The sequence below is a fragment of the Jaculus jaculus genome, chromosome 23, assembly GCF_020740685.1.
Source record: "Jaculus jaculus isolate mJacJac1 chromosome 23, mJacJac1.mat.Y.cur, whole genome shotgun sequence".
Lineage (NCBI taxonomy): Eukaryota > Metazoa > Chordata > Mammalia > Rodentia > Dipodidae > Jaculus > Jaculus jaculus.
Genome location: NC_059124.1, coordinates 4,144,406 through 4,288,584, shown reverse-complemented (window position 1 = coordinate 4,288,584; position 144,179 = coordinate 4,144,406). Strand labels below are relative to the sequence as shown.

General features: G+C 39.6%; 7 protein-coding genes, 1 non-coding gene and 3 pseudogenes across 8 annotated transcripts; 2 read left to right on the top strand and 9 right to left on the bottom strand.

Annotated features, from left to right (window-relative positions):
• Nucleotides 1-13,217: 13,217 nt before the first annotated feature.
• On the top strand, nucleotides 13,218-14,560 carry LOC101616363 (annotated as a pseudogene).
• Nucleotides 14,561-26,658: 12,098 nt separating this feature from the next.
• Nucleotides 26,659-27,828, bottom strand: Tas2r13 (taste 2 receptor member 13). The gene is given in 3 exon segments (XM_045139787.1): nucleotides 26,659-27,299; nucleotides 27,302-27,331; nucleotides 27,579-27,828. Coding segments are annotated over 3 exon segments (921 nt in total).
• An 11,498-nt stretch (nucleotides 27,829-39,326) lies between these two features.
• On the bottom strand, nucleotides 39,327-40,013 carry LOC123456477 (taste receptor type 2 member 14-like). Its single transcript, XM_045139786.1, has one exon. The coding sequence runs from the start codon at nucleotides 40,011-40,013 to the stop codon at nucleotides 39,327-39,329; it is 687 nt and encodes a 228-aa protein (XP_044995721.1).
• Nucleotides 40,014-70,307: 30,294 nt separating this feature from the next.
• On the bottom strand, nucleotides 70,308-71,219 carry LOC123456476 (taste receptor type 2 member 14-like). The gene has a single exon (XM_045139785.1). The coding sequence runs from the start codon at nucleotides 71,217-71,219 to the stop codon at nucleotides 70,308-70,310; it is 912 nt and encodes a 303-aa protein (XP_044995720.1).
• Nucleotides 71,220-75,844: 4,625 nt separating this feature from the next.
• Nucleotides 75,845-76,756, bottom strand: LOC123456475 (taste receptor type 2 member 140-like). Its single transcript, XM_045139784.1, has one exon. The coding sequence runs from the start codon at nucleotides 76,754-76,756 to the stop codon at nucleotides 75,845-75,847; it is 912 nt and encodes a 303-aa protein (XP_044995719.1).
• Nucleotides 76,757-85,599: 8,843 nt separating this feature from the next.
• On the bottom strand, nucleotides 85,600-86,526 carry LOC101617860 (taste receptor type 2 member 125-like). Its single transcript, XM_004668641.2, has one exon. The coding sequence runs from the start codon at nucleotides 86,524-86,526 to the stop codon at nucleotides 85,600-85,602; it is 927 nt and encodes a 308-aa protein (XP_004668698.2).
• Nucleotides 86,527-94,580: 8,054 nt separating this feature from the next.
• Nucleotides 94,581-101,104, bottom strand: LOC101618160 (annotated as a pseudogene).
• A 15,009-nt stretch (nucleotides 101,105-116,113) lies between these two features.
• LOC101593565 (taste receptor type 2 member 140-like) lies at nucleotides 116,114-117,031 on the bottom strand. The gene has a single exon (XM_004668642.2). It carries the CDS (start codon nucleotides 117,029-117,031, stop codon nucleotides 116,114-116,116), a length of 918 nt encoding a protein of 305 aa, XP_004668699.2.
• Nucleotides 117,032-117,218: 187 nt separating this feature from the next.
• Nucleotides 117,219-120,401, bottom strand: LOC101593851 (taste receptor type 2 member 20-like). Its single transcript, XM_004668643.2, has 2 exons — nucleotides 119,512-120,401; nucleotides 117,219-117,417 (listed from the first exon to the last, which is right to left on the bottom strand). Exons 1-2 carry the CDS (start codon nucleotides 120,399-120,401, stop codon nucleotides 117,219-117,221), a joined length of 1,089 nt encoding a protein of 362 aa, XP_004668700.2.
• A 10,272-nt stretch (nucleotides 120,402-130,673) lies between these two features.
• Nucleotides 130,674-132,748, bottom strand: LOC101594140 (annotated as a pseudogene).
• A 2,990-nt stretch (nucleotides 132,749-135,738) lies between these two features.
• On the top strand, nucleotides 135,739-135,927 carry LOC123456495. Its single transcript, XR_006634570.1, has one exon. It is a non-coding gene; the product is annotated as a U2 spliceosomal RNA (small nuclear RNA).
• Nucleotides 135,928-144,179: the final 8,252 nt, after the last annotated feature.

Genomic DNA, 144,179 nt, shown 5'->3' with positions numbered 1-144,179 from the left:
AATATACACTTGTCGCCAGGGTCCAGCCCTGGCTTGAAGGAGGGTCCCCAAAAAGAGGTGTGAAAGGGAGCGGCGCAATAACGACTCAAAGTCAAGTTCTGGTGCAAGCTGACAGGCTGATGCTGAGGGCAGCTGAGTTTCTCCATCCCTCTCTTTCTCTCTGCTGCCACAGCTCTTAGCCTCAGTCTTTAATTTCTGATCATGTCATGCAAGAACAAACTTCAAAAAAGGTACAATTTCACAGAATTCATACAAACTTTTTGCTATTTCTTTACATCAAACAACCCCATAATTATTCACCTCAAGTAAAGTCATCAGGCCCCTATAATGAGTAACTATTTTCACACTTTCCCCATGTATGTGCGCTCAAGCACTTGCAATTTCCTGAACTTCTACTTTCAATTACTGTATTAAAGGTGAGAGACAAAACAACCACAAAATGGGGATTCCCACCATTAATCACTGGTCCAATAGGTCCATTTATCCCTCAGTCATTTATTTTGAATTTTCCTTTTCATGTCTCTCCAATACTTACACTTTGGTCCCCCTGATTGAACACTTTCTGACTTTGGTTATTTTTCTGTAAGGATTCTTGGTAAAGAGTCATAAAATAATTTCTACATTGCTCCAGGAGGTTCATTGTTTCCTCCTAAGTGTACTGTACTCCATGCCTGACTTTCTTTAAGGCCTTTAAGGAAAACAATGATCTCTGACCCATTTTCTTGTTTTTCCAATCCTATGCCAGAGCCTCTTTCAGATACATTGACCAACACTTCACTAGCACCAATTTTTGCTGGAAAAGTAAACTTAGAGATTGGTACACCAAGTGAAAGACAGAGAAAGACAAACAATATACAGAAAACCATAGATATCTTCAGTGTAGAGAGTCAAAGATGTTTCTATAGAGGGGCCACATTGGACTCCGAGGAAGAGACAGCTGGACTGGAACTGTGTCATGCAGCTCTTCAGGGCTCAATTCCTCGTGATCCTGAAATAGCCTGCTTGCCATCTCCAGCAATTTGTGATGTTAAGAGCCTTTGTATATTCAAACTCTTCTTAGTTTCAGGATCCATAATGTGTTTACCTATTTAAATACTAAAGCCTCAGAAATTTCTGTAGAAACATTATTTTCTTGTTTAATCACTGGTGACTGTATGAACACATCTGAATTGTATTCCCCTATTACTACTGGGAAGGGGGAAATGAAAGCAAAAGTAAGCAGTAATAAACTTATTCCAAAAATTCCAAGGAAAAGATTGCAATAGTGCAAACTGTCAGATAACAGGCACTTCAGGAGGCTGCTGAAAGATTTCTTGGCCCTGCAAAAGAACGTCTCGGATGCCACAGCCCTGCTGGTGAGCGCAGCAAGGATCAAGACTGCAAATAGTAAAACTGAATGTGTCTTTATCTGCATACTAGCAAGTGAGAACGCAGCAATTTTCAGTCCAACCTTAGCTGTGAGCTATAGCAGTCGGCTACAAAGACATGACAGTGTTTGAGTAATTTGAGTGATTATGACAAGGCAATCCCATAAACATAGGGATGAAATCCATCAAATGGCGTGACTGTCCTTTTTAATACCAAATGTAGAAGAAACAAAAACCACACTATGCATCCATAATTCAAGGATAAATAGAATTCGGTTAGTATATTAAAGGAATCACAGCCAGAAATATTGGGGCTGTCTTGTCTTATTTTTCTTTTCTTTTTCTTTTTGGCCAGACAGCCTGAATTTATTTGAAAAGATCCATATTAGTAAAAGCCAGCACATTACTGGTAACATTCATTTTTGGAAACTTGGTCAGTGTCTTCATAGCCTTGGTGACCTGCTGTGACTGGATCAAGAGACAGAAACTCTGCAGGGGACCAGATTCTCGCAGCTCTCACCATCTCCACATCTGGTTTGCTCTGAGCAATATTAGTAAATTCTGTTCAACTATGCTTAACAGAACTGCATACCATGAACAAGTACGGGCTGTCGGCCACTTTGCCTGGCTGGTATCCAACCATTTTAGCGCCAATTTTTCCAACTTTGTTTTTCTTCACCTAAAGAGAAGAGTTAAGAACATTGTTATGATGATGCTTCCGAATGCTGGAATGGTGTGCAGAGACAAGAAGGTGTGGGTGATGAATGAGTACAAGGGAAACATGACCTGGAAGAACAAAAGGCAGAGAGGGCCCCATAAGCCTTTGGGATGCAATCACGTTCACGCTGGTAAACACGATTCCGTTCATTGCAGCGCCAACCTGCGTTCTGCTGTTAGCGTGCTCCCTGTGTAAACACCTCAGAAATATGCAGCTCCAGGCTCCTGAGATCCCAGCACCAAGTTCACATGAAGGCTGGACACAACTGGTTTCATTTGTCTTGTTATCTGCCAAATACTCTCGGCATATGTGTATCCGTTTGGAGATCCAACATGCTGCACACTGCACCAGTCTTACTGTTTTGCACACTGCACCAGTCTTACTCTTTTGCACACTGTACCAGTCTTACTCTTTTGCACACTGCACCAGTCTTACTCTTTTGCTAGGCTACTGGTGCCATCTATCCTTTGAGCCATTCATGTCACCTGATCTTGGGGAAACAAGACTACGAAACGGGCCTTCCGGTTGGTTTTGTGGCTGATGAGGAGCTGGCCGGAAGAAGCCAAACCTTCAAGACCATAGATCAACAGGGATATGTTGTGTCTTCTTCCAGAAGATGGAACGTGTACCTTTCTTTTCCTTATAACACTACTTCCACACTGTATTTAAAGAATTTCTAAATTACTTAACTCATTTCTAAAGCAATACCTAGAATTTTTCTCCAGCACTTACTAAATGAAAGGATATTTAGCTATGCCTCAGGAAGCCACTGACACCTTAATGCTACTTTGTACTAGGCATCTGAATGAATATGCATTTAGATTTCAGTGTTTCAATAACTGTTGAATGGCTAGAACATTTAATCCTATATCATATATCAAGCACGATTTAGAAAGATTTTATTATTTTTAAATTTTGTTCATTTTTTTTACCAGAGTGTAAATGGATTCTTGTTATAACATATGAAAGCAATACAATTAAGATAAGAAAAATAGTGAGATTATGATATGTGTACCTAAGTAATACTGAAGAGTATTAAATTTGATACAAGTACCTGAAAAATTGGGAAAGATATCATTTCTGTTAATAGATGTGAGAAAGGAAGGGCTTTGACTGTGACCCAACTTCAGTGCTGTTATGATTGTCCAGACAGGCTGAAAATGAACTTCTTACACTTCTTGAAATAAGGAAGACAGGTTTTAAAATTGAAAATCACATCATCATCATCATTATTTGAGAGAGAGAGAGAGAGGGAGAGGCAGATACAGAAATAGAATGGGTACACCATTACTCTAGTCACTGTAGACAAGACATATGCACCACCTTGTGCATCTGGCTTATGTAGGTACCAGGGAATTGAACCTGGGTCTTTAAGCTTCACAATGCAAGGTCCTTAATCACTATGCTATCCCTCCAGCCCTATCACTATTATTATTATTGTTGTTGTTGTTGTTAATTTTGGAAATCATGTCTGACCTTATGAAATGTGCATTGTTCCTTTATTTTGCATTAATTTTTCTTTTAACTTTTAAAATAGTAGATGACTTTCCTTATTGAAAGTCATACCTACTATGAATGACATAGAAATAATTACATATGAGTCTTTCTGAAACATTTAAGATCAAATCACACACACACACACACACACACACACACACACATATATATATATATATCCTGGAAAATTCTTAAAGACTTGGTTTCTGATAATCTGTAAAAAAGTGAAAAGGAATGAAATGGATGGAAATAATCATACATGACAATATTTCTTATCAGAATTAGTTCTCCTGATTTCCGGTGGTTCTTTCCCTTACCTAAGCTTTCTGTAAAATTTTATTTATTTATTTATTTATGAAGGGGGGGGGAATAAAGTGGGCATGCCAAGGCCACCAGCCACTACAAACAAACTCCAGATACATGTGCCACCATGTGCTTATGTGGGTTCAAGGAAAGACAACCTGGGCCCTTGGGGTTTGCTGGCAGGTGCCTTAACTCCCGCAAGTGTGCTATGTAGATAACCCCTCATCTATACTCCCCAAGTATACTAAAGTTAGTAAACCCACATCTATACCCCCATAAGTATGCTACTGTAAACAACCCCTCATTATACCCCCACAAGTAGATTAGAGTTAGTAACCCCTCCTCCATACTCCATGAGTATGCTACAGTAAGTAACCCCAATCCATACTCCCCCAGCGCGCTACTATGAGTAAGGAACCTCAGCAAACTCACAGGTTCATGAAGCTAGACTTGGGTGGAATCGTTTCTTTTTTGTCTGAAGTGATGTAATCTTCTGTTCTCATTTCCTCAGGTGCCTCCTCAAGTCCAGAAAGATATCCCAAGATTCTCTGCTCATGGTGACAGTGACAGAAGCATGTTCTGTCACTGTGAACATCCTTGGTGGTTATTAAAGCAAAAGTGGTGACACAGTGATTTTCCACAGCGGAGCATGAACACAGAGTTCCTACAGGAACCAGCCTGAGACTTCTCCAGACTCCCCATCTCTACCAGAATGTTCTAGAAGATTGTATTTGGGTCTCTTTTTTTAATGAAGTGTTTGTATTCATTCCTACTGATAATTGACAAAAGTATGCATTTAATTAAATTCCTCTACTGGAGCTGGGCATGGTGGCGCATGCCTTTAATTCCTTCACTCAGGAGGCAGAGATAGTAGGATCACCTTCATTTTGAGGCCACCTTGAGACTACATAGTGAATTCCAGGTCAGCCTGAGCAGATGGAGTAAGACCCTACCTTGCAACAACGAAAAATAAATAAATAAGTAAATTCCTCTACTCTCTGAGTTGTCATTGCATTATTTTCACGTCCTCACTAAGGAGCCTCCTGCACTGTTTTCTTAGGCTGCTTTTCAATGCAACAGTCTGGAAAAAAAATTCTCTCCACTCAGTCTCATTCTACCTTGCTAGTGCTTAGGATCAGACATTCATCCTTGTGTCTACATGGCACCCCATATCTCGCTTTATCCCATCCATTTTCAGGACAGTAGGTTGATTTAATCTAAGTCAGTGTTGAGTCTTTATTCATTATCTTTATTCCATTTTTATTCAGTTCCCCAGGACTCACATAAGCCAGATGCACAAGGTGGCACATGCATCTGGAATTCCTTTGCAATGGCTGGAGGATCTGGTGTGCCCCTTCTCTCTCTCTCTCTCTCTCTCTCTCTCTCTCTCTCTCTCTCTCTCTCTCTCTCTCTCGCCCTCTCTGTAAAATAAATAAATAAAATATTTAAAAATAAAATAAAATTTGGTAACGAGGTGCGATGTTGCCAAAAGACTTTGGCTTCACTTGCTGTCGTTTAACCTTTTGTCTGCTCTGTTCTATCCGCTAGCTATGTACTCAGTCATTTCACACAAGACCTAAATAATAAGTTTACCAGCTGCTTTCCATCATTTCAGACTCTGTGAGGTCAGTGTGGTTGCTCAGTGTGGTTTAGGGCTAGTGGTGGCTGGAGTATGCGTTGGCTGAGGTAAGGCAGTAGGAACATCTCACTGAGAAATGGTCCTTGTTGCAATAGATGGCTGGCTTCTTGTAGATGAGGTTTTTTTTTTTTTTTTTTTAAGGCCCTTTGGGAAGGATTCTTCACTAAAAGTCACTAAGGAAAGGCTTCATAAACAATGATGTTTGCTGGAGATACAGCTACCCTTGCAAGATGAGTATGGTGATGGCTTTCTAGCGGTTATAATAATAGTGCAGGGATGCATTAGCAGGTGCCAAACTTTCCTCTGGCCAGATGAAAAGCAAGGCAGGACTTCATGGACTTAACTGTCTGGGAGACAGAAAAGGCTGTTTGGCCCATGACAGTCTCTGGATCCAGCAGAAAGTACTGGGAAAGGAACCCGTGATAGGTGCTTCTAAGTGGCTTATGTTAGACCATCAGAAAAAAGAAACTCAGAGGGATAGAACTGAGGGGAGAGACAGGTAGACTTGCTCACATTGCATGTTGATGTAGATGAAGTCTCTTGGAAGGTTTTCTTGTTCTTAGATTGCTGGATCTTGGAACAGCCTCTAACATCCACTGTTCATGTTTCCTCTATTTCATCACCATTACAGAGTGAGGATGCAGAATTTTAATTTATTCCAACATTCAAACCCTACTTTACAATTTCATTTCCTTTCTTCTCTCTGCTGAAATGTAGCTTTCTGGCTTGAATGCAGTGGCCTGAAAGGTGAGTGGGTGGCTGTCATCAATCCATGAATCTATATTTTCATATAAGATTTGTTTTACAAAGCTCAATCATACAAATCAGAAATACCACACGATGGCAAGGTTTTCTTGTGACCGAAAGGGAACAAAAACAAAAAAAATGGGGCACATCTCTCTGGAGAGGTCTTGCTCTGCCAGGAGCAATGCTATGAGGAGTTGTCTGTGTGGGGAAATAGCTCAGAAGTGTGGCTTTGCTGCAGCATGTGTGAGACTCTGGGTTAGCTCCCCAATACCACAGGAAAAGAACTCTTCCTGTTGCATTAAAATATGATTTCACTTTAGAATAATGCACAACTCTAAATAAAGGACTTGAGACAGGAAGAGAATTTCCTCTTGAAGGGACAACACACTCTGGGTACTGAAGCAACGGCACACGATTGGAAAGAAAGGAATGGTTTTGCTTTTTAAAAATATTTTTGTTTATTTTTATTTATTTATTTGAGAGTGACAGGCAGAGAGAGAGAGAGAGAGAGAGAGAAAATGGGCGCACCAGGGCTCCACCCACTGCAAATGAACTCCAGATGCGTGCACCTTCTTGTGTATTTGTCTAACGTGGGTCCTGGGGAATCGAGCCTCGAACCGGGGTCCTTAGGCGTCACAGGCAAGCGCTTAACTGCTAAGCCATCTCTCCAGCCTATTTTTGCTTTTGGTTTTGGTAAAAAAAAAATGCTCATCAATTAATAAAAATGCCTAAAAAAATTACCCCGTATACCGTATTATAAGAGCATGAAAGGAAAGCAAAAGCAACAACAAACAGGAACAACTTCAAGGATGGTTCTAGAAATCCAGCCTGGAGCCAGGCTGGGTGGCACACACCTTTAATTCCAGCACTAGGGAGGCAGAGGTAGGAGGATCGCTATGGTTTGAGGCCAGCCTCAGACTACATAGTGAATTCCAGGTCAGCCTGGTCTAGAGCGAGACCCTACTTCAAAGGCCAAAAGCAAACAAAAAAAAGGAAGAAAGAAATCTAGCTTGAGCAGCTCAGTGAAGCAACTGTGTCTGCGTGAGCTCGTTAAAGATCCGGTCCCCAGTGGAAGGAGCAAGTCCCTGGGATTATATGAGCTGAATGCAGAGAACCCCAAAGAAGCTCCCTGGTTTGTAAATTATTTTACCCATAGATTTTAAAATTTATATTTATTTAATATTTATTCATTTATTCAGCTTGTGTGTGTTGTGTGCATGCATTTGTGTTTAGTTTGTATCTGTGTTCGTATGTGTGTGTGCATGGGTGTGTGGGTGCATGTGGACACCAGAGGTCTTTTTCATTAATCCTGTGCCTTTTTCTTTGAGACTAGGTCTCTCACTAAACCTAAAACTCATCAATTAAACTAGATTAAGTACCAATGAGGCCCAGGGACTCTATGTCTCCGCCTCCCCAGTGCTGGGATTTTGGCACATGTCACCACATCTGGTATTTTATGTGGGTTCCATTGACCTGAACCTGGGGTTCTCAAGCTTGTGTGACAAGCACTTTACCCATTGAGCCAGCCTCCCAGCCCCACCACAGGTTTTTTATTTTTATTTATTTATTTGAAAGTGGTAGACAGAGAAAGAGGCAGAGGGAGAGAGAGAGAGAGAGAGAGAGAGAATGGGTGCACCAGGGCTTCCAGCAACTGCAAACGAACTCCAGATGCGTGCGCCCCCTTGTGCATCTGGCTAACGTGGGTCCTGGGGAGTTGAGCCTCGAACTGGGGTCCTTAGGCTTCACAGGCAAGTGCTTAACCGCTAAGCCATCTGTCCAGCCCCTACAGGTTATTTTAATTGCAGCCATCGTAGGCGGTCTTTGAGGAGTAATTACTGCAGGGCCAGAGCAGCCCAAGTCCTGACTGTCTCGAGGTAAGTCCTGAGCGTTAGCCGAGCAGAGGTTGCGTTTTCAGGCTGAGGAGGCCTGTGTCTGGGAGGACACTGAAGCTAAGGAAGGTGGCCGTGAGGGGTGAAGGGTCCTAGGTGTTTCTTCAAAGCCTGGTATTTCCTTTTCCTGAAACGTCAGGGAAGAACGGAGACTGGGAAGGTGGCTCAGCAGGTAGGAGCACTCCCCACAGCTACAAGACCTGAAGACCAGCTGAGTCTGATGCCCTGGGAGCCACGTAAACAGGCGGGCGTGGTCACCCACATCTGTACCCCTCGGCCCATGGGGACAATTCTTGGGGTTCAGGGAAGCAACAGCTCTGAGCATAGAGAGAGAATCAGTCTCAAGGAAGTACTTGGATGAATGGGAGACAGTGAGTGACTCAGGGAGAACAGCCAACAGTCTCCTCTGCTTCCATCAGCCTGCAAGCATATCTGCACATACCTGTGCATAATACACACACACGTGCACACGCACACACACACAGACACACACATGCACACGCACACCCTCCGCAATACTACAGGTGCAAAAAGCAAAGTTTTATACAAAGCCCTTTGTGCCATACATTCTAATGAACTTTATTTTTATACCATAGAATAAAGTTTGAGCTAAACCCTAGAGACTATTAACTATTTTAAATTGGGTCCTGTTTTTTTTTTTTTTCTGGTTTGATTTTTTGAGGTAGAGTCTCACTCTCTGGCCCAGGCTCACTATGTATTGACAGGGTGGCCTTGAACTCACAGTGATCGATTCTCCTACCTCTGCCTCCTGAGTGTTGGGATTAAAGGCGTGCAACACCACGCCAGACTTGGGCTCTGGGTTTCAAAATATTTTTAAGGTTTTCTTTATTTCTGGGTGTGCGTGTGTGTGTGTGTGTGTGTGTGTGTGTGTGTGTGTGTGTATGTGTATGCAGGCACAATAGGATCTCTTGCCACTGTACACGCATGCCTGCATGTGGAGGTTGGGCAATCAGACTTGAATGATCAGGATCACACACAATCAGCAGCAGCTGCTGAGTCATGTCCCCAGCCCATGCTCTGCTTTTAAATGACCAAAGCATCTCCAGCCTTAGAGTGATCGTTCTTTTTTCTTTTTGAGTGATTGTTTTAAAGAACATTTTTAGATTTCTAACTTTGTACATGTGAATCTGTGCATTCATACACACTAAAGCACGGAAGACACATTCCAGCCTTCATGCGTTTTAATTCTGCCTCATGTAAAATTTATACCACATATGAGTACAATTTGAAAGAGACTGATTTCATATTTTATAATGCCTAATGTATAGTGCATTCCTAATATACTATAATTTTATTAATAAACACACATTTTCCATACCTAATGCAAATAAGGTACAGATACTTTACAATTTAAAACACACAAGTAGATTCAGTAATGTTCAGTAAGATTGAGTGAGAGAACAAGTCTTCCTTTATCTTCTCTTTTTAAATGTTTTTTGTTCATTTTTATTTATTTAGTTGAGAGTGACAGAGAGAGAAAGAGGCAGAGAGAGAGAGGGATAATGGGCGCGCCAGGGCCTCCAGCCACTGCAAACGAACTCCAGACGCGTGTGCCCCCTTGTGCATCTGGCTAACGTGGGACCTGGGGAACCGAGCCTCGAACCGGGGTCCTTAGGCTCCATAGGCAAGTGCTTAACTGCTAAGCCATCTCTCCAGCCCCTTTTTTCTCTTTTTCTTGACTCAGAGTTTCTTCAGTCACATCAGGCATGACTGTGGGCATGAGAGGTTGCCTGTCCCCTGATACCTCAGCTTCGTCAAGACACAGAGAAAGGCCTGTTTTAATTTGCTGTTCCACAAAATCAGAAGAAATGGATGACAGGATGGATACAAAAATATTAGCCCATGAGCAAAAATCTTGGCCACAATATTGTCTAGAACAGAATAGGCCCAAATCATCATAAGATGGCTGAGGTAATACATAATGAAGAACACTAAGGATGACGCCATTGTTTTCATGGCTCTCACGTGGGCCTCTGTGCTGGAGTCCCTGGAGCAAAGGCCCTGTCGCCTCATCCTCCTGCTGTGACTCCATAGGGAGAAGATTAAGAGAAGCAGTGAGGTCAGAGATACCATAGAAAAGATGACGAGAATCGTGTTGGTGAGAGTTTGATAGGCAAACAGAGCATTTATAACATCTGAAAGACCGAATGTGGTGTTTTTTTCCATTATTACCCATTTTTGCATGAAGCCATCAATTTTTGCTTCAATGAAAATGAGAAACAAAGAGAAATGGAATACTGACCCCATGACAATTGTAAGAAGCACCCTGGGAATCCTCTGTTTCATCCACAGGAAGGCAGGGTTGGAGAAGTGGCCTATTTTCAGGAAGTAGAATACGCTGAGGCAGGTGGTGGAGCCCATACAGAGATAGTTGGATCCTGTCCAGACAATGACAGTGTTCGTGAGGAGCCTCTTAGAGGGAAGTATTCTGTCGTAGTTTACATCGAGATAGGTAAGCAAGATCGTCATCCACAGGAAGCAAATCCTGGAGAGGGCCAAGCCAGTGAGAATGAGCTCAACCAAAAAGATCTTCCGATTCCTGACCCAGCTGAGGCTGAAGGCCAGCGTGACAAATCCATTTCCAAAAACCCCCACCAGAAATTCTACAGCAGATAGCATCACCAACAAAGTTTTGCCTATGACTGACATATTGTTCACAGAAAACCTTCACTCCTCATCAATCGGTGGAGTCCAGCTGCTCTGGTGTAGGTTGGAACATGAGGAAAGTTGAGATGTGTAATGTATTTCTTGCTTCCCCTTTGGTGATGGTCCACAGTAGTCTGAAGACCCAGAAGGCATACTTTAAGTACTCTTATTTACATAGTAAAATCCACGCCTGCTTTTCTTAAGGACATAGTTGAGTAGTTTTCAAGGAGGAGGCTATATCCCCTGCTGCGATTGGCTCTGGTTACGTTGTGCAATGCTTTGCATTGGAAATGGAATTCTCATTTGCTAATATGTAAAAGAGAAATACACTTAAGAACTAAAGTTCAGTCCATCCATTAAAATGTATTCATTTGGACCCATTCCTTTCTTTGGTCCATTCATCAGCATGTAGCTAGCTCTAGAGTTTGTAATCAGTACATACCTTCATTACTAACCTTACACATGAAGATTATTTATAAAACACCCAAAGATAAGCAGAATAGAAAATACGTATCTGGTATGTAAGGATTACATCTCTTGCAGCCAATGACAGTTTTAAAACATGTCATATATTGTTTGCTGTGTCATCTGTGGAGATCAGGTGTTTTTTTTTTTTAACTCCATCAAGTTTTCTGGCTAGCTAATACAAAAATGGAAGAAATGGGGCTGAAGAGATGACTGAGCAGTTAAGGCACTTGCCTCCAAAGCCAAAGGACCCAGGTTCAATTCCCCAGTGCCCACATAAGCCAGATGCACATGGTGATGCATGTGCCTGGAGTTCATTTGCAGTGGCTAGATGCTCTGACATGCCCATTTCTCTTTCTCTCTGTAATAAGTAAAAAGTAAAATATTTAAAAATGTTAAAACACTTTAAGAGCATTTACTGATGGACTTAACGTAGCTTATATGAAAGATAGAGGTGAAAAGGATGATCCTTGGGTTATATTTTTTTTTCTGGAAATCTGAAATTACTTTTCAGTGAGATGAAAGTAAACTGTTACAGAAGCAGTAGTTGGTGTGGCCAGGATCAGAATGTACTGGTTAAACATGTCAGGTGTGAGGCTAGAGAGATGGCCCAGTGGTTAAGGAGCTTGCCTGAGAGGCCTAAGGACCCATGTCTCTCCAGGTCCCATGTTAGCCAGACACAAGGTGACCCAAGTGTGCAAGGTTGCACATGTGCACTCATGTGTCTGAAATTTGATGACAGCGGCTGGAGGCTCTGACATGCCAATTCTCTCTCCCTTTCTCTCTCTCTCCCGGTCACTCAGTCTCACACCAACTTTTGCTTTCTCACATAAAAGAAAGGCCAGTCTGGTGGGCTTGCCTTAAAAAAAAAAAAAAAAGATGTCGAGAATGGAATGCCAGATGGACATACAGCTGGAGAAATTGAGCTGACAGTTGGGCATGTGTACCTGGAGGTCAGAGAGGAGATCAGGGCAGGGTTTAAAGGTCTGGAATGATGTCTAGAGGCACCAACAAATGTTAGTTTAATTGGAGAAGAGAGGAAAGGCTCTCTTGAGAAGTTTGAATTTAAAGAGTGACATCATTTTTTATTGAAGGACAAAAATGATTAAAGTAAGCATAAGAAAATATGGAAATCATAAAAACTTTATATTATTCTATGTTAATCATATAATTAAAGAGCAAAAATATGCTGTTAATATAAATTTTCACATAGTGACTTCCAGGCCAAAGAGAGAGAGAGACAGAGCGAGCCTGTCATGAATAAAACAAAACCAAGCCAAACCAAAATGAAACAAAACAAAAACCTAAGAAACAACAACAGTAATAACAAAAATATCCTTATGAAAACCTTAGTGTTCACATTTTAAAAAAAAATAAGATTAGGGCTGGAGAGATGGCTCAGTGGTTAAGCACTTGACTGTGAAGCCTAAGAACCCCAGTTCAAGGCTTGATTCCCCAGGATCCACATTAGCCAGATGCATAAGGGGGTGCACGCGTCTGGAGTTCATTTTTAGTGTGGCTGGAGGCCCTGGTGCATTCATTCTCTCTCTCTCCCTCCCCCCTTCCTCTCCCTCTCCCTCTCCCTCTCTCTCTCTCTCTTTCTGTCTGTAGCTCTCAAATAAATAAATAACAATAAACAAATTTTTTTAAAAAAAATAAGATCAGATAAAGCAGTAACATAAAACATGATTATTGGGCTTCAAAAGTTCTTTAAAATTTCTTCTCTTTAAGTATTACCAAAAATAAAATTAATAACGAGCCACATACAAAGAGAAAACCTTTATAAAACACATACCTGATAAAGGTAAATTCACAGAATGTGTGGGTACCATTTTAGATATTTAAATATATATTATTTGTTTAAAACCGAATAATAAAAGGACGAATCAATGAACCAAACGAAATGACAAGTACATTTAAGAGCTATGGAAAGGGCTGAGCTGCGGGAAGGACTTGCGGGCTTCGGGGCGCCAGCGGGAGCTGGCCGGCGGGTGTCTAAAGCAAGCTGCATCTCGGGGTCTGTTAAGGCTACGATTCCTCTTGGTGGTGGTCCGAAACGTGTTCTGATTGCCCAGCAGAATCCGGGCTCTGCCAGCAGTGGCCAGGCCCAGCGGGTCCTGTGCCCTTCCAATTCCTCCCAGCGCCTTCCTTCACAAGGACAGAAGCCTCAAACCGGTGCCCAGGCGGCTGCAGACATCCAGCGAGCCGCAACCCCCGCCCGCAGCGCGGAAATAAATCTGAAAAGGATCAGGCATCGAAACAGAAAAACGGCCGGGCGTGGTGGTGCTCGCCCTTAATCCCGGCACTCGGGAGGCAGAGGTAGGACGATCGCCGTGAGCTCGAGGCCACCCTGAGACTCCAGAGTGAATTCCAGGTCAGCCTGGGCCAGAGTGAGACCCTATCTCAAAAAACCAAAAAAAAAAAAGAGAAAGAAACAGAAAAACGAAGACTCAAAAAAAGAGGCAGTGGACTCTGGAGGACTTCGACTTTGGCCGCCCGCTGGGTAAAGGGAGGTTGGGGACGCTTACTCCGCAAGTTCACCCTGGCCCGAGCGCGCGGTTCCAGGCCCGGCTGGAGAAGGCGGGCGGGGGCGCAGCGCCAGCTCGGGGGGAAGCGGAGATCCAGTCGCCCCTGCGGCACCCTAACATTCTCAGGCTCTATGGTAATTTCCACGATGCCAGCAGAGTTCACCTAATTCTAGAATATGCGCCCCTCGGAACAGCCGAGAGCGGACTGCAGAAACAGCCCAAGTTCGGCGAGCAGAGACCTGCTGCGTGGGTCACCGAGCGGCAGGCGCCCGGTCTTGCTGTCATTCAAAGAGAGGCATTCATGGGGCATTAAGGCCCAGAACCCGCTGCTCGGGTCAGCTGGAGAGTGGAAGATCGCAGACTCCGGGTGGCCCTGCACGCCCCGTCCTCCAGGAGAACCACCCTGGACTACTGCCCCCCGAGATGATCGAAGGCCGGGCGCATGAGGAGAAGGTGGACCCGTGGAGCCTGGGTGTCCTCCGCTACGAGTTCTTCGTTGGAATACCTCCTTTTGCGGCGCACACGCACCAAGAGACCCACGAGAGGACATCACGGGTGGAATTCACATGCCCTGGCTTTGTAACGAGGGAGCTCGGGACCTCATTTCCGGACTGTTAAAGCCCAATGCCAGCCCGAGGCTGACGCTGGGGGAGGTCCTGCGGCACCCCTGGATCTTCGCAAATGCCTCAAAGTCATCAAATTGCCAGAAAGACCGAGAGACCACTACCAAATCATCTTAAGCAGAGGGACCCGGGCCCGGGCTGCTGCACTTTCCGCAGGATTCCGCGGCGACCTCGCTCCCTGCCGGTGATCGATCTGATCGATGGGCTGCCCTTGGCTCACCCCGCGGAGCCTCGCTGTCCAGGAAGCCCCACCTCGGCTCGTGCCCTGAATCGGGCTGCTTTTAGTGGCTTAATAAGTTAGCTGGGGCCGAGGTTTGACTGGAACGGTCCCCACAGCCCACGCGGGGCCAGGAGTCCTGGTGGGAGGCAAGTTCAGAGTGTGTGTGTAACAAGCCCAGAAAAGCTGTCGGAATGTGTATGTGTTTTGCTTTTAAATGTTAAAATAAACACTTGTGCAGACAAAATAAAATAAAATAAAAATAAAAGAAATATGAAAGGCGACATGGAAAAAGTTCTCAGCATTGTTGCCTGCGATGAGAATTGAACTAGAGCCCCACAGAGGCCATTGCACACCGGGTGGCTGGGGACCTGCACCGCGCCCCCTGCTGGCTGGTACGCGATGAGTTACATTTGGACTGTTTTATATTCCCATTGCTGGTGGAAAGATGAAATGGCACAATTACTTGTCAGAACATTAGCCATTTTTTTGTTTATTTTTATTTATTTGTTTGAGAGTTACAGACAGAGAGAAAGAGGCAGATAGGGAGAGGGAGAATGGGCCTTCAACCACTGCAAACGAACTCCAGACACGTGAGCCCCCTTGTGCATCTGGCTAACGTGGATCCTGGGGAATCGAGCTTCCAACCGGGGTCCTTAGGCTTCACAGGCAAGCGCTTACCCGCTAAGCCATCTCTCCAGCCCACATTAGCCATTTTTAATGATGTTGAATATACAGTTATCATTTGATGTGTTTTACTCAATGAACAACGACAGCAGTTTTGCTCATCATGGTCAATAACTGGCAAGCATTAAAAATGTTTTACTTAAATTGGTGTCTCCAATGGTATTCAATAACAACACTCAGACAGAAATTATACCTGTGTAAAACAAGTGTGATGATCCTTAAAAGCTTTGTTCTCATTTTGTGAATGTCACAGCCCTCAGTAAATATGATGTCTCTACAAATGCATGAAATTATAGACATCAAAGAAATCTCTATCCTTACCCAAAGCAAGGCAGTAGTGTCTCATGTGAAAGAGTGGGCGGGAGACTCCAAATGGCATTGATAATGGGGTCACATATGGGTACATATCAGACGCCTACTAAAAATGTTTACATTTTATTAGATATGCTTACATTTAAAGTATGAAGTAAAAATAACAGTAAAAAAGTTAAAAAAAATCTATGCTTATCTAAAGACGTACCATCACTCTTTCATATGGCAGTTACACACAATTAAATTTTTAATCCTCTCAGTGTTTCACATCAGTTTTAGTAAAAATTCAAGTATCTCACACTTCCAAATATCTGGAGCAAATAATAACTACTGTGGTAGTTCTTCATTCACCAACTAAGTAGGAGTGCATGAGATGATAAAGCAATTACTTTGAGTATGTAAGATAGAATACGAGGCTGTTGCCAGCCAGAAGATGCTCGTTATAAGTAGCACCTAGTGTGCTATGCTAAATATTTTCAGAGCAGAAAGCCATTTTCATTGAGTTCTACAGTAAAGTTAAATGAGTCAATAATATGAAAATAAACACCATAAAACATATAATAGCATTATATAAAATGTTTTTACACATAGTCACGTGAGAACAATGTCCTTTATATGGGAGAAAAACATAAGAGAAGAATAAAGCTGTTTAAAAAATAATGCCATGGGCTGAACAGATTGCTTAGTGTTTAAGGCACTTGCCTGCAAAACCTGAAGACCCAGGTTCGATTCCCCAGTACCCATGTAAACCAGATGCACAAGGTGGTGCAAGCATCTGCAGTTTGTATACAGTGGCTGAAGGCCCTGGTGTGCCGTTCTCTCTCTCATTAAGTAAAATAAAATTTTTAAAAACCTAAATTTCTTATATATTTCTATTTTATCTAGGTACATGCAAGAGTAGTGTCTGTGTGTGTGTGTGTGTGTGTGTGTGTGTGTGTGTGTGTGTGGTTTGGAGAAAGAACATAGAGCCTTGTGCATGTTGGAAAGGTCTCTACAACTGACTTACTCCCTCATCCCTAATAGTATGTGGCTTGAATGCCTTATGGAATTCTGAGATTCTTTTGTTTTACCCACCCCTCAGCTGCCTCAGCACCAGAAGACAGGCCTGCTTTAACTTCAAATTTCCCCAAAATCAGGATACATGAGTGGATTGAAGGACAGATGAGCCCACTATCCAGACAGAACACGTGAGCTAGCTAACGCACACGCGCTGTGGGAATCTTACTGCGAACACAGACAGAAAGCACATATCACAGAGGACAAAGAGCAAGATCATGATTTTTTTTTAAATTATTTATTTATTTATTTGAGAGCGCCAGACACAGAGAGAAAGACAGATAGAGGAAGAGAGAGAGAATGGGCGCACCAGGGCTTCCAGCCACTGCAAACGAACTCCAGACGCGTGCGCCCCCTTGTGCATCTGACTAACGTGGGACCTGGGGAACCGAGCCTCGAACCAGGGTTCTTAGGCTTCACAGGCAAGCGCTTAACTGCTAGGCCATCTCTCCAGCCCAAGATCATGATTTTCAAGGCACTTGTGTGGGCCTCACTACCAGGGTCTCCGTGTCCTTGGAAATTGAGCCATGTCTTCTGGAGATGTTTCCACTGGGAGACCATACACTTCAGAAAGGAGGTCGTGGTCAGAGTGAGTGGTTTTATGGAGAACACAGTCATGTTGAGTATGACAAGCTCTGAAAACTAACATTTCCCAGGTCAGACCAGTTGTGGAAAATACCTAGTAAACAAGGATTTGGTCAACTGAAGGAAACTTCCCCCTCCCCAAGGAACCAGTCAGTGAAGTTTACCAGTACTATGAATCCACTGCTCAAATTCCCAAAGTCTGCAACTATTATGACATCGAAGGTGCTCTTTGGGGCATTCTCCATGTTAAAACACAGAAAAGTAGAAGTTCTGCATCATTGCTGTTTGTTGGTCTAAAATTCCACATATGCTCTACAAATGTACAGCTAGATTCTTGCTCCTCCTCCGCTCCTTCTTTGATTGTAGACCCAATGTCAAGTTAAAAAATTCTAAAGCTTACCAATGAATCTGTATATAGCTGTTCCTTTGTATTATTTTAAATTCCTTCAATCTCTGTGAAATTTAACCTACAATAGGCAACTCCTCACCACCTGCTGAAATACTTTGTGTATGGTTAGGAAATGGAGCCAAACTCACATTTGCTAACATGCAAATGAAATATACTATCTTTCACAGTTTTTGCATCATCTCTACTCTAGAAAATTTGCTTCTATATGCTTGAGTTCTAAGCTACAGAGATTAGAGCTATCAAAATTGTGTTGTTTTGGGGCTTCTAGAGTTTTCCTAGACAATGCTCACACAGAGGTAGCCCACCCACCCCTTGCACTGAGATTATTGATCAGTTGGATTATTTGCTCTTTTGTATCTTGAATTGCTTATATAGTGCAAATTTTATTCCAGTGAACAAATTTTCTCATATTTTGTAGGTTTTATGTTCAGTCTGTTGGTTGTTGTTCCTTTGCTGTGCAGAAGTCTTTTATTATATTCCTACTTACCAGTTCCTACACTACTGAAGTCCTTTTCAGACATTCCTTGATTTATGCCTGTATTTTGAAGCGTTTTCCTTAGCATTTTAAAAGTTTTACATTATAGTATTTTTGCAGTCATGTTTGCATTGCTGGCAGAAATCACCCAACCAAGAGCAGCCTGTGGGGGAAAAACGTTTATTTTGGCTTACAGTTATTATTTATTTATTTACATTTATTATTTTGGCTCCATGAAGGCAGAAAAATGCCAATGGCAAGAGCAGAGGAGGGTCATCACCCCCTGGCCAACATCAGGTGGACCACAGCAACAGGAGAGTGTGCCAAACACTGGCATGGGGAAAATGGCTGTAACACCCATAAGCCCGCCTCCAACAATACACTCCTTCCAGGGGGCGTTAACTCTCAAAAGTCCATCAGCTAGGAGCCTAGAACTCAGAACACCTAAGTTTATGGGGGACACCTGAATCAAACCACCACAGGTATGATTCATTTTGATTTGATTTTTGTGCATTTATAAGAGATGGAGATCAACCCAGGTGTCTGTAGTTACCTGGGTTCAATTTGGGAGCCTCCTATTCTAGTGTAGTCTACTCATTCTATTCTTTTTTGGTTTTTCAAGGTAGGGTTTCTCTAGCCCAGGCTGACCTGGAATTCACTCTGGAGTCTCAGGGTGGCTTCGAACTCACGGCAATCCTCCTACCTCTGCCTCCCGAGTGCTGGGATTAAAGGCGTGCGCTGCCACATCCAATTTAGTCATTCTATTCTATTTTATTCTTTTCTTTTCTATTCTATTCCTTTCTTTTCTATTGTATTCTATTCTATTCTTCTATTTATTTATTCTTGGCATACATGCCTCTATAACATCAGTACTAGGCTGTTTTGCTACTATGTGTATTTATTATCATTGGAAATTAGATATGATGCCTGTGGTGCAGCTGTTTGCTCAGGCTTGCTTTTGCGCATGCATGCACTTGCACGTGTGTGTGTGATTACATGTGAATTTTAACAATTCCATGTGGATTAGCCTTGGGATTTTGATTGCACTGAATCCTGATAGTACTTTGAGTATAGCTGCATTACACTGTTTTTTGCTGAGTAATAAGCTCCCAACATTTCCCCACCTTCTTATGTCCTTATTTTCATTCTTTTTTTGTTTTTTTTTTTACTGAGACCTAATCTTGATAACTAGATCATATTGGCCTCACACTTAGTATTCTCTTGCTTGTACATCTTGAGTGCTAGAATCACAGTCATATATTGCGAAACTTAATTTGTTGATTTTTATATACCTATTTGCAGCCTTTTGCTTCGCTGAACACGTTGATCAGATTTGAGGGCTGTCTGCTGAAATCTGAAGGATCGTGCCTTCAGCAAATTAGGAAAAGCTGAATTAGTTCTCTCCTATTTGTGTAGTTTTATTCCTTTTGTCCTTGCCTTAATACTCTAGCTAAGAAGTTAAGCAGCATATTGAATTTTTTTTCATTCTTAATATTAGAAAAAAAGTCTTTTAGTTTGTCCTTTCCAATATAATGTTGGCTATAAGTTGGTTATATGTTGCCTTTATTAAGTGAGAAATGTTTTTCCATTCTAAGTTTCTTCACAGAGTTTTATGAAGTAATGCAGAAATTTTTCAAAGGTACTTTCTGCATCTGCTGAGATGATTGTGAAACTTTGTGTCTGATTGTATTGAGCAGCCAGAGCACTTGTACTAAGTCAAACATGCCGAGCCATCCTCACATTCGTGAAGTGAAGCCAACTTGATGGTGGTGTGCGATCTTCTTAATGCTTACTTTAATTCCTTCTGTGAATATTTTGTTGAGGACTTTTGCTTCTATGTTCGTCAGTGAAATCAGTCTATATTTTCTGTACTGTTCTTTGCCTGGTTTTGGCGTCTGGTTAGTGCTGGCTTTGGAGTAAGGGGGGTAACATTTCCCCTTTTATTTTGTGGACTGGCTTGAGGAGCATAGGTGTAGGCTCCTCTTTAAAGGTCTGGTAGAATTCAGGGGTGTACCTGTCCAGGCTTTTCTTTTCTTTTAAATATTTTTTGTTCATTTTTATTTATTTATTTGAGAGCAACAGATAGAGAGAAAGAGGCAGAGAAAGAGAGAGGGAGGGAGAGAGAATGGGCGCTAGGGCCTCCAGCCACTGCAAACGAACTCCAGATGTGTGCACCCCCTTGTGCATATCTGGCTAAAGTGGGTCCTGAACAATAGAGTCTTGAACCGGGGTCCTTAGGCTTCACAGGCAAGCACTTAACTGCTAAGCCATCTCTCCAGGCCCCAGCCTTTTCTTTTCTGGGAGAGACTGTTGTTTCTTCAGTCTCTTGCATTACCTGCTAAAGATCTCTTAAGGCATTTGAATTCTTTTCACCTGATGTTTTCCAAAAGTCTTAAAATTTATTTTTATATCCTATTCACTTACTGATTTAATTTCAGCAGGCAATTTTAGTCTAATAACTTAACTGATTTCTTCTATGCTGTACAATTTATTGGAATACAAATTTTCATTGTAAATAATCTTTAATTATGCTATGGATTTTATCAATAACTGTTATATCCCTCTTGTAATCTATGATCTAATTATTTTGGCTCCTCATTCCCTTCCCCACTGGTTATTTTTGATAAGGGGTGTAAATCTTATCTTTTTACAGAACCAATTTGTTATTTTTGTGTTGTCCTTTTAGTCCTGTTTTATTAATTTCTAGCTATTTTTATTATGTTTTTCTGTCTCTTTTTTTGGGTTTATCACCTTTAAATTGTTTATTTGAGCTCAATGTTTTAAATGTAACTTGTAACTATGATTTTGCCTCTCAAAATTGTCTTTCCTGTGACCCAAAGTTCTCAAGTTCATTGTATTTACATTGACATTATTTATTATTTTATTATTATTATTATTGGTTTTTCAAGGTAGGGTCTTTCTTTAGTCTAGGCTGACCTGGCAGGAACTCACTATGTAGTCTCAGGCTGGCCTCGGACTGACAGCAATCCTCCTGCCTTTGCCTCCTGATTGCTGGTATTAAAGGTGTGTGCTACCACACCCAGCATTTTCATTTTTTGTAAAAAGTTTTATTTAGGGCTGGAGAGATGGCTTAGTGGTTAAGCGCTTGCCTGTGAAGCCTAAGGACCCCGGTTCGAGGCTCGGTTCCCCAGGTCCCACGTTAGCCAGATGCACAAGGGGGCGCACGCGTCTGGAGTTCGTTTGCAGAGGCTGGAAGCCCTGGCGCGCCCATTCTCTGTCTCTCTCCCTCTATCTGTCTTTCTCTGTGTCTGTCACTCTCAAATAAATTAAAAAAAAATTTTTTTCTTAAAAGTTATTTAATTTCTTATTCATTTCTTCACTGTCTATTTTTATTTCCATGTCTTTGTATAGCTTCGGTAGTTTTCAATGCTATTGGTCTCTTTAATTCTAATACAACCTTATAAGGTACAATAAATTATTTCAATATTTTTAGGACTTTTAAAGACCAGCAGCTTGGGAAGATGGCTGAGTGGTTAAAGGCACGTGTTTGCATAGCCTGACAGCACAGGTTTGATTCCTCCGTACACACGTGAAGCCAGACACACAAAGTAGCACATGTGTCTGGACTTTGTTTTCAACCACGTTAGGCTCTGGTATACACATACCCCCTCCTTCCTAAATAAATGTATGAATGAATAAGTTTAGCTTAAGATACAAAAGCCATTGGAAAGAAGTTACAATTGGATGCAGAGGAAAAGATGCATTTCCAGATATTGCAAAGGTCTCACAATGTGTCTCTCAGTCTGTCTCTAATTGTAATCCTACAGCATCAGCCTCCTTATTGACACACTTACAGGTATATGCCACCATGCCTAAGCTCAGAAATCATATTTTTAAATATTCTAATTCTTTGATCTCTAGGTCACTGCACACTGTTCTACAATGTTCTTCTGTTAACTAAAGGGCTCATCATATTTGTAGGAATTTATAGTTGCAATTCAATGGGGGTTGAATGACCTGCTAAAATGGAGCTCGCTATATGGTTTTAACACTTGGTCAGGTATTAATAGTCTCTTACAGAATACATAACCATTACCCAGTAATATTTAGACTCTGACTACCAAGTGTGTAACGAATAGCTAGGATTAGCAATATTTTTCTTCCTTGACTGACAGTAGTTTGTCAGGAGAATTCATACTAGAGGATCAGAATAACAATTGGCCTGAAAGTGCAGAGGAGTCTGGAAATGTCTATTATTATATGGGTCCACATGTTTCTGTACCCGACTATTGGGGCATGATTTCATACTTTGTAAATTTTCTCCATGCTGAAATTTGCGTTTAATGAAAATATTATTTTTGTAACCCAGAAAAAGGTTGATTTTGCTTTTGCTTGATAAGGCCAATGTCTCAAGAGACTGAGTTAGGAGAGAAGAAAGATGCTCTTTTTGATCCTTATTTTAACACACACATAAATTTTCCAAGGCTAACATTTCTCAGATGATAGGTTCGGTTACAAAATTTAATCAGGTATTAGACTGGAGAGATGGCTCAGCAGTTAAGGCATTTGCCTGCAAAGCCAAAGGACCCAGGTTCAATTCCCCAGGATCCACTTTAGCCAGATGCACAAGGAGGCATATGTGCTTGGAGTTCATTTGCAGTGGCTAGAGGCCATGGTGTGCCCATTCTCTCTCTCTCTCTTTTTCTCTCTCTCTTCCTCTCTCCCCTCTTCTCTCTCCCCATCTTTCTCTGCCAAATAAATAAACAAATAAAAATAAAATATGTTAAAATATCCAGCTCGGGAGGTGCTTTTAGGAGAGGAAAACAACTGCAACAGGAGTTGTAGTTGATGTGGATGGTACCAGAATACGCTGGCTAAGAAAATATGTCAAGTTTAAAAGGTTTCCTGGATATCCAGTCAGAGATGTTGACTTGGCAATTGATTATACAGGTCTATAGTTCAGCTATAAGACCAGGACTGGAGTTATATACAGGAATGAGATAAATGTATAGAGTTATTTTATGCCATATATTCAAATGAGATCATCAACTGTTAGCTAAATTGAAGAAGAGATTTTTTAAGAACTCTTGGTATTTAGGAACTGACATCAGTATAATTGAAAGACAAAAATTAGTGAAGCAGTCTAAAGAAAAGATGGAAATCTCAGCAATACTTTATGTAAAAGAGAAATATGCCCAGCCTACACTAACAAATACAGAAGAGGACCAACCCCAACTTGTTTGATGAAATTAGAAACATCCTGATACAAAAGCCAGAGGAATATAATATAAGGGAAAAAAAAAAACTATAGACCAAGTAACATTTATTTCAGGAAGGTAAGTTTGGCCTAACATTCAAAAGTAAGTTAATACAACTCCACATATACACAGAACAAAGTAAGGAACAGGTAAAATTATTCCTAATCTAAAAATAATTGAAGAATATTTAGCACTAATTCAACACCAAAACTTTCAGCACTCTAGAAATAAATAGAAATTCAAAAATGTATTAAGGACAATAAAAATGAACATAGAGAGACTAATACATTAATTTTTTAAACTAGATATTTTACTCTAAGATTAGGAATAAGGCTTGGATATGCATTTCCATCACATATTCACATTCACCTTCTTTTGGAGAACCTAACCAGTACACAATGAAAATAGAAAAGAGATTGCAAATGAGAAAAAAAATACTCTTTTTCTGCAGACAACTTGATCATGTGAATATAGAAAATTTCAAAAGATCTAAAAAAAAAACAGTGGGAGAATTTTACAAATTCACATAAAGCTGGGATAGCACAAATTGTTATTGCATTTCTGTAGAGTAAAAATGAATAATTAGAATGTTGAAAAACATGACTTAGGGTAGCTAGAGAAATATGGAAAACATAGGGATAAATTTAATAAACTGGGATTTACATTAAAAAGAATGGGACAGGCTGGGCGTGGTGGCACACGCCTTTAATCCCAGCACTCGGGAGGCAGAAGTAGGAGGATCGCTGTGAGTTCAAGGCCACCCTGAGACTACAGAGTTAATTCCAGGTCAGCCTGGAACAGAGTGAGACCCTACCTCGAAAAACCAAAAAAAAAAAAAAAAAAAAAAAAAAAAATGGAGAGATAACTTAGCAGTTAAGGCACTTGCCTGTGAAGACTGAGGCCCTAGGTTTGATTCCCCAGTAAAGCCAGATGCACATGGTGGTGCATGCATCTAGAGTTTGTTTGCAGTGGCTGGAGACCCTAGCATGCCCATCCACTCTCTCTTTCTCTCTCTCTCTCTCCTTTTCCCTCTTTCTTTCTCAAATAAATAAAAATATTTATTTTAAAAAGTAAAGTCTGTACATATACCCACACATGTAAGATCAACTGGATGTTAACAAAGTGCCAAGTTGGAATAAAAAAGGGAAGATGTGGGCTGGAGAGATGGCATAGCAGTTAAGCGCTTGCCTGTGAAGCCCAAGGACCCCGATTCAAGGCTCAGTTCTCCAGGATATATGTTGGCCAGATGCACAAGAGGGCGCACGGGTCTGGAGTTCGTTTGCAGTAGCTAGAAGCCCCGGCATGCCCATTCTTTCTCTCTCTCTCCCTCTTTCTCTCTCTGTCTGTCGCTCTTAAATAAATAAAAACAAACAACAAAAATATTTTTTAAAGGGCAGATGTTACAACAGATTACACTGAAAGAAAGGGATATCTGTATTTTGGAAATCAATCCAAGTCATTATGCTACACCAAAAATGGAATTTAATTAGAAATGTAGAAATGTGTCAGCTACTTATAAATCTTGACTGCTTAAAACAGAAAAAAATAACTAAATATGATAATGGTCTTAACCTTGAACTTTTCAAAATTTCTGATATTAAAGAAGAAAAAATTCATAAAACTTGACAGTTGGACAACATTGCTTTTTGAAACGCTTCTCTTTGAAGACAGTATGAATTAACGGAAATGGTAAACCATAGGCTGGGAGATAATTGTATATGACTGATAAGGCAAATGACAAGATTTTATAAAGACCCATTAAAACTCAATAATTAAGGTCAAACCAATGAACCAAATGAAAGACAAGCATGTGAAGACGTGTTGTTCAGCATTATTCCCAGAGTTGGGACATGTTAATTAAAATCACAAGGAGCTGTCCTTATGTGCTGACTCAAGTAGCTGAACTAACGACGCGGTGCGCCCCCTGCTGTTCACGATGCGGGAGAACCGAACCTGTCACGTTGCTAGTAGCCACGTGAAGTGGTACAACTTGGGAGAACTCCTTGGCAGTTTTTAAAGATGCTGAACATACACTTACCAGATAACTCAGTTTTCACTCGAAGAGCAGTGAAGTTATATATCAATAAAAGCACATATACACGAATGGTGATTCCAGTTGTAATAGATACTTAATATTTATCAATAGGAAAAATGATCTTTCTTAAATATGGTATACTCCATACTCAGGAATCCCACGCAAGAATCCCACTCATTAACAAATTATTGATCTATATAAATGAGATGAACAAACATCCAAAGCATTGTGCTGAGTTTGAGAGGCCCCGACTAAAACAGTCCATGAGTACAGTCAGGAAATTGTAGGAATCAACGAACTCTCTATAGTTGCCAAACGCAGACAAGGGGTTGTGTGGAGGAAGGAATGTGCTGGGGGATGGGATGCAGATGTCACTGATGTTGCAGCCACATAAGTGTACATAACATCAAAACCTTAACATGAACATGGAAAATCACACCTGATTATATATAAAGTATATCGAAATAAGAGGTTTTAAAAAGCACAAAGTGAAATGAACTATGCATGCGCACACACTGCGTGCATAAACACTGAGAAATGAAGGCTACTGATTGCCATAGCAGTTCTTTATGCTAAACATTTAATCCTTAAAACCCTCACATCTGATCCATACTGAGAAAGTCATCTATGCAAACTACTTTTCTCCAGACTACCATTATTATATATAATATAGTTACCTTAAGCTCACCTGCTAAGAATACATAACATAATAAAACACTACTTCAAATACTTACACACATTAAGTTGCATAGAATTGAAGGTTCTTTAGCAAACAATAGGTTGTTGTACATAATTAATGCTTATGTTTTCAATACTAATAATAAAGAAATATATATCACAATTATGTAATACACAGAGGTAAAGTGTTATGATAGATGCTTATCACATAATTTCATAGCTATATATTTCTTATTTCTATATGTTTTAATATAGCTATTTATTTCTTTCTGCTGTTCTATCTTCTGTATTTTTTTTTTCTTTTGGTTTTTCGAGGTAGGGTCTCACTGTGGCCCAGGCTGACCTGGAATTCACTATGTAGTCTCAGGGTGGCCTTGAACTCATGGCAATCCTCCTACCTCTGCCTCCTGAGTGCTTGGATTAAAGGTGTGTGCCACCATGCCCAGCTATCTTCTAGGTTTTTAACTAATTATTTCTTCTGTGCTTTGAACCCAGGCTCTTGTTCATGCATGGAAAGGGCTCCCTCCCAAACAATATGTGGTTTATGGAATTATGAGTTTCTTATGCTTTATTATATATCTCAGCTGCTTCAGTGTGGAATGACAGGCCTGTCTTAACTTAGAGTTTCCAAAAATCAGGACCCATGAGTATGTTGAATTGGATAAGAGCTCAATGGTGATACAAAGCCTGCATGCTATTTGATTCTGGTGCATCTTAGAAAGCCATGATATCAAAAAGGAAGTGAAGTAAGTAGCGTAAAGGACCAGAAATGAGATCATGTTCTTCAAGGAATTTATGTGGGCCTTGATCCTAGAGTCTCTGAGTTCTTTGTCACCAAGCCACATCTGCTGGAGATGTTTCCACAGGGAGAAGATGAGCAGGGAGAAGGAGACCACAGCCACAGTGAACGGAATTACAGTAAACATGGCCATGGTGAATATGGCCTTCCCTGAGAATCTTGAAAAGTCACTCACTCTGGAATTCCAAGTCATGTTTCTCTCATATTCAATCAGCCAGTCTTCCATATGTTTGCTTACTTGTGTCAGATTTAACAGCAGCAGGACCAAGCTTCCCAGCAGGATCGTCAGAAGCACTTTCTTTACTCTCCAGTTGAGATAGAGGAAAATAGGCCAGGAGAAATTGGCTATTTTGAGCAAATAAAAGATGCTGAGGATGGTAGCCACCAGAGGCCGAAATGATTGGCAAGTATCCAGGTATAAATAAGAGTTCTTTTTTTTAAATTTTTGTTTATTTTTTTATTTTTTATTTGAGAGTGACAGACAGAGAGAAAGAGACAGAGAGAAGAGTGGGCACACCAGGGCCTCCAGCCACTGCAAATGAACTCCAGACACGTGCGCCCCCTTGTGCATCTGGCTAACGTGGGTCCTGGGGAATCGAGCCTCGAACCGGGGTCCTTAGGCTTCACCAGCAAGCGCTTAACCGCTAAGCCATCTCTCCAGCCCATAAATAAGAATTCTTAATTCTGTTCCAGCCATAAATGAAAATGAGTGACACACAATCTTAAACCAACTGGCTACCATTTCCCATATCAAACCAATTCTGGAAATGGCCAAGGAGACAATTATTTGGTCAATAGTGGCGAACTTTCTTTTACTGACTGTGTCAGTGCAGTTTATCAGTTCTATGAACCCATTGCTCAGATTCCCGAGTAGGAACTCAGCAACCATGACTACAGAGATGACCCTCTGCATACCCCCTCCCATGTCCAAGCTGACAACACTCACTGCTGCCCACCGGTGACCTGAAGCACTTTGTGTCCTGAGACGTATGTCCAGTGTGTCTTTCTTCCTCTCCTGCTTCACCTGGATTTATTTACCTCATGCGAAGTCAAGGGTCTTGCAGATTTATCAATTTATCTGCAAATGGCCTTATGAAAACCTTTATTTTCCTCTGCTTTCTGTGCTGCGACCAAGCTAAGCTATTAATGTCCTCATTATGGACTGAAATACTTCATAGATGATTTTGAAATAGAGTCAGGCTCACGTTTGCTAACATGCAAATTTCTTTATCTTTTGCATCACTACTATAGAAAATTTGGTTTAATGATTTGAGTCTGAGGAATATAAAGATTATAAAAAATACAATTTATCTCTGTTGAGAAATAACTCAGTCAGTAAAAGAACTTCTCTTGGAAGCATGAGGACTTGAATTCCAAAGCTCATGTTAAAAACAATAAATAAAAAGCACACATGGTTGATACACATTGTAATCCCAGCACTAGGAGGTAGAGAAAAGTGGATCCATAACTCACTGGTCAACTGGTCTACCCTTCCTGATGAGTTAACAAAGAAAATAACAATAATAATAATATAATAAAACAAGAAAGCTAGATAAGTATGATGCCTCGTGCCTTTAGTACAAGCACTCGGGAGGCTGAGATAGAAGGACAGCTATGAGTTCAAGGCCTGAGATTACACAGTGAATTCCAGGTCAGCCTGGGCGAGAGTGAGACCCTCCCTTGAAAAGGAAGGAAAGGTTATCTGGTGCTGACTTCACTCTCCATTGTAGAATTTGCTTCTCTATTTTTCAGTTGGATGCAGATCCCGAGGAGAAAACCAGCCCCATCGCACCTCACCAGGGCCTCAGCTGAAACCAAGAGTAACTGGGGAACTGAGCAAGAGTGCTGTGTTCTTGGTGAACCTGGTACCAGCACAAGGGTGAAGGATATGGACACAGAAGACACTCAACTCCTACCAAACCAGGTATTCAGAGACAGAGAACCTCCCAAGACCTCGTCACTGAAGTAGACCTCAACGAACCCATCATGGCTCAGGGAAATTTGCACAGAGGGTGAGGAAAGATTGTCATAGCCACACATTGGGTCATTGTGCACAGAGACATTGCCTCTTACCCATTACTGATGGCCGACCCCGCACTGCATGACCCACAATCCCCAACAAGGAGGGTCCCTGCGGAGGGGGAGGGCAGGGAGGAGGCTAACAACAGTGCCAACATGGCTGTATACTCACTGTGTACATAACTAATAAAAAACAAAAACAAAAAAAAAGAAGGAAGGAAGAAAAGAACCTGAGGAATAGTATCCAAGATTGTACTCTGGTCTTCATATTCATGTGCATAGTGACACTCATGCATGCAACACACACACACACACACACACACACACACACACACACAATCAAAATCCAGTTCAACAAATAACGTAACTCAATGAGTTCCTTCCTCCCTCCCCCCCGCCCCCTTGCGTGTGTGCCTAATAGCATTGCCTCTGAGGGAACGTGAAGTACCCAGAAACAGTGCTCTGTAATTCCTGAGTCCTCAGTTCCTTGTGGAGCCCCTATTCTTCCAACAATGAAAATGCAAATGTAGAGGAAAAAGCTCACGTTCAGGATCGCTACATACGACAGTGTAATCAAGGCATAAAAGAAAAAGCTTACTTTGTTGATACAAATATCCTTAGTTTCTCAGTTTTTAGAATTTTGTTGACTCTCTCCTTTTCACCTATATGTTTTGAAAGAGAGAGAGAGAGAGAACGGAGAGAGAAGGATGGGGTCTTGGTTCTTCATAATGAATATTTATTCCTTTCCTTTCTCTGACTTGTGAAATGTAAGATATGATATGATATGATATGATATTCTGTTTGCTTTAGTATTTGGACTGATACATTTTTACATTTTCCATTTCAGATGGGAGCAGGACCTGAGGAGAGAAACGACCCAGAGCACTCCACCCTGGCCCCGCTGAAACCACAGAGGAAGCGGGGAAATGAGCAAGAGCGCTGTTTTCTCAGTTAAGCTGATACCAACACAAGAGTGAAGGAGATAGTTACTGAGGACACTCAACTCCTACCAAAGCAGAGATGCAGAGGCTCCTAAGAGCCCATCACTGAAGCAGACTTAAAATGCTCCCAGCATGGCTCAGGGAATTTTGCAGAAGAGGGGGTGAAAAGATTGTTAGAGTCACAAGTTGTGTCATTTTGCACAGAGGTATTGCCTCTTCCCCACAATCCCCATCACCAATGAGGTTGACCTGCATCCCCAAGGAGGAAGGCCTCTTCAGAAAAGGGTCAGGGAGGAGGGAAAGGATGGTACCAACATGTGTTGTTTACGTACAAAATATGTCCATATCTAACAAAAAATGCTTTTCCATAACCATGAGGAAAATGGATTAGATACCACACAGAAATACTTTTACCAGTAGTCTGAAAGTAAAGAGAAAATAGACAAAGGTAGGGTGAGGAGACTGAAGAGCTGACTGACTTCCTGGGGCGTGGATAAGTGCACGAAGCCTGGAGTCTTACTATTTACTGTCATTCACTGAAGGTCTTCTGCCTTTGAGTGAACTGTGGTCCATCTCTAAAGCTCTGCATGTTTAGAAGATACACAGTTTAACTTTCTTTTATCGATGGACTGGCCAGGTAAATGTCAACTACAAGGGCCTCTGATGGGTATTGATGTGTCAACCTCCTTCCTCAAGAGACTGCATCTTATTTTTCACCTTCATTTAGAATCATGCTTCTAATAATTATGTTTCTGAAAGGCTATTTTTGGATTTTCTTGTGAATTAAAGTCAGCTGACCATAAGTTCTGTTTTTTTCTTTTTTTATTAATTAGTTTTGTACTCCGTGAATACAGTCAATTTGGTACCATTATTAGGCTCATCCATTACCTACCCCCTTGGCCCCTCCTTGTTGAGGTATATGGGTCGTGCATTCTGGAGTTAGCCCACAGTTATGGGTAGGATAAATGTCTGCATATCATGACCCAACGTGTGGCTCTGACATTCTTTCACCCCCTCTTCCGCAAAATTTCCCTGAGCCATGTAGGTTCATTTTTGGTCTGCTTCAGTGATGAGGTGTTGGGGGCCTCTGGGTCTCTGGATCTCTGATTTGGTAGGAGTTGATTTTTCTCTGTGTTGATCTCCTTCCCCCTTGTGCTGGTATTGTTAATGCTTTTTTTTTTCTCTTTCTGGCACTGAAGAGCAAGACAGTGCCTCGTGTCTGTCAGGCAAGTACGCTAGCACGGAGCCGTATCTAAGACTCCTGCAGCCCTCTCTTGTGGCTTAAAAATTTGAGTGAAATTCTCCCCAGTTGTGCAGGCCAGCCTTGAACTCATTCTGTAGCTAGGCAGGCCTTGAACTTGTGGTCCTTCTGACTAACCCTTATGAATCACTGGAAAGGTAAGGGTTGTCTGGAATTTGTTGACTTTGATGAAAAGCATGTTTCAAAATTAACTGCCTATATATAGAGATAGATGCCTTGGTTGCTGAGCAGTTTTAATGGTATTTGTTTTTACAATATGTTATGTTTGCATGCAAGTGTTTGGTTCGGTTGTTTTGTTTAGGAAGTACTATGATGTATTAAAACCCTGGAGAGAATAGGCATAGAGAGTTTATATCTTAACATTAAAAGGCTATATATGTTCTTTAAAAAAGGAAAAAAAAGGCTATATACAAAGCACCTGAACCCCCTAAAGACTCGAAGAGTTCCCACTGAGATCGGGAATAAGACAGGGGTGTCCACTCTCACCTCTGCTCTTCAACATGCTGCTAGAACCCCCAGCAACAGACCGAAGAAAGAGGAAAAGATTGGAAAGGAAGAAGTCAAGTCTGACCTATGTGCAGATGACACGATCCCATACACAAGTGACCCCAAAGCAAATTAAAACAGCTGGTCTTTCAGCGTTTCCATGCCAAGATGCAACTGTCTCCAGCCAGGAGGCTAGCAGGGGACTGAAGAGTGGACCTGGCAAGGGGCTTCGAGACAGCAGCCTGGCAGAGCCATTTTCTAGATTTTAACTTATCTATTTGCAAGAGTAAGCATAGAAGCAAAATTTTGGGGGTTGGTAATCAGACCTTGTGTTATTTAAGAACAAATGCTTTTGTACTAGTTTGTATATATATATATATTGTTTTTTCAAGGTAGGGTCTCACTCTGGTCTAGGCTGACCTGGAATGAACTATGTAGTCTCAGGGTGGCCTCGAACTCTCAGTGATCCTCCTACCTCTGCCTCCCAAGTGCTGGGATTAAAGGTGTGTGCCACCATGCCCAGCTTGTACTGGTTAATTTTTAATTAATTTATTTTTTTTCGCAATTTTTATTAACATTTTCCATAATTATAAAAAAATCCCATGGTAATACCTCCCCCCCTGCACTTTCCCCTTTGATTAATTTATTTTTATTAGCATAAAAGAATTGGGTTTCAACATGTATCACAAAGGTATTGCACTGACATGCAAAAAAGAGCATGGGTAGGATAAGTGGAAAACAAAAATCAGGGATAAATTTCCATTCTTAGCTTAAGGTAACCTACTTCATCTCAAGAAAGCTACAAGTCTTGCGTGTGTGTGTGTGTGTGTGTGTGTGTGTGTGTACAAACAGCCACAAAATTCTATAGACACATCACTCCATACGAACACATCACCAGCTACAGTTGTTGTGAAAGCAAAGTCTTTATGGTCATGTACATGTTATCATCATTACTAATACAGTGGTCTTTCACTGGTACTGTGTTATATCCTCCTTCCCAGTACAGATAGGATTGGATATATGTTCATTTGAAATTTACTCATTACTGTATAGAATATCATTATATTTTCATTGAAACTGTATTAGGCATGAGGAAAGGAACATATTAACTACTGCAAGAAATTTCCACCTTCTCAAAAACATGGCATATATCTGGATTTTTTTCATTTCTAGTTTTTGTTATTAGTTATGGTTATACCCAGTATGTAAACAGCACATGCTGGTACCATCCTTACCCTCATCCCTGTGCCAACCTCTAAAGGGTCCCTCCTCATTGGGGATGCCAGTTATCCCCATGGGGACTGTGGGTCATGTGTCGTGAGGGTAGCCGTTAGTTAAGGGGAAGAGGCAATGTCTCTGTGCATAATGTCTCAACTTGTGGCTTTAATGGTCTTTCTGCATCCTCTTCCGCAAATTTCCCTAAGCCATGTTGGGTTCGTTTTAGGTCTACTGCAGTGATGTGCACTTGAGAACCTCTGAATCTCTGCATCTCTGGTTTGTTAGGAGTTGAGTGTCCACAGTGTCTGTCTCCTTCACTCTTGTGCTGATATCAGGTTCACCAAGAAAGCAGCATTCTTGCTCATTTCCCCACTATCTCTATTGCTTCAGCTGGGGCCCTGATGAAGTGTGATGGACTGATTCTCTCCTCAGGTCCTATGTCCACTTGAAAAAGAGAAGCAGATCCTCCAAAGGAGTGTGAAGTCAGCACAAGTTAAATGGGATAACCATTTTTTAGTTTAGAGAGAATTTAATAGGTATAAACACTCTGTAGCCCAAGATTGGTAGGAGCTTGGTATTAGAGAGTGAGCCCCTTCTCTGGATATGTTTCTAACTTGTTTCCCAGCTCCAGCTATGGGTTCCTTTCCACTGAACATACCTGCTAGTCGATCCAAGAGCAGTTGGTTTCCCACCATGGCTGTGTGCCACTGTTGCACTTGTGTGAGCATCACGTCAGGTTGTTTGCTTTTGGGTAGCTTAGGCCTCCAGTTGCTTGGACAGATGATAGCAATTTTCCCCCAGTAGCACATGTAGAACCTTCTGGCAATAGTCAGGCTACCTGGGGACTGGCTCTCTCCCAGATTCTTGTAGGGTCTCTCAGCGTTCTGTGCCAACAGCATATCTGTCTTTGGCAGTATGGTCTTGTCATTAACCTCTGGTGGGTAATCAAGTGCTCTGACAGAAGTCTGTCTTGTTTGTTTTGGGAGATCTAGTAGGTCTCTGATCAACAGCTCATTGTGGACGTTAACTGCATGTTGGTACTTGGAGTTACAGGCAAGCACCAAGGGAAAAGAAGGAAGAAGGAGATAAGAAATTTTTTAAAAAGAAAGAAAGAGAGAAACAGGAGAGAATTGAGGCTAGGTTTCATCTCACCCTTTCCAAAGCTGTTTGACTCAGCTGTTCCCTCTAATGTCCTGATGAGGGTTCAACCTTTTTGTCTGTCTTCCAGGATATAGGATTTTCCAGTTCCACTTGTGGCCAGTTTTGTGCCCCGCACCACCACCCTTACCCTCCTCTCCAGCCCCTGCCCCATTGACTGGTCCTCGAGATGCCTATACGGTAAACAATTTAGTAAACATTTTAATAAAATCCATGCATGTGACTTATTTCCAAATGCCTTCTCGTTTTTGTTGCCATTGTGAGTCTACTTTAAGAGACTTATTCTCATTAGATATAACAACTAATTGGATAGTTTATTCTAAGTTATTTTTGAATGTGTATATGTGCATGTACCTGTTGAGGTGTGTACTTATGTGTGTTTGTGCATGCATGTGGAGGGCAGAGATTGGCATGAGGTGTCTTCTTTTATTGCTTTCCACCATATTGAGACAAAATCTCTCTTGAATCCAGAGCCCACTGACTTGGTTAGTCTAACAAGTGGATGTGCTTTAGAGATGTCCTGTCCCTGCCTCCACAGGGCTTGGTTTACAGGAGTGTTCCACCATGCCTAGCATCTACATGGTTACCAGTGATCAATACTAACACTAGAGTGGCATCCCTTTTATCCCACAGAGTCATTTCTACAAGTTCTAAATTGATACACCTTAGTATCTTATTTGGTGATTTTCTTTAGCTTGCTAATAGTATCCCACTAAGAGGTGGTAGAAGGAATGTAGGAGCCAAAGACAGGGGAGGAGCGCTAACAGTGCTGTCTTCCAGACACAACGTGGCCTTGACGTTCATGACCTCACAGTGGCCGATTACACCTGCACAAGCCTTGCATAATGGGAGGGGAAAATGACGACGTTAAAGCAGAAGAGAGACTAGATGTAAAGAAAAGGGATGCAGTGGAGGGACAACTTGGGAGGGAGAAAGAAGGGTAATTGGAGAGTATTATGATCATGATATATTGCTTATATTTATGTAATTGTAAATAAAAAGTTTTTGATAAATATACTGATTAGATTTCCAGATTAGATTAGATTATGTGCAGAAACACATGCTGGAGGCAAGAAAAATAAATACGTACCATTTTGATAAGTGTAGTTTTTTGTCTTTTCTCGTTTTGTTGGTTAGTAACTTTAGCATAATGTTTGTTTTGCCCTTGATATCAGAATAAGATTCCATGTTTCAGCATTAGTCATAATTTTCCTGTATTTGGTTAGCACATGCATTTATTACGTCATTTTCATTTCCTTCGCTAAGTTGGTTTATTAAAAATTTGTTCCATAAACAGTATTCAATGAAGAGACACATCACACTGAAATTTGAGTAGGAAGTGCTTCAGATAAGGAATTTGTAACTATAGTGAGGAAATAGAATAATGAGGAATGGGGTGGAGCAGAGGAAAGATGACTCAACTGAATATGGCAATGGGGGTTATATAAAGAACAGTCCTGATACCTAGGGAAAGCATATAACAATTCATCAAGAAAACACACACACAAGATCAGAACATGACATTAAAGATAACCAGCTCCTCTGAGCTGAGTCATTGAACTATATGAAAACCCACTGTTTATTATTTCCCAAAGCCTTCTTTGTGGGAATTGAGAAACTACTCACAGACAGATCTGTTGTGAATGTTGGTTATACAAAACTATTTGAGGGGTGAATGGAAAATGCTGCTGAAGGCATTCTTGAATATGAGGGTTATAAGTCCCTTGAAAGCACACTTCAGGCTGCCAAATGGAGAAAGTGCCCATGCGACTGATTCAACCACCACAATATGCAGTTAATGCAGTTTGTATTTTAAGTAAGTCACCCTGCTTATAACCATGTTTTGTTTTTTTATTTTTAATTTTTCTGTGGATTACTATTGAACCTCACAGGATCTGTATCTAAAGAGATTCCTTTGGTTTTTTTGCTATGCCTACATATTCTTATTTCTTTATTACACTCTTTCTTCCATATCTGCAGGCCATGATCTGTGGATTCAATGAACTTAAGAAAAATTCTTCTGCTCCAAACACGTACACACTTTTTTGAGTGATTTCCAAAACAGAAGAGAGCAACCACTACTGTACAAAACGTTTACAATGCAGTGGGTGCTGCCATCTACAGGTGATTCAAAACACAGTGAAAGCGTAGGCAGTAGTACGTTTCTAATTATCACGTCACTTTGCATAAGTGAAATTTAAAGCCACAAAGTTTTTGTACCCATGAGAAGTCCTATAAGAAATCCCCCCGCGGGGGAAAAGACAGCCTATGCCTTATATCTACCCACATCTATGTGAAGCTAGAGAATGGACCCAGGCTCCCACACGCTAGACAAGCTCATCCCAAGCGAGCTGCACCCCCGGCCTTGATGGGTTCACAGAGCTAAAACAACTCAACAAAATTTACACTTAAATTGGAGATAATTCCAATATTCAAAATAGCTCAAATCTAGTAACCATAAGTTGTGTTAGTGGATCCTCTTTTCCAATTATTACATGCCAATTGAATTTAAATAAAATTCAGGGAAAGCTAGTGATCTAAAATGGTGGTCAAGATTATCAGTTGCCACACATACACAATTTTTATATTTTTTCATGATTCTCATGCAAATACTCTCTCTTAATGAATTCTCCAAAAATTGACTTCCTGGGTTTGACAAATAAAAATTGACGTCAAACTCTGTAACTGGTCTGTTTTACTTGTGACAACCACATTTGAGTAAAATAATTCACTTTCGAAAGCATTCCTCAAAATATCAACTACAGTGGTACAATAATGTGGAGCCAAAATATTTGGAGCTGATTGCTCCATTAGGCAGGTTAAGCTCCATCTCCTCTCTGTTCTTTTTCAGGAATCTCAGTTTCAAATACACAACCCGAGAATGCTTATATTTTCAGTGACCAAGACTGTTATTTATATATTTTTGTGGGGTGTGTGGGTGGGTGTGCATGCATGCTTGTGCACTTGTACAAAAGGCAGATTTTAACAAATTCATATTCAAAGAGAAACATTCTTTTTGTATTATTTTTAAAAACTTTCTTTATTTCTTTTTTTTTTATAAAATTTTTATTTATTTATTTGAGAGTGACAGACACAGAAAGAAAGACAGATAAAGGGAGAGAGAGAGAATGGGCACGCCAGGGCTTCCAGCCTCTGCAAACAAACTCCAGACGCGTGTGCCCCCTTGTGCATCTGGCTAACGTGGGACCTGGGGAACCGATGCTCGAACCGGGGTCCTTAGGCTTCACAGGCAAGCGCTTAACTGCTAAGCCATCCCTCCAGCCCAAAAAACTTTTTTATTTATTTTTTGCAAGCACAGAGAGAGTGAGATAGAAAGGGAGAGAAAGAGAGAAAACAGGATGTGCCAGGGCCTCTAATCACTGCAAATGGATTTTCCACTTAGTTCATCCTGATTTACATAGGTGCTGGGCCATCAGGCTTTGCAAGCAAACACTTCAGCCACTGAGCAATCTCTCTAGCCACCATTTTTTGTATTCCTAATGTTCCTAAATGGTTTAGTAAATAAGCAATCCTGTTACTAAAGTGTCACCAATTTCAAGTCTTAGAGAAGAAAGGATCTTCTTTTGGTTAAGTTTCAACAATTGAAGATCAGGTTAGTCTCATAGATGACTAGCTTTCAAAATTATTCTTACAGTGAGGAACAGAAGACATAGACAGGGCTATGATTTCAGGATAAGACTTTATTACCTGTTCACCACAGCAATATTTTAAAATATTTTATGTTCATTATTTATCTATTTATTTGAGAGCGACAGACACTGGGAGAAAGACAAATAGAGGGAGAGAGAGAGAGAATGGGCCCGCCAGGGCTTCCAGCCACTGCAAACAAACTCAGGACCCGTGCGCCCCCTTGTGCATCTGGCTAACATGGGACCTGGGGAACCAAGCCTCGAACCGGGGTCCTTAGGCTTCACAGGCAAGTGCTTAACCACTAAGCCATCTCTCCAGCCCACCACAGCAATTTTTAAACTATATTTTAGTAACAATACATAAAAGACAGTTTGAAACTCACTTAACAAAGCAAATTTGATAAAATGTCTTTGGGTTTCATATATATGTAATTCTAACCATTATCCACAATATACTTGAAAATTTCACAGACCAACAAACAGAAATTCGGTGGACTCTACTGACCTGCATGTAATTTCACTTCGATATTGTAACATATACATACATTTCAGTAAATATACAAATACAAGTATTATAACTTTTGGAATCAATCGAAGTGGAAAAAATAAGAAATTGCATAAACCAGAAGTTAAATCAATTCCTTATTTTTAATTTTTTTCTTAAAATTTTTGTTATATTCATTTATTTATTTATTTATTTGAGAGAGACAGACAGAGAGAGAAAGAGGCAGATAGATAGATAGATAGATAGATAGATAGATAGATAGATAGATAGATAGATATAGAGAGAGGATGCTCCGGGGCCTCCAGCCTCCCTTTCCTAGTATTATTATTATTGTTGTAGTTATTATTATTTTTATTATTTTGGGTTTTGGTGGAGCTGTGAGGATACAATCCACTAAAGATATATTCTTTCTCTTGAACCAGTTTATACAGTTCACCGGGGCTATGAATCCATTCCCTAGCCTGGACCAGGCTGACCTAGAATTAACTAAGTATTTTTAGGGTGGCCTTGAACTCACACAATCCTCCTACCTCTGCTTCCTGAGTGCTGGGATTAAAGGCATGCACCACCACGCCTGACTGGTTTTCTGATTTTTCATTCCACGTGTTGTTCTTTAATTTCTTCCATATTTGCAGAAAGATCTTCAAGTATGCATTAGAAAACCAAAACTTGGTTAATAGGCCTTGATTTTTTTCCCTGTACTTCCACCTGATTTTCAGCCTTAAATGCATTAGTGTTACCATTAATTATTTTACATAACAAACTTTTGGACCTCGGACAAAAACCCTTAGAAAACAATATCTGTTTTTAGGCCATTGGAAGAGGTGAACCAACAGGACACTTCAGGCAAGAACTATAGGAACAATGGTATGAAATGCTATTTTTAAGAATTATAAACAGATACAAAGAAATACATGAATCACTGCATATGTATATGTGACTACAGATTGCTCCTTTGGAAATTTGAAAAAGGCTAAAATTTAAGAAAATTCATGCATACAGCTGCAATAATGATAATAAGCATGTGTTGGACAGAAATTATTCCAAATATACCATTATAAATCTTACAAAGTTAAAGAACAACACACAGCAAATGACTATTTATGAATGGAGGACTTTCTTGTGGGCACTTCTTCCCCCCTCCCAAATATGCAAGATGATCCTCTTAGTGGCTTACAAACCAGAAGGTTCTGCATCCTCGAGCCTGTGCCTTAGTCCCTGTAGCACTGAGAACAAGGCCTGTCTCAGCTTATTATTTCCAAGAATCAGGACACAGGAGTGGCCACAAGGAAAAACCGTTAGAGTAGCCTTCCCAAACATAATGATCAGACTCGCCTCCATCTCAAATGTCCAAACTTGCGTCGCTAGAGACAGAAAGAAGGAGATGTAAAGTAGGAGGAAGACGGTGACAGACTGCAAGGCTTTGACGTGGGCGGTGGTCCTGGCATCTCGGCCCCCTTGGCCACTGTGCTGAATCTTGTTGCGATGTTTCCACAGGGAGAAGAAGAGCAGAAGGAAAGCTATCAGGGACACACCAAAGGGTGCAAATAAGAACATAAAGTTGGGGAATAAGAGCAACTTTGAGTACTGTATAAAGATCCTCTCACTGGACATATAAGATGTGTTTCCCATTGGTCCTTCAATCAGGACATCAATTCGGATATATGTCAGTATGGTGTTTGCAAACAAGGCAACCAGGGACACCAGCAATGCCATGTAAATCACCTTTTCACATCTCCACTTTAGGTAGAGAAAAAGAGAGTTTGAGAAAATGGCTATCTTGAGAAAATAAACGATACTGAGGCTGGTAGCAAGCCAAATATTAATATGACTGGTCAAAGTCCAGGAAACAGAAACCATTCTTAACATATATTGAGTCATTAATATAGCCGGATAAATTATAGACATACACCAGTGTAGGAAAAGCACCCAGAGGAGACAAATCCTGGAGATGGCCAGAGCTGTGAGGATTCGATCCACTAGAGATATCTTCTTTCTCTTGAGCCAATTCATGTAGCTCACCAGGGCTATAAATCCATTCCCTAGATTTCCAATTATGAATTGCAAAACGAAAATGACTGTAAATGTGTTTTGTAAGATAAGTTCCATCATATTCAAGAAAATCAATGCCAGTTACCACCCACAAGGATTTCTCTGAATTCAAAGAAAATAGTTATATTTGACTTACAAAGCTTCAGTACCTTCCTTCGTGTAAAAAGGTGGCATATACAGCATCAGAGTCGCAGACCTCAAGACATGCGAATCACGGACTTGTCAGACATTTTCATGAAAAAAGTGCAAGCTCTCTCATGACCCAGCTACCCGGCATCCACTTTCTGTGTAACTGCCACACAGCATCCTGTAGCCTCTCTGTCACTAAGGATGAAAACAAGGGCTGATATCTCCTGCTCACATGCAAATAGATAGGATACATTCATTGGCATTTTGGCTGGTGGCTCACTCCTGTCTCCAGAGGTGAATCTACCATCTTCTATTTTGACACTTAACCATTCAGAATCCTAATGCCTCTGCAAATCAATAGGAACCACACTTGAGACTTTAGAACTTCTGGGCACTGAGTATCTTTGAACAATGGAAAATCAGGACGATAAAGACAGGTGTGAACACATTATTATGTCCTTCCCACAAAATGTCACTCATCTGGTGATCCTGAATTATTTCCCCCATACTCAGTAATGACAAATGATTCATGTTTAACATTTCAGTGTACATAAAGACATGCATACTGACTTATACACACACACATTGCTAAACATACTGAGGCGCGAGTGAAAATCTTTTCAGGTAAATATTGTAGAGTATGAAATACACTTGGACTATTTCATCTCAGCATTTGAAAGCAGGAGGAAATACCTCTGCTGTCTCACGACTGAGCATGGCATGAATGAGGTGCTCCACACAAATAGAATTGTCCCCATTCTGTCACCTCCTTCCCAGAAGTTACCTCCTTTCACACTTATCAAATTTCTTAAGATTTTTTTCCACCTCTTCTCACCTCCTTGCTGTATATGACCTCACTATAAACTACAAACAAGGCAGGTGAAGGACAATAGGCTAGATGGGAGATGAGAAGGAATGGAAAGTAGTTCTTCTGCATAAATAAGGAGTAAAGGACCAAGGAAAGGTACACAGTAACAGCTGTCAAACTCAGCTGAAACACACATGGAATTAACTTCAGAAATGCAAGGGCATGTGTAGGCTATTCAGGTATAAAGTGTGGGTTTACTTTGGTCCCACGAAGCAATAAAAGAGTCAATATAGTCTATCTTGAAACTTCTCACAAACAATCCACATTAGACTCTCACATATGTAGACTCTTTTTAAAAAAATTATTTATTCGACAGAGGTAAAGTGGGAGAGAGAGAGGTGAGAATGGGCATGCCAGGGCTTCTAGCTGCTGCCAACTTTATGCACCTGGCTTACATGGGTCCTGGGAAATCGAACCTGGGTCCTTTGACTTTGTAGGCAAGCACCTTAACTGCTAAGCCATCCCTCTAGCCCATATGTAGATTCTTAGACAGCATAGCCTATTTTTAGGCAAGTTTCTCCTAAGAAAAGTAGCACAACTTGACCAAACCAGTATAATTGAGAAGTCAGTTTGCTTTGTTGGATAGTTTAGGTTGAATGAACCCAGAAAAAAAAAAGCAGAAATATCCTTAAGTCTGCCTTTGCAGTCTTTACTTTACTAGAGATCATTGAAGGATCTTGACTAATGGAGTTGCCTAGATCTGGTTTTTTTCATTAAACAACCTGAACCCCTACTGGGAGGGAGTTCCCCTTCCTAGAACTTAACTCTGATCATGGCATTTGTGACTGGTTAAGCTCAGCCCCCAAATTTGGCATTATGGCTAGCCTCATCCAGAGTCATGCCACTGAATCCACACCAATCAGCCCTCTGTGAGGCTTACCTGAGCCTGAAGGGAACTTGCGCCACAATAAGGTGATAAGAACACCCTGTCCAGGTGGGCAAGCCCTCCTTTTTGGCTTGGCAGCTCTCCTGAATTTCTAGGCCTCTGTTCCAGTAACCCTCCCTCCCTGCTCCCATGGGAGCTGCCTACCCGCTCCTGCCTTCCACATGGCAGAAGCTTTCCTTTATCCTCAATAAATGTAATAATTTTAAAGTGTACTTCTCACCAGGCATGGCGGTGCACGCCTTTAATCCCAGCACTCGGGAGGCAAAGAGTTCAAGGCCACCCTGAGACTACATAGTAAATTCGAGGACAGCATGAGCTACTGTGAGACCTTCCCTCAGAAAACTGAAATATATATATATATATACTCAGTCTAGTTTATCTCAACTATTTGGCTAAAAACAGACATGAACCCAGGGTTTGGAGTTCAAGGGCCTTCATGAACTCCCAAAACACAGTTACATATTAAAATCCCCATTGACCTGGGTCCTTGCAGGCAGCAAAGATGAGCTTCGGAATGAAGCTTCAGGTGAGACTGTGCAGAGTGAGTGTTGCTATGGGAACTTCATGTGCGTTCAGTGTCGGGAAAGAACGAGGGCCCACAGCACGCGCTCTCCTCACCCTGATGAGCCTTGCTGAGCCCTGCGAAGCTGTCTTACACCTGAATGGGAATACTTTGCATATTTCACATGAACAGCAGCTCCAGAAGAAAGAGAGCAATGAATTCCAGGTCAGCTGGGCTAGAGTGAGAGACCCTGCCTCAAAAACAAAAAAACAGAGAGAGAGACCAAAAAATCATGCTCAGTGAGCAAGGCTATAAGCCAGAAGAGCACAGTGTCGTACAAGGCTGGAGCGTTTGCAGCTCTGCTCAGGGGTGAGCTGACTGAACGTCCGCAGCAGAGACTCACTGAGGACTCTGTAAGGGTCAGAGTCACGAACACTGATGACCACATTCAAAGAAGCTTTGAAGTCTGATTAATACTATAATCTTGGGAGGAAAAGTTAACTGACAGGCTTTAGCTTCACTATGTCAAATGAAGCCTTGTCCTCTTACCCAGGGATCAGGTGAAAGAAGTAGTCTGTCTTGCTATTGGACTCTAAAAAGTGCATCACAGGGCTGGAAGGATGTCCTAGCAGTTGAGGTATTTGCCTGCAAAGCCAAAGAGCCCACGTGAGCCAGATGCACAAGGTGGCACAGGCATCTGGAGATTGTTTGCAGGGGCTGGAGATCCTGGTGTGCCCATTCTTGCTGTCTATCGCTGTCTCTATCTCTTTCTCAAATAATTAAATAACATAATATTTTCTTCCCATGACCTATAAACATTTACCACAAACATTATATGAAGGACAGGGCAGATATCCTCATTAAGTACACCTTAAATTTAATTTTCATTTTCATGAAAACCTTTCAGGCTCCCTCACAAACAGCATCCAGTTTCTGTATAACTGACACACAGCATCCTGTAGTCTTTCTGTCACTGAGGATGAAAACAAGGGCTGAGATCTCCAGTGCTCACATGCAAATAGATAGTATACGTTCATTGGCGTTTAGATGGTGGCTCACTCCTGCCTATAGAGGGGAATCTACTTTTTTCTGTTTTGACACTTACCATCCAGAATCCTAATGCCTACACAAAACAATAGGAACCACACTATCAACTTTAGAACTTCTGGCCACTGAGTATCTTTGAACAATGGAAAATCAGGACGATAAAGACAGGTGTGAACACAATATTTTGTCCTTCCTACAAAATGTCACTCATCTGGTGGTCCTGAATTATTTCCCCCATACTCAGTAATGAAAAATAATACATGTTTAACATTTCAGTGTACATAAAGACATGCATACTGACTTATACACACACATGTTGCTTAACATACTCAGGCACGAGTGAAAATCTTTCCAAGTAAATATCGTAGAGAATTAAATACACTTGTACTACTTAATCTTTGCATTAAAAAGCAGGAGGAAATACCTCTGTTGTCTCACGACTGAGCATGGCATGAATGAGGTGCTCCACACAAATAGAATTGTCCCCATTCTGCACCTCCTTCCCCAGAAGTTACCTCCTTTCACTCTTATCAAAGATCTTGAGATTTTTTTTCCACCATTTCTCACATCCTTGCCACATGGGCTCTATGACCTCACTACAAACAAGATAGGTGAAGGACAATATGCTAGATGGGAGATAAGAAGGAATGGAAAGTAGTTCTTGTGCATAAATAAGGAGTGGTGGACCAAGGAAAGGTACACAGTAACAGCAGTCAAACCCAACTGAAACACACATGGAATTAACTTCAGAAATGCCAGTGCATGTGTAGGCTATTCAGGTATAAAGTGTGGGTGTAACTTTGGTCCCCTGAAGCAAAAAAAGAGTCAATATAGTCTATCTTGAAACTTCTCACAAACAATCCACATATAGGGAAGAGACATATGTACACTCTTTTAAAAAATATATTTTTTTATTTATTTATTTGGCAGAGATAAAGAGGGAGAAAGAGATAGAGGGAGGAAAGAATGGGCATGCCAGGGCCTTTAGCTACTGCCGACTTTATGCACCTGGCTTACGTGGGTCCTGGGAAATCGAACCTGTGTCCTTTGAATTTGCAGGCAAGCACCTCAAATGCTAAGCCATCCCTCCAGCCCATATAGACTCTTAACAGGATAGCATAGCTAATTTTTAGGCAAGTTTCTCCTAAGAAAAGTGGCACAACCTGACCAAACCTGTATAATTGAGAAGTCAGGTTGCTTTGTTGAGTAGTTTAGGTTGAATGAACCTGGGTAAAAAAAAAAAAGGAACAAAAGCATAATTGTCCTGAAGTCTGCCTTTTCAGTCTTTACTTTACTAGAGATCATAGAAGGATCTTGACTAAAGGGGTGGCCTAGATCTGTTTATCCATAAATGACCTGAACTCCTCCTGAACTCCTTTCCTAGAACTTAAATCTGATCCTGGCATTTGTGACTGGTTAAGCTCAGCCCCCAAATTTGGCATTACAGCTAGCCTCTTCCAGAGTCATGCCACTGAATCCACACCAATCAGCCCTCTGTGAGGCTTACCTGAGTCTGCAGGGAACTTGCGCCACAATAAGGTGATAAGTACACCCTGTCCAGGTGGGCAAGCCCTCCTTTTTGACTTGGCAGCTCTCCTGAATTTCTAGGCCTCTGTTCCAGTAACCCTCCCTCCCCGCTCCCATGGGAGCTGCCTACCCGCTCCTGCCTTCCACATGGCAGAAGCTTTCCTTTATCCAGAATAATTGTAATAATTTTAAAGTGTACTTCTCGCCATGCATGATGGCACGTGCGGCACATGCTTTTAATACCAGCACTCGGGAGGCAGAGAGTTCGAGGTCACCCTGAGACTACATAGTGAACTCCTGGTCAGCCTGAGCTTCTGTGAGACCTTCCCTCAGAAAACTGAAAAAAAAAAATACTCAGTCTAGTTTATCTCAACTATTTGGCTAAAAACAGACATGAACCCAGGGTTTGGAGTTCAAGGGACTTCATGAACTCCCAAAACCCACTTACATATTAAAGTCTCCATTGACCTGGGTCCTTGCAGGCAGCAAAGATGAGCTTCGGAATGAAGCTTCAGGTGAGACTGTGCAGAGTGAGTGTTGCTATGGGAACTTCATGTGCGTTCAGTGTCGGGAAGGAACGAGAGCACGCGCTCTCCTCACCCTGACCAGCCTTGCTGAGCCCTGCGAAGCTGTCTTACACCTGAATGGGAATACTTTGCATATTTCACATGAACAGCAGCTCCTGAAGAGAGAGAGCATTGTCAAAACAAAATCGGCATGTTGCACCAAGGAAAATGCCATCACATTTCACAAGTAAAACAAAATATGAAGTCAAAAGAAAAGGGATTAAGGTTGTGTTTAAGTATATTACAAAGGAGTTATTATATGTCATTTTAATGTTTTTAAATTTGTGAATAATCGCATGTACTTCCATAACAAATACAAGTTATGAAGGGATTAATCACAATTTTATTTGTTTTTGCTTAGATCATTTACCATCAATAATAGTCGCCTACTTATCAATTTATTGATGCCTTTGTTACTGTTATTTTTTTAAGTTACTTTTGGGGACTTCAGCATATGAACATACAGTAATTTGATTGTGCTCCCATCTCATTATCCTCTTAGGTCCCTCTCCCTCACCCTTCTATCCGTCAATCCTCTTTATTAAAAAAAAATATTTTTTATTTATTTACCTATTTATTTATCTGTGAGAGATGGAGGGGGGAGGAGGAGAGAGGGAGAGGGAGAGAGAGAGAGAGAGAATGGGAACACTAGGGCCTCTAGCCCCTGCAAACAAACTCTAGTCTCCTGCTCTACCTTGTGCATCTGGCTGACGTAGCTACTGGGGAATCAAACCTGGATCCCTAGGCTCTGCAGGCAAGTACTTTATCCACTATTCCATCCCTCCAGCCCCCTTTGTAGCTTTTGATGAGCTAAGGATGATGATGATATTGTGAGAGTATCCGTAAATACTGAGGGGTCATGAATGCATCAGTTGGATTATGTCAGAAGGACAGTGCCCCAAAGAACACCTGACACCATGTTGCCCTTATACTCGCTCATTCCTCTCGTCAGCAAAGCGTCCCCGAGCTTTGGCGGGTGTGGTGGAAACCCTCTTTAGTGTTGAGGCTTTGGCAGTCCCTTATTTCCCTTGTGATGAGCTTCGGGTCTTCTCAGTGTCAGTTGCCATCTCAGCAGGGAAGGCTCTATGGACAAAAGGGCATGAAGCACTCACATTCATTCCACGACGTCCTCTCCAGTGTTTCTTGAGCCCTGCTGGGTGTGGTAGAGATGACTTTTTCATTACCAAGTACTGGACTTTACTTTTGGTCATTTTGGATTTCCCAGGCATTATATTATTTAAATAAAACTATCTAAATTTGGTTTGAGGGTTAGCAGGGAGTAGTGGTTCACACCATAAATCCCAGCACTCAGGAAGCAAAGGTAGGAGGATCACTGTGAGTTTCGGGGCAGTCTGGAAGGACAGCGTGAGTTCCAGGCCAGCCTGGGTTAGACTAAGATGCTACTGTGAAAAAAAAGAAAGAAAGAAGGAAAATTATTTAAATCTTAAGAGAAACACATGAAAAAAGGTTGAGGATTGGTGCTGGTGAAATGGCTTAGCAATTAAGGCTTTTGCCTGCAAAGTCTAAGGACCCTGGTTCAATTACCCAGGACCCACGTAAGCCAGCTGCACAAGGTGGTGCAAGCATATGGAATTAGTTTGCAGTGGCTGAAGGCCTTTGCATGTCCATTCTCTCTCTCTCTCTCTCTCTCTCTCTCTCTCTCTCTCTCTCTCTCTTTCTCTCTCTCTAACAAATAAATTTTAAAAAATTAAAAAAAGAAAAAGAAAAAATGTTGAGGACAGTACTATCTACCCAAATTGTAGTATTAACACTTTTAAATATCCTTTGACTCTTAAAGGCATGAAAATATGTTTGCCAATGTAGGATCAGTAGGTTTGTATGTGTTATGTAGCTACATAACTGGGTGGATGAATAACACATGCAGTTGAATGATCAGATTTAATCATTTCTAGAGAACTGCATAATTGTGTTCTCATGTACAGACTGCATAAAGTCAACAAGAAAGGTTCTCACAACTGGTTACACATTAAAGGATTGAGCCCCGGGTTCTGTGCTAGCTTGTGCTAATCTGTAACATCAAGTATGATTGACAAAAGGAGACCAAGCCGGGCGTGGTGGCGCACGCCTTTAATTCTTGCACTCGGGAGGCAGAGGTAGGAGGATACTGTGAGTTCGAGCCCACCCTGAGACTACATAGTGAATTCCAGGTCAGCTGGGCTAGAGCGAGACCCTGCCTCATAAAAAAAAAGAGAGAGAGAGAGAGAGAGAGATCAAAAGGTCATGCTCAGTGAGCAAGGATATAAGCCAGAAGAGCACAGTGTCGTACAAGGCCGGAGCGTTTGCAGCTCTGCTCAGGGGTGAGCTGACTGAACGTCCGCAGCAGAGACTCACTGAGGACTCTGTAAGGGTCAGAGTCACGAACACTGATGACCACATTCAAAGAAGCTTGAAGTCTGATTAATACTATAATCAAGGGAGGAAAAGTTAACTGACAGGCTTTAGCTTCACTATGTCAACGTGAAGCCTTGCCCATTTACCTAGGGATCACTTGAAAGAAGCAGACTGTCTTGCTACTGGACTCTTAAAAAATGCATCACAGGGCTGGAAGGATGGCCTAGCAGTTGAGGTATTTCCCTGCAAAGCCAAAGAACCCAGGTAAGCCAGATGCACAAGGTGGCACATGCATCTGGAGATTGTTTGCAGGGGCTGGAATTCCTGGTGTGCACATTCTTGCTGTCTATCTCTTTCTCAAATAATTAAATAAAAAAATAAATGCACCACAGAACTATAGAGAATTCACTAACATGATATTTTTCCCATGACCTATAAACATTTACCACAAACATTATACCAAAGACAGGGCAGATATCCTCATTATGTGGGCCTTTTTTTTTTTTTTTCTGAGGTAGGGTCTCACTGTAGACTCTATGGAGTCTCAGGGTGGCCTTGAACTCACAGCCATCCTCCTACCTCTGCCTTCTGAGTGCTGGGATAAAAGGCATGCTCCATCACACTCGCCTATCTGGGACTTTTATCTAGTGAATCCTGAACTGACAGTTATAGTCAGGGGCTCAGAGAGTCTGCGGTCCAGTTGATGGAGTAGGAGTTTCTTCATGCCGCAGCGCAGCCTACAGATTCGACTGAAGTCCCTGCTGACACGGATGGAATGGGTTTGCAGTTACTAATGTAGTCTTCAGTGCACTTTGCATTGCCCAGGCGAGGAAGCTGCTAATTCTATCCCGTTGCTTCCTGGCAGGTAGAGTGGGCGCCGTCGCTGTAAGGAGGATAGATGACGTCTCTGAAATTCTCCTTACCTGGCCAACCGTGAAAAAAATAACTAAGCACTTTTCAAACCAATGGATTTGATGTCAACTACAACTAAAAACATTGAATTTAGAATGTTCAATGTCCCCTCTCAGGGGCCTATTAAAGTAACATTTTGAAACTCTGCCAAACTCAGGTGCAGCGTAGGATGAATGAAAGTCACCTTCAATATTCCTGGAAAATATAAATATTCTGAAGGGTACGGCATTTTCCCTGAGCATTGCATAGACAGTAACTCTGGGGCAAACCATTTTCTGAATGTGTTCTTGATCACTAACAACAAATACAGAAAATCAGATCTCTGTGCATTCTGCTTAAGAGCAGGAGCAATTCTCTGTACCTCAGCCGGGAGCTCTCCCTTATTAATATCTTATAAAATACCCTGTCATTACGTTTCTCATAAGATTGATTCTACATTGAAATGCTAAGTTTCTCAAATATTGTAAAACGACACAAGAATGTCCAGAAATACAATACTTATTACAAAAGATGTTTACTTGATGGGGCAGAGAGCCCCCCAACATCAATTGCATTCATAGAGTCCACATTTGGAAGCAACATAAGATAAGTGACATGTTGCCATATGTTATGTGTTCTACTACTAAAAGAGTAACCACACATCTGTGAACTGGACATTCCTGTGACCCAATTTTGGAATTCTAACTGCTTTTAGCCAAACTCACACTGAAATATGTCCACAAAACAGAGCCTGTGTGCAGGCGTCCATGTTTAATGCTGCTCTGCTCACAGTAGCTGGGAGAATATTTGGAGAGAGATGGGCAGAGGGCTGCATCATGTAATGCCTCCCATCCGGGACATTGTATCCACCATTGCTCTTTCCATGGAAGGGCTAGTCTGAATGATCTCAGCAGCCGCTACTTTGTAACGGTGGCCAAACGGCAGCAGCAGTCAGCTCTGGAGTGTGACGCTGATTGTAAGGTCAGGCCCAAACTATAAAATACAGGAACAAAGAAAGGTCAGAGAGAGACAATTAAATCAGTACTGGATTAGAAATAGAGACATGTACTGGTGCTCAGGCCACAAGATAATATTATGTAAAGAGTGGTTAACACTGCCTTTTCTGGGGTTTAAAAAAAATATGTCTATCATTTTATAGCAGCAAGAGCTACCTGCCTGGGCTCTTGGCTAGTTTTCGTGAGCTTGCATAAGATATTAACCAGCTTGCAATCCTTGACTTTCTCATTTAAGATGTTATCAGAATGTCTATGGAGCATGAGGTTCAAGAAAGAAGCATAAGCCAGGGAAACTGAGGGAAAAGAGGATACCTGTGCAAGATTTCCAAGAACAGGACACAGGAGTGGCCACAAGGAAAAACCGTTAGAGCAGCCTTCCCAAACATAATGATCAGACTCGTCTCCATCTCAAATGTCCAAACTTGCGTCGCTAGAGACAGAAAGAAGGAGATGTAAAGTAGGAGGAAGACGGTGACAGACTGCAAGGCTTTGACGTGGGCGGTGGTCCTGGCATCTCGGCCCCCTTGGCCACTGTGCTGAATCTTGTTGCGATGTTTCCACAGGGAGAAGATGAGCAGAAGGAAAGTTACCAGGGACACACCAAAGGGTCGAATAAGAACATAAAGTTGGGGAATAACAGCAACTTTGAGTACTGTATAAAGATCCTCCCACTGGAATTATAAGATGTGTTTCTGTTTGGTCCTTCAATCAGGACATCAATTCAGATGTATATCAGTATAGTGTTTGCAAGCAATACAACCAGGGACACCAGCTATGTCATGTAAATCACCATTTCACATCTCCACTTTAGGTAGAGAAAAAGAGAGTTTGAGAAAATGGCTATCTTGAGAAAATAAAAGATACTGAGATGGTTGGAAGCAAAATATTAAAATGACTGCTCGAACCCCAGGCAACAGAAACCATTCGTAACAAATGCTGCAGCCCTGCTGAAGGTAATGGACTCAGGCTCCCACATGCCAGACAAGCTCTCTCCCAAGTGAGCTGCACCCCCTGACTTGATGGGTTCACAGAGCTAAAACAACTCAACAAAATTTACACTTAAATTGGAGATAATTCCAATATTCAGAATAGCTCAAATCTAGTAACCATAAGTTGTGTTAGTGGATCCTCTTTTCCAATTATTACATACTAATTGAATTTAAATAAAATTCTGGGAAAGCTAATGATCTAAAGTGGTGATCAAGATTATCAGCTGCCCCACATATAAAATTTTTATATTTTTTTCATGATTTTCATGCAAATACTCTCCCTTAATGAATTCTCCAAAAATTGACTTCCTAGGTTTGACAAATAAAAATTGACATCAAACTCTGTAACTGGTCTATTTTACTTGTGACAACCACATTTGAGTAAAATAATTCACTTTCAAAAGCATTCCTCAAAATATCAACTACAGCGGTACAATAATGTGGAGCCAAAATATTTGGAGCTGATTGCTCCATTAGGCAGGTTAAGCTCCATCTCCTTTCTGTTCTTCTTCAGGACTCTAGTTTCAAATACACAACCCCAGAGTGCTTAGATTTTCTGTGACCAAGACTGTTATTTACATATTTTTGTGGGGTGTGTTTGTGTGTGTGCCTGCATGCTTATGCACTTGTACAAAAGGCAGATTTTAACAAATTCATATTCAAAGAGAAACCTTCTTTTTTGTATTATTTTTAAAAACATTTTTTGGTTTATTTGCAAGCAGAGAGAGAGAGAGACAGAAAGAGAGAGAAAGAGAACAGGTTGTGCCACGGCCTCTGATCACTGCAAAATTATGCCTTGTGGATGTACCGCTTAGTGCATCTGGATTTACATGGGTACTGGGCCATCAGGCTTTGCAAGCAAACACTTTATCCACTCAGCAATCTCTCTGGCCACCATTTTTTGTATTCCTAGTGTTCCTAAATGATTTAGTAAATAAGCCATCCTGTTACTAAAGTGTCACCAATGACAAGTCTTAGGGATGAAAGTATCTTCTTTTGGTTAAGTTTCAACAATTGAAGATCAGGTTAGTCTCATAGATGACTAGCTTTCAAAATGACTCTTACAGTGAGGAACAGAAGAACATAGACAGGGCTATGATTTCAGGATAAGACTTTATTACCTGTTCACCACAGCAATTTTTAAAGTATATTTTACTAACAAAATATAAAAGACAGTTTGAAACTCACTTAACAAAGAAAATTTGATAAAATGTCTTCAGGTTTCGTATATATATGCAATTCTTACTGTTATCCACAATAGACTTGAAAATTTCACAGACCAACAAACCGAAATTCACTGGACTCTACTACACTGCATGTAATTTCACTTAGATATTATAACATATACATACATTTAGTAAATCTGAAAATACAAGTACTGTAACTTTTGGAATCAATTGAAGTCTAAAAAAGAAGAAACTGCATAAACCAGAAGTTAAGTAGATCCCATATTTTTAATTTTTTTCTTAAAATATTTGTTTATATTTATTTATTTGAGAGAGAAAGAGGCAGAGAGAGAGAGAGAGAGAGAAAGAGAGAGAGAGAGGGCCCCAGGGCCTCCAGCCACTACAAACCCAGATGTGTGCACCCCCTTGTGCATCTGGCTAATGTGGGTCCTGGGGAATCGAGCCTCAAACTGGGGTCCCTAGGCTTCACAGGCAAGCACTTAATCACTATAAGCCATCTCTCCAGCCCCAATTCCATATTTTCATATTTTCTCTGTCTGTGTGTATGTGTGCCAGTTATTTGTAAGCCACTACTAACAACTTTGAGAGTTTTCATCATATTGTCCACAGTGTTGGTCTCCTCCTCCTCCTCCTCCTCCTCCTCCTTCTTCTTCTTGTCCTCCTCCTTCTCCTTTCCTCCTCCTCCTCCTCCTCCTTCACTTCCTCCTGTTATTATTTTTATTATTTTGGTTTTTGGTGGAGCTGTGAGGATTCAATCCACTAAAGATATATTCTTTCTCTTGAGCCAGTTCATACAGTTCACCGGGGCTATGAATCCATTCCCTAGCCTGGACCAGGTTGACCTAGAATTAACTGTGTGTTCTTAGGGTGGCTTTGAACTCACGTGACCCTTCTAGCTCTGCTTCCTGAGTGCTGGGATTAAAGGGGTGTGCCAGCACGCCAGCTGGTTTTCTAATTATTCACTCCAGGTGTTGTTATTTAATTTCTTCCACATTTGCAGAAAGATCTTCAAGTATACAATAGAAAACCAAAACTTGATTAATAGGTCTTGATTTTTTTTTCCCCTCTACTTTCACCTGATTTTCAGCCTTAAATGCATCAATGTTACCATTAATTATTTTACATAACAATCTTTTGAACCTTGGACAAAAACCCTTAGAAAACAATATCTGTTTTTAGGCCATTGGAAGAGGTGAACCAACAGGATACTTCAGGCAAGAACTATAGGAACAATGGTTTGAAATACTATTTTTAAGAACAATAATCAAATACAAAGAAATGCATGAATCACTGTATATGTATATGTGACTACAGATTTCTCCTTTGGAAATTTGATAAAGCCTAACACTTAAGAAAATTCATGCCTATAGCTGCAATAATGATAATAAGCATGTATTGGACAGAAATTATTCCAAATACACTGTTACAAAACTTACAAAGTTAAAGAACAACACACAGCAAATGACTATTTATGAATGGAGGACTTTCTCGTGGAAAGCTTTTTCCCCCCTCCCAAATATGCAAGATGATCCTCTTAGTGGCTTACAAACCAGAAGGTTCTGCATCCTTGAGCCTGTGCCTTAGTCCCTGTAGCACTGAGAACAAGGCCTGTCTCAGCTTATTATTTCCAAGAATCAGGACACAGGAGTGGCCACAAGGAAAAACCGTTAGAGTAGCCTTCCCATACAAAATGATCACACTCATCTCCATCTCAAATGTCCAAACTTGCGTCGCTAGAGACAGAAAGAAGGAGATGTAAAGTAGGAGGAAGACGGTGACCGACTGCAAGGCTTTGACGTGGGCGGTGGTCCTGGCATCTCGGCCCCCTTGGCCACTGTGCTGAATCTTGTTGCGATGTTTCCACAGGGAGAAGATGAGCAGAAGGAAAGTTACCAGGGACACACCAAAGGGTGCTACTATGAACATAAAGTTGGGGAATAAGAGCAACTTTGAGTACTGTATAAAGATCCTCTCACTGGAATTATAAGATGTGTTTCCCTTCGTTCCTTCAATCAGGACATCAATTCGGATGTATATCAGTATAGTGTTTGCAAACAAGGGAACTAGGGACACCATCAATGCCATGTAAATCACCTTTTCACATCTCCACTTTAGGTAGAGAAAAAGAGAGTTTGAGAAAATGGCTATCTTGAGAAAATAAAAGATACTGAGGCCGGTAGTAAGCCAAATATTAAAATGGCTGGTCAAAACCCAGGCAACAGAAACCATTCTTAACATATATCGAGTCATTAATATAGCTGGGTAAAGTATAGACATACACCAGTCTATGAAAAGCACCCAGAGGAGACAAATCCTGGAGATGGCCAGAGCTGTGAGGATTTGATCCACTAAAGATATCTTCTTTCTCTTCAGCCAGTTCATGTAGTTCACCAGGGCTATAAATCCATTCCCTAGATTTCCAATTATGAATTGCAAAATGAAAATGACTGTAAATGTGTTTTGTAAGATAAGATCCATCATATTCAAGAAAATCAAAGCCAGTTACCACCCACAAGGATTTCTCTGAATTCAAAGAAAATGTTTATTTGACTTACAAAGCTTCAGTACCTTCCTCCGTGTTAAAACGTGGCATATACAGCATCAGAGTCGCAGACCTCAAGACATGCGAATCACGGACTTGTCAGACATTTTCATGAAAAAAGTGCAGGCTCCCTTGCAACCCAGCTACACGGTATCCAGTTTCTGTTTAACTGCCACACAGCATCCTGTAGTCTTTCTGTCACTGAGGATGAAAACAAGGGCTGAGCTCTCCAGTGCTCACATGCAAATAGATAGGATACGTTCATTGGCATTTTGGCTGGTGGCTCACTCCTGTCTGCAGACGGGAATCTACCATCTTCTATTTTGACACTTACCATTCAGAATCCTAATGCCTCTGCAAATCAATAGGAACCACACTATAGACTTTAGAACTTCTGGGCACTGAGTATCTTTGAACACTGGAAAATCAGGACGATAAAGACAGGTGTGAACACATTATTATGTCCTTCCTACAAAATGTCACTCATCTGGTGATCCTGAATTATTTCCCCCATACTCAGTAATGACAAATGATTCATGTTTAACATTTCAGTGTACATAAACACATGCACACTGACTTATACACACACACATTGCTAAACATACTGAGGAGCGAGTGAAAATCTTTTCAGGTAAATATTGTAGAGTATTAAATACACTTGGACTATTTCATCTCAGCATTTGAAAGCAGGAGGAAATACCTCAGTTGTGTCGTGACAGAGCGTGGCATGAATGAGGTGCTCCACACAAACAGAATTGTCCACATTCTGTCACCTCCTTCCCCAGAAGTTACCTCCTTTCACTCTTATCAAAGATCATGAGACATTTTTTTTTCCACCAATTCTCACATCCTTGCCACATGGGCTCTATGACCTCACTACAAACAACATAGGTGAAGGACAATATGCTAGATGGGAGATAAGAAGGAATGGAAAGTAGTTCTTGTGCATAAATAAGGAGTGGTGGACCAAGGAAAGGTACATAGTAACAGCAGTCAAACCCAACTGAAACACACATGGAATTAACTTCAGAAATGCCAGTGCATGTGTAGGCTATTCAGGTATAAAGTGTGGGTGTAACTTTGGTCCCCTGAAGCAAAAAAAGAGTCAATATAGTCTATCTTGAAACTTCTCACAAACAATCCACATTTAGGGAAGAGACATATGTAGACTCTTTTAAAAAAAATGTTTATTTATTTGACAGAGATAAAGAGGGAGAGAGAGATAGAGGGAGGAAAGAATGGGCATGCCAGCGCCTCTAGCTGCTGCAAACTTTATGCACCTGGCTTACGTGGGTCCTGGGAAATCAAACCTGAGTCCTTTGACTTTGCAGGCAAGCGCTTTAACTGCTAAGCCATACCTCCAGCCCATATGTAGACTCTTAACAGAACAGCATAGCTAACTTTTAGGCAAGTTTCCCTCTAAGAAAAGTAGCACAACCTGACCAAACGTGTATAATTGAGAAGTCAGGTTGCTTTGTTGGGTATTTTATGTTGTATGAACCTGGGGGAAAAAAAAAGCAGGATTGTCCTGAAGTCTGCCTTTGCAGTCTTTACTAGAGATCACAGAAGAATCTTGACTAAAAGAGTTGCTTAGATCTGTTTTTCCATAAACAACCTGAACTCCTCCTGGGAGGGAGTTCCCCTTTCCTAGAACTTAAATCTGATCCTGGCATTGTGACTGGTTAAGTTCAGCCCCCAAATTACAGCTAGCCTCATCCAGAGTCATGCCACTGAATCCACACCAATCAGCCCTCTGTGAGGCTTACCTGAGTCTGAAGGGAACTTGCGCCACAATAAGGTGATAAGTACACCCTGTCCAGGTGGGCAAGCCCTCCTTTTTGGCTTGGCAGCTCTCCTGAATTTCTAGGCCTCTGTTCCAGTAACCCTCCCTCCCCGCTCCCATGGGAGCTGCCTACCCGCTCCTGCCTTCCACATGGCAGAAGCTTTCCTTTATCCTCAATAAATGTAATAATTTTAAAGTGTACTTCTCTCCAGGCATGGCGGTACATGCCTTTGGTCCCAGGACTCGGGAGGCAGAGAGTTCGAGGCCACCCTGTGACTACATAGTGAACACCTGGTCAGCCTGAGCTTCTGTGAGACCTTCCCTCAGAAAACTGAAAAAAAAAAAAAAATACTCAGTCTAGTTTATCTCAACTATTTGGCTAAAAACAGACATGAACCCAGGGTTTGGAGTTCAAGGGACTTCATGAACTCCCAAAACCCACTTACATATTAAAGTCTCCATTGACCTGTGGCAATAATAGCATTGTGTTAGGAACTTGTCAAGTGATGATCCATTGTTTTGGTGAGAGCTCTCATATCAGATCAGTTCCCAATGATTGGATTGAGCAGCAGGAGACCAAGCCTGCACAACATGGCCTTTTGGGAGGGAGCAGCTTATTTCCCAACCATAACTCCGATAGGTATATGAGAGTATGTCTTCCTGTGCTGTTTTCATTTAATTTTTCATATATTCTAAACGTGAGTCTCCTGTCAAATGATAGCTAGTTCAGATGTGCTTCTGTTTTGTAGGCTACGTTCACTCTGTTGTTGTGTTTTTTTCCCCTTGTTACCCATGATGCTTTATTTTAACAAAATCATTTGGTCCATGTGGAAAGGGGAAGTCAAACTTCCATGTCATCATAGTTTGGACATGTATGACAGGAAGATATTATTATTTCTAAATAGCTTTATTGTTTACAAGTCATTAACGTAGACGTATGCACCTACCACCACCAAAACACTGACATACTTCACTTCACTTCTGGAAAAATGATTCTAAGTAAAAATTGAAACATAAATTAATACTGTGTAATTTCCTAAATTTAAAAAAATGACTCTTAGAGAACACATTCAGACCTAAAATTTTATATGCACTTATATGGATGTCTAATGAAGAGGACTTTGAGCTGTCCCCCACAGATATACAGGCAATCCTATGGTTGTAGGTTTAAGAAAAGTGAGAACAATGAATTGTTTTATTATTTCTAATAAATCTGAATTCCATTTTAAAGCCCTGCATATAATTGTCAGTCATGCATTCTTTTTTCTAATTCTCTTTTTCTAGTGTTAATCAGATTCATTACGTTGCTGTCTTTTTCAAAGTCCATAAGATAGTTGAATAGGACAGCTCACTACCACCAACAAAAATGACTCTGACTTTCTTTGGATACCCATTTACCCAGTACCAATGACCCACAGAAAATTAATAATATGTAAAGCATCTTAATTCCTCCTTTATTTTATGATTTTTCCATCACAACCCATACACAGCTCATAGCAAATTCTTCTGTTGATGTTTCACCTGAATTAGAGATGCAACTCCCCCACACCAAGGTTTTCACTCTAGATTTCTGTGTCATCTTCATTCATTCAGTGAATGAAGATGATTGTTCTAACATGAGGAAGTCCGTTTCTGGGCTGGAGAGACCACTGAGTGTAAAGTGTGCTTTCTTCATAATCATGAGGTCCTGAAGCTGCCTGAGTCTGAATCTTCAGAACCAGTGTGAACAGTGGCCACGGACACACCTTCCTGTAGCTCCAGGCCTGTGAAGGGGAACCGAGACCAGGCAATCTCCCAGGCTCATGAAAAACTTCAAGCTCTAGTAGTACAAAAAGCTCTGCCTCAAAATAAGAATATTGATTGAAGAGTGAGGGAGTTGAATACCCAATGTTCTCCTCTGGCCACCAGTGGAGAACCACACATGCATGCATGTGAGCAGATGGGGTGTTGCAGTGGCACATACACAGGAATGCAGTACACACACATGTAACATAAAAAATAATTCTCTTTCCTTTCATGAAATTTATATACATATATATATATAAATATATGCGTGTGTGTACAGATACATAGATGTGTGTATACATATGTATGTATACATATATACACATACATATATTTGTACATTTCATACATAAACACTAAAACAGTCTCTTTTGGAGGATACATGTCATATATGTCCAATGTTATTTCATAACATCTATTTCTTATCAAACTTTCTTCAGCATACATAGAGAAAAGACATAGAGGAAACCCATATACCACATGTTTTTGGACAATTAAATGAACTACATTATCAATACAAGAAAATCTATGCCAAAAATTAACTCTGCAATCTAAATTGATTTATTTATGACATATAACCAGAATACAGAATTCTTTATTTCTAAAATTATACAGTACTATATTTTAGTGATATTTAGGTAGCACTGATCACAGGATATATGTTTCTATCTTTCCTACTAAACCTAATTTATTTAAAACAATCACTCACTTTATACAATCCTTTTATTTTACCTTTAGAAGCCATACAAACATATTAGTAGCATATAACCACAACAAAATTCATGCCTAATAACTGATTCATATATATGTATGTGTTATATCTTATATGCTTATTATAAAATATAGAAAAGTTTTTTTGGTCTTTGGTTAGGGGCTAGATAAATAATTTACTTAGATACTCTTACCTGTTTGCCTATACTAATAAGAAACCTGAGTACAGGCTGCTTTGAATCTATTATGTTTAGAAAGTCTTCATTCTAAACACACACATATCATATATGTGCATATATAAATTTATGAAGGGCGAGAGGGAGAAAGACAGAGACAAAGAAAGAGAGAGAGAGAGAAAGAATGCATGCACTGGGGCCTCCTGCCACTAAAAAAGAACTCCAAATACATGCACCACTTTGTGCATCTGGCTTTATGTGGGTTGGGGAATTAAACCCCTTGGCCTAAAGGCTTTGCAAACAAATCCCTTTAATCACTGGGTAATCTCTGTAGCCCTAAACTTATATTTTTAAAATCACAAATTGAATACAAAGGAACACAAAATTCATAAACACAGGAATTTCCAATAAACTCATTGTCCTCTAATAGAATATACGAAATGACCCCTGGAGTGGTCCAGGAACCTGAGACTTTTGTGTCAGAACCTGCACCTCAGCCACCATGGCAACAAAAGCCAGGCCTGCCTCATCTTATCATTGGCCAGAATCAGGACACAAGAGTGGAAAGCAGGAAAGATAGTGACCATAATTTGTGCAACCCAAATAACCAGCACTTTTTCCATCACAACTGCCCAAACTTCTAAAACAAAAGACATAAAGAAAGTGACATAAAGTAAGAGGAAGGCGATGATGACTTGCAAGGCTCTGATGTGGGCCAAGGTGCTGGCACTCCTCCATCCTGGAGCATTGTGCTCCATGTTCCTGAGATGTTTCCACAGAGAAAAGATGAGTAGAAGAAAAATGGCCAAAGATATAACAAAGGGTATTAAAGTGAACATTAAGTTTGGGAACAAAATGAGCCTGGAGTATTCTGTATACAACCTTGAACTAGAATTGTAAGACGTGTCCCAATTAGATTTATATATCAAGACATCAATGTGGGTGATTAGCAGTACAATATTTATACCCAAGAGAACCAGAGACATCAGCAAAGTCATTGCAATTAACTTTGTAACTCTCCACTTTAGATAGTAGAAAAGAGGGTTAGAAAAAATGGCAATCTTGAGAAAATAAAAGATGCAGAGACCAGTAGCAAGCCAGATGCTGAGATGGTGGGTCACTGCCCAGGAGATATGAAGTATTCTTAACATATTTTTAGTCCTCAGTAAAAGTGGGTAAATAATAGACACCCGCCAATCTATGACTACTATCAAGAGCAGAATCAGTCTGGAGATGGCCAGAGCAGTGAGGATTTGATCCATTGAAGTGATCTTTCTTCTCTTGACCCAGTCCAGGCAGTTCACCATAATTATGAATCCATTTCCTAAAATTCCAATTATGAAGTGTGCAATGAAAATGATTGTTAATATGATAACCAGGACACCATCCATTTCTTTGAAGACAATGTCCCAATGTTAATTATTTCTGCTGAAAATTTCTTAATGCATTCATCGAAAATGTTGCATAGATCTATTGAATAATATCTTCCATGTTAAAAAATGATCATATGCAGTATCACACCAGCAAGCAACAAGATCTGTTAGAGATGCACTTAGCTTCATCATAAACTCTTCCGTTTCCTCTCACTGTTTAGGAGAACTTCACCCAGAGTCCGTCTTCCTAACACAGCAGCCTCGAGTCTTCTTGCCATAGAAGAGGAAGGAAAAACTGATTTCTAGAGTGCTGACATGCAAATAGAGATCATTTGTAATTTTGGCTATTTTTTCTGTTTTCTCTGTTAATCATTTAATTGAATTTTAGGATTTAGCACTACAAAATCTGAAAGCAAATGAAAAGCAATAAGAGAATCTATCCAGCTTTGAATACTTGAACATTTGGCTTGTGAAGGAAAATGTGTCTATGTTCCTCAAAGTGCTTACTAAAAATTATATCATCTAATAATCGTGCATGATTTTTAAAATGTATAGTCATGATAATAATAGATATTTAAGATTTCATTGTGTAAAAACATGCATACTCACATTTCAACTCTCCTTCACTATCACATGCCAACAGACATTCCTACTATGTTATTCGATAATTTAAGTTAATCTTTTCTTCAACATATATTATTCATCTATTCCATTCTTAGTATATAATAAGTTAAAAATATTGAAAATAACAACTATTCACTCTGTTACCACCTGCATAACATTGGTTCAATCAACAGTCTGCCAAAAAATCTATCAAAGTATTAGAGAAACTAGTTGGAAAGAGTAAGGGGGTTCATGAGAAGGGAGACAGGACAAAGGGGAAAGGAGAAGGTAACAGAGGGGATAGTGATCAAAATACAATATATTTACATATAAAAATATCAATCAGATGTTTTAAAAATACTTTCATGTATATATCAGAGTATTAAATGTAGGTATTTGTAAGCTTGGACTATGTCATCCTTGATTGTGAAAGGAAGGCAGAAACATTCCTGTTGTCACATGAGTCAGACATGTGGATGAATCCACAGATCAAATACCTGTCTTCTCCTTGCCAAGAAGGCACCATCAATTAGTAGCATAAAAGACACTCTAGTTTCATCCAGCTCTACTAGCAATATCTTCTCCATGACCTTCACTCAAGACAGCATGGTACAATATTCTAGCTAGCCAAAAGAGAAAGCAAACCTCGAAGAACAATGGCTTCGCTTTAAAAACTAAATGATGGAAGAATCAGTCACCAAAGAAGGTTTTAACTCATGCGTCATCGTCTTCTGATGGCAGAGAAGCCATTACATTCCAGTATGAGGTGCTGACCTTCCCGAACTCTCCTGAATCCAGACAGACGAAAGGGGAATATAACACACCTCAAAACTGTTCCAAATGTCCCAAATTTGGGGCACAGATATGTATCTTAGCAGAACAGGTTGAGAAAATTTTAAGAAAACTCTTAATAAGCATATCATAAACTTACCACCCGCAGCAGCAACCGAGCAGAATGAAATTCTCTTTGCTCCTTCAAGGTGCCCAGGAAGAGCTCAGGGAAGAGGCCAGAGGTAAATGTACAAAGAAATCACCACGTGAAACTGTGTGAGGAATTTCGTGGGCTTTTAGATGACAGGCAATATATGAGTCTCCAGTCTAGTCTATCTCCACTATTTGGCTAAAAACAGACATGAACCCAGGATTTGGAGTTCAAGGGACTTCATGAACTCCCAAAACCCAGTTACTTATTAAAGTCCATATCGACCTGGGTCCTTGCAGGCAGCAAAGATGAGCTTATGAATGGAGATTCAGGCGATACTGTGCAGAGTGAATATTGCTAGGGGAACTTCATGTGCGTTCAGTGTAGGGGAAGAACCTGGGCCAACACCACGAGTTCTCCTCACCCTGAGGAGTCTTGCTGAGCCCTGCAAAGTTGTCTGACACCTCAATTGGAATACTTTTCATATTTCACATGAACAGCAGCTCCTGAAGAAAGAGAGCATTGAATTCCAAGTCAGCTGGGCTAGAGTGAGACCCTGACTCAAAAAAAAAAAAAAAAAAAAAAAAGACAGAGAGAGAGACCAAAAGGTCATGCTCAGTGAGCAAGGATATAAGCCAGAAGAGCACAGTGTCGTACAAGGCCGGAGCGTTTGCAGCTCTGCTCAGGGGTGAGCTGACTGAACGTCTGCAGCAGAGACTCACTGAGGACTCTGTAAGGGTCAGAGTCACGAAGACTGATGACCACATTCAAAGAAGCTTTGAAGTCTGATTAATACTATAATCAAGGGAGGAAAAGTTAACTGACAGGCTTTAGCTTCACTATGTCAAATGAAGCCTTGTCTGCTTACCCAGGGATCACTTGAAAGAAGTAGTCTGTCTTGCTATTGGACTCTAAAAAATGCATCACAGGGCTGGAAGGATGTCCTAGCAGTTGAGGTATTTGCCAGCAAAGCCAAAGGACCCACGTGAGCCAGATGCACAAGGTGGCACAGGCATCTGGAGATTGTTTGCAGGGGCTGGAGACCCTGGTGTGCCCATTCTTGCTGTCTATCTCTGTCTCTATCTCTTTCTCAAATAATTAAATAACATCATATTTTTTCCGGTGACCTATAAACACTTACCACAAACATTATATGAAGGACAGGGCAGATATCCTCATTAAGTACACCTTAAATTTAATTTTCATTTTCATGAAAACCATCCAGGCTCCCTCACAAACAGCATCCAGTTTCTGTGCAACTGACACAGTATCCTGTAGTCTTTCTGTCACTGAGGATGAAAACAAGGGCTGAGATCTCCAGTGCTCACATGCAAATAGATAGGATACATTCACTAGCATTTTTGCTGATGGCTCACTCCTGTCTACAGACAGGAATCTACCATCATCTATTTTGAGACTTACCATTCAGTAATGCCTATGCAAATCAATAGGAACCGCTCTATTGACATTAGAACTTCTAGCCACTGAGTATCTTTGAACACTGGAAAATCAGGACGATAAAGACAGCTGTGAACACATTATTATGTCCTTCCTACAACATGTCACTCATCTGGTGATCCTGAATTATCTCCCCCATACTCAGTAATGAAAAATGATACATGTTTAACATTTCAGTGTACATAAAGACATGCATACTGACTTATACACACACACATTGCTAAACATACAGAGGTGCGAGTGAAAATCTTTTCACGTAAATATGGTAGAGAATTAAATACACTTGGACTGTTTTGTCTTTGCATTTGAAAGCAGGAGGAAATACCTCTGTTGTCTCACGACTGAGCGTGGCATGAATGAGGTGCTCCACACAAATAGAATTGTCCCCATTCTGTCACCTCCTTCCCAGAAGTTACCTCCTTTCACTCTTATCAAATGTCTTTACTTTACTAGAGATCATAGAAGGATCTTGACTAAAGGAGTTGCCTAGATCTGTTTCTCCAGAAACAACCTGAACTCCTCCTGGGAGGGAGTTCCCCTTTCCTAGAACTTAAATCTAATCCTGGCATTGTGACTGGTTAAGTTCAGCCCCCAAATTACAGCTAGCCTCATCCAGAGTCATGCCACTGAATCCACACCAATCAGCCCTCTGTGAGGCTTACCTGAGCCTGAAGGGAACTTGCGCCACAATAAGGTGATAAGTACACCCTGTCCAGGTGGGCAAGCCCTCCTTTTTGGCTTGGCAGCTCTCCTGAATTTCTAGTCTCCTGTTCAGTAAGCCTCCCTCCCCACTCCCATGGGAGCCCCAGACCCCCTGCTGTCTCCCACATGGCAGAAGCTTTCCTTTATCCTGAATAAATGGAATAATTCTACAGTGTAATTCTCGCCGGGCATGGTGGAACACGCCTTTAATCCCAGCACTAGAGGGGCAGAGAGTTTGAGGCCACCCTGAGTCTACCTAGAGAACTAAAGATCAGCCTGAGCTTCTCTGAGACCTTACCTCAGAAAACTGGAAAAAAAAAATGTACTCAGTCTAGTTTATCTCAATTTTTTGGCTAAAAACAGACATGAACCCAGGGTTTGGAGTTCAAGGGACTTCATGAACTCCCAAAACCCACTTACATATTAAAGTCCCCATTGACCTGGGTTCTTGCAGGCAGCAAAGATGAGCTTAGGAAAGAAGATCCAGGTGAGACTGTGCAGAGTGAATGTTGCTAGGGAAACTTCATGTGCGTTCAGTGTAGGGAAAGAACCTGGGGCAACAGCACGCGCTCTCCTCACTCTGATGAGCCTTGCTGAGCCCTGCAAAGCTGTCTTACACCTGAATGGGAATACTTTGCATATTTCACATGAACAGCGCTCCTGAAGAGAGAGAGCATTGACAAAACAAAGTTGGCATGTTGCACCAAGGAAAATACCATCACACTTCACAAGTAAAACAAAATACAAAGTCATGAGAGAAGGGATTGAGGTTGTGTTTAAGTATATTACAAGGGTGTTATTATATTTCATTTTAATGTTTTTAAATTTGTGAATAATTGCATGTACTTCCATAACAAATACAAGTTGTGATGAAGGGATTAATCACAATTTTATTTGTATGTTTTTGCTTAGATCATTTAACATCAATAAGAGTCTCCTACCTATCAATTTATTGATGCCTTTGTTACTGTTATTTTTTTAATTATTTTTTGGGAACTTCAGCGTATGAACATACAGTAATTTGATTGTGCTCCCATCTCATCATCCTCTTAGGTCCCTCTCCCTAACCCTTCATCCTTTGGATCGCCCTTTATTAAAAGAGTACTGTTTATTTATTTACTCATTTATTTATTTGTGAGAGATGGAGGGAGGGAGGAGGGAGGGAGAGACAGGGACAGCGAGTGAGAAAGAGAGAATGGGTGCCCCAGGGCTTCTAGCCACTGCCAATAAACTCTAGACTCATGCTCTACCTTGTGCATCTGGCTGACGTAGCTACTGGGGAATCAAATCTGGATCCCTAGGCTCTGCAGGCAAGTACCCTTATCAGTAATAGGGGAATCCAATTCCCCTACATATGTATACAGTCACCAAAGTTTAAACAGGAAAAGAATGTTTCTACAAAAATTTCTTAGGCTGTAATGTTCAAACAGGTAAACAGATTACGAATCCTGAAAGGACTTGTTTGAATGAACAAATTTCTTCATACCACAAATGTATATTTCACCTAATGAGACATGTTCCTCACAATGCTGTCAAATGTCGTAGCAGTTATTCCCAAGAAACATTACTTATGATTACAGAAATTAATGGGCACATTTCCTGAACCTACAGATGATTTACTAGAAAAGGAGCCTGAACTGCTAGGGAGGAAAACTAAACATCTTTCAAATAATCGGGTTGGGCCCACACCAGGAAATGAAACAGAATATGTAACTTTCAGAATCAACAATAGAGTTACGTGGGATCCCAAAGGAAAGACATCAATGCAAAATATTGTTTAGATAAATCAACCTTTACCATATACAGGGGCAAACCTTGATGGAGTAAGGATGGTCCGGAAAGATGGGAAAAGAGTTAAGTATCAAAATCTTCCTTTCATGGAGAGATTTGCAAGGCCAGGCCCAAACTGTGAAATGGAGGAACAAAGAAATGTCATAGAGAGATAATTAAATCAGTACTAGGCTAGAAATAGAGAAACATACCTTTATTCAGGCCAGGAGATAATGCTATATAAAGAGTGGCTAACACTGCCCTTTCTGGGGTAAAAAAAAAAAAAATGTCTATCACCTTATAGCCGCAAGAGCTATCTTCCAGGGCTCTTGGCTAGTTTTCATGAGCTTTCATAAGATATTAACCAGCTTGCAATCCTTGACTTTCTTGTTTAAGATGGTATCAGAATGTCTATGGAGCAAGAGGTTCATGAGTTAAGCAGAAGCCAGGGAAACCAAGGGAAAAGAGGATTACTGTGCAAGCTTTCTTAGAGAGTAGAAGCTACATGAATGAGTTGACATGTGTTCCTTGCAAAAATAATAATGTATTGTAAAAGTATAAATAAAGAAGCAGAGTTTTGCTCTGCATCCAGGGTGTTTCACCTCAACCGCTGGTCCACATCACTTCCTCACAACACCAACTCCACACGTCCCCTTAGAATTCTACAACCCTGCTGAGACTGGACCTCAGCAATTTTGGACCTTGCTAATATATTTTTGCTTTTATTCATTTTTTAAAATAAAATCTCTAGAGCTCTGGAATCCCTGGACTACTTTGCAGTTCCTTGTAATGGTTGGTAGTAAACCTTCATAGATGATGCCTATCCTTTATAGAAATAGTTGGTTATATAATGCTAATCTCTGAGTGTGGTACAGATGGAACAGCATAATTAAGATGTGAGTGCATGATTGAGGAAATCTTAGAGCATTAGTTAAAAATATTTACTATTGGTGTTCTGAGTGGTTGCAGAAAGACATTTCCAAAAGCTGTTAGATTGCTACACAAAATCCCAGTGCTAGGAGAGGGCTGCCTTCCTCTGACATGTTCTCACAAACTCTACTCTATTGCCTCAGTGGCCTGTAATTTGCCCACACTACTGTAAATGAACTTGATTTATCCCATTGTGTGGTGGTTTGATTCAGGTGTCCCCCATAAACTTCGGTGTTCTGAATGCTAGGTTCCCAGCTGATTGAGATTTGGGAATTAACGCCACCTGGAGGGAGTGTATTGTTGGTGGCCAGCTTATGGGTATTAAAACCAGTTTCTCCATGCCAGTGTTAGACACACCCTCCTGTTGCTGTGGTCCACCTTATGTTGGCCAGGGGTTCATGTCCACCCTCTGCTCATGCCATCATTTTCCACTGCCATCATGGAGCTTCCCCTCGAGCCTTTAAGCCAAAATAAATCTCTTTTTTCCAGAAGCTGCTCTTTGTTGGGTGATTTCTACCAGCAATGCGAACCAGACTGCAACACATTGGTTCACAAAGATAAATTTGAGCAGAGTCATTTTTCTGTTCTCTCATGCTTCTATCTGGGGCGAACAGACTAGATGTTTGTTCACATCTCCCTAGGAACTCTTGCAACACCTGCAGCCCACAACTGGGTCCCATGTGGCAATAATAGCATTGTGTTAGGAACTTGTCAAGTGATAATCCATTGTTTTGGTGAGAGCTCTCATATCAGATCAGTTCCCAATGATTGGATTGAGCAGCAGGAGACCAAGCCTGCACAACATGGCCTTTTGGGAGGGAGCAGCTTATTTCCCAACCATAACTCCAATAGGTATATGAGAGTATGTCTTCCTGTGCTGTTTTCATTTAATTTTTCATATATTCTAAACATGAGTCTCCTGTCAAATGATAGCTAGTTCAGATGTGCTTCTGTTTTGTAGGCTACGTTCACTCTGTTGTTGTGTTTTTTTCCCCTTGTTACCCATGATGCTTTATTTTAACAAAATCATTTGATACATGTGGAAAGGGGAAGTCAAACTTCCATGTCATCATAGTTTGGACATGTATGACAGGAAGATATTATTATTTCTAAATAGCTTTATTGTTTACAAGTCATTAACGTAGATGTATGCACCTACCACCACCAAAACACTGACATACTTCACTTCACTTCTGGAAAAATGATTCTAAGTAAAAATTGAAACATAAATTAATACTGTGTAATTTCCTAAATTTAAAAAAATGACTCTTAGAGAACACATTCAGACCTAAAATTTTATATGCACTTATATGGATGTCCAATGAAGAGGACTTTGAGCTGTCCCCCACAGATATACAGGCAATCCTATGGTTGTAGGTTTAAGAAAAGTGAGAACAATGAATTGTTTTATTATTTCTAATAAATCTGAATTCCATTTTAAAGCCCTGCATATAATTGTCAGTCATGCATTCTTTTCTCTAATTCTCTTTTTCTAGTGTTAATCAGATTCATTACGTTGCTGTCTTTTTCAAAGTCCATAAGATAGTTGAATAGGACAGCTCACTACCACCAACAAAAATGACTCTGACTTTTTTTGGATACCCATTTACCCAGTACCAATTACCCACAGAAAATTAATAATATGTAAAGCATCTTAATTCCTCCTTTATTTTATGATTTTTCCATCACAACGCATACACAGCTCATAGCAAACTCTTCTGTTCACTTTTCACCTGAATTAGAGATGCAACTCCCCCACACCAAGGTTTTCACTCTAGATTTCTGTGTCATCTTCATTCATTCAGTGAATGAAGATGATTGTTCTAACATGAGGAAGTCCGTTTCTGGGCTGGAGAGACCACTGAGTGTAAAGTGTGCTTTCTTCATAATCATGAGGTCCTGAAGCTGCCTGAGTCTGAATCTTCAGAACCAGTGTGAACAGTGGCCACGGACACACCTTCCTGTAGCTCCAGGTCTGTGAAGGGGAACCGAGACCAGGCAATCTCCCAGGCTCATGAAAAACTTCAAGCTCTAGTAGTACAAAAAGCTCTGCCTCAAAATAAGAATATTGATTGAAGAGTGAGGGAGTTGAATACCCAATGTTCTCCTCTGGCCACCAATGGAGAACCACACATGCATGCATGTGAGCACATGGGTAGTTGCAATGGCACATACACATGAATGCAGTGCACACACATATAACATAAAAATAATTCTCTTTCCTTTCATGAAATTTATATACTTATATATATAAATATATGAGTGTGGGTGTACAGATAAATAGATGCGTGTATACATATGTATGTATACATATATACACATACATATATTTGTACATATCATACATAAACACTATAACAGTCTATTTTGGAGGATACATGTTATATATGTCCAATGTTATTTCATAACATCTATTTCTTATCAAACTTTCTTCACCAGACATAGAGAAAAGACATAGAGGAAACTCATATACCACATTTTTTTGGACAATTAAATGAACTACATTATCAATACAAGAAAATCTATGCCAAAAATTAACTCTGCAATCTAAATTGATTTATTTATGACATATAACCAGAATACAGAATTCATTATTTCTAAAATTATACAGTACTGTATTTTAGTGATATTTAGGTAGCACTAATCACAGGACCCATGACATAGGTTTCTATATCTTTCCTACTAAACCTAATTTATTTAAAACAATCACTCACGTTATACAATCCTTTACTATTTTACCTTTAGAATCCATACAAACATATTAGTACCATATAAACACAACAAAATTCATGCTTAATAACTGATTCATATATATGTATGTGTTATATCTTATATGCTTATTATAAAATATAGAAAAGTTTATTTGGCCTTTGGTTAGGGGCTAGATAAATAATCTACTTAGATACTCTTACCTGTTTGCCTATACTAATAAGAAACCTGAGTATGGGGTGCTTTAAATGTATTATGTTTAGAAAGTATTCATTCTAAACAAACACACATCATATATGTGCATATATAAATTTATGAAGGGTGAGAGGGAGAAAGACAGAGACAGAGAAAGAGAGAGAGAGAGAGAGAGAGAGAGAAAGAATGCATGCACTGGGACCTCCTGCTACTACAAAAGAACTCCAAATACATGCACCACTTTGTGCATCTGGCTTTATGTGGGTACTAGGAAATTAAACCCCATGGCCTGAAGGCTTTGCAAACAAATACCTTTAATCACTGGGTAATCTCTGCAGCCCTAAACTTATATTTTTAAAATCACAAATTGAATACAAAGGAACACAAAATTCATAAACACAAGAATTTCCAGTAAACTCATTGTCCTCTAGTAGAATATACGAAATGACCCCTGGAGTGGTCCAGGAACCTGAGGCTTTTGTGTCAGAACCTGCACCTCAGCCACCATGGCAGCAAAAGCCAGGCCTGCCTCATCTTATCATTGGCCAGAATCAGGACACAGGAGTGGACAGCAGGAAAGATAGTGACCATAACTTGTGCAACCAAAATAACCCGCATATTTTCCATCACAACTGTCCAAACTTCTACAACAACAGACAGAAAGAAAGTGATATAAAGTAAGAGGAAGGCAATGATGACTTGCAAGGCTCTGATGTGGGCCAAGGTGCTGGCGTTCCTCCATCCTGGAGCATTGTGCTGCATGTTCCTGAGATGTTTCCACAGGGAGAAGATGAGTAGAAGAAAAATGGCCAAAGATATAACAAAGGGTATTAAAGTGAACATTAAGTTTGGGAACAAAATGAGCCTGGAGTATTCTGCAAACAACCTTGAACTAGAATTGTAAGACATGTCCCAATTAGATTTATAAATCCAGACATCAATGCGAGTGATTAGCATTACAATATTTATACCCAAGAGAACCAGAGACATCAGCAAAGTCATTGCAATTAACTTTGTAACTCTCCACTTTAGATAGTAGAAAAGAGGGTTAGAAAAAATGGCAATCTTGAGAAAATAAAAGATGCAGAGACCAGTAGCAAGCCAGATGCTGAGATGGTTGGTCACTGCCCAGGAGATATGCAATATTCTTAACATAGTTCTAGTCCTCAATAAAAGTGGGTAAATAATAGACACCCTCCAATCTATGACTAGCGTCAAGAGCAGAATCAGTCTGGAGATGGCCAGAGCAGTGAGGATTTGATCCATTGAAGTGATCTTTCTTCTCTTGACCCAGTCCAGGCAGTTCACCATAATTATGAATCCATTTCCTAAAATTCCAATTATGAAGTATGCAATGAAAATGATTGTTAATGTGATAACCAGGACACCATCCATTTCTTTGAAGACAATGTCCCAATGTCAATTATCTCTGCCGAAAATTTCTTAATCCATTCATCGAAAATGTTGCATAGATCTATTGAATAATGTCTTCCACGTTAAAAAATGATCATATGCAGTATCACACCATCAAGCAACAAGATCTGTTAGAGATGCAATTAGCTTCATCATAAACTCTTCCGTTTCCTCTCATAGCTTAGGAGAACTTCACCCAGAGTCTGTCTTCCTAACTCAGCAGCCCTGAGTCTTCTTGCCATAGAAGAGGAAGGAAACATTGATTTCTAGTGTGCTGACATGCAAGTAGAGATCATTTGTATTTTTGGCTATTTTTTCTGTTTTTTTCTGTTAATCATTTTAGTTGACTTTAGGATTTAGCACTACAAAATCTGAAAGCCAATGAAAAGCAATAAGAGAATCTATCCAGCTTTGAATACTTGAACATTTGGTTTGTGAAGGAAAATATGTCTATGTTCCTCAAATTTCTTACTATTAATTATATCATCTAATAATCTTGCATGATTTTTAAAATGTATACTCATGAAAATAATAGATATTTAAGATTTCATTGTGTATAAAAAACATGCATACTCACATTTCAACTCTCCTTTACTATCACATGCCAACAGACATTCTTACTATGTTACTTTGATAATTTAAGTTAATCTTTTCTTCAACATATATTATTCATCTATCCCATTCTTAGTATATTATAAGTTAAAAATATTGAGAAATAACCCCTATTAACTCTGTTACCTCCTGCATAACATTGGTCCAATCAACAGTCTGTCAAAAAATCTATCAAAGTATAAGAGAAACTAGTTGGAAAGAGTAAGGGGGTTCATTAGAAGGGAGACAGGACAAAGGGGAAAGGAGAAGGTAACAGAGGGGATAGTGATCAAAATACAGTATATTTACATATAAAAATTATCAATGAGATGTTTTAAAAATACTTTCCTGTATATATCAGAGTATCAAATGTAGGTATTTGTAAGATTGGACTATGTCATCCTTGATTGTGAAAGGAAGGCAGAAACATTCCTGTTGTCACATGAGTCAGACATGTGGATGAATCCACAGATCAAATACCTGTCTCCTCCTTGCCAAGAAGGCACCATCAATTAGTAGCATAAAAGACACTCTAGTTTCACCCAGCTCTATTAGCAATATCTTCTCCATGACCTTCACTCGAGACAGCATGGTACAATATTCTAGCTAGCCAAAACAGAAAGCAAACTGCAAAGAACAATGGCTGCTCTTTCAAGACTAAATGATGGAAGAAACAGCCACCAAAGAAGGTTTTAACTCATGCGTCATCGTCTTCTGATGGCAGAGAAGCCATTACATTCCAGTATGAGGTGCTGACCTACCCGAACTCTCCTGAATCCAGACAGAAGAAAGGGGAATGTAACACACCTCAAAACTGTTCCAAATGTCCCAAATTTGGGGCACAGATATGTATCTTAGCAGAACAGGTTGAGAAAATTTTAAGAAAACTCTTTAAGCATATCATAAACTTACCACCCGCAGCAGCAACCAAGCAGAATGAAATTCTCTTTGCTCCTTCAAGGTGCCCAGGAAGAGCTCAGGGAAGAGGCCAGAGGTAAATGTACAAAGAAGTCACCATGTGAAGCTGTGTGAGGAATTTCGTGGGCTTTTAGATGACAGGTAATATATGAGTCTCCAGTCTAGTCTATCTCAACTATTTGTCTAAAAACAGGCATGAACACAGGGTTTGGAGTTCAAGGGACTTCATGAACTCCCAAAACCCAGTTACTTATTAAAGTCCATATTGACCTGGGTCCTTGCAGGCAGCAAAGATGAACTTATGAATGGAGATTCAGGCGATACTGTGCAGATTGAATGTTGCTAGGGGAACTTCATGTGCGTTCAGTGTAGGAGAAGAACCTGGGGCAACAGCGCGCGCTCTCCTCAACCTGAGGAGTCTTGATGAGCCCTGCAAAGCTGTCTGACACCTCAATCAGAATACTTTGCATATTTCACATGAGCAGCAGCTCCTGAAGAAAGAGAGCATTGAATTCCAAGTCAGCTGGGCTACATTGAGACCTTGACTCAAAAAAAAAAAAAAGAGAGAGAGAGAGAGAGAGAGAGAGAGAGAGACCAAAAAGTCATGCTCAGATTGCAAGGATATAAGCCAGAAGAGCACAGTGTCGTACAAGGCTGGAGCATTTGCAGCTCTGCTCAGGGGTGAGCTGACTGAACGTCTGCAGCAGAGACTCACTGAGGACTTTGTAAGGGTCAGAGTCACGAAGACTGTTGAGTGGGTCCGTAAGACCACATTCAAAAAAGCTTTGAAGCCTGATTAATACTATAATCTTGGGAGGAAAAGTTCATTTATAGGCTTTAGCTTCACTATGTCAAATTGAAGCCTTGTCCACTTGCCGAGGGATCAGTTGAAAGAAGCAGTCTGTCTTGCTATTGGACTCTAAAAAATGCATCACACGGCTGGAAGGATATCCTAGCAGTTGAGGTATTTGCCTGCAAAGCCAAAGGACCCTCGTGAGCCAGATGCACAAGGTGGCACAGGCATCTGGAGTTTGTTTGCAGGGGCTGGAGAACCCGGTGTGCCCATTCTTGCTGTCTATTGCTGTCTCTATCTCTTTCTCAAATAATTAAATAGCATGATATTTTTCCCCATGACCTATAAACACTTACCACAAACACTATACGAAGGACAGGGCAGATATCCTCATTAAGTACACCTTAAATTTAATTTTCATTTTCATGAAAACCTTCCAGGCTCCCTCACAAACAGCATCCAGTTTCTGTGTAACTGACACACACCATCTGTAGTCTTTCTGTCACTGAGGATGAAAACAAGGGCTGAGCTCTCCAGTGCTCACATGCATATAGATAGGATACGTTCATTGGCATTTTTGCTGATGGCTCACTCCTGTCTACAGACGGGAATCTACCATCTTCTATTTTGAGACTTACCATTCAGAATCCTAATGCCTATGCAAATCAATAGGAACTGCTCTATCAACTGTAAAACTTCTAGCCACTGAGTATCTTTGAACACTGGAAAATCAGGACGATAAAGACAGGTGTGAACACATTATTATGTCTTTCCTACAAAATGTCACTCATCTGCTGATCCTGAATTATCTCCCCCATAATCAGTAATGAAAAATGATACATGTTTAACATTTCAGTGTACATAAGCACATGCATACTGACACACACACACACACACACACACACACATTGCTTAACATACAATCTCCCAGGCTCATGAAAAACTTCAAGCTCTAGTAGTTCAAAAACTTTGGCTCAAAATCAGAATATTGATTGAAGATTGAGGGAGTTGAATACCCAGTGTTCTACTCTGGCCACAAGTGGAGAACCACACATGCATGCATGCAAGCACATGGGTGTTGCAATGGCACATACACATGAATGCAGTGCACACACATATAACATAAAAAATAATTCTCTTTCGTTTCATGAAATTTATATACTTATATATATAAATATATGTGTGGGGTGTACAGATACATAGATGTGTGTATAAATATGTATGTATACATATATACACATACATATATTTGTACATATCATACATAAACACTAAAACAGTCTCTTTTGGAGGATACATGTTACATATGTCTAATGTCATTTCATAACATCTATTTCTTATCAAACTTTCTTCAGCAGACATAGAGAAAAGACATAGAGGAAACCCATATACCACATATTTTTGGACAATATAATGTACTAGATTATCAATACAAGAAAATCAATGTCAAAAATTAACTCTGCAATCTAAATTGATTTATTTATGACATATAACCAGAATACAGAATTCTTTATTTCTAAAATTATACAGTACTATATTTTAGTGATATTTAGGTAGCACTGATCACAGGACATATGTTTCTATCTTTCCTACTAAACCTAATTTATTTACAACAATCACTCACTTCATACAATCCTTTACTATTTTACCTTTAGCAGCCATACAAAAATATTAATAGCATATCAACACAACAAAATTCATGCCTACTAACTGATTCATATACATGTATGGGTTATATCTTATATAACCCATTTAACCTTTGGTTAGGGGCTAGATAAATAATCTACTTAGATACTCTTACTTGTTTGCCTATACTAATAAGAAACCTGAGTATGGGGTGCTTTGAATGTATTATGTTTAGAAAGTCTTCATTCTAAACACACACATACACACACACACACACACACACACACACACACACACACACACATCACATATTTACATATATAAATTTATGAAGAGGGAAAGGGAGAGAGAGAGAAAAAGAGAGAGAGAGAGAGAGAAAGAATGCATGCACTGGGACCTCCTGCTACTACAAAAGAACTCCAAATGCATGCACCACTTTGTGCATCTGGCTTTATGTGGGTACTGGCGAATAAAACCCCTTGGCCTGAAGGCTTTGCAAAAAAATACCTTTAATCACTGGGTAATCTCTGCAGCCCTAAACTTACATTTTTTAAAATCACAAATTGAATACAAGGGAACACAAAATTCATAAACACAAGAATTTCCAGTAAACTCATTGTCCTCTAGTAGAATATACGAAATGACCCCTGGAGTGGTCCAGGAACCTGAGACTTTTGTGTCAGAACCTGCACCTCAGCCACCATTGCAACAAAAGCCAGGCCTGCCTCATCTTATCATTGGCCAGAATCAGGACACAGGAGTGGACAGCAGGAAAGATAGTGACCATAACTTGTGCAACCAAAATAACCCGCATATTTTCCATCACAACTGTCCAAACTTCTACAACAACAGACAGAAAGAAAGTGATATAAAGTAAGAGGAAGGCAATGATGACTTGCAAGGCTCTGATGTGGGCCAAGGTGCTGGCGTTCCTCCATCCTGGAGCATTGTGCTGCATGTTCCTGAGATGTTTCCACAGGGAGAAGATGAGTAGAAGAAAAATGGCCAAAGATATAACAAAGGGTATTAAAGTGAACATTAAGTTTGGGAATAAAATGAGCCTGGAGTATTCTGCAAACAACCTTGAACTAGAATTGTAAGACGTGTCCCAATTAGATTTATAAATCCAGACATCAATGCAGGTGATTAGCATTACAATATTTATACCCAAGAGAACCAGAGACATCAGCAAAGTCATTGCAATTAACTTTGTAACTCTCCACTTTAGATAGTAGAAAAGAGGGTTAGAAAAAATGGCAATCTTGAGAAAATAAAAGATGCAGAGACCAGTAGCAAGCCAGATGCTGAAATGGTTGGTCACTGCCCAGGAGATATGAAATATTCTTAACATAGTTATAGTCCTCAGTAAAAGTGGGTAAATAATAGACACCCGCCAATCTATGACTAGCGTCAAGAGCAGAATCAGTCTGGAGATGGCCAGAGCAGTGAGGATTTGATCCATTGAAGTGATCTTTCTTCGCTTGACCCAGTCCAGGCAGTTCACCATAATTATGAATCCATTTCCTAAAATTCCAATTATGAATTGTGCAATGAAAATGATTGTTAATGTGATAACCAGGACACCATCCATTTCTTTGAAGACAATGTCCCAATGTTAATTATCTCTGCCAAAAATTTCTTAATGCATTCATCGAAAATGTTGCATAGATCTATTGAATAATGTCTTCCACGTTAAAAAATGATCATATGCAGTATCACACCATCAAGCAACAAGATCTGTTAGAGATGCAATTAGCTTCATCATAAACTCTTCCATTTCCTCTCTCAGTTTAGGAGAACTTCACTCAGAGTCTGTCTTCCTAACACAGCAGCCCTGAGTCTTCTTGCCGTAGAAGAGGAAGGAAACATTGATATCTAGGGTGCTGACATGCAAATAGAGATCATTTGTAATTTTGGCTATTTTTTCTATTTTCTCTGTTAATCATTTTAGTTGAGTTTTAGGGTTTAGCACTACAAAATCTGAAAGCAAATGAAATGCAATAAGTGAATCTACCCAGCTTTGAATACTTGAACATTTGGCTTGTGAAGGAAAATATGTCTATGTTCCTCAAATTTCTTACTATTAATTATATCATCTAATAATCTTGCATGATTTTTAAAATGTATACTCATGAAAATAATAGATATTTAAGATTTCATTGTGTATAAAAAACATGCATACTCACATTTCAACTCTCCTTTACTATCACATGCCAACAGACATTCCTACTATGTTACTTTGATAATTTAAGTTAATCTTTTCTTCAACACATATTATTCATCTATCCCATTCTTAGTATATTATAAGTTAAAAATATTGAGAAATAACCCCTATTAACTCTGTTACCTCCTGCATAACATTGGTCCAATCAACAGTCTGTCAAAAAATCTATCAAAGTATAAGAGAAACTAGTTGGAAAGAGTAAGGGGGTTCATTAGAAGGGAGACAGGACAAAGGGGAAAGGAGAAGGTAACAGAGGGGATAGTGATCAAAATGCAGTATATTTACATATAAAAATTATCAATGAGATGTTTTAAAAATACTTTCATGTATATATCAGAGTATTAAATGTAGGTATTTGTAAGATTGGACTATGTCATCCTTGATTGTGAAAGGAAGGCAGGAACATTCCTGTTGTCACATGAGTCAGACATGTGGATGAATCCACAGATCAAATACCTGTCTCCTCCTTGCCAAGAAGGCACCATCAATTAGTAGCATAAAAGACACTCTAGTTTCACCCAGCTCTACTAGCAATATCTTCTCCATGACCTTCACTTGAGACAGCATGGTACAATATTCTAGCTAGCCAAAACAGAAAGCAAACTGCAAAGAACAATGGCTGCTCTTTCAAGACTAAATGATGGAAGAAACAGCCACCAAAGAAGGTTTTAACTCATGCGTCATCGTCTTCTGATGGCAGAGAAGCCATTACATTCCAGTATGAGGTGCTGACCTACCCGAACTCTCCTGAATCCAGACAGAAGAAAGGGGAATGTAACACACCTCAAAACTGTTCCAAATGTCCCAAATTAGCAGAACAGGTTGAGATAATTTTAAGAAAACTCTTAATAAGCATATCATAAACTTACCACCCGCAGCAGCAACCGAGCAGAATGAAATTCTCTTTGCTCCTTCAAGGTACCCAGGAAGAGCTCAGGGAAGAGGCCAGAGGTAAATGTACAAAGAAGGCACCATGTGAAGCTGTGTGAGGAATTTCATGGGCTTTTAGATGACAAGTAATATATGAGTCTCCAGTAAGGGATACATTCAACTGAGAGATTTTGTTACACTGGAGCTCCTTACATTCAGGGCTGCAAACACTTTAGGCTCCACCTGAACTATAGCTCCCAAGAAAAACAATGCAGGTGATACCAGATGAAAATGGCACCAAGGATCAAACCACACTTTTCATATGTAAAACAAGGTAAAAATCATTTCCTGTAAGAACACAATGACTATGTTCTTTAATGCCAGCATTGTATTTAAAGCTAGTGCATATCATATATTTTTTCCATTTGTAGTATGTCGTATGTAATATCGATAACAAATTCGTACAAAAAAATGGCTTAATAAAACATAATTATATCATGCACTTTTACTCAACATCATTTAACATATAATCCCTTTGTATTTATATGTCAATATCTATATACATATATTTGTGTGTGTTTTTATTTTTTTGAATGAAAGTATATAAGATCCTGTACCACTGAGCCCAGAATTAAACAGAAATACAAACAAAAATATCACTGAAAGTATCTCCTTCTGCCTAGAAGTTTGATAGCATCACTTTAATATACCTTTCACATTTAATGGTAAAATCATGGTCTGCAATGTGAGTTAGTTAAGATAATAGATGATAGACAATTTTGAGCAGTCAGCCACCTTTTTATCTTTTATTCTCAGCAAGGGGACTATATAAAATAACCAAGGTCAGAATACCTCATTGCAAATTGATGTATTGAGCCCATGGGTTACTTGACATTTCTGCATATTTAGAACAACAAATATGACCAAAAGAGACTAAATGGTACTCTGTGAGTAATGATATGCACCAGAAGAGGCCAGCATCTTGGAAAGCACATGCATTTTTAAAGTCACTAAGAATGAAGACTGGGCATTTCAGAATGCCAGATGCTCCTTACAGCTTTCAATAATATTCGCCTTGATGTACTTATTTGCCTATTCCTCAATGTATTATTGAGATGCATAGATTTGGTAGTTGGTAATACTGTCACTTGACTTCCTGACATATAGCATATGTGACATTATTGTTACTAGAGCAAAGAGGAAGCCTCTGAAACTCTCCTGTTTTGGCAAATAATAAGTAGCACATAACACCTTTTCAAAAATAAAAAACAGTTAACTTCTACCACCACAGAACTTTGAAATTCAGAGACTATGGTGCTCCTCCACATACCCCTATTATATCAAGACTTCCTGTAAAGAAAGTGAAGTAGGAAAGCAAAGACAAACACCAGACATGATCTTAACAGACAGACAGACTGAAGCACAGTGGCAAGGGGCAGCAGCCTTCCCGCAGGATGGAGGCTAAAACCCTGAGCTAGACGGGGCTACCACCCACAATGAGCTTTTGATCAGAGAAACCTACAAGGTTTTCTAAAAGAATGACAGACTTCTGTCAGAGTACTTGATGACCCACCAAAGGTTAGTGGTAAGACCCTATTGCTGAAGACACCATATGCAGCTGACATGAAAAATGGAACGGCATGGCTGGAATCTAGGAGAGAGTCAGTCCCCAGACAGCTTGTCTAGTGCCAGAAGGTGCTACATGGGTGACTGGGGGAAATGACCAATATCTGTCCAAGCAACTCATAGTCCAACCTACTTAGCAGCAAATAACCTGGTGTGATGCCCACACAAGTGCAATAGTGGCACACAGCCATGGTGGGGAACCAACTGCTCTTGTTTTGGCTAACTGATCCCCTCAGTGGTGCGGGACCCATAGCTGGAGCTGGGAAACAAGTCAGAACCATATCCAAACATAAGCCCACTCTCCAATATCAAGCTACCATCAATCATGGGCTACAAAAGGGCCTACACCTATTATTAAACTCTATAAAAAAAAGTAAGGGTTATCTCATTTGTCCTGGTGCTAACTTACTCTCCATTGGAGAATTGGCTTCTCTGTTTCAGATAGATGCAGATCCTAAGGAGAGAGCCACCCCATCATACCTCAAAAGGGCCCTGACTGAAACTGAGGAAAATTGGCGAAACAAGCAAGGGTGCTGTTTTCCTGATGATCTGGATACCAGCACAAGGGGGAAGGAGACCAACACAGAGAAAAATCAATACCTAGGAAATCAGAGAGCAAGAGCCCCAGAGGCCCCCAACACCTCAGCACTGAAGCAGACCAAAAATGAACCCAACATGGCTCAGGGAAATTTTTTGGAAGAGGGGGCGGAAAGAATGTCAGAGCCACGTGTTGGGTCATGATATACAGAGACATTTATCTTACCCATAACTGTGGGCTAACTCCACAAGGCATGACCCATATACCTCAACAAGGAGCAGCCAATGGGAGTGGGTAGGTCATGGATGAGCCTAATAATGGTACCAAACTGCCTGCTGCCTGTACTTGCAGAATAGAAAACTAGTTAAAAAAATTAACAACAACAAAAATAAATAAATAAAACCCTGAGCTAGGCTGGGTTTCAAGCTTATAAGGAGGATCCTAAGAAAAATAGACTATACCAGGTGCAGTAGATAAGGAATTTGTAGCTGTTTGAGTCCTTACTCAGAATAGGCTTCTTTGGAAAGAATTGTCTATGGGAGGGTACCCCAGATGGTTTCTGTTCCTTCAAGGCCTTCTGAGCTAAGAGGAGTACATCACTGAGGGGAGTTGTCATGCATGTCTGGGCCTGAATGCCTCTGATGTTTCTTCAGGGCTTTCTAGTCTTAGCAATAGTTGTTAACCCTCTAGTTCCCTCTGGCTTTCAGGGAAAGCTATTAACTCTCCACTGCTCAAACCAAAAACAACATAGCTTCAATAAGTTTTATCTCTAACATGAATGTCACTTGTAAATTCTGTAAGATGTATGGTGTCTTCAACGAGTATATTCTCATGCCATGTTTAATAATAATTTCCTTAATTTTTATATGTATACACATTAGTGTGGAAAATAAGAATTATTTATATGTTTGGGTTAATAACAGAACAATTAATCCTGCTTGTAATTTGGGGCTGCATTACTTCTTCTGCTCTAAATTTCATTGATATCTGTAAAACATTATAATGTATAATGATACATGTTATTGTGATGACTATAAGGAAGAAGTTCCGTGTTCTGTAAGTATTGTGAAATACACAACAATTCCAGAAGTAAGTACTTGCAAAGGAAATATATATCTGATAAGGTAGAAGGTCTCCAACATAAGTGACGTTTTTTAGAAATCCAATTGTCTAATTCGTATTTGGAAATGTCATAACTAAGATAAGTGACATGTTGCCCTATAATATATTTTCTATAACTAAAAATGTGATAACATGGTTGGAGAGATTGCTCAGTAGATAAAGGCACTTGTTTGAAAAGTATGATGTCTCTGGTTTGGTTCCTGAGTACCCATGTAAAATCAGATGCACAAAGTGGTACCTGCATCTGGAGTTCATTTGCGATGATAGGAGGCCAAGACATGTTAATTCACTCTCTTTCTGTCACTCTCTCCTGAACCTTAAGGCACTTAAAAACTTTGTGAGTCTTAGTCTGTGTATGTTTCAACTTCCTCAATTTCCCTATTCTTCTGTTTGCTTATCCCAGTCTCTGTTCTTTTAAAAACCCAAACCCTGCTAAGTCTGGACACAACCCTTTCCCAATCCTGCAAGGAGAGACTGGTTCTTCCATTGTCCCTTGTTCTAACTGAACAAAGGAAAATCTATGCCACGACGGTCAGTTTCTCCTTCTTTCATGTCCATGTGATACCGGTTGGTTCCTAGCTCTGGCCCAATAGATACTATATCATATTTCTGATTTTAGAGGAAATTCTTTCCTTTTTCCCCATTTGACATATTTATTATATATAGCCTTTCTTATGTTGAGAGATGGTCTTTTTTATTTAAGGCATAACTACATCCACACAAATGATCACACTACACATACACCAAAAATCTCTAGGCATGATTTCTATAATTAATAGGGTGTAATGTTAATCTAATTGAGTGTGGTCCAATTCTAATATCACTGATTGAGACGTAGCTTCCTAGTCTAAAACCGCACCTGCACCTACTGTGCAGATGTACAGTCAAATTCTTTTCTTCTACATTCTGAGACCAATGCCAAACAAAGACACTACAACATGTAAAAGGATGAGCTGAGTGATATTTTTTGTGAAAACTCTGAGCTCAATACAACACCAATGTATATAATTTACTGCCTTACCTTTCCGTAGTAAGGAATTCTTCCAAACTGATGTTGGTATCATAATGGAATCCTTCTGTGCCAGCATGTAAATGAAGTCACTTTAGCTTGCATGACTTTACATGTTTTTGCCTCATTTCACATCAGAAAGGTTTGATCTCATGACATTTGCATATCAGCCAGTAAAATTTTTTACATCCAATATGCATAATTTGCACACAGGGATGGAAATGTTTCCAGTACTGTGACCATATATTTATACAGTTAAAAATCATCCATCAAATTAAACATTAATGCAGAAGATTAAAACATAATTAAATATAGCCCAGTGTTTGTAGCCAAAGCACTATTAGTAGATGTTTTCTTTTTCCCATTTTAGTATTTTACTGATATTTCTCATACTGGTTCCTTTACCAAGTGGAATCTGAAAACTTTAAAAACAAATAATGACTAAAATGCTACCAAGCTGAATTTATAAGAAATTATAGCAAAACATTGAGACACAATACTCAGTTTGATTAAAAATTGTGCACATAAGCTGTCATTTGTTCTTGATTTGCACACTAGTACATTATGAATGAATTTTATGAAAGCTGATCTTCAGGGTATTACAAACCAAACTCTGTAAATCATATTTCTAACATGTGGTTTACTTAAGCCACTTACATCAAATATTATCCACTCTCACATATATTCCCCCAAAGATATACACTGTACCTGAGGAAATGCAACCTGGGGTGACGCATTTGGTTTTGCTTGGTCCTATTGGCCAAGCCCTTTTACATCCTTTTTACCCCTATGATTTTCTATTTCTAACACACATATGACAAGAATGCCTATCTTTTTTAATATCATTGGGTTGATACATGAAAAAGAGTTTTTCAGCAAATCTTATCCATATGACATGTCATTTAAAAATATTCAATGTGTACACTCAATTTTTATTTATTTTTAAATTTTTGCTTGTGTGGATCTAATGCAGTGCACATGTGGTGGTGGTGGTGTGTGTGTGTGTGGGTGTGTGGGGGTGTGTGTGTGTGTTGTACATACAGGCCGTTGTGTGGCCTCATATGCTTGTCTGAAATAGGAGTCACAACCTGTGGAGACCCTTTTCTACCTGTTCTTGACTTTTCTTTATATTTCAATTTTTATTTATTTATGACACAGAGAGAGAATGGCTGCACCAGGGCCTCCAGCCAGTGCAAATAAACTCAAGGTGTCACCTTGTGCATCTGGCTTATGTGGGTCTTGGGGAAATGAACCAAGGTCCTTTGGCTTTGCAGGCAATTGCCTTAACCACTAAGCCATCTCTCCAGTCCCTAACTGTTCTTGTTTTGAGCTGGTGTTTTCTTTTACTAATCCTGGGGTTTGCATCTTAAAATTATTGGGTCTCTGCTTCCCTGCAGAACTGAGTTAGAAGCACTTGTGACCATACCCCACTGTTTTATGTGGTATATGGATATTTGAATTCAGGCAATCTTCATGCCCTTCTGAGTCCTCGTGATTATGCAGGAAGTGCACTTAATGGATGAGCTCTTTCCAGCCCTATAGACTAAACCTGTTTTCAATTGATTAAAGGGAAACTAGCGACACTGTCTTATAACTAAATATCACAAATCAAACCCTTAGCTAAGTAAGTATCTTATTTTGATGATGTTTCAATAAGTACTCCAGCTTACTCTAGTAGTTGGTTTAATGTTAGATTCAGTTTTACAAAGCTGAATCTACTTTTCCTTCAGAGGAAGGAAGAAGTACGTGGAGAGGTGGCAGAGGATGGCAGAACAGAGTTGATCAAGCTGTGTGTTTGTAATGAATTTGGTTGGGTTTTCACAGTGGGATTGCTTTCTTGTATATCTCACTTAGTAAGGCTAAAATAAAAGACTGTTAAAACTAAATATTAAAGAGAGTTCAGTAAAACAGCCATACCCAGCTTTCATGATCATATACAATTCAAATTCTAGTCTCTGTAGTACATTTGTGCATTTCCTAAACTAGCAATGTGATTAAGAAAATTCATGAAAGCCTTCTGTTATGCAGTTAATATTTTTATTTTTATTTTTTAAAACTACTTTATGACCTGACATTATCTTATCAAAGTATTCATTGAAGCCACAATCAAAGGTACTGCAAATCTGGAATCTAATGTTAAGAAAACGATGGAACAATTACATGAACAAAAGAGTAAATCAATCATTTACTTCATTTTGTGCCAATTGCAGAACATTAAGAAGCAAGCACTCAGTTTCCTCTTTACTAAGAATTAGTTTTTTCTGATTAATTATTTAGATATCTTCCTTCATTATATCGGCATTTAATAAGAACTTTTCATATATGTTGGACTTCAAACATTTGATAAGTCAATATCAGCTCTTCGAGTTGCATTTGATTTTTCAATGCCAGTTGTACCCATGAAAGTATTCATTTCCATGGTAACAAACTATTAAGGATAAAAGTCCTTGAATACTCTCCATTTCAAAATCCAGAGGGTGAAGGGTGGGTGTGATGCTTCAGGTGGCACCCTGGGACTCGCTGCCTACGCTGCCACTCTGAGAGTCTATGCCTCACATGTGTATGCACGGGCATAGATCAATAGATAGGTATAGATATAGATGATAGGTATAGATATAGATGATACAGATAGATACAGATATAGATATATCTATCGATAGATAGGTATAGATATAGATGATACAGATAGATAGATGCAGATGTACATATATATACAGAGAATAAATACATACATATATGATAAAGACTTATTTAAAATCTAAAATGCAAATTATTTACCAAGAATTCATATGATTATCTACTAGATAGAGTTTTTCCATTTAAATGATGTTTCTGGTTATCATTCTCCATTTTCCTCTAGTAAGAACCTGAGTTTTCACTGCTCAGGTTATATTTGGTCCATCTTTTTCTAAACACGTTGGTGTGAAGCATGTAAATTAAATGCAGCAGAATAGATGGAAAGTAAAAGGAAATTAAATGCAAGTGTGTCTTTTGAACTGATTTTCCTTGAGATTATACCAATGGCCACTCCAAGAACTATGGATCCTACAGTGCCACACGTATGTGCCTGCACCTCAGCCTCTGCAGCACCAGAAGCAAGGCCTGCCTCAGTTTACTTTTTCCCAGAATCAGGCAGCATGAGTGTACAGTAGGAAAAGCTATTATAGACACTCTCACAAATAAAACGACCCCCCACTTCTTCACTTCTAATGCCCAAACTTCAACAAGTAGACACAGAAAGAAGGTGACAAGCAGCACGAGGAACATAACCACCATGCGCAAAGCCCTGAGGTGGGCAGCGGCTCTGGCTTCTCTGCAACCTGCGGAGTGTCGCTGCATGTTCCTCAGATGTCTCGCCAGGGAGAAGATGAGCAGGAGAAACGCTATGAAGGACACAGCAAAGGGTATGGTCAAGAACATAGAGTTTATGTATAAAGCAGGCCCAAATACTCGTTCAAGCTCCCTGAAACTGGAATTGTTAGTCATGTTGCTTTTGCGCCCACCAGCACTGATATCAGTATGAGTGTGCACCAGCGAGATATTTAAAACCAAGAGGATCAGGGACACCACCAAGACCACTAAAATCACCTTTTTAAATCTCCACTTTAGGTAGCGGAAAAGCGAGTTTGAAAAAATGGCTATCTTGAAAAAATAAAAGATGCTGAGGCTGGTAGCAAGCCAGATGTTGAAATGATTGGTCATTGTCCAGGTGATAAGCAGAATTCCTATCATATTTGCAGTTGTCAGTGAATTTGGATAAACTATAGCTGTCCACCAATCTAGTAATCCTAACCAGAGGAGAAAAATCCTGGAGATGGCCAGCACAGTGAGGATTTGATCCACTGAAGAGATGTTCCTTCTCTTCATCCAGTCTATGCAGTTCACCAAGAAGATGAATCCGTTTCCAAGATTCCCAATTATGAATTCCACAATGAAAAGTAGTGTGGACGCACTTTGTAGGATACTGTCCATTCTTCTTAAGTCAGTGGCTCAAAGTCAATAATAAATGCTGAATATTTCTGAATTTGCCTAAAATGCTACAAGGACCTTATCCATGAAAATTCAATATTATCCATGCTGAAAATAAACATACTATAAACATACTAAATCATCTGCCAAACACATTTTGCAGTGATTAACTTCTTAGCTTTAGTGTCAACATCTTTTATCTCCCCTCATAGCTCCATTTAGCTTCATCAACGTCCTGTGTATCTAACACACAGCAGCCCTTAGCCTTCTTGTTAGAGATGATGGAATGGAACACTGAATTTTAATATGTTGCCATGCAAATAAAGGTAAGCTGATTTGCAACTTTGTTTTTTTTTTTTTTTTGAGTTTTCTACATAGAATTGTCTATTTACTTGATTTTCGAGATTTCACATTAAAATTTTAACGCATAGGGCCTGGGGCAATGATCTGTACTGTATATTGTACCTGCCCAGGTGCTGAGTTTGTAAACTAAATCTGTAATATGCACATTTTACTCAATACTTTTCCTACAAACTGTTTCATCTAATAATATTGCAATGCTTCTCATGTGCTCAGTCATTAAATAACACATGTTTAATATGCATTGCTCTGTACAAAGATGTGAATATTCATAAACTCATCAATAGACATACTTTATTTGGATCAAAATCTTCTATTTTCCCAGTTACTACTCCAGGTTATTCTTTGATTCAACATGTATTCTTAATGTTGTGATAGTGTTTATGAAATGGTTTCAAACTGCTTTCAGGCCTATGACTATGTCACCATGCATGATGGGGGAGGGGAAATGATGACATCAAAACAGAAGAGGAGCTAGCTGGAGAGAGGAGGGGTTTTAGTGGACGTGGGATTGGGGAGGAGGAATAAAGCAAGGTAGTAGGAGGGTGTTCTGGTGAGGGTGCAGCATATGTATCTATGGTGGGGTTGTAAATAAATTTACTATAAAAGGAGCAAAAATTCTTCCTGGTATGTGATATCCAATATTAAATGCAGGTATTATTAAACTTGGACTGTGTCATCTGTGCACATGGTCCCAGAGGAAACACATTGTTATCATATAAAATACATGTTGAAATGGATAAGCTCATCCACACAGCAAACATCATCTTCACTCTCTGCCCCCTTTCAGCATGATTGAAGAGCCACCTGTTCTCCACAACATCTGCTCCATAATCCTTACTATGGAAGACAGGTAGAGAAGTTACATGACATGACTTCTCACTGAAACAAATGAGCAGAATATTCACAATCATTACTCTTGGATACAAATGAATAAGCAAGAGGCCAATAAACAAAATGGAATGGAGCCATGAAAGAAGGCTAAAATGCAAGCATCATAGACTTTGGGATGGTAAAGACACAGTGCAGTCTAGTATGAAGTGCTAACCTTCCTTCATCGTGGAAGCGATACTGAGTAAAGAAACTGCATGGCATATGTCTTGAAATTCCTGGCAAATGTGCCGTATTTAAGGGAGAGACCTATTTAAGATTTGAAGAGGACAGCAAGAGAAACCATTTAAAGATAAATTCCCAAGAAGAGAAACTCACATAAAAACATACTAGAGGAGTACAGTCTCCTTGATTTGGCTCCTCCCAGGTAGCAAAGATAAACTGAGGATTTAGTTATTGTGGTGGTTTGATCCAGGTGTCCCCCATAAACTTAGTTGGTCTGGATGCTAAGTACCCAGCTGATGGAGGTTGGGGAATTAGTGCCACCTGGAGGCAGTGTATTGTTGGGAGTGGATTTATGGGTGTTACAGCCAATTTCCCCTTGCCAGTGTTTGACACACTCTCCTGTTGCTGTTGTCCACCTGATGTTGGCCAGGAGGTGATGTCCACCCTCTGCTCATGCCACAGTTTTCCCCTGCCATCATGGAGCTTCTTCTTGAGTCTGTAAGCCAAACTAAATCCTTTTTTCCCAAAAGCTGCTCTGGGTCGAGTATTTCTGAGAGCAATGCCAACCTGACTGCAACAGTAATGCTGGTACCAAGGAGTGGAGCCACTTGCTGCAAGATACCTGACTGTGTGCTTTGGCCTTTTGGATCTGATTTTTCAAGAGGAATGTGGAAGGATTTGAAACCTTGACCTGAGAGACACCTTGCAATGCTGTAAGTAGAGCTTGTTGGACTATTCTGGTCAGAGTTGAAAGACCTGAATACAGTAAGAACTATGGACTGTATGGTTTGGCTTATGGGGGTGAGAAAGAGCTTTGCTTGGACTGGGCTAGAAGCATTTTGTGTGATAGGCTTGCTGTTTATGCTTGTGTCCTGAGAAATTGTGCCAGGTTGTAGTGTGTAGAAACAGGCTGGTATGTGCAGAAGGATATGACACAGAACGAAATCTTTGAGCTGAAATTTCTCCCCATTCAGCTGCAATTGTATGAAAGATTACAACCACTGAGATTCAGCCAGCTCACCTGCATTAGGACAACAGAAAGAATGCAGTTTTTTGAAGGGGCCTGAATGCTGAAGGAGTGTCCTGTTCTTCAAAAGTCTGCTTTATTCCTTCCCTGGATTAACAAATTGGCACCCTACCTGATATAGGGAATACAAGAAATACAGGAAAGAGAGGGTCATTGAATTTGCAACAAGTATTTTAGAAGTGGCCATGGGGAGTGTGAAGCAGGATTGCCTACATGTAGATCCAATGGAGCTGTGATGATGAACCGTGGGTTGCAATGGAGTTGCTGGGACCACAAGATAGCTTCTAAGGAAAGCTACCGACCCTGGATGAAGTTTTCCAGGAGTGTGAGTAGCCTAGCTGGAGGGGCGGAATTAGAACTCCAGAGACTTGATACTGGTTAGAATTATCAGACTCTGAGGTTTGTAACTAACTAGAGTTATTGGTCTTCGAGCTACAGTCTGATGTTTTCTTTGGTTGTTTTAAATTTTTATTGCTTGAATATTTCTTTGCTGTGTCCAATGCCATCTTTTGCAGTGTGAATGTGTCATTATGGGGTTTTGAAGGTTTTATTTTCTTTCTTTCTTTTTTTTGGGGGGGCATTATGGCTCAGTTAAAAGATCTTGGCCTGTGGGGATGGTTGAACATCATTGGAATTGATAAAAACTATGGGGACTTTCAAAGTTGGATGAATGCATTGCATTTTATATCATGTATGGATATCAGTTTGTGGGGGCCAGGGGTGGAATGTGGTGGCTTGATTCAGTGTCCCCCATTAACTTAAGTGTTCTGAATGCTAGGTTCCCAGCTGATGGAGATTCGGGAATTAACACCTCTTGGAGGCAGTGTGTTGTTGGGTGCAGGCTTATGGGTATTATAGCCAGTGTCCCCTTGCCATTGTTTGACACACTCTCCTGTTGCTATGGTCCACCTTGTGTTGGCCAGGGGTGATGTCCACCTTCTGCCTATGCTATTGTTTTCCCCTGCCATCATGGAGCTTCCCCTCGAGCCCTTAAGGTGAAATAAAACTCTTTTTTTTTCCCCACAAGCTGCTCTTGGTGTAGTTATTTCTGCCAGCAATGCAAACCTGACTGCAACAGTAATCTACCAAGTCAGAAAGAAACATAATCAACTCTTTAGGTGAGGGTCTGGGGATTGTGGGTTACTTCCAGAACTTCACAGGAGTTTAGAATAGGGCCTTGAGAATCTGTGATGCTATTTTTTTCTTTTTATTTTGTTGTTTTGTAGTCTGGATTTGGTTCTGAAAACACAGTCTTCACAGAATGAGCACGGGCACATTCATTGCTTCTCTGTTTTACAGATTCATCTATAATATATCAATGCCAGTTTTTTACAGTGTGGTAAAATGTATTAGAGAATTCAGGTGGTCTGCAGGCTTTCTTTAAGAATATGATTTTTGTTTTTCAAAGTAGTATCTCATTCTAGCCCAGGCTGACCTCGAATTCACTAAGTAGTCTCAGGGTGGCCTGGAACTCATGGAAATCCTACTTTTGCCTGTTGAGTGTTAGGATTAAAGGTTTGCACACATGTCATATCGAGTTTTTTGAGTGATACCAGCTTGTCTTAATGTTAGAAAATCATATTTCTATTTATTTAATGAGCTGAGGTACAAGATTTTCTGGATATATATGGAAAATTACTTAAACATTGTATGGCAAAAAGTATTAAGGAGAGAGGATAAAATATAAAATCAGTTTCATCTATACTCCAAGAAACACCACATCCCTTTGATAGGGTTGCATGAATAAAATGTTCCATGTTTAACCAACAGTTCAACTGCCAAAGAGCTGAAAGACCTGTTTCAACCTCTGTATTTTTTTTTTTCTTTTCTGATTTTTCAGGATAGAGTCTTTCTCAAGCCCAGAATTCATGGCAATCCTCTTACTTCTGCCTCCTGAGTGCTGTGATTAAAGGTATGCACCAGCACACCCTGCTTTCTATGAGTTAATTTAACTTCTTATTTCCCCAAATCAGAACAAATAACTGGCCTTGAAGGATGAAGCAAGAATGTTGCTGAGCAGACCAAGGGAAGGAGTTCAGTGCTCGCCTCACTCCAATCTGATATAGTACACTTATAAATGACAACAAGAGAGAAGAAAGAGCTTTTAAATCTTACGTAAGGATTGTGCCAGTTCAATCTTGAACACTTGCATGGAGACACATCACCTTAGGATGTCTACGTTAGTGGTACATTAAAAGTAACAAACACATTTGTCAGGAATGTAATAAGGTGCATCAACATTTGCACATCTCTGTTAAGTTCTGTAACATCTTCAGTCTGATCTTTATGTCATATACACTCCATGATTTATTCAGTCTCATTGTGTCCTCTGTGTTTTCCGCTATTAGGACAAAACAAACAAATGAACAAACAAAAATATGCTCTCAGCATTTTCAATAGTACCAGCATCACTGAAATGAGTCTCTTACCTTTCTTTCCCTTCTCAGTGGAGAAAAACAAAGTTGGCAAAATCAACCTTACTGAGTATAAAATTGTTGAAACTACTGGGATGTTCCAAAATAGCTGATTACTGCCCAAGTAACAAGAACATTTGTATTTTCTTGTGTGTTAAATAACCATGAACTAATCACGCTTTTATATGAGTGGCATTGACTTTTTCAAACTACAAGAGAGATCTAGAGAGATTTGAAACCAAGGAAATTCAATCATGTGGCTTTTTCTTTTTTTTTTTTTTTTTTTTTTTGTCTCTTGACAATGCAGGTGACAACTGCTATAATGACCCTGGCAAAGTTTTCAGAAATAATTTCTGCCATGATGAATTAACTGACTTTGGGAGAAGTAGTGTAAGCCTGATTGCTGATTGTGACTCATCCTCTGACCTAAATTTCTAACAAGCACCTGGCTTTTAAGTATATGGTAAAGTTCTCATTTTGGGGAGTATATTCTGGGGTCAATGTCAAACAAAATGGTACCACAGGAAACTGTTTCTCTTTAGAATGAATATCTGCAGCACTCTCAGGACAGTGACCATTCAGCCTGCCATACATCCAAAGTTTATGTCATGTCATGTGACAGAAGTTCATGATAAGTATGAAATGTAGATATTAACTTACTACAAATATATGATTTTGTGAAAACCAGGCTATTCTCCAGTCTAACAAGATACAATCATGATGGCATGAAGTTTAACAAAAAACACCAATGTCCCACAGCGATATTCAATTAAAAGATGTCACAGTCATGATTGGAAGATTTTGCCTATTAAAATGAAGATGGACTGCAGTATATAATTGAGTACTATATTGGAAAATGCGCTATGCCTTAATTGTGAATTATATCTTTCTGAACATGATAGATACCCAGAGAATTCTAAAATTAGTAGTAGTAAAATCATTTGAAAGTGAAATAATTCTAAGGATGTTTCAAATTAATAATTTGGGCCTCATACTCTGATGTAGTTACTTTGTCGTTGGTGGGACAAACATCTAAGCAGAAGCATTATGGTTGGACAAGGTTTATTTCAGGTTTACAGTCTCCAGGGGAAGTTTCATCATAGCAGAAAGAAAGCTGGCTCACGTCACCATGCATCCATAGCAGAGACATGACAGCAAGCTCTGAACACACCAGGCTGGATTCGACTCCACTTCCCAGGACCAATTTTCTGTTGCAATTACCTTCTCGTTGCTGGGATAAAACACCCATCCAAAAGCAGCTAATTAGAAGAAAGGGTTTATTTTTGCTTACAGTCTGAAATGGAAGCTTCATGATGACAGGGAAAAAGCATAGCATGAATAGAGGTGGGACACCCTCCCAGATACAGAGGTGGAAAACAGCATGAGGAGAGGGAGTCTCGCTTCTAGCAAGGGGGAGCGGTCAACAGCACCCGCCAAGCCACCCCCGGCAGCACCACTCCTTCTGCAAGGTTCCACCTCCCAAGTCATGAGCTGGGAATCAGGCATTCAGATCACGCGGGTTTATGTGAAATATCACACTGAAATGATGGATTTAGGAGTTCACTTCCAAAAGTGCATTGTTTTCATCTTATCTAGTATGTTAGGCCTGTTTTATACCTTAGAATTTGATCATATATTTTTCTCTTAAAGGGCTTTTATCAAGCTGTTTAAAAACAGAATCGCTATATTTCAATGACCTTGTGTCTTGTGATGTGTATTGTATGAGAGTATGGTGTGCGTTTAGTTTGCATGCATGTGTAGGTCGACTTGTGAGTGCCAACTTCCGCTTCCTTTGGGGAAGGACATCGCCTTCTCCACCACGTCTGTTTTCACTGGGTTAGTGTGCTCTCAAGCTTCTAGACAATTCTCCCATATCTGCACCTATTCTTGTCTGTAGGCATAATTGAGATTACAAATGCTGGGCAGAGCACTTTAATCCACTGAGCCATCTTAAAAGCCTCAAAATTGCTATCATGCATAGAAATTTACATTTTAAAACAATTTTAAATACCTGTAAATTAGGTCAAAGTGGATAGAAAATGTTTGCAAGATTATCATGTTATATTTGTACAGCCAAAGTTATCATTCAAAGCTAACATTAATACATAAGATTAGACTATGTGTTAATATACATACATCTATGATTAAATGTAGAGCAAATCTCATAGCCTTAACTTAAAGAAGTGTATTTCTTTTCCTATCATAACATTTTAACATTATACCTGTTATTTATTCCCTTACCAAATAAAATACAAGCTAAACTTTAACATTAACAGAAAATTCTAGAAAAATAAGTGGCATACAGTATTGGTTATAATTAATACCTATGCATATGAGATGTTATCTATTTATTATTTAGATAGTAATACACTGTATTAATTACTTTTGTAAACATTGGTCTACTGATTACTACAAACTTTAGACTCAGCTCTGTAACTTGTCTACCATGAGACTTATTTAATCCACTATGTCAGGCTTAAGCTTCTTTCATATTTCAGAACCCAGAGCATCTACTCTATACTGGCAACAATACAATTTCAAGTGAAATGATTTGGACTCATTTTTACTATTTCAACTGTCTCTTTCTTTAATATGTCTATTTCTAATAGTGCAAGATCAAAACTCTTGTCTTTTCAGATACCAAGTTGTTTTGATGCAAAGGCAAATTCTTATCATATCTTTTCAACATGGCAATTTATTTTCAATGAGAAATCTTCATGGTTATATAATCAATCTGGTATTAGTTCATTGAAGGGAAACTAGAAATCCTACTGCATGAATAAATATTACAAATAAGCATCTTATCTAAAACATGTCTTTTGGGCAGTTAGTTTTGATGATCTGATAATTGATTAGCCTATTCTCATAGATGATTTACTCTTTTTAATTTTTATTTATTTATTTTTTGAGGTAAGGTCTCACTGTAGCCCAGGCTGACCTGGAATTCACTATGTAGTCTCAGGGTGGCCTCGAACTCATGGTGATCCTCCTACCTCTGCCTTCCGAGTGCTGGGATTAAAGGTGTGCACCACCATGTCCAGCTTGATGATTTACTCTTAAAATCACTTTTACAAATGAGGGTAGGAAGAAGTGTGGGGGAGATGGCACAGAGTGCATCAACCTGTGGGTTTGGTTCATTTCCCATAATACGGCAGCTTTCCTATACATTTCACTAAGAAAGCCTATAATAAATGATAGCGCTAAACCTACATATCAAAAAGTAAAACATTCATTTTCACATTTCATTAATGTGTACAATTCTAATTACAATGTCTCTACATTACATGTGGGCATTTTCATACCTTAATATTGCACTTGTGAAGCTCCTGGTAGTCTTTTATACTGTGGTTAATTCTCACAATATCTTCATAAATATTGGTAGCAACTACAATGTTGCCATAAATTTGAAATCTAAGATTAAAAACAAAGCAGTGAAACAATTACATAAAATAGAAGAAAAACAATTATTTTGTAAGCTTCAAAACACTAGAAGAAGATATAGGCTTCCCTCTATATTGTCAAATGACTTGTATTTTGATTGTAGCTTATGATTTTCATCTGTATCTACACATATAGACAGATATTCCTATGTGTTGGACTTCCAATATTTCATAAATAATTTCATTTTTTTCTCTAGTTTTCTTTTCCTTCTAGTTAGGCCTGATTTTTCAATATCATTCATGTCTATGTCAGCATTGTTTACTTGTTAACAAACACTAGGGATTTGGATACAGAACTCTTTGGTGCTCTCCTTTTGGGACAACAGAAGAAGGACCATCAAGGTGCTTCAGGCCAGCACTCTTGGACCAAATGGGTAAAACTCATAATAACTCATAAGCTCATATGTTATATTTTATATACTTAAATTTTGAGAAGGGTTAATTGATGATTAAAATTTACATGACCAGGTGCTTGAAAGTTTCTTACATTTTAGTGGTCAATATTGATTCCCTTCTCCTTTAAACATATGAATAAGAAACCTAAGTACGTGCTGCTCAAGGTGAATTGTGTTTAGATGGTCCTTACTCTAAACACACCACTGTAAAACTCAGAAAGTGGGGCTGGAGAAACTGCTTAGTGGTTAAGACACTTGCCTGCAAAGTCAAAGGATCCAGGTTTGAGTCCCCGGGAGCCACATAAGCCAGATGCACAAAGTAGCACATGCATTTAGACTTCATTTGCAGTAGCTGAAGGCCTTGGTGTGCTCCTTCTCTGTCTCTCTTTCTTCCCATTTTCATCTCTCTCTCCGTCCCTCAAATAAAAATTTTAAAAAATTAATGAGACTCACCTCCTTGACAAAAAACAAAAAATCATAAAGTTAAATTCAATATAATATAAATGTAGAACCATTTGAAGATAACTTCTGTAAGCACATTTTCTCCAGAATACACAAGACAATCTCTGTAGTGTTTGATGAATCCAAGGGAATCTTCATCTTTGGCCATGCACTTCAGCCAACATAGCAATGAAAGCAAGGCCAGTCTCAGCTTACTATTTTCTAAAATCAGGACACATGAAGGGCCTGAAGGAAAAATTACCACCATTGTCAATGAGATCAGGTAGACCAGACTGTGTTCTATTTCATAAATGGAGACTTGTATAAGTAGTACCAAGAAGAAAGTGACATAAAGTGTGAGGAAAGTGGCTACCATCTACAATGCTCTGAGGTGGGCTATGGTGCTGGCATCTCTGCATCCCTTGCAGATGTCTCCACAGAGAGAAGATGATCAGGAGAAATGCTGTGAAGGACCCAGCAAGGCATATGTAGGTGATATAAAGTTCAGGAATGAAAGAGGCCTGAAAATTTGTACAGACTTATTAAAAATGGAATTGGGAGACAAACTCCTTTCTAATACACCAATCCAAACATCAGTAGGGCTGTCAATCAGCATGATATTTAAAACCAAGAGGACCAGGGGCACTATAAATGCCATGGAAATCACTTTTTGAACTCTCCACTTTAAGTATAGGAAAAGGGTTTGAAAAAAATGGCTATCTTAAAAAAAAATAAAAGTCACTTAGGCTGGTAGCAAGCCAGAGGCTGAAATGATTGCTCACTGTCCAGGCAGTATAAATTATATTCAGTATCTTTTCAGCAGTCAGTCGACCTGGGGAAAATGTAGACACTCAGCCACGCAGAAACATTACCCAAAGGAGAGCAATCGTGGAGATGCAGAACACTGAGGATTTGACCCACTGAAGAGATCTTCCTTCTTTTGTTCCAGTCCATGTAGTTCACCAGGACTATGAATCCATTTCCCAGACTCCCAATCATGAATTCCACAGTAAAAATATTATAAATGTGCTTGGCAGGACACCATCCATTCTCCTTAAGCCAGTGTCTCAATGCCAATGATCAGTTGGAATATTTCTTCTTTATTTTTTTGTTTTTATTTTTATTTATTTATTTAAAAGTGACAGAGAGAAAGAGTGGGGTGCCAGGGCCTCCAGCCACTGCAAATGAACTCCAGATGCGTGTGCCCCCTTGGGCGTCTGGCTAATGTGGGTTCTGGGGAATTGAGCCTCGAATCAGGGTCCTTAGGCTTCACAGGCAAGCGCTTAACCACTAAACCACCTCTCCAGCCCGAATATTTCTTCTTGATCTTATCTTTTATACTGTACATATATGGCTTGTGAAAGTTCAGTTGCTTTCTCCATGGTAAAAATGCACATGTACATTATCAAACAAGCAATATCAAGATTTGCAAGTGATTCACTTTTTAATCACGAAAATCTGTCATCCTCTATGCTGTAGCGGAACTTCATGCATATATTATTTGTGCTTAATGCACAGACGTCTACAAGACTGTCATAGAAGATGCAGGACACAATGATTCTAAGGTGCTGCCATGCAAATGCAGATAGGTTCATTTTCAACTTCATCCTGTCAACATTCATTAATTTGTTTATTTTAGTTTGAGAATTTAACACTACAAAATCCCGATGTATCTGAAAATCAATAGGAATCTTGAGTTAACATGGCACTTGTTAAGCACTAATTTTTTAATGTTTAATAATTCAGCCTGTAAAGTCAGATTGTATATGTTACTCAGTCTTGTTCTACAGAAGTGTGCCATTAAACAATATTGCCCACATGATCATTAATGAAAATAATACACATTTTCTATGTACAAAGTTATGCATATTCTGTCTCTCACTTTTATCACAAACATACTTTTATTTGGGTCAACATCCCCTATTTTACACATATTAATTTAGATTTTTCTTTTATTCTACATACATTATGTATGTACCTCAAAATTCATGTTGTTTTAGTGGTTGAGCAATGACTTTAAACTGTTTCCAGGTGCATATCACACAGTATTAAAGGCAGGTGTTCTGTAATATTCAGCTGTTACATCTGTGCTCTTGAAAACTAGAGAAACGACATGATTCAAACATTGGATGGATGAGTTCATCTGCACAGTAAGGGTTGGTAAGGGTCCTCCTCAATCTCTGCCTCTGCCTTAGCCAGAGAGCCCCTGTTCTACCAGTGTAAAAAGAGGTACAGACTTTATCCTCTGCACACACTCCAGCCCCAATCCTACCTCATGACCCTGATAATCGCACAGCTAAGTGAAGATGAGAAATAAGCATGGCACTATTGCTTCACTTCCAAACATAAGGAGTAAGCAAAGGACCAATGTCAGGATACAATAGTACTTGCAATGAAGGCCTTAGTGCATCTTATAACAGAGATTTCAAGGAAAGACTCAATGTGAAGTGCTAAGTCACTCTCAGGCTCCAAAAGCAAAACTGAACCAAAACAGTGAATGCTATGTACCTTAAAACTTCTAAAAAATGCCCCACTTCTAGGGAAAGACATATATAGACTCTTGATATCACCACAGGAGAAAATGTTAAGGATAAACTTCAAAGAGAAGCATTAACATACCAATAGCAGAGCGGAATGCTGTTCCCTTTGGCTCAGTCCCTTCCTAGTAGCAGGAGGAAGACCATGAGGAATGCAGGCAAGCCTTGGGATGAAGCTGAGTGGAGAGGTCGCTGCTACTGGAACTACATAGGTTTCTAGACTGAAGACAGGATGTGGGGCAGCAGTGTGGATGTCTCTATCTGAGGAGATTCCTATATCAGCTTCTTCCTAAACAGCTGTGCCTAGGGAAAGGCAGTCTTTCCAGGCAAGGTGAGCACAGCACTAAAAATGATTTGTATTTCAATATTTTCTTCATGGGCTGCTGCAGTAACCTCGGCATCCCTGGAAGAGAAGTGGGGTCACATGCCCACAGTCACTGACCTCCACAATGCTCATCAGCTCTTGTCCAGAGCGCTCCCGGAAAGAGACTATTTCCAGCACATGCTTCCTCCCCTGATGGTAGCCTGGCTTCAGATCTGCAGCAAGTGAACATGCACGGATGCCTCTGACACTGTGAGCAAAAGAAACCTGTCCTCCTGATCTCCTCTAGTGCAATTTTCATTGCAACTAAAAAGCTAATGAACACAGCGTACAATTAAGCATCAAACAAAAGTGAAAACCCCATTCTGCCTGCATAATTTTGACAATTTTGACAGTGCTAAGGTAGCTTATTCCTCATCATACATTCTGTAATAGCATTTTTCTATATATTTTTTTTTGAGGTAGGGTCTCGCTCTGGCCCAGACTGACCTGGAATTCACTGTGTAGTCTCAGGGTGGCCTTGAACCCACAGCAATCCTCCTGCCTCTGCCCCAGAGTGCCGCAATGAAAGGCATCCAACATTTTTGCCCAATTATTTTATATGTGGTGTACTGCAGGCCTTAGGATTCAGTAGTCAACAATGTACACATTATTTACTTCTTCATGGTGTTTGCCTTTCACTGGAGGAAATGAGTGATAAAGAAATTAATAGGAATGGCAGGGGAGATGGCCCAGCAATTAAAGGTGCTTGCTTGCAAAGCCTGCAAGCCTGGGTTTGAGTCCCCAATACTCACAATGTACAGGGTGACACATGCATCTGGAATCAGTTGCAATGGCTGAAGGTCTTGATATGCCTCACTCTCATTCTCCCTGTTTGCAAAAATAAAAATTAAATTAAAATTTGAAAAAAAATTAATTAAATAAAGAAATGTGGAGATGATGTATCTAAAGCTTTATATGATACTGTTAAAATAAAATGCAACTACCTGTTAGTTGTGTGGATCTCATTTCTGAAACCAAGTTACACATTCCTTTCCTCTAATAAAAATGTGTCCACATTTTTTCTCATTTCCATACTTTACGTAGGGAACTAGAGTTAAGTGCCCTTTGTCTACAGTATTGATTTCATAGCTACAATTTTAATATCTGCAAGCAGACTCACTGATACACGCAATAATTTCACAGAATTTTTATTGAGTATTGTTTTCTTTTCATTATTTTGTTTATTTGAGAGAAAGAACCAGACAGAGAAAGGGTGGGTATATCAGGGTCTCCAGTGACTATAAACGAACTGCAGAAGCATGGACCACCTTGTGCATCTGGTTTACATGGGTCCTGGGGAATTGAACCTGGGTTCTTAGGTTTCCCAGGTAAAAGTCTTAACCTCTAAGCTATTTCTATAGCCCTTGAGCATTGTTTTCTAATGTGGACATTTAGTGTATTCCCATCTTAGTTTTATTGTGCATTTGTGTGTGTAGGCACATGTGCACATATGTGCACATACTTGTGGAAGCCAGAGGACCATCTCAAGGATTACTCCTCACGAATACCAGTGAAAATTTAAAGAAATATTTTTCATTGATTTATTTATGACAGAGAGAGAGAATGTGTATGACAGGGCCTTTAACCACTACAAACAAACTCCAGATGCATGTGCCACCATGTGCATCTAGCTTATGTGGGTTCTGGGGAACTGAACCTAAGTCCTAAGGCTTCACAGGCAAGCACCTTAGCCACTAAGCAATCTCTCCAGCCCACTATTTTATTTTAAAGTCAGGATCTTTCATTCACTGGAACTCACCAAGCAGGCTTAACCGGCTAGCCAGGGGGTCCCCGTGATCCTCCAGTGTCCAGGGCTCCAGCACTGGTTTTACAAACATGTGCCACTCCTGCATTCTCATAATATTTTTCTTAGATTACATATATGAGAAAGTATGAGATCTTTGCATTTCTGAATCTGGTTTATTCTACTTCATATTCACTTCGCCTTACTTCCATTTTTTTTTCCTGAAAATGACAGTTTTAGGGAATATAGATAAATAATAGTCTACTGAACATGCCTGCCATGTTTATAATCCATTCATACACTGATGCGCCAGGATGATTCCATAACTTGATCACTGTGGAAAGTGCTGTGATAAACAGGGATATGCAGAGCTGTCTAATGTACACTGACTTTCATATCCTCAGCTACATGCACAGGACTGGTAGAGCTGGATCATATAGAAGTTATATTTTTAGATTTTTTTTCTTTTTTCTTATTTATTTATTTGAGAGAGAGAGAGAGAAAGAAAGAAAGAGGGAGAGACACAGAATGGATACACCAGGGCCTCCATCTGCTTCAAATGAACTCCATATGCATGTGCCACTTTGTGCATCTGGCTTACATGAGTCCTGAGGAATTGAAACTATGTCTCGTTTGGCTTTACAGGCAAGTGCCTTGACTGCTAAGCCAGCTTTCCAGTCTTATTTTTTTTTTTTTTATTTTTGAGGTGCCTAAATACTGGTTTTCATGTGGCTGCACTAGTTCACGTTCCCACTCACCATATATAAGTTCTCCTTTTCCTCCACATCACTGTCCTCACTCATTACTCTTTGTTTCCACGGTGCCCATTCTGACTAGGAGGAGAATGAATCCAGTGTTAGTTCTGATTTCGATGATGACTAAAGATGCTGAACATTTTTTTGCATATCATTGTTGCCCATTGGTACTTGATTACACAAATGTTTATTTGTTGCTTTTTTTGGTTTAATATGCCCATTGTATTTATAAGTTTTGTGCATAACAAATACTTTGGAGAAATAATTTAAAAGGAAAAAACTTTGATCATTGTTTCAAAGGTTTCAGTTCATTAATGACTTCTTCATTGCTCTGGAATTGCTGTAAGACAACATCATATTACAAACACGAATCTTGGGCTGCAATCAAGCAGATCTGCTCACCTTGTGACATCTGGGAGGCAGAAAGAGAGAGAAGAAAGGGCCAGAGGGCCTCATATCTTTCAAAGACCAACTTCCAGTGATGTAACTTAGGGACTGTTCCTCAAAAAACATAATACCGTACTTTTAAAAATCTGTCAAGTGACTCAACCATTTATTTGATAAGAGCCAACAGGACCCAATGACTCCTTCATAACTAGATTCACCACGTAGAGATCAACCCATGACTACATGGGTTTGGGGGGGTATTTTATGTACAAATTATAACATTCATATATTGACTGTTTTGTTTGGGAGTTGGGGCTGTTAAACTTTTTATGATAATTATATATTTTGGCTCTTAGACAACTCTCCAGTGAAAAACTGGAAGAGATTTTTTTTCCTCCTCATCTGTAGATAGCGCTCTCACTATTATTTCCTTACTGTGCAAAAGTTTTTGATTTTATATAATCTGATTTGTTGATTCTTGCTACTTTTTTGTGCAATTACAACCCTATTCAGAAAGTTATTGCTTCCTGTGCTAGTTTTGAAGTCCTGGTTCTTTATATTAAGGACTTTCACCTCTTTAGAGGGTTTTTATTTTTGTACAAAAAGAGAGATTATGGGCTGGAGAGATGGCTTAGTGGTTAAACGCTTGCCTGTGAAGCCTAAGAACCCCGGTTTGAGGCTCAGTTCCCCAGGTCCCACGTTAGCCAGATGCACAAGGGGGCGCACGCTTCTGGAGTTCGTTTGCAGAGGCTGGAAGCCCTGGCGCGCCCATTCTCTCTCTCTCCCTCTATCTGTCCTTCTCTCTGTGTCTGTCACTCTCAAATAAATAAATAAAAATTTTAAAAAAAAAGATTTTATAAAAAAAGAGATTAGAATCCAGTTTCAACCTTCTACATGTGGCTATTCAGTTTCCCAGCATCTGTTGCAAAAAGGCTATTTGTCAGGCTGGAGAAATGGCTCAGCAGTTAAAGCCTCTTACTTGCAAAGCCAGATAACCTGGTTTAAATTTCCCAGTACCCATATAAAGCCAGATGCATGAAGAGACACATGTGGCTGGAGTTCTTCTGCAATGGCAGGAGGCCCTAGTTTGCCCATACTCACTCTGACTCTCTCTCTCTCTCTCTTTCAACTAAATAATAAAAACAAAAAAAATTAAGGTTGTTTGTCTTCAACATGTAAAGAGGATTAAGTTTCCCAGGTTTTACTAGAAAAACTAAGGAATATTTGAAAATGAAGGGTTAGTAAAACCATACATAATTTCCATTACTCCTTTTGCAAAATTCTATTTTCATTAAAATAAATCCCAAGTGGTAATGATCCTTTCAGGCCATTTGTATATGATTGAATTTCATCTAGTAATTTAGATATTTCTAGCACATTTACTGTATTAGATTTTAAAACTTTAGTAGCTGACATGCAAACTTGATGAGCCCATATTATTCAGAGGTTAAGGCAAAGACCTGCAGATCCATGAAAGAGAATATGTCTTCATTTGCATGCTAGCAAATAAGCACTTGGCTTTTCACTCGACATCGGCTACAAAGAATTTGAGCCTATGGAAATGAAATAAGTTATATGTCGTAGTTACGTAGGGTTAGTTGAGGAATAACAAATTTTTATACAAAATACAATAGAAATGATCCCTTAGCATATGCTACTACTTTTCTGTTTATCAGTGGTAACAGAATGTAGAAGAAAGCAATAACTTTAGTGCATATAGAGAACATGCATGCTAACAGAATATGAGACAAGCTAATCTTGATTCAGGATGGTGGCAGAAGATGTGGAATTTGACTCCCAGATTGGTTCATTTTACTGGGTAGCATCACTACCATACCAGTACAAGAAGAAATTATTTCTGGAAACGTTTCCAGTTTGTTCCTATCACATATGCTTTTCTAAAATTTTTTGTTTGTTTTCATTTATTTATTTGAGAGTGACAGAGAGAGAAAGAGGCAGATAGAGAGAGAGAGAATGGGCGTGCCAAGACCTCCAGCCACTGCAAACGAACTCTGTTTGTGACTGATGGGAAGGAAAATTGAATTCTCATGTGCCAGGACTCACGTTAGCCAGGTGCCACAAGGGGCGCACGCACCTGGAGTTCTTTTGCAGTGGCTGGAGGCCCTGGTGCACCCATTCTCTCTCTCTCTCTCTCTCTCTCTCTCTCTCTCTCTCTCTCTCTCTCTCTCTCTCTCTCTCTCTCTCTCTCTCCCTCTTTCCCTGTCTCTCTGTCACTCTCAAATAAATAAATAAAAATAAAAATTAAAAAAAAGAAAGACAAACAGATCCAGGGGTGGGGCTGTGTGGAGTGGAGGCCGCTAGGTGGTGCCCAGCCGGGCTGCCCCCATCATGACAGTGTCCCCGAGACTCACGGCTGCAGCCGTGGAAACACCTCAGCTTCCACTTGAGCAGAAGATCCCAGGGAGAGACAGTGTTTTCCAGGTAAAGTAAGACGGTAATAAATAAAACAATAATCATTTATCCATAATGAGAAGTGGAAAGGTCTGCAGAGTGTTGAGAACCAGCTCTGACCATGCGTTAGGCAAACTGTTCTCTTTATGCCCTGATTATGCCCAAGAGGGTGGAGTAGAAAGCAGGCCCTTCCTTCTTCACTTCTTGGGCTATTGCATGAGTTACTGTTTTCACGTTCACAGAAACAACTTAAGGGAGTCGCAACTCATTTTGACTGGGGAGGCACAGCAGAACTCGGGGTGGCTGGGGCATGCGGAGGGGACTGCACACAGGAGGAGGCAGAGGGAGGGGACTCCAGCTGAAATCAGAGCCGGTCTGTAACTACTGGGGCCCTGCCACTAGGTGCCTGTATCTGACAGAGAGAACCCATTTGCAACAGGCTCTACCATTGCCTAGAGAACAAGCAGCACCAGCTGATGATTAAGTTTGTGACTCTGGGAGGCAGTTTACGTCCAGCCCATAACATTTTCTTCTGACCCACAGGCTCATGACCACCCCATAATATAAAATGTTTTCAGTCTAAGTTCACAATTTCAACAGTACCCAAGTCTAAAGTCTCTCCTGGAACTCAGGGCAATCTTACTATTATTATTATTTTTTTTTTTTGTAGGGTCTCACTCTTGCCCAGGCTAACCTGGAATTCACAATGTATTCTCAGGCTGGCCTCAAACTCACTGTGATTCCTCTTACCTCTGCCTCCCAAATGTTGGGATTAAAGTCTTGCACCATCATACGTGGCTTCTTTTATATATATATTTTTATATTTATATTATATATATATTTTTTTGGTCAAGGCAATCTCTTATCTATGAGCCTCTGTAGTTTCAAAACTCAAGTTACAAACTATGAGTATGTGATCTCACAACATAAACATCCTAGTTCCTGGGAAGAACAGGAGGTTAGCATAAGGAGACAGGCCACAGCAAGACTGAAACCCAACAGGATAAACATCAAATCCTACAAGAAAATGTTCAGCATTTGAGATTCAAGGTGGCATCCTCTGGGGACCCAAAGGGCTCCTTCTGCTCCCTGTGGGAGATGTGGCCTCTCTTGCGAACCAACTCTACTCCGTCAGAACCTGCAGTTTCCCTCAGTATACTTCCACATTCCTAACATCTGAACTTAGGGTGTGTGGTCACTGCTTTCACACTCCCAGTGCTTCATGCAGGGAATCTAAAGCTGCTACTCATTTCCTGACCTCACAGGATTTCCTTACCCTTAGTGCAAGTCTCTGTGAACGCACAGCTCTTGCATTCTGCACGCCTCCACAAGCAGCACCATGCAGACAATGCCAAGTTCTTCTAGGTCATGAAGATGCAGCCTGGTTTCCTATTCCCATGCTTCAGCAGCAGCCAAGTGCCTGGATGAGTGAACTTGGAAAATCCTTCTTTTGTCTGCCTTATCCAGCATCTATTGTTTCAGGCACTCTCCTTAAAAATAAATATTTTTCAAGTACATTTTAAGTTTCATACCCTAGAATTTTTTGGGGGGTGGGGAAAATGCTGCTTTTAAGGCACTATTGCTATTACCCTATCATAAAGAGAGAGAGAGAGGGTGCACCAAGGCCTCCAGCCACTGCAAACAAACTCCAGACACATGTGCCACCTTGTGCATCTGGCTTATGTGGGTTCTGGAGAATCAAGTCCTTAGGCTTCACAGGCAAGTGCTTAACCACTAAGATATCTCTCCAGCCCATAACTTAGTTCTTCTTAATTAAAATGAAATATGTCAGTGATAATATCAACCTCAAATGTGTATCTGTACTGAGTGATTTATTTCACAATCAAGTTATTTTACAGTAATATATTTCTGAGTTTCATTTGCCAAGAAATAAAGAGAAGCGATTGAGTCTTTCCTGTTTTTCATACATGCATATAAATATACGTACTCATATATTTTTCTATGACAGCCAGAGGAAATGATTGCTATAAGCATATTTAAAATATCTCAAAAAATGTATTCCCTAGAAAAATGGGCAGGAAGGATAAATGGTACAGGTTCCATCATGTGATTTCTGCTAGAAGTTAATGCTTCTCTTACTGATCCACAGCCAGTGCCCCTGCTATAGAAAGACTTCATTTCTTGTCTCCCAAATCATAACCAGTGAATGCTAAAGAGGAAAGAAGATTCCAGTATCTTTTCAAAACAAGAGAGCCAGCCAGGCGTGGTGGCGTATACCTCTAATCCCAGCACTTGGGAGGCATGGGTTGGAGGATCGCCATGAGTTCAAGGCCACCCTGAGACTACATAGTGAATTCAAGGTCAGACCTGGGCCAGAGTGAGACCCTACCTCAAAAAACAAAAACAAAAAAAGAAGCAAGAGAGCCAGTGCAGTGACTATCCTGTTAGAACTCTAGAGTTACACAAATGCAAACATAGAGTAAGTGGAAAATACTAAGAAAAACGATGCCTCTTTTACAAGATGTGTATACGTGTTTCAGTGATGAAAATTTTGGGTTCTTTGACATGAAATTGAATTTTTGTGGAATATTTATATGTGGAATAGATTAACTGACGTATAGGCCACAGATCCTATTACTTATGAAAACTGCTACATTAAACACAGTCATATTTGAAAAGATTGCAATGTATCTCTGATTCATCTTCCAAGATGAATTTTCTTTTTTTTAATTTTTTTAATTTATTTTTATTTATTTCTTTGAGAGCGACAGAGAAAGAGGCAGAGAGAGAGAGAGAATGGGTGCACCAGGGCTTCCAGCCACTGCAAACGAACTCCAGATGCATGCGCCCCCTTGTGCATCTGGCTAACGTGGGTCCTGGGGAATCGGGCCTCGAACCGGGGTCCTTAGGCTTCACAGGCAAGCGCTTAACCGCTAAGCCATCTCTCCAGCCCGCAAGATGAATTTTCTTTATATCCTTACATCTTTATTTTCCTTCTCTTGTGTTTATCACATAAAACATGAGGCAAAGTTCTCCTCCTGCCTTACTAGAAAAACTCATCTACATTTCATTTTATATGAAGGAAAATATGGTTGAAGAAATTGGTGTCCTTGAGCAAATAAAATCAGATGTCTAGTAGCAAACCTAGTGGCATTATGTTTAGCTACTGCCAGTCATTAGGAACTATAATTTTTACTTGTCCACTGTAAACCCCATTTTTAAAATCTTTATTTATTTATTTGAAAGGAAAGAGAGAGAGAATGGGTTCACCAGGGCCTCCAGCTGCTGTAAACAAATTCCAGATACATGCCCCACTTTGTGCATCTGGTTTTATGTGGGTCCTGGGAAATTGAACCTAGGTGGTTAGGCTATGCCGGCAAGCACCTTAACCACTTTACAATCTCTCCAGCCCATAAACCCCATTTTTAAAAAGTATGGATTTGGGAGAGAGAGAATGGGCATGTCTGCTGAAAACAATCTCCAGATGCATGCACCTCCTTGTGTGCATGTACTTAAGTGAGTGAGACCTGTAGATTCGAAAATGAGTTCTTAGGCTTCTCAGGCAAGCACTTTAACTCCTAAGCCATCTATCCAGCCCTAACCCCTATTTTCAATCACATTTGAGTGGCTGTGTGTTAACTTTGCCAAAACAAACCAGTTCCACCAAGGAACAAAATTGATTTCAGACAAACCAAAGACGTCAATGTAAGACCTCAAACTCTAAAATGGGTAGAGGAAAATGTAGGGATAATACCCAAGATATAGGCTTATGGAAGGATTTTCTGAGTAGGACCCCAGTAGCCCAGGAAATAAGGTAATCAATCAACTCATAAAACCAACAAATATTGTACAGCTAAGAAAAACAACAGCCAAGAGAAAAAGGCATCCTACAGAATGGGAGAGAATCTTTTCCAGCTGTATCTTTGACAGAGGATTTCTATCTAAAATATGTAAAGAAACCCCAAAAATCAAAACAATAAGAATTCAGGCAACCCAAATTTAAGAAATTCACTATTGAACTGAACAGAGATTCTAAAAACAGAAAAATACAAATGGCCACCAAATATCTTTTTTAAATGTTCAACATGTTTAGCCATCAAAATAATGAAAATTAAAGATAATATGAGATTGTGTCTCACTTTGATCAGAATGTCTATCATTAAAAAAATTGTGTAACAATTATTGGCCAAATGAGGGGAAAGAAGAGCCTTAATCCAGCGTTAGTAGAAACAGCATTTTTCCTGTAAAAACAAGCATATGCCTCCCTTTTTGGCCATTAGTAGGTTTAGTCCTCTCCTGTTTTGTAGGCCATCCTGCCTCTGCAAACATTAGGGGAAGTTGGGGCCCAAATACAAGTTCCAGAAGGAGACATTGGGAAAAGCTGGATGGGGATGAGGAAGGTGGCTGAACAATTTTTTAAGGTCGTATGGGCAACTGTACTGCAAGCAGCCAGGAAGGCAAAGCCAGAAATCCTCCACAAGGGAGGGAATTGTTTAGCAGGGTGAAGACCATTTTAGGAACAGTCCTCAGGGGTAGGACACTCCCTGGAGAAGTGATTGTCAGTGTCCCCCTGTTGGGACAAATATTTTAGGTCCCTCGCTGATACACAAATGGGTCTTTTATCATCTTGAGGGAAGACACATCCAAACCCTCTCCCTGCTGTGAGGAGTGGGTCTGGTCCTCTCCAGGTCCCAGTCAATGGGTCCCTCCATCTTACCCAGGTAGAACTGTAGGTAACAGATGAGGACCAATGTTTTTGCAAGGGGATAATTGTTTATCTTCTTTAGAAAAATTTAAAAATATTTAGGGTAAATAATGCCTTTTTTAGTTGGTCGTGTGGGGGTAAGGATTCCCCCTTTTGTTTTTGTAATTGAGACTTGAGAGTCTGATTATCCTATCTTTAAAATTTTTGTACTATGGTAGTATAAGCCTTATATATGAGGTATGGAAAGTAGACATATCTTATATTTTAAATATCTAATACTTATAAATATCTCACATTTTAAATATTTAACATTTATAAACACAGGCAGAACCTGGTACCAGTCTTGAAAACAGTACCAATTGATTTATAGACTAACTCATTTAACATAGAAATTTTTAGCACCTGTGTTTGAAAACATTTCTGATTAGTTTAGACACCTGTGTTGGTACAAATTACCCAGAGCACATTGGAAACAGAACCATAGAGTTTAATAATTTTTTAAACCAAAACAGCTAGCTAAATTTTAATATAACCCTTGATAACTCTTTTTGAAAGAAAAAACATTATTTCACAACCCATGATTTTGGCTTAAGCTTGATAGTTACTGATTTTATGTGCCACAGAAACTTTTATTAACATAAAACAATTTTATGTTATACCCATGACTTAAATTTGATAAAGCTTAAGCAAGATATCCTAACATATCCCAGGAAGATGAAAGTCATCATTACTAAAATTAAATCACTTACACCTAAGTGATTAAACCTAGTTATGACCATTCAATAGAATTAGCATAAATAAGACAGAAGCTATTTTTAAAGTTACAATGATTTTAGGTATGAGTACTTCACTTTTGGAAAATAACCACTTTTACGTGAGCCTTTATCTTAAGAATAGTTAAAACCTTGATGAAAAGAGGAATGTAAGGGTGCCTTAACAGATATTGTGCCTCCTCCTCTGAAGCTGCAGTGGGGAGATTCCTTTGATAGCTACCAAGAATTCTGTGACCCTGAGCCTGACCCTTTTGGACCATATGTAACTACCTAATCTCAGGAGACAGTTGACTGTATTTCATCTTATTTGCCAGAACCATGCACTCAAGGAACCAAATTTCTAATACTTTTTCTGTTGAAAAGCCTTTAGTGCATCTAATTTAAATCTCATGTTCATATGACTGTTGAATGTTCCAAAGTATCATCCATTAATAGCACATTTATTCAATGCCAAGAAATAATCAGGTCTTCTAGCAAGTGGATTTACAGTAATGTACTTGAGAATCTTTCTATATCTTAAATAGCCTGGCTGGGTCGTAGAGACACTGTGTGCCTTCTGCAAAGCTTCCTGAAGTCTTGTCACTGATGAAGAAGGAAATGCTACATTTTCATGTGCTTGCATGTGAACATCTACTAATTTGACTTTTGTCTTATCTGCATGCACCAGTCTGTCCTCCTGAGTTCTGAAGAAGTTCATCAGAATTCTGACACTATTATAGACAATGAAAATGTGGCAGTTCCTGAGCAATGAGTGAGGGTTTGTACAGCTTACAAAGTTAGATATGCCTAGGAACTGATTCAGATGTTACAGTCAAAGCTCTTTCTGTGTAGTGCTGGAGTTGTCTAATCTAATGACCTCTTCTATGTATCAACGAAATACATAGTTTTACCTCAAGCAACCACGCTCTCAATAAGGAGAATATTTATAATCAAGAACAAAATGGTTATACTGGTTACAAAATGGTGACCTGGCCATCTGACTTCTAATACTTTGTGTTTAGGTAGAAAAAGAAGAACTTTTAGAAGAGCAGAGAAATGTCGCGTGGTTGTGATAGCTCATGTGGCATGAAGTCTAATCCCTGACAGCACAGCCTCACTGATGGTCCCACAAAGGTTAAATTGAAAGAGTGAGAGCTTCAGTTCAGTGTAATGTGTTCATGAGAGAGCAGCTGAACAGGAGTAATTGTCTAATAGATACTACAACCCAAAAGAACAGTGAATAAAACAGGCAGAGAGAAAATACGCACTATACTGCATGCTACAAAAAATATACAAATTAACCAGCCTTTTATTTGCTTTTATTGTCGTGCATGCCATTTAGTTTAGTTGTGATTTCACTTGTGTTTGCTTTATTCTTTTGACATAGCTACATCAGTGATGGTCTTCCTAGTGCTAGAGAATGGCTGGTGTTTTGGCTGGCATTTCAGAAATGTTTCTATTTGGAATAGCCTGCATTGCCAAGTGTAACCCAGAAGTAAGAAATTTGAGCAATTTGTATATTTAGTGTTTTTTTTTAATTTTTGTTGGCTTATTAACCCTTCTACAATTCCTTCCTCACTAATTTCCCTCAAATATTCATGCATTTATTTTCAAAATAAATATCATTTCATAACTGTTATAAATATTTACTTTTATTGGAATAGTAGTAAATAAGACTTATATAATCTGCTGAAAGACTTTATTTATTTATTTGTAAGCAGAGAGGGACAGACAAGGGATGGGAGAGGGTACGGATGTGCCATGCCTCCAGCCACTGCATTTTTCCCTACCTTCACCTCTCCTTTGTGATTTGTTATTAAAAATTTTAAAGGTCACTACACAAAACACACAATTGACAGGCACAAGTGTGTGGCTGTGTGCGTGTGTGTGTGTGTGTGTGTGTGTGTGTAAATATGCACACGCAGGTGCACATATCTTATGCACACATGCAGTGGCCATGTTAAAGCCATTCTGTGTTCTTTACTGTTTGTGCACATTGCTACCTTGAGGCAGAGTATCTTACTCAGCGTAGAAACTGTCTTTTTTCAGTTATGCCGTCTGACTATTGAGTCCCAGAAATCCCCCTTCCCAGTTTACCCCAAGGCCCGGTCACAGGCATGAGTGGCCATACCTGGCTTTTTACGAGGTTCTGGAGTTTTACGTAGGTCCTTACACTGCTATAGGAAATAATTGAGTCAGTGAGTGAAATCAGACAAAAATCCACTCAGAGAGATGTAAACAGCCGTTATTCACACATGGACTTTTTTTTTTTTTAATTTATTTATTTGAGAGCGACAGACACAGGGAGAAAGACAGATAGAGGGAGAGAGAGAGAATGGGCGCGCCAGGGCTTCCAGCCTCTGCAAACGAACTCCAGACGCGTGCGCCCCCTTGTGCATCTGGCTAACGTGGGACCTGGGGAACCGAGCCTCGAACCAGGGTCCTTAGGCTTCACAGGCAAGCGCTTAACCGCTATGCCATCTCTCCAGCCCACACATGGACTTTTGTAGGTAATGACAGAGAAAGCCAAAGGCCCTGAACTCAGATTGTACTGGAGTAGTATGCCTTTTACAATCCGTTGAATTCTTCTGTACTTGGAGAGGGTAGAGATTTACATCCTTGAGTGCATGGTTCTGTCAAATAAGATGAAATACAGGCAGCTGTCTCCTGAGATAAGGTAGTTACCTATGGTCCAAAAGGGTCCAGCTCAGGGTCACAGAATTCATGGTAGCTATCAAAGGAATCTCCCGACTGCATCTTCAGAGGAGGAAGGGTACCCTTATGTTTCTTCTAGATACATTGATCATACTCCATCTAAGATAATATAGCTAGAAACATTAGATATATGATATTTCTTCAATAGTTTATTCACAGCATGGACTCTTGCCTGTTGTGCCATTTCCACAGCCCTATATACCAAAATTTTGCTATTCTAATTTATTCCATTTAATAAAATGACTACTTATTTCTTTATGGTTTCATTGGATTTTTCATGGTTAAGTATTGTGTCTATAGGGAAAGTAAATTTCATGGTCATTTACACTTAAATTTTTATGAGTTTATGTCACATCATTGTGCTAGTTAAAATGCTAATAATTCTAAGTTCTCTTATTCCTTGAATTATTAACAAATTTTATAAATTTCACACTTAATCATAATGTTCTAGTACATGTTTTAATATATCTGTTATGGAATTATTAGCAGTTCCTTTTGTAATAGTGGTTGTAGGAATTAGAATTCCTTCTTTGGCTTCAGAGTTCGATGCCCTTAGAATTCCTTCTTGATGTACCTTTTGGGATTAAAAAAAGAAGCATATTTTGAAGAGTCCTGGTACCAGAAGAAAGACATCTTCCTGAGGAAAGATTGTCTCCCAGTTCACACAAGTAGGGAAACCTGTTAGATGTGAATACAAATACATATTTATTTTGTTTTATACCATCTTGTCTGTATGTTAACCTGGTATGGAAAAGCATGAGAATTTGTCTTTATAGCTTTTACCAAAAGTATATATATATTATGTAATATATATATATAATTAATATATATTAATTAATATATATATAGTATATATTAATTTAACCAGTGACCCTCTAGCCATTGCAAATGAATTCCAGATGCAGGTTCCTGCTTGTGCATTTGGCTCACATGGGCACTGGGAAATTGAACCTGGTCCTTAAGCTTTGTAGGCAAGTGCCTTAACTGACTAGCCATCTCCCCAGCCCCCCTGTGGCTTTTTTTTTAATTATTTATTTATTTATTTGAGAGTGACAGACACAGAGAGAAAGACAGATAGAGGGAGAGAGAGAGAATGGGCGCGCAAGGGCTTCCAGCCTCTGCAAACGAACTCCAGACATGTGCGCCCCTTGTGCATCTGGCTAACGTGGGACCTGGGGAACCGAGCCTCGAACCGGGGTCCTTAGGCTTCACAGGCAAGCGTTTAACCGCTAAGCCATCTCTCCAGCCCACCCCTGTGGCTATTTAAAGAGTCTTATGTTTCACTAGTCTACCTGAATGATAACAACATTTTCTTAAGATGAAAGAACTTAACAAGGGTTCTAGCCAAGCTAAATCAACAAATTGTCTCATTTTTCACGCCATGAACATCCTAGAGTCAGGCAGGTGGCATTGGTGTACTAAGCAGTGGTACAACCCCTTAGAACATGGGAAACAGTGAATGAGCATCTTCAGTTCTCTGTGGCCTAAAATAGTCAGGATAGCACAAGGCAGCATGTTGTTACAACTGTCTGGGAATACTCCTGTGTACAAACCTGCCAGTAGTGATTATGCATTTTTCAGCCATAAGATTATAGATTTTTAAGGAACTTACACAAGAAGTTAGTGAAAACTAATAGATACATAAATTAATTAATTAATCAATCAATTAATTAATTAATTAACATACATACATACAAACCACATAACTTATTGCTCTTAAGACCCCTTCACACTTGGCAAGAATGTTGCAGGATTGGACCTCTGAGAAGGATTAGTGCTCTATCATGGCACAGAACCCCTGGCTCATGAGCCCAAATATTAGGTTCTTGTCCACGTTACCAAATAATTGACATACAAGGTCACAGAAGGATGTGTCATGAGATTTTAGTAAGGATAGGTTGAAAACAGGATGCAGAAATAGCAAAAAAAGATAATAAATAAATAAAATTCTTCCCTCTCAGAATTACTGGTAATGGAGAGGAAAATACCAGGGAAGAATTTTCCTCACATGGGGAATAGAATTTTCTCCTTGGGGAAGAATGCTTTAGGGGAAGGAACTCTCACTCATGGCTCAGGTCCACTAATAACACGGGTTTTATTAGTGTACTCCTTGCAAAAAAAAAGAAAAAATTCTCTCTAATATAATGCCATATAAAGATCACAAAGTTAAAGAGAATAACATGTTTATTGTTAGAATAATATATTGCCCACATACAAAGACAAATTACCACAACAATTACTTAGCATTTTGAATCTTTGAGTCATTTCATTATATAAACCAATGCAAAGATATGTTACAGGTAATTCAAACTAGAAAGTAAAGAGGCATAATATTATATAGAGGAATATATATTTTTAATCAACAAAGACAAGAGAATGTGATTAATCCCAAAGCATATGTAAAAGTTCAGGACATAAATCATTTAATTAAGCATATAAATAAAAATAATCAGGAACTGGAGAGGTAGCTTAGAGGTTAAAGCACTTGTCTGAAAAGCCTAATGACTTGGGTTCATTTACCAGTACCATGCAAGGAAGACGCAGTTCCTTTGCAGTGGCTGGAGGCCCTGACACACATATTCTTGTTCTCTCTCTCTCTTCTCTCTCAATGCTTGCAAATAAGCAAATAAAATATTTGTAAAAATAATAATTAGTAAGCTGGATATAGTGGCGCATGCCTTTAATCCCAGCACTCAGGAGGCAGAGGTAGGTAGATCACAGTGAGTTCAGGCCAATCTGACTACATAGTGAATTCCAGGTCAGCCTGAGCCTGAGACCCTACCTTGAAAAACCAGTAACAATAATAATAATAATAATTAGTGTACACTATTGTATGCAAATTATCTAAGCACAATATATTATGAAAACTTGAGATCATTTAACATGAACACCAAAAGAACCCATCATTTTATAACTTTTTTTCTTGTGTATGTATGTGTTTGGGCTATGTGGGGTGCTATGTTTCTGTGTACACACAACGTAGTGTGTGTGTGTGTGTATGTGTGTGTGTGTGTGCCATATGCACATATATGTACCCGTGTAGTGGCCATTTTGCTCCTCAGCAGTGGGTGTGCTACTCAATGTTTCCTTATTTGACTCAGAGCCCGTCCATATTTCTCAGAAATACATGTAGCAAAGATATTAAATCATGTGTTTTTCAATGACTGAATATATGAAGTAATAATTAGGAGAAAAACAAATGTGTACATAACCATTAACTTTGAAAGGATTTCTTTATAAAAATAAATTATGATCAAAGGAGAAAGTGTGAGGGGGGGAGGTATTACCATGAGATATTTTTTATAATTATGGAAAATGTTAATAAAAATTGTGAACATTTTAAAAAAGAAAAAAAAATTATGAGTACATAATTCTTCATTCCTAAAAAATATATAAGATAATATATGACTGAAAATTTATTAAGGCCAACATAAGGGACATGATTCTGTTACCTCTCCTGCATTTCAACTATCTAATTAAAACTTCCACATATTTTCCTTAATGAATTTTGATTACTGTCACAGAACTGTATTTTTTCATGTGCTCATAACTAAAGTTCAAGTTAATTACATAGTTGTAACATATAAATTGCTCTAAATGTCTTTTCTAATAGCAACATGGTTGTTTTTCATCTAAGTAAAAGAATATAAAGCAACAAAATAAGAATTTCACATTATGATATTCATTAAAAAGACTACTATCATTCAGTATTTAATATGTTGCATTTAAAAATTAAAATGGACAAAACTATAAATGTCTCCTTAGGATCCATTTCACATGTGCTTGTATACACACATATATTATACATTATAAGTTTTACATTTAAAAATATCATGAAGATTCATATTAAGAAAAATATACAATTTATCAATACAAAGTAGTCTTGTAATTATGTGTTTTTTACTGATATATCCCTGTGTACAAATTTTAGTAAAAATTCCACATACTTGTAAAAATGTCTATTTATAATGTATTGAATTGGTTTCTCTTCCAACCATAAATTTTCAACATGTGCAAAGTTATAACAGAAGAAGAAAATGGGAAAAGAAATAGTCATAACATACAAAGATTTTAAATGTCCCCAAAAGGAGATTCCAGAAGGTTTTAGGAAGCAACGTGGTGCTGCTATGAGACTTTGCCCCTCACGCACCACAGCCCCGTGAGGGCAGCTGGTCTCAGCTTACTGTCGGCCAGGATCAAAACACACGAGTGGCCTATAGAAAACGCAGTTCCGATAATCTGGTCATAGATGATAATAGTACGTTCTTCCAAAGTTTTAAACTTTGAAATTTGTATGATGAGGAGCAGAAGGAAAATGGCATACAGCGGAAGGAATGACATCATGGTCCTCAAGGCTGTGATGTGGGCCGAGGTGCTGCCGTCTCTGCCTGCCCCGAGGTTGTGCTGCATCTTCTTCATATGTTTCCGCAGGGAGACGATGAGCAGGACGCACGTTGTCAGGGACACGGTGAAGGGCAGGGCTGTGAATGCAGAACAGGTGAATAAAAGGACTTTGGTGACTTGTGAGGCGTTATTCCAACTAGAACTGTAGGATTTGTTGCTTGTGGATCCATCAGCCGAGAAATCAACATATGCATTTGTCATGACAACATTTAAAGACAAGAGGAGCAGAGACACCAGCAGCGTCATCAAAACCACCTTTCTAACCCGACACGTTAGGGAATGAAAAGTAGAGCTGCAAAAATTGGCTACTTTGAGGAAATAAAAGATGCTGAGGCAGGTAGCAAGCCAGTTGCTGAAATGATTGGCAACGACCCAGGAGATACAAATCATTCTTATAATTATGTTACTCATAAACAAACCTGGATAATGTAAAGACAATGCTATGCCTATGAGAACTAACCAAAGCAGAGCAATTCTGAAGATGGCAATAAGAGTGAGGATTTGATCCACTGTAGAGAGCTTCCTTCTCTTGGCCCAGTCCATGCAGTTCATCAGGACTATGAATCCATTTCCTAAACTTCCAATTATGAATTCTGTACTGTAAACTTTCATAAGCATACCATATGTGGTATGATCCATTCCCTGTAAAGTAGTGCCAAAATTTCTGATAATTTTTCTGTTGAAAAACTTGTTAACGTATTCAATTTAAAATCACATCTTCATATAACTGTCGGATGCTCCAAAATATCATTCCATTACTAACTTATTTATTCAACGCCAAACCATGAAGCTATTGGGTCTTCTTGTGAGCAGGTTCACTGTATTCTTATTGAGAATCTTTCAATCTCCCAGAAAGCTCAGTTTCGTCGTGAGGACACGAGATGCCTTCTTCAAAGCAGCCTGAAGTCTTGTAGCTGACAATGACAAAGGTGCTGAATTTTCGTGTGCTTGCATGCAAAGATATACCAATTAGCATCATTTTGAATTTTCTCTTATCTACATGTTTCAGTCTGGAATCATGAATTCTAAACAAATAATATGACAAAATTCTATCACAGGTATAGACAACAAAAATATGAAACTTCTAAGCAATGAATAAGGATTTGTTAAACTTTCAAAGTTAGATTCACCTAAGAATTTATGGAAATGGTTTTATGCAGTTCTGCCTATGTAGTACTGGAATTGTCTAGTCTAATGATATATTTATATATATCAATATTCAATATATTCTATATATATTCAATATTATATATATATATATATATATATATATATATATATATATATATATATTGAAATGCCAATGCAATGAACAGCTTTTACTTGAGGATTATGTAAGTGTTTATTCTGAGACAAATATGAAATACCTGGCTCCATGATCATAGTGTTAGATTGCACCAAATAACAGTACCGAGCTAGGTGTGGTGGCGCACGCCTTTAATCCCAACACTCAGGAGGCAGAGGTAGGAGGATCGCTGTGAGTTCAAGACCACCCTGAGAGTATATAGTGAATGCCAGGTCTTTCTGGGTAGAGTGAGACCCTACCTTGAAAAACAAAAACTAAACATAAAAATAAAAATAAATAACAGTACCAACATGGAGAGGGTTCATGAGCTTTTCTTGGTTAAAATACAAAAGAAAGTCATCAATCAAGACACTTGCCATATATGCTGATAAGAACAGCAGGCAGAGAGGTTAGAAATCAGGGAGACAGCTAAACATTTTAGATGTTTTCTGATGACATTTCCTTTTAAACATTGTCATTTGCAAGGAAAGATAGAAAAAGAGAGAATGAGTATACCAGCGCCTCTTGCCACTGTAATCAAACTCTGGATGCATCAGCCTCTTTTTGCTGATTATTTGTGTGGGTTCTGAGGAATGGAACTGAGCACTCAGGCTTTGCAAGCAGGCACCCTTCACTGCTGAACCCTCTTCCCAGACTTTTGATGACATATTTTTTAACTTTTGGGTTGTTGGAAGCTAGTGGCACATTAATATATCCCAAAGATTTTACTGATAGTTTAAAAGATGTTCAGTAAAATATAGAGCTAAGACTTGCATGCCTATTAAGGGGGGAAAAGATGGCAAAGATAAATTGTCCTTGGGACTATAACCTTTCTATTGTCAACATTCATAAAGTGTCCAGCTCCATCACACACTCCACACAGCCACACCCTGGTTATATGCCATTTTTGTTGTCTTCCTTCCAGTTCTCATTTTTGTGAATTGTATTTTTTTTTTATTTTATGAGAGAGAAGGGATTGAGATGGCATAGAGGCTAAGGTACTTGCCTGTGAAGCCTAAGTACCCATGTTCGACTCTCCAGACCCCATGTTAGCCAGATGCACAAAGGTAAGCACAAGGTCACACATGCCCACCTGGTGGTGCAAGCATCTGGAGTTTTCTCTCCCTGTCACTCTTGTTCCAGTGTATGAAAAATTACAGTAACATGGGAATCACGCAATGATCACACAGGTATGTGATTATGAATTTAATGGACTTGACATTCAAAAAAGTTAACAATTGAAACATTGAAATCTGAACACATTTTGATATACACAAGTGGTACAAAAAGGAATGGGAAACATATTTCTTGAAATTAGCTATTATGATCACTAGCTAATTATTATGATAATTAGCTGATATGTTCTATCTGAATATAGGTCATAAACTTATTTAATTGAGCATATAAAATGTGTATGTGAAAATGCCTAGCTTCATAATTCTGAAAATGATTTCTTTTTGAGGTAAGGAATCTACTACAGGTTGACCAGAGAACTCACTCTGTCATACCAGCCTGACGTCCAACTCACAGTGGTTCTCCTGCCTCCCAGATGCTGGAACTAAAGGAGTGCTCCCCCATGCCGGATCAATTCTGAAAAGTTTCTAATTATATTTTGAATGTAATTGTGAATATAATATAATTTGAATATAGTTGGTATAAAGCGACATGGTAATGTGCTTCCCAGTAATAGCATTAGAAGTTATTTGTGTAGATTTACTATTTTAAAATAGTAAGACACATAAAAGTGTCACACAGTCCATTTGTGTGGTCTCCAGCAGATATCACACCATTTCCCTGGTGTCATTGGACTTGAGGTTCCATGTTTCACACGCACTTTACCTTCATCCTTGCTAATAGAAAGGCCTGTTTGAGCTTCTTGTTTCCCCATATCAGGACATATGAATGGCTTGATGGATATAACATCCCAATAGCTTGGCAAAGCAAATGCACTGGCTCAGCAAGTGGTTTATTAGAATACCACAAAGATGTGATTAGAGACAGAAAGTTCATGAGAAGTAGCAAGAGAAAGGAAACCACCGTGTACACGGCCTTCATGTGGACTGCAGTGCTGGGATCTTGGGATCCTTTTCCATGAAGCTTCATCTTTCTAACATGCTTACAAAGGGAGTAGATTAACAGCAGCAAACAGATCAAGGATACCATGAAAGGTATTGCATTTGAGAGCGTGGAGAAAATGACCACTGTAAGTCTTGCCGTGTCACTCAGTTGGATCACCCCAGTCACATTTCCTCCATGTACACTCACCTGCATCATCATGCATACATTAGCCATTGTGAAGTTAGAAAACAAGAGGATTAACATCGACAAAAGGACAGCAACAATGACATGCTTCACTTTCTGCTGAAGATAAAGGAAAATCCGGTTGGAGAAATTGGGTATCTTGAGCAAATAAAATATGCTGAGCGTAGTTGCAAACCAGATGGAAAAATGATTGGCTACTGCCCAGGCAACTGTAATGAATTTGACTTGCCTCTTATGTGAATCTGGATAAAACACTGTTGAAGACCAATTCATCAATATTACCCAAAGCCAAACCGTCCTGGAGACACCCAGAGCAGTGAGAATTTTATCAACTATGGAGATCTTCCTTTTCTTGATGCAGTCAACACAGTTCACCAGTGCAATGAAGACATTGGCAAAATTTCCAAGAACAAATTCTACCACTATTACAATGGATACAATGGTTGGTAGGAGACTTGCCATGTCTGAACAAATGGCAAAGAAATAAAAGAGGAGCAAAGCCTACATTGAGATTCCTTTCATGCACTGACTTGAAGTTCAATGTGCTCTTGACCTATGTTTGGTCATTGAACTTCTGGTGTCCTTGCAGTCCTGTGGCCAGTGTCAGGCAGAAAAGTACCACATAAAGCTGGCAGATGAATTCAGTGCAGTTTTATGGAAAACAGAATTTTTGCAAAACAGCTGGACTTCAACTACTCATTCTTGGATCCAGGGAGTAAAAGCCAAATTTTCATATGGAGGAAGCAAATAAAGACATATTCTGTTACATTATTTGCAGGTTTTCCTTTACATAACCTCTCCTTAGTGATTTGTCATTACAATTTGAGAGATCAGTGTGGAAAATATGCAAATAACAGGTGTCTATGTATATATGGTATGCTGCATGAATATTCTATTCATACATGTGTACAGATGCACATCCCTTATGCACACACAGGCAGAAGCCAGGTTAAAGTAATTCACTGTTTCTCCTCTGTTGCTCATTCAAATTGCTACCTTGAGATAGAGTCACTCACTGAAGCTAGAGACTGTCAGTTTTCAGTTAGGCTTTCTGACAAATGAACTCAAGCAATTCCATCTTCTCTTCCCTCAGAACTGCCCACAGGCATCTGGCTTTTTGCATTAGATCTGGAGAGTGAGCTCAGATCCTCACACCTTTAAAAAAGTGCTTTTACGTGTCAGTCCATCTCCACAGCCACACATTTGGCAGTTTTGCTCTACTTATTTCTTATATTTAATGAAGTGACTGCTTAGTTTTTGTGGTTTCAGTGGGTTTTCCAGGAAGAGTAAATGCTTTTTGTGATTTACACGTGCTTTCATGAAGTTATGTCTTATATTTGCATTAATTTAAAACTCTCATACTTCTAAATTCTCTCAACCTTAATATTCTAAATGCCATGGTTAAGCATAATATTCCACTACACCCAAAGGGCCATTTGTCCTCTTTTCAGTTTTCCTGCCAAGCACACTGAAAGAGCCCTTTTTTAGGCAACAGGATGGACGCTTCATCACCATTGCTTGTCACTGTCCTGTAAGATCAACGGCCCAGGGAACCTCTGCCTTTGAGCTTCACTCTACAGAAAAGCAGACTCTCTGTCAGGTGTAACTGGTGTGTTCATCTGCCAGGATCCTGCTGACAAGGTTTTCCCAAGCATCTCAGTCCTGCCCACTTGACATTGGTTCTTCGACTTAGCTCCAGCTATGAGACTGGAAGGTGAGATCACATCTCAGCGATGTAATGTTTGATGTCATACTTTTCCATCAAATCATGTACTATTCAGGCAATAACAATGTTTTAAAGGTGTCTTTGTGATACGGCTCAGTAGTTAAAGTTGCTTGCATGTAAAGCACGTTGCCCAGGTTCAATTCCCTAGCAGCTATGTAAAACCAGATACAAGGGCTGGAGAGATGGCTTAGCGGTTAAGCGCTTGCCTGTGAAGCCTAAGGACCCCAGTTCGAGGCTCGGTTCCCCAGGTCCCACGTTAGCCAGATGCACAAGGGGGCGCACGCGTCTGGAGTTCATTTGCAGTGGCTGGAAGCCCTGGCGCGCCCATTCTCTCTCTCTCCCTCTATCTGTCTTTCTCTCTGTGTCTGTCGCTCTCAAATAAATAAATAAATAATTTAAAAAAAAAAAACAGATACAAAAGTAACACATGTCTTGGCTTTATTTTAAGCTGCAAGAGAACCTGGCACATTCATGCACACACACACACACACACACACACAGAGAGAGAGAGAGAGAGAGAGAGAGAGAGAGAGAGAGAGAGAGAGAGAGAGAGGGGCAGGCCATCCTGGTGCATACAAATTAAGTAAAACTTGAAAACCGAGACTGAGGGCATGGCTCATTAGTTTGAGGCGCTTGTTCTCTAAGCCTGCATGTCCTGACTCAATTGCCTGGTACTCCTGTGAGGTTAAATGCACAACCTGGTAATTGCATCTGAGGCTTTTTTGCAGCAGGAAGAAACCATAGTGCACCCATTACTCTCTCCCTCTCTCTAAAATAAATTTTAAAAAAATTAAATTTAAAAAAGAGAGTTCTAATTTCCCCACTAAATTCATGGTAGCTTCTTCTTAGTGTATTCCTTTCCCCAAAGCTAGCCAGTTTTTTAAAGGAGTCAGGGCAGAGATAGTCACAGGGTCAGTGCATAGTGTTCTCACATCAGGAAGACATGGGTGAGAGTTCCAAAGAGCAAGTACTGCCTTTAATTTGATGGGAACTATACTTAGTAACAAACTTATCAAATATTGAGAGTGGTGGCAAAATGCCACCCCTAAAACCACTGGTTGTGTCTTATGATGCCCTGACTTAGACTTATATGAGATTCTGGATGCACACTAAAGTTCATGCTTTCCTGCTTTCCTTCATATTCTGTAGTCAGGCAGAAAGACACCGTAGATGCTACCCAGTGGGCTCAGTTTGTTTTTAATGGCAATAGTTTTATTCCCAAAACAGCTCCAAATTATCCCTTTGGTGTAATATATTGATTTTCCATCAGCTGAACTCCACAGCAGATGTGGGAGCGGGAGTGAAGCCCTGCTTTGCTGGGATGCAACGAAGACACACAGTCTCTCACGGTTTTGCATTATTTTACAAGTCTGAGTTTATCAAAATTGGATGTCAGCTAGGGAAATTTTAATAAGCAACATTCAAACACCTTGGAAATTCCAAAATTTATAGTCAAATGTGGAAATTACATGTGTACCTCATTTTCATTGAGCATTCGTTTGTGGAAAAATCTTCAGATCTACGGGAAAATGCATAGAGGAACCAATGCCTAGATTTGTCAGAACTTACTTTCCAAGAGCTTCCTCATTCTTTTTCTAACAACCCCCAGGAGTGCCCCTCCCTGGAGCTGAGAACTACCAAGAGGGACTGATTCCGAGCTTGACTGCACATGCGCCGTAGGCACAGCGTCCATGCACAGCCCTTTCGCTGCACCTCACACTACATTTGGTTTACGAACCATTTCTATGAGTCTGCAAGATTTTAACTGAATTATTATCCCATAATTTGCAAAATGTTAAAAGACTCTATCAGAAATTTTTGAAAAGTCTACCTTCCTTGAAAATAAAGGTTTCTTAATGTGTTGTGAAAAATATTTATCAAACATTTTTAAAACTTGGACTTTTACAAGACTACCTATTACTCCATTTACTGTTCAACTGTTCATGGTAGTTTTATGGGACTCCCATTGGACACAAAGGTTAGTACACAATAATGACCTTATGAAATTAGTTCTACCTGTGCAGGATGGTATACATCTACATTTGTTCTTATTTTACATTATCTGATACAATTTAATAAAGTGCTCAATAAGCTATGACAGATGAGGGCTGGGGTGATGGCTCAATGGACAGCATTCACCACTCAAGCCACTGAGGTTCATGCCCACAAACCCTTTCCTAAACCTGGAAATTGCCATTAGATTCTGTAATCAAAGCATACTTAGGCTGAGGCTGACAGCAAGATGGGAGGCAGAGACAAGAGAATTCCCCTGACACCCATAGGGTGGCATAAAATTTTTATTATGTAGTATCTTAAACTATCATCAGTGGGCTACCTGAGATAAACAGACATCTGTTCATATCACTCCAGTAAAAGTCACACAAGACCAAAAGCAGAAGTCTGATATATAATTTTGTGAGTGTGTGTGTGCGTGTGTGTGTGTGTGCATGCGTGTGTGTGTGTGTGTGTGTGTAGAGGTGTATGTATATTCACGTGTCTGCATGCTATGGCAAGCATGTGGAGGTCAGAAGATACACTCTGGCTTGTTCCTTGACTCCTCATCTTATCTGAGGCAGGAGTTTTCTCATTCTGTGTTTACACCCTGCCACTCTTTGCTGGGTTCATCACTTTAAACGATAAATCAGTTGTCCTCCAGCATCTGCCATTACTTTGTAGATACAGCCTGATGTTCAGTTTCCATTTGATAGGTGAAAGTTTTTTACAATATATAGCAATGGGAATATTTACATGGCATTGAACATAGGATGCATCCACTAGAAAGTATTTCAAATACCATAATTACCATTCTATAATTATTTTATTTGGTCAGATGACAGGAAAAATATATACTTTCTTCCATATGTAACTCAACACAAATTTCATATTTCTTTAGGCTATCATATATGGCACATTAAACAACCACAAAGTGATCTTTTAATGCTTTAATAGTATATCTTAGTTTACAAAGTTATATTTTTTATATTAAAAGAGATTCTCTATAAGGGAAACTTTTTTAAAGTAAAAGTATTTGTCTCAGAGAAAAAACAGTAATGCTAACACATTTATGGTTGAAGGATCAGAAGCTTCCCCTCCCCCGCCCCATTTAGGCAGGTAACACTTGTTACTTCAATAACATATCACTCTATTGCACAAGCCATGAATCTATGTAAGCCAAAACAAAACATAAGAGTACATAAAATAATTGCAATGAGTAATTACATTGAAATGGTAGAAATGTGTATCTGAAAAAGTCAGCTTCAAATGCAAAGCAAATGTGTAATGTATCTAAATAGCATCAAAACGAACCAGTTACCTTTCTAGATCCACGTGAACTTAACACAAACATCATAGAAAAGACCAAATAAGCACCAGCACTACATATTATTTCACATGGTTTTCACCATACGCCAGGCGAGGCTGAGAGCAGCCTCCTGTGGATGGTTCATGTGAATTTGGTGGAGTCTAGCCCAAAACTATTAATGACTGTGTAAGACATTTATCATCCTTGAATCTTGCTTCTTCATCCATAAAGTATTGTGAATTTCTCTTTCTTAGACAGCCTGTTGGTAATAACTCTGGCATCATACGGGTACATGATAACATATATAATTACAAATCACTAATATTTTTAAAGTATTTGATAAGACTACCATGAAATATATCTTACTATGTTCTCATATTAAAGTGACTTAAAGTATATAGGTGGCGATGACATATAAAATACAGTGCATTTATAAATTTAAATTTCATAATTCTAATGATCAATTTATTTTTAAATATTTCTATCTAGGGCTGGAGAAAAGGCTTAGTGGTTAAGCAGTTGCCTATGAAGCCTAAGGACCCCGGTTGGAGGCTCAATTCCCCAGGACCCAGGTTAGCCAGATGCACAAGGGGGCGCATGGGTCTGGAGTTCATTTGCAGTGGCTAGAGGCCCTGGTGTACTCATTCTTTCTCTCTCTCTTCTCTCTCTGCCTCTTTCTATGTCTGTCATTGTCAAAATAAATAAAAAAATAAACAAATATTTCTATCTATTTATTTGCAGGAAGAGAAGAGAGGGAATAAGAAGAAATTTGTGCCCCAAGTCCTCCGGCCACTGGTAACAAACTCCATTTTATGCATCTGGCTTTTCATGGGTACTGAGGAACTGAACCATGGGCCATTCAATTCCTCAGTACTAGGTTTTGATAGCAAATGCCTTTAGACAGTGAGCCATGTCTCTAGCTCATATAAATGTATTTTAAGAAAAATTGATTCTGGAACAAATAGTATAGGGCAATTTGAAAACAGTAATCACTTTATCCTCAGAAGTTGCCAATATTGAGTCCTATACTTAAGTAATGTTTCATTGTATCACATTCCCAGGTGCATAAGTTATTGGTTCTCTGAAATTTACTCACAGGTTATATAGGTTAGGTGTATTTATATTTACATAGCAAATTATAATTCCTATATTTCACATGTACATATGCAAATATATATCTTGTATATTATATTATACATTAATGTTTTAAACTCACATAGTAGACAAAATTATGTTAAAATGTGTTCACATACTTTTTATACAATAAACATTCTGTCATGTTTTGCGAAATTTGTGATGTGTGCTTATATAGTGCTTACACAAAACTCCCCTGTAATACAATTTATAAGGTAACACAAAACAAATAAAAGTCAGGAAAATAAAAAATATTGCTTCAGTAGAAATTTTTACAATATGTAAGACGGTTTCCAGTGTATCTTCAGAATGGAGCATTTTATATCTGTGGACCTGCACCACAGCGACTGCAAATAGAGAGACCCGTCCCCGCTCAGTGTCCCCAGAATCAGAACACAGGAGTGAATTGAAGGAAAAGAAGGCAACATAAGCATTGCTCTCCAGAAGCTCAGACTTCCAGAGAAAAAGTCCAGAGAGAGAACGGTGGTGGATAGGACAGAAGTGACGAAGATGACTTACAAGGTTTGACGTGAGCCACGCTGCTCCAACCTCCGCACTCTGGAACACTGCCCTGCATGTTCCTCACACGTTTCAACAGAGAGAAGACTAGCCAAGAAAAAGTTGACCCAGGACATGATAAAGGGCATTGTTGCAGTAAATTCCAAATTGCTGGCAGAAATCACCCAACCAAGAGCAGCTTGTGGGGAAAAAGTGGTTGATTTTGGCTTACGGGCTCTAAGGGAAGCTCCATGATGACAGAAGGAAATGATGGCATAAGCAGAGAGAGGGTGGACATCACCCCTTGGCCCACATCAGGGGAACAACAGAAACAAGAGAATGTGCCAAACACTGGCAAAGGGAAATTGGCTATAACATCCTTAAGCCCGTCCTCAACAATACACCGCCACCAGGAGGCGTTAATTCCCAAATCTCCATCCTCTGAAGTTTATGGGGGACACCTGAATCAAACCACCGCATTCCGCCCCTGGCCTCCATTAACTGATAACCATTCATGATGTAAAATGCAATGCATTCATCTAACTTTAAAATTCTTCATAGTTTGTAAAAATCCCAATGATGTTCAAATATCCCCATAATTCAAGGTCTTTTAACTGAGCCGTAATACCAAAAAAACAAATAAAATAAAAAATAATGGCACAGAAAAGCAGTCATACTGCAAAAGATAGCATTGGGCATAGCAAAGAAATATTCACCCAACACAAGATTTTAAAGAGGGCAAACATCAAACTCTGTAGCTCCAAGTCCAACAACTCCAGTCACTGACAAATCTCCATGTCTGGTAATTCTAACCAGCAACAAGACTCTGGAGTTCCAATTCCACACCTCCAGCTAAGCTACTCACAGACCTGAAAAACTTCATTGGGACAGGAAGTTCTCCTTTGCAGCCATCTCATTGTCCTGGCATCCCCACTAGGTCTCCACTACAACACACAGTTCATCCTCACGGTTCCACTGAGCCTCCAGGCAGGCAATCCTTAGCAGAGCTGCTTCACACTTCCCATGGCCATTTCCAAAACACAAGACCCCATTACAAATTCAATGACCCTCTTTTTTCTGCATGTCTTATACTTCATAATATCAGGTAGGGTGCCAGTTTGTTAAACCAGGGTGGGGTGGATAAAGCAGACTTTGAAGAACAGGACACAAGCAGAGGGTGGACATCACCTCCTGGTCAAAATTGGGTACTCAAAAGCAACAGGAGAATGTGCCAAGCACTGGAAAGGAAAAACTTGCTGTAACACCCACAAGCCTGCCCCCAACGGCACACTGCCTCCAGGGGCGTTAGTTCCCAAATCTCCATCAGCTGGGAACCTAGCATTCAGAACACCTGAGTTTACGGGAGACACCTGAATCAAACAACCACAGGTATTAAAAGGAAATGCATATTAGAATTAAAGAAAACTAATAAATTTCTATAGGGTTTTCAAACAAGAACAATTTACCAGGTTGCCTTTTACATCTGTCCATCTAGTTTATCAGCACGATGTTCCATACCAGCCAGCCCTCAAAACATGAAACTCCAACTGCTGGTTAGCAAATTGGATGACCACTGCTCTACCTTCTTCAAGCAGAACAGGGTAGCCGAGCATGGCAGCTAGAGCTCTCCAGGAAGGAGTTTATCTAAAGGGCCATGGTGAAAAGTTTTGGCTTTTTATTTCCTTTTCATTGAACTGACTTGATGCCTCAACATCATCTTTGTGTAGGTCCTTTTAGTTGGTCTGTCATTTTGAAACTGGGGTAACATTTATAAAATATAAATGGGTAATAACAGTTTGCTTGTTATCAATATAGCAAGAGAGGATTTTTGTCCTCTTGGAAGGAGGCATACATCTAGATAACGACATTGTATGATGAGCCTTAAGCAGATACGTTTATGTGGAAGCCAATAAGACCGACTCATTGTTTACATCATAAGTAAGGGTCATGTGGACCACATGGCTTCCCTTAGACACGTTCCTCTGTTAGAGACTCCCCCATTCTAAACTATACACATCATAGAATCCAACCTCTGGGGCTTCATGGCCTCCTAACCTAGAAGACACTTGACTTATCAAAGCAGTAGCCCACCGTCTAGAGGGGCCTATTTGACCTCAGAACAGGCACAAATATATTGATTGCTCTTTCTTCTCTTTTGATGATCTAAAGGTAATCTAGATTATCTAAAATTTGAAGCCACAAGTCATGGCACACGCCTTTAATCCCAGCACTCGAGAGGCAGAGGTAGGAGGATCGCCGTGAGTTCAAGGCCAGCCTGAGACCACATAGTGAATTCCAGGTCAGCCTGGGCTAGAGCGAGACCTTACCTCAAAAATAAGTAAATAAATAAATGAAATTTAAAAAAACATCTCTGAGAATGAAAGATTCAGTTCAGGTATGGCTGTGTAACAAGTTTGAACTTATTCATATGTGCTCTTCATGGTCAGCCAGGCTCATCTCCTCTCCTCTCCTGTCTTCTCTTCCCCTCTCCCCTCCGCTCTCCTCTCTTCTCCTCTTACCCTCCTTGTCTGCTCTCTCCTGGATATTTGGAAACCTGATGATTCTTTTCCCACAGCTCTGTACTTACTGGTTTGCATCTTACTCAAGGAGTTATAAGTAATTATCTTGTTAGCATAGACAAACTAGTTTCCTTTCTTATCATTTCTGAATTCAATCAGGATGTCCTATAAACATAAGTCAAGGCCATGAAATACTTTAAAATCTGTTTGCACTAATCAAAGCTTCTAATATGTATCATGTATATGTTTCCTTTATTAAACTGTTTTATTCCAGAATAATCTATCTAGAAATAATTCGATCAATTTTGGAAATAGTGTTCATTGGATGCGTAATCTTACTATTTGCATATTTAAGATAAAAATATACACAAAGCCTATTGTGACACAAATGACTCTTTTTCTCAGAATACTGAGTATATCAGCTGCTCATCCTTCTATTCACTCTTGTTCCTGTTTTGTGTTGATTTGATTTTTTTTTTTTTTTTTTTTTTTTTGCTAGAACTGGTACTGAAAATGCTACAGACGGGTTGGCTTAAACTCTCGAAATGTGTTTTCCCACAGGTCTGAAGGGTAGAACTCAAAGATCAGGTGTCTCACAGGGTGGGATTTTACTGAGGCCTCTCTTAAAGGCTTGGAGGCAGGCTGCTTTCTCACTGGACCTTCCTCTGTGGGCTCATAAGACCTCCTCTGTGGCCACAGTTTTCTGATGTCCTCTTTTCATAAGGTATCCGAGCCTGTTGGATATGGGTTCCTACTTTGAAGCTTGTTTTAAATGCATTCTGTGTATAGGAAACACTACTCTTCTTATATTTTCATAATGTTTATCTATTTAGTCTTATTCAAGAATATGGCTACTTTTCTCAGCACTTGGAAAACTTGAATCAGTTCCCATATATATATATATATATATATATATATATGTCTTATGTGATGTGATGAAAATCCTTTACTTCTTCCTTTTAAAATTACTTCTCATTAATTAATCAGAATTTTATCAATTTCAATCTTATGCTAATGATACCATTTCATTATGATATGTGCTGTAGCATATAGGGTGTCATATAAAATAGCCAAAATGTATGGAGATCATAGGATTATTTTAACTACTTCTGTTAACATTACTTTGCAATGTGACTTGTAAAATGACAGGGAAAGTTTAACCAAGCATACCTGATGCTGATTTTGTTTATATCAACTTCATGCAGAAGTCCCAACATGGAATTCATGTGTGTATCTTTCTCTGGGTTGACTCCAAAGCAAACTGTGGTGCATTCGCACAGGAAGTACAGCTCAGCAACAACATGGAAGAATCTCAAGACGTTGTGTTAAGACAAAAGATAATTCAGTGTACCTCCTACATGATTCTATTAGTGTTATTTCAGGAAAGTGCAAATTGTAGTAGCTGAATATGCGTGATGTTTTGCAGGAATTGAAGGAGCCTGGGGATTATCCACAAAGGGGAGCATTAGAGTTTAGGGTTTGGTGAATCTTCTCTATGTATGTGCCATGCCTGATGCATGGATTCATGTATGTGTAAAACTCACACCCTACACAATTTAACAGGGGGTTGAGTTGAGTTCTACCTGAAGGAAAAAGAACAGAAAAGATTCTCTAAGATAAGGTAACAAAAATATTTATCACAAAGCTACAGACCATAACCTGCTTATTGTTAGAATGTAAGCACATTATCTACTTGGAAAGATAACTCTGCACTAAGAAAGGATTCCTCTATAAAAATAAATTATGAGTAAATAATTCTTCATTTCTACCAATATCTTACAAATGTTTTAAAAATGTGAACACAAGACTTACATGATTATGTTCATTCTCCTATATCTCCTAACATTTTAAAATATTTTATTAATTAATTTTTATTTCTATCACACAACCATAGTATTCTATATTTATAACAATATAACCCATAATTTCTTTAAATGTCTGTCCTTCCAGGAAAAACTGATTAATTACCTTTGTAAAATAAAAGAATGTGATACAAAAAAGCAATAAAATAATAATTTCACAATAGGATATTCATTGAAAAGACAATTCTGATAATTATTTAGCATGCTATAAAATTAAAATAGGTTGTAATAGGTACAGGAAAACTATGTTGAAAAATATGTACTTCTAAAAGTTGATATATACCTAAAAAGATACATATATTTCAATAATTGTTGAAATATAAGCAAATAATATGTACTGGACAATTGGGATGACACTGTCTTTTGATTTTGAGTAATTCAAAAATCTTTTTACTACATGTATTTGGAATACTATAATCTGATTTTCAATATTTCATTCTTTAATTATAATAAAAATACTTAATACAACTTTCACATTGAAATTATTTTTATTTGAATAAAACTATAAAAGTCTCCTTAGGTTGTATTTCTCATGTGCATTATGTACACATATATAATATATGTTTCTTATCTTAAAACATGTGTACACATATATGTTTCTTATTTTAAAATTTCAAAAAGTTTCATGAGTGAGAAAAATGTCTTATTTATGATCATAAATGAATATAATTATTATGAACATAATTGTTTAGTAACACTGTATTCCTGTGTATAAAAGCTGTTCAAATACCACATGGAAAAAGGTCTCAGCAATGCGCTGAACTGGGGGTTTATGCCAGCCCCTCATTTGCAAACCACACAGTAACGTGCAAAAGAACAAAACGGAAAGTATGAATTCACAATATACACATATTTCATCAAGCTTGAACTTCCTACAGAATATGCAAATGACCCCAAAAGTTTTAGGGACAAACTTGTGGCGCACGCGCGAGCTTGCCCCTCACCCACCCCAGCACCTTGAGCGGAGTTTGTCTCAGCTTACTGTCCGCCAGGATCAAAACACACGAGCGCACCTCGGGAAACGCGGTTCCAGTGACCTCGTCATATACAGTGATCGTGTTTTCTCCCCGGATTCGAAAGCTTGACATTTCGACCAGAAGTGGCAGAAGGGAGGCGGCACACAGCAGAAGGAAGGCCATCACGGTCTGCGGGGCCGAGACGTGGGCGCTGAGCTGCATCTTCCTCTGATGTTTCCTCGGGGAGACGAAGAGCAGGAGGAAAGTGACCAGGGACACCGCGGAGGGCATGAATGTGAACACGGAACTGGTAAACAAAAGAACCTGGGTAAGTTGTCCAGAGTCAACCGTGCCAGAACTGTATATGTTGGTCGCCACAATATTTAAATATAAGATTAGAAGAGACACCAGCAGAGTGACCAGAACCACCTCTTTGACTCTCCACTGCAGAAAACGAAAAGTAGAGCTGGAAAAATTGCCTACTTTGAGAAAGTAAAAGATGCTCAGGCAGGTAGCAAGCCAGATGCTGAGATGCTTGACCACGGTCCAGGAGACAGTAATCATTCTTACATATTTTATTCTCATAAACAGATTAGGTTAATAAAAATATAGCAAGAGAGCTATGACTACTCTTAGGAGCAGGGCAATCCTGGAGGTGGCCAGAGCAGTGAGAATTTGATCCACTGAAGACATCTTCCTTCTCTTGACCCAGTCCATGCAGTTCACCAGAACTATGAATCCATTTCCTAGAATTCCAATCATAAATACCAGCAGGAAAACAATTTCCACTGTTCTCTGTGTGACAACATCCATTGTCTGTAAAATAATACGCAAATTTCTAACACTACTGTTGTTTGTTAATACAGTCACTTAAAAGGATGTGTGCATAAAATTGTTGAAAGTTCCAAAATGTTGAAAACTCATTTATTCAATGCCAAACCAAGAAACAAGGTCTTCCAGTGAATAGATTCACAGTAAACTTGAGAGTTTCACTTTCCCGGACAGCCTGGCTGCTTTGTGCAGCACCGTGTGCCTTCTACAAAGCCACACAAAATCTTGCAGCTGGTAATAAAGGGAATCCTGAATTTTCATGTGCTCTCATGCAAAGATCTACTGATTTGTATAGTTTTGCCTTTTGTCTTATGTGTACATTTATTCAGTCTGTCAACATGAGTTCTGAGCAAATAATATGACAAAAGTTCCAACAGAAGTATAGACAATGAAAATACAGAACCTCTGAAAGCAGTGAAGGAGGATTTGTAAAAACTTCACAGTGAGGTATAGCTGAGAATTTATGCAGACTGTGTACAAAGTTCTTCCTGCATCATACTGGAGTAGACTGATGTAATGATGTTTTAGAGGTGTTCATGCAAACACAGCTTTTACCTCAGGAATTAAGAAAAAAGAAAGAAAAAGATTGATTCTGAGACAAATATGAAATACTGGAGTCTTGATGTAGATTGTCCCAACTAGCTGTTCCCACATGGAAATGGTTCCATGAATGTTTTATGGTTACAGTACAAAAGAAAGTCATAAATCAGGACACGTACCACACATGCTGGTAGAAACAGCAGGTACAGAGGTTACAACAAAGCAGGGAATCATCCGCTGTGTTATATGTACCAGATGGCATATTCAGCTTTTAGACTGGTAGAAGCTAGTGATAACTTTAAAGCTGTCAGGAAGGATGTGGGCAGTTAGTGACTATGAAGAGAGCTGAAGAAAGCCAATACAACTTTGCTCTGGGACTATAACATTCAAACTCTTTGAAATCATAAAGTTCTGAGCTGTCAGTGAATCTTGCAGAACATAAATGTGATTGGTACATTCTTCCATAAAGGAATTGGTTTGTTTGTTTGTTGATTTTTTTTAAGAAAGAGAGAGAGAGAGAGAGAGAGAGAGAGAGAGAATTGGCACACCAGGGCCTCAGCCACTATAACCAACCCCAGACATTGCTCCACCTAGTGAGCATGTGCGACCTAGCACTTGCCTCACCTTTGTGCATCGGCTTACATGGGACCTGGAGAGTTGAACACTGGTCCTTTGGCTTGGCAGGCAAGTGCCTTAACTGCTAAACTACCCATCCAGCCCTTTTTCTGGGGACATTAATTTAAAGGTGTTTATTCCTATAAAATTGGAAATTGTATATAATATTTACTTGCCATTGCAATTTACGCAGGCCATGCATTCATATACATGTAAACGCAAATTAATTGAGTAATTTCCATTCATTTTCTACCTCAACAATTGAGGTTTTCTTTGTTTAAACATTTAGTACTTATCTAGGTCATACTTAGTACATGTTACGTAGTTGCTAAGAAATTATTTTAACTATGTTCCCTACTTGATAAGTTTGTTGGAATAAAGCTGTTTTCTTTGGGCATGTTATGATTGTTGCCTATCATGGAGCAGAACTTGCTGGGGTGACCTACAGAATGTTTGTCCCTAGAATCATAGAAATGACATAAGCAATATAAGACACTGCTACCTACCTCCATGATTATGGAAATAAGATTTTATCATTCCCTAGTATAAAGAGAAGGTAAGAGTCATGTGACCTTCACCCTGGGATTCAAACCATTAGGCATTTGTGGCTCCCAGCTACACATATTCTTGAGAAAGATCTGAGACGATATAGAAAATAAGGTGAAATTCCAGGATGCATCTTCTCTGAGATCATTATCTGTGATTGGATGGGACTTTATGAGGATGTGGCTGTTTTAGAGTCACCATGTTTATGGAAGTAAGCCTAAGAAAAGCGATAGTGAGACAAGGGGGAAGAGAGAGAGAGAGAGAGAATTGGCTCACTAGGGCCTCAGCCACTGAAATAGAACTTCAGATGCTTGCGCCACCTCATGGGCATGTGCAGCCTTACGCTTGCGCCACCTCATGGGCATGTGCAGCCTTACACTTGCTTCACCTTTGTGTATCTAGCTTACTTGAGGTCTGGAGACTCAAACATGGGTCCTTAGGCTTGCAGGCAAGTGCCTTAACCACTAAGCCATCTCTCCAGCCCAAGTACAACTTGTTTAACTTTGATCTATCACTGATGATTTCTCTGAAAGCAACAAACATTCATTTACATGTCTTTTAAAAAAAGCAAAAGTAATACAACCATACTGTACAATATTAAATGTGGTCATATGTTGAATTTAGGAAATATTTTTCCGTTCATGTTAAAAGGTAGAATTTATAACTATACCCCAATGAAGCAGAAATATAGGTGAGAGGGAGAGTTCACACAGACAGCCAGAATCTTCCACACTATTTGTCTCCCCCTTGCCCAGAAGTGCAGAAGTGTACTTGATGAGTACAGAGAGACATTTGGTTTTGCCTCTTCCATTCACTTCTTCCCAGTGTCTGCTCCATGATCATCACTACAGAGACCAAGGAAGATGGTGGTGCACACTCATGCAAGGAGGTGTGTCATGTACAAATGTTCTCCTTAAAGAGGGAGAGAATAGGCGAAGCCCCAAAGACAGGCATACAGCAAATACCACCAAAGCTAGCATGAAAATATGTATCATGAATTCCCAAAATTACAGAGAAATCCACGGAGTATTCCCCTGTGAGATTTTTATAGTCCTTCTGTGTCCCTGCAGCAGCATTAAAGAATATAAGTAAACACTGTCAGAGAGGTTCTCCGACTAGCGAAAAGTAGAAAGAAGGCTCTGGAGATGATTTTAGTGAAACCTCTTCTATTTAGTACAAAGTCATAATAATGGCATGACAATAATGCCTTTTGGCTTGTCTCTTTCCAATTAACAATGATTAGGTCTAGAAGAAAGATTTCAAAAATACAAACATCTCAGCCTTTTGGCTAAGATCAAGGGTAGTATATGTTCTTATCAGTTTAATACCTGATACATCCTCTATCTCAGGACAATATATTGCATGGATTTTTGGAAAAAGGAGTTGGAGCAGGAGCTTTCTCTGTCCACTCCATGCATTGACCTGCTGTTTCAGTACCTCCCAGGAATGGTGCAATCCTTTGGGGAAACTCTCTGTTAGTTTAAATTAGATTTTCTAAAATGTTTCTGAGTCTTATGACAGGAGTTGTGATGTAAACATTTCTGCAGTGTTTCTCTTTATTTACTAGAGAAGAAAATAGGAAGGAAAGAATGGAAGCATCAGGGTCTCCAGCCACTGCAAATGAATTTCAGCTGCATGTGCCACCTTGTGTATTTGGTTTATATGGGTCCTGGGGGATTGAACCGGTGTTCTTTGACTTTGCAAGCAAGTGCCTTGACCTCTAAGCCATCTCTCCATCCCATCTTGTAGTTTGTTTTTTTTTTAAACAAAGAAAAATACAAACAACACGCATAGGGTTGTGTGGAGTGTGATGTGATGAACAGCACCCTAGTTCTCCTGCAAGAGGTGGAAATGAAGGTCGACTTACATACGTTGCACTTGCCACTGGGCCCACGTGTATAGTTTACTCGGGCTGCTTGGGATCCAGGCAATGCTATTGCAAAACTTTAATCTATGTAGAAGGCAGCAATGGTTTACATTTATAAGCACAAAATCTAAAAGTGAAATTTAGGTGTGTACAGGGAATTCAGAATGTAGTACCTGGCAGGGCACACCCCTTACATCCCAGCACTCGGGAGGCAGAGTTAGGAGGATCCTTGTGAGTTTGAGGCCACCCTGAGTCTACATAGTGAATTCCAGGTCAGCCTGAGCTACAGTGAGACCTTACCTCAGCAAAAATATAAAAGAGAGAGAAAATGCATTATCTAAAGCTCGTCTTGCAAAATATCAGATTCATGTGAAAGAATTCTTCAAGATAGAATATATATGGGAAATAATATTTAACATCTGATTATTTAAAAGCCACACACACACATAAGCATGTGCTAACCTAAGTCAATTTCGCCTCATTTTCCATAGGTCAGGTCTTTCCTTCTTCCACATATATTGTGGAACCAGCTCATGTTTAGTTACTGAGACACTATTAGAAAAAAGCTTTTCTTTTTTTTTCAAAAATTATTTTTATTTATTTATTTGAGAGCGACAGACAGAGAGAGAAAGAGGGAGATAGAGAGAATGGGCATGCCAGGGCCTCCAGCCACTGCAAACAAACTCCAGACGCATGTGCCCCCTTGTGCATCTGGCTAACGTGGGTCCTGGGGAATCGAGCCTCGAACCGGGGTCCTTAGACTTCACAGGCAAGCGTTTAACCACTAAACCATCTCTCCAGCCCAGAGAAATGCTTTTCTATATGAAACCAAGTAGTGTGACAAGATACACACGCCTGTGTACTGGTGGCGCACAGCCGAGCCTGGGAACCAGTAGCTCACTGATCGGCCAAAAGACCCATTCAGTGGAAAGGAAGCCATAGGTGGAATTGGCAACCAAGAGTATGGACTGTACTGAGAAGGTCCCACCAGGTTTTGGCCCAAAGAGAGGCTACACACATCAAAATCACTCTGAGTGAACAATGTTTATCCCCTTTGACCTACTCTGGCCTCACTGTGTTTGAGAATCTGTTTTTCTTTTTCAGAAGGCAGAGAAAACGAAGGACAACGTAAATCTACCAACAAGACAAGGGAAGATAGCTGACTTCCTGGTAGAAGATGAACCACCCCTCAGGTATCAGCTAGGGCCCAGGTGAAACCACAGAGGGTCTGGTGAGAGGAGCAAGAGGACTGCTTCCACAGGGAGCCGGACAAGCTGCGCAAGGGTGATGGAGACAGGCATGAAGACACTTACAGCGTACCAAAGCTACTGAGAGCACAACAGGAAAGTAGACTTAAAATACACCCACCGTGGCTCAAGGAATTTTCTGGAAGAAGAAGCCAAAAGATGACAAGAGCCTTAGGGAAGGAGGGCATAGCCAGAGTATGGCCCCCCCAACACACACACACAATGACTGACTGCAGCTCTCACAGCTCCTAGCCCACAACCCTACGGTGAACACCAGAAATGCCACTGAGGAGGGCCCTCAGTGGAACTGGGGTAGGGATAAGGGAGATAATGGTCAACACGTGATGAGTCCACACAAACTTTCTACTTAATAGAAATAAAAGAATACAGAGATTCCTCATAAAACTAAAATTGAAAGTACAACATGGCCCAGCTATTAAAGTCCTGTCAAATATACCCAAAGAAACCCAAGTGAGGACCCTAAGGGATGCCTTCAAATCCATGTGGATTGCAGCACTGTTCAAAGTGAAGTTAAAGACAGGCTAGGTGTCCACTGACATCTGAATGAGTAAGGAAAATGTGGCATGCATGCAAGTGAATTTTACTCTGGCTATCCTAACCCTGCAGGGGCAAAGATTTTGGAACTTCCAGAACAAAACACAGGTTGAGCTGCATCACGGTTGTTTATTCCTGGCTGTATCATGGGGCCAGACTTTAGGAGTAAGAAGCAAAAATCACCAAAAAATCAAAAAGTTATTAAAATATAAGTTAGCTACTGAATTTCTAAAACAAAATGCTACTCTTATGTATAAAATAGGCACTGTAGAACATAGCATAATAAAAACCTACCATTAAGATAATTACGTATATTATCTATATATGTATATTATATATAATCTACTATAAATTTCTTAATATTTTATTTATTTACATACTTACATAAGAGAGAGAAATAGGGGGAGAGAGAGAGAGAATGGATGTGCCAGGGCCTCCAGCTACTGCAAACAAACTCCAGACACATGCACTGCTTTGTGCACCTGGCTTATGTGGGTACTGGGGAATTGAACCTGTGTCCTTAGGTTTCACAGCAAGTGCCCTAACCACTAAGAAATTCTCCAGCCCTACTATACAATTATTTTAAATTAATTTATTTTTTGTTATCAACTTCCATGATTGTAAACAATATCCCATGGTAATGCCCTCCCTTCTCCCACTTTCCACTTTTAACTCCACTATCCATCATATCCCTTCCTCATCTCAATCATTCACTCTTTTATTTTGATGTCATGATCTTTTTCATCCTATTATAATGGTCTTGTGTAGGTAGTGTCAGGCACTGTGATGTTATGGATATCCAGGCCATTTTGTGTCTAGATGAGCATGTTGTAAGGAGTCCTACCCTTCCTTTGGCTCTTACATTCTTTCCACCACCTCCTCCACAATGGACTCTAAGCCTTGTGATAGAGATATTTCAGTGCTGAACACTCCTCTGTCACTTCTTCCCAGCACCATGATGTCTTCTGAGTCATCCCAAGGTCACTGCTATCTGAAAAGAGAAGGTTCACTACTAAAAGTGAGAGTAGCATTAATATATGGGTTTGAACATTAAGAGAAGTGCTTACTTGGTGGTTTGATGAGCATAGTATATACATTTAGCCAGACAGAAGCAGATGTTCTACCCTTAGGGCTCATGGCTACCACTGTTGTAAATTTACAGTATCAGGGATGTATTCCCTCCTAAGGAGCGGGCCTCCAGTCCAGTTAGAGGGCAGTTGGTTTCCACCATGACAGACGTGCCACTCTTGTACCCATTGGCTCATTTGGCCTGGCTGGCCAAATATAAGGCTTGCAGTGTTCATTGTTGAGTATCCTCACTGGTGATTTCTCTCTCTCCCACTTAACTGCATTGCATGCAGTGTGTCTTTGGCCAGCTTTCTGTCAGCTGGTCTACATGGAGGAGGATTTCAGCACAGCTCCAGCAGGATTTCTCAGTGACTTTGCAGCCCAAGTATGTGGAGTTTTCAGCAATAGGGTCTTGCCATCTATACCTAGTGGGAAACCAAGGGCCTTGGCAATCACATGTAATGTTTTAGGGGCATCAGGGACCTCTCTGGTCAACAACTCACTGGAAGGTATTCCATCCCTCACACTGAAAATTTTCTAGTAACAATCTATGGCTCCTGAGTGTTCCATTGTCCAAAAAAAAGTAGGTTTCCATATGATTTATTTATATCCTCTTAGATTTTGATTAGCCTTCTATACACATTTCCTTTACTCAATCTCTTCCCCTGATCTCACTTAGGCATCTTCACCATTTTCACCCCCATTAAGCTGTTCTTCTACTTTCATATGTACAATAACATCCTATTAAATACCCCCTTCCCTATCTTTCTATTCCCTTTCTACCTCCTTTCTAGCTTACTGGACTCTGCTACTGAGGCTTCTACCTACTCACACAGAAATACAATCATCTAAAGCTAGGATCCACATATGAGAGAGAGCTTGCAGTGTGTGGCTTTCTAGGCCTTTATGAGCCTAGTAAAATCCATTCCAGATCCATCCATTTTCCTGCAATTTTCATAACTTCATTTTTCTTTACCACCAAATATAACTCCATTGTGTAAATGTTTCATATCTTCATTATCCACTCATCAGTTGAGGGACATCTAGGCTGGTTCCATTTCCCAGCTATTGTGAATTGAGCAGCAATAAACATGGTTGAAGAAGTGTCTCTGAGGTAATGCGATGAGCCCTTAGGATATATGCCTAGGAGTGCTATAGCTGGGTCATATGGTAGACCCATTTTTAGCTGTCTTAGAAACCTCCACACTGATTTCCACAATGGCTGGACCAGATTACATTCCCACCAACAGTGTAGAATGGTTCCTCCTTTTCCACATCCTTGCCAGCGTTTATGGTCTTTTGAACCTGGGGCAATATTTATAACAGATAACAGTTGATAACATGATAATTGTTATTACTATAGTAAGAAAGGATTTTATTCTGTAGTATGCATGTCTATATATGAGCACAGTATTGTGAGGCAAGTACATGAAAAATAGAAGTGGATATCTGTGTTTAACTTCAGATAGGGAAGCCTGTAATGCTGACTCGTTATGTACATTGTGATATTTCAGGCTATAATCTCTTGCTGTGTATTTAAGACTGTGTAAGTATTTTTAGTGTCTTATAAGCCTTAAGTAAGCCTTTGTTGTTGTTTTAAGGGGCTAGTATTCATTTTATATCTTGGCGAACAAAGTCATATTCCTGCAAGAACTAAATTCTAGCAAGGAGAAACATAACTTTAGTGACTTGACAGTGAGAGGCCTTTTGAGCAAGCAAAGTTAAGGAAGGAAATATATGGACTCAGATCACTTTTGATTGCTCCTTTTCTTGTCACTGAGCCAGGAGGCAGATATCGTGGGGAACATATGAATTAGTTTAAATTTGATTGGACCTGAAGTGACATTGAACTCACAACCATCACTGAACATGTTTAAACAACACATGGCAAACTCTTAATATAATTGACAATGCCATGAGCAAGCATAAGTGATAGAACCAAGCCACACATCTTCACATGTGAACCTTGCATGCTCAGTCTTTTTCACAAGGACACTCAAGGATCCAAAAACGTAAGTATCTATGGAGAGATTGGACCTAACTCCCCCCAGATCTAAGGCAAGATCCAGGGTCAGTTTACTTTTGCTAACAACTCTACTTTTCTTTTCAGTTTCTAGGTAGGATAACCTTCGGAAAGGTTTTTAAGTTCCCTTGCCTTCTAACCTTATGCTTCAAAAATCGTGTTAATGTTCTGAGGATTCATCATGGTAAAGTATGTGGGCCAGGTAGGAGAACTGTCTGTATACAAAAATAGTAAGAATTCTCCTGAATCTTAATTCTGTTTTTAAAAATTACTAATTAGGAACAAGTGGATAAATCATGTGTTGGTCTCATTCCTCTCCTCCCTGCCCCCCATTCCATTGAGGCCTTATGCCCCTGGGGTTATGGGTTATGGGTTGTGATAGCAGCAGTCAGTCATTGTGGGAAGGGCAATGCCTGTGGATACTCCTTCACACCCTGTGGCTTTTGCAATCTTTCCACCCCCGCTTCCAAAATGTTCCAAGAGCCTTGCAGGTATGCTGTAGGTCTACTTTAATGTTATGCTCTCGGCAGCTTCTGGATTTCTGCTTTGTTCAGTTTGAGTGTCCTCACTGTCTGTGTCATCTCCCTGGTGCAGGTTGTCAGGTTCTCTGTGAGAGCAGCGCTCATGCTCGACTTACCAGCTCCTTTGTGGTGTTACCTGGACCCTGGCTTCTGAGCAAGAGATGTCTTATGCAATGATAGGGAGTTAGCTATCTTTTCCTCTCCTGTTTATGGATTTTTTGTTCTCCCTGGTTTTCACTGCCTTCTGTAAAAGAGGAAATAGGTTCTCCAATAAAAGAGTCAGAGCAGCAGTCATGAAAGGGGATGCTCATAATTAAGTAAGAGCTATTTTGATGAGTGTGTCCTCTATTGTGATCAAAGACTAGTGGAGCTTCTCTACTTCTCTTAAGTCATCATTTACTTCTAACTTGCTGAGTGAGATATTCTACCCATTCATCTCATAGTACTTCTTTATTATATGTACTAAAAATATTAAGTTTTATACTTACCTGAAATTTCTGTCATCACATTAGAGAGTGCTTTGATCTTCAATTTTTATATTGAGATGGACTTTATCACAGATTTTGCTTTTAAAATTTTACTAAGAATGAATTGTGTTTCTTGATTTCCAAACACAGGGAGTGCTATGATTATTAATAGTAATATTGTCTTAATATAAGGTTTACTTTTTCATATAACTTTAATTCTGGGACATATGTATAGAATTTTTATAAAGTTGAGCTTACACATATTTCTTTGAAATGATCTTATATTTTCTTTTAGCAAAATAGGCCTCATTTATCTCAAGGATTAAGTACTAGGCACATTATTCACAACATCTATAATTAGTAATATAAGTAGTAATCTGTTTTATCTAGCATTTGTAGAAATATTCTACACTTTTACAGTAAATGGACTCAACATTTTGTTCATCTCTGAAGATTTTATTCATTTCCTTCAGTAGAATATTTATGAAGGCACTTATGGCCCTGATTATTCTGTCTTATTTACTCTACTTTTATAGTTTAATACCTCTAGTATCTTTATAGTTGTCATCTTCACACTTATTAAATGTATTGTACATTCAGCTTTTATTGATTGGCAGGCTAGTTTGGCATTCTGCTTGGCATTGCAGAGCTAAAACTAAAAGCATGACTAAAACTTAATGATTTGCTTAATTAAACTATTTTTTTCTCATAAGGTAGAAGTTTCCAAAGTGAAGGAATTTGGACAAGATACAATATAATATTGAGCATCTATCACTTACCCAGAAGAGAAGAAAGGTCACTGGAAAATGAAATTGTACATGGAACATTTCTTTCACTATGATTGGTCAATTCTGATTTAGATTATTTTAGCTTTGACTCATAACTAGGAGATATAGAATACATAAAACTTAAATGCACAAATCATGTTAGATTGTATTACATAAAAATATTCAGTCACTGGGCTGGAGAGATGGCTTAGCGGTTCAGCGCTTGCCTGTGAAGCCTAAGGACCCCCGTTCGAGGCTCGGTTCTCCAGGTCCCACGTTAGCCAGATGCACAAGGGGGCGCACACGTCTGGAGTTCGTTTGCAGAGGCTGGAAGCCCTGGCGCGCCCATTCTCTCTCTCTCTCTCCCTCTATCTGTCTTTCTCTCTGTGTCTGTCGCTCTCAAATAAATAAATAAAAATTTTTAAAAAAATAAATAAATAAATAAAATTTAAAAAAAAATATATATATATATATACAGTCACAAGCACATACATATAAACACAGGTACTATTCTTTAAGTAAATATCTCTGTTTATGACTGACTGACCCGGTTCATTTGGGGATGTCAGATGACTTTGCACTTCCTCATAGGTGCCCTTCACTGTCATCTGTGCTTGCTCCTCACTCCTCCTGTCTGCTTTCTCCCAGAATCATAATGATTCTTTCCCTCAGCTTAGCAGTTTACATCATACCCACAGTGCTAAGTACCTTGTTTAACCATATCAACTATTTTCTTTTCTTCCCATTTCTGAATTCAATCACAGACGTAAGCATAAGTCAAGGCCTTGGAATATTTTTGAATCTGTTTGCACTAATCAAAACTTCTAATATCTGTCTTGTAGAGTTTTCTTTTATTAAATTGTACTATTTAAAATACTTTATATAGGAACAATTTAGTCAATTGTGAGCATACTGTTCAGTTGATTGTAATCTTAGTATTTGTGTATTTAAGCTACAAAATATGCACCTAGCTTATCATGCACACAAATAACTCATTTTTAACAGGATATTGAGCATATCACTTGCTAATCTTCCTTCCTCTGTGAGTCCAGTCTCCAGGCCTAATGAATATAAATTCCCATCTTTTGACCTCTATTAACTATATTCTGTGTGCAGAAAATAGCATTCCTCGTTTTATAGTTATATTATGATTATCTGTTTGTCTTTATGTGTTACTGTGCTCAGCCATTGGAAAAA

What these genes read in the sequence shown, in the direction of transcription:
- LOC101617860 (XM_004668641.2), bottom strand. Translation starts at nt 86,526, where the DNA reads ATGGACAGTATCCTACAAAGTGCGTCCACACTACTTTTCATTGTGGAA.
- LOC101593851 (XM_004668643.2), bottom strand. Translation starts at nt 120,401, where the DNA reads ATGGCAAGTCTCCTACCAACCATTGTATCCATTGTAATAGTGGTAGAA. An exon ending in TTAGCAAGGATGAAGGTAAA is followed by an intron (nt 117,418 to 119,511) that starts GTGCGTGTGAAA and finishes TTATTTGTTTAG; the next exon opens with AATTCATGATTCCAGACTGA.
- LOC123456475 (XM_045139784.1), bottom strand. Translation starts at nt 76,756, where the DNA reads ATGGATGGTGTCCTGGTTATCACATTAACAATCATTTTCATTGCACAA.
- LOC123456476 (XM_045139785.1), bottom strand. Translation starts at nt 71,219, where the DNA reads ATGGATGGTGTCCTGGTTATCACATTAACAATCATTTTCATTGCATAC.
- LOC123456477 (XM_045139786.1), bottom strand. Translation starts at nt 40,013, where the DNA reads ATGGTTTCTGTTTCCTGGACTTTGACCAGTCATATTAATATTTGGCTT.
- LOC101593565 (XM_004668642.2), bottom strand. Translation starts at nt 117,031, where the DNA reads ATGGATCATACCACATATGGTATGCTTATGAAAGTTTACAGTACAGAA.